The 144,179-nt window shown below is 41.7% G+C and overlaps 2 protein-coding genes across 3 annotated transcripts; one reads left to right on the top strand and one right to left on the bottom strand.

Annotated features, from left to right (window-relative positions):
* The first annotated feature begins 28,813 nt into the window (after positions 1-28,813).
* Positions 28,814-88,457, top strand: SLC2A12 (solute carrier family 2 member 12). The gene is made up of 5 exons (XM_061130423.1): positions 28,814-29,090; positions 52,097-53,437; positions 72,105-72,227; positions 74,457-74,589; positions 86,562-88,457. The coding sequence occupies exons 1-5, from the start codon at positions 28,976-28,978 to the stop codon at positions 86,713-86,715; spliced, it is 1,866 nt and encodes a 621-aa protein (XP_060986406.1). The 5' UTR covers positions 28,814-28,975; the 3' UTR covers positions 86,716-88,457.
* A 188-nt stretch (positions 88,458-88,645) lies between these two features.
* Positions 88,646-126,232, bottom strand: TBPL1 (TATA-box binding protein like 1). 2 transcript variants are annotated; one of them, XM_061130425.1, is made up of 8 exons: positions 125,977-126,232; positions 120,544-120,674; positions 97,426-97,604; positions 95,891-95,973; positions 95,668-95,731; positions 94,048-94,151; positions 93,863-93,957; positions 88,646-90,984 (listed from the first exon to the last, which is right to left on the bottom strand). In XM_061130425.1, the coding sequence occupies exons 3-8, from the start codon at positions 97,558-97,560 to the stop codon at positions 90,905-90,907; spliced, it is 561 nt and encodes a 186-aa protein (XP_060986408.1). In that variant the 5' UTR covers positions 97,561-97,604; positions 120,544-120,674; positions 125,977-126,232; the 3' UTR covers positions 88,646-90,904. The 2 variants fall into 2 exon arrangements, with proteins under 2 accessions (XP_060986408.1, XP_060986407.1); XM_061130424.1 differs by lacking the exon at positions 120,544-120,674 and having other exon boundaries at positions 125,977-126,227.
* Between the last annotated feature and the right edge of the window lie 17,947 nt (positions 126,233-144,179).

Here is a 144,179-nt window from a genome sequence, read left to right as displayed (position 1 = left end):
AAAGAACCACAAGCTAGTTGCTTTAAATGAGAGAAATTTGTGATCTGAGCGTTCTGGAGGTTGGAAGTTCAAGATCAAGGTGCTGGCAAGGCCATGTTGCCTCTGAGGGCACTGGGGAAGTCTCTGTTCAGACCTCTCTCCTGGCTTCTAGGTAGTCCCTTGGTTTGTGGTAGCACAATACCTATCTTTACTTGAAGTTCAGCCTGGGTGCATGTCTGTGCCCAGATTTCCTGTGCCTAAAAGGAATCCAGTCGCACTGGATCAGGGGCTCATGCCACTTCATCGTGATCACATCGCAACTGTCTCCTTGTGCAACGACCACTTTTCTAAACAAGGTCACATTCTGGGGCCCTGAGGGCTAGGACTTCAAAAGCAGATATCTTAGTGAATCTTATCTAGAAAGAGAGAATGCTATAATTAGTAAAGAAGCAGCAATCGTTTCTACATGCCAGGCTAGGGGGATGTTTGGTCATTTTGTTTTTTTGGCTCAAAGAACATTTACCTTTTTGTCTGTGCTCAGGCATGATTACTTCGTGAATTTGCTTTTGTCCTGGTCCATCGTGGTCACAGATGGTCTTGATTGGTGCTGGTGTTCTGTGTTTAACATCATTCTGATGTCTTCGTTTAATGGAAAAAGACAAAACTTAGCTCTGAGTGCTAGCAAAACCAAGACCTAAGTGATCATATTGAGCATCTCCCTGCTACCAAGGTCTGCTTTTCTTACTCTCTGTCTACAGCTTTTATGAAGGGCAGATGAATCAGGGCACAGGATCTTAACCCACGATTTCCAGGTCTTCACCATAGCTGAAATGTTGCTGGTCAGGGGGGGTTTTCCAGAGAACAGAGTCCCTATTTCTGTCTTTGAACTATTTAAGCCTTCAAACTTAGCTCTTATATAACTCTCCTTTGTGTGGAGTTCTTTTTCAGTCCTTCCCAAAAATGCCCATTTTACCCTAGTTTAAAAACTGGCAGTAGAAAGGCAAACTAAAAAATGTACTTTCAAAATAAATGAAGTAGTCAATCCCTGTGTTTTATATATAGAAAGAAAAGCTAATTCCATTCCATGGAAAGTCAAGGGCAGAGAGCTATACTTATAAGTCCCTTGGATATATGGAGCTTTCAAAAGGTCCATATATTTCTGTTGCATTAAGAAAGTTCTGAATTACTGTGATAGTGAGAATTGTTTCCTGTGTTTCAGCAAGGGTGAATGAGGTTGATGCCAGGTATGGTCATTGCTGAGAAACTTTGAAGTCAAAACCACGCAAAGCTCCAGGTTTATAAGTAGCCAGAAAGGATATATAAATCTATTAGAAATCAGGATTGGGAGAATGGGTTTTATTACTAAGTGCTGAATCTGCTGAATCATCATTTTTCAGCTATAGATTGGATCATATAGCTGAATCATATTGGATCATATGTCTGAATTTCAGACAGACATTCTCTGATTCTATCATGAGATTTATCAATATGGAACATTTTATGAACAATGGCAAGGTTTAGGATTAAAGGACATTCACAATCAAGACATTGTTTCTAGAGTAAATTTCATTGTTTTGTTCTGTTGTACTTAGTATTCCCTTAAAATATGTAGCTAATGTGAACTTCATTAAACTCTGAAAATCAGTTCCCAAACTTCTTCCCTTCTGTTGTATTCCTTTCACATTATTGCTAGTCAAGGATCTGGTACCACTTTAGTAAAGATGTAAAATGATGGCTTGTATGTTTAATTCCAATCTGCTTAAGGAAGTGCTGTAAAGGAGTTTCAAAAGCCAAACTACTGTTATTATGTACTTCTGTGGCTAGTGGATTTAAATTCCAAAGAAACAAAGCAAAATTCTGTAAATTCTGCCCTTAATCACCCCCTTCTCTTCTGGGTTGAAAGACTTTTTATCAGCAGTTGGTTTATAATCCCCAAATTGATAGCTTTATTTTACAATTAATCTAAATTAAATACAATATCAATGGTTAATATTCTTCAGTAAAAGTTTTTTAATCATAATATACTTTACACCTTAAAACAAGAAGTTTTGTTTATAATAGCTAGGGCATGGAAGCAACCTAGATGTCCGTCAGCAGACGAATGGATGAGAAAGCTGTGGTACATATACACAATGGAATATTACTCAGCCATTAAAAAGAACATATTTGAATCGGTTCTAATGAAGTGGATGCAACTGGCGCCTATTATACAGAGTGAAGTAAGTCAGAATGAAAAACACCAATGGAGTATACTAACACATATATATGGAATTTTAAAAGATGTTAATGACGACCTTATATGTGAGACTACAAAAGAGACACAGATATAAAGAATAGACCTTTGGACTCTGTGGGAGAAGGAGAGGGTGGGATGATTTGAGAGAACAGCATTGAAACGTGTATATTACCATATGTGAAATAGATGACCAGTCCAAGTTTGATGCCTGAAACAGGGCCCTCAAAGCCGGTGCACTGGGATGACCTGAGGGATGGGATGGGGAGGGAGGTGGGAGGGGGGATTCAGGATGGGGGACACATGTACACCCATGGCTGATTCATGTCCATGTATGGCAAAAACCACCACAATATTGTAAAGTAATTAGCCTTCAATTAAAATAAATTGATTTTTTTTTTTAAAGAGAAACTATAAGAACTTAAAAAAAAAAAAAACCAAGCAGTTTTGAACTCTGTTAAGGGTAGTGACTACCCACTACAGTGTTCTTGCCTGGAGAAGCACATGGACAGGCGAGCCTGATGGGCTACAGTCTGTGGGGTCGCACAGAGTCGGACACAACCGAGCATCTAACAGTAAGTGTACTGCTGAGCGATGTGAGGTAGCTGGAAGAATATGTCCTTGGTTCAGACTGCTGCTGCTGCTAAGTCGCTCCAGTCCTGTCTGACTCTATGCGACCCCGTAGACCGGCAGCCCACCAGGCTCCCCCGTCCCTGGTTCAGACTAGGCTGAGCCTAAAGGAAGAGGATGGAAAGGCCCCTGAATTCTGCTCTCCCATCATGTTTTTGCCTTAACTTCCCTAAGTTCTCATTCCCTCCTTTTTCAGGCTGAGCCTTCTCCTATTCTGTCTCAACCAGATTCCTGCGGAATCCATGCGCTCTTGGTGATCAGCCCATCCTCTGGTGGCATGGTAAGTCGCTTCAGTCATGTTCGACTCTTTGTGACCCTATGGACTGTAGCCTGCCAGGTTCCTCGGTCTGTGGTATTTTTTTCAGGCAAGAATTCTGGAGTGGGTGGCAATTTCTTTCTCCAGGGGATCTTCCAGATCCAAGGATCACACCCACGTCTCTTATGTCTCCTGCATTGGCAGGCAGGTTCTTTACCGCTAGCGCCACCTGGGAAGGCCCCATCCTCTGATGGAGTGGTTCTTAAACCTTGGATGTGATGGACCAACACAGCTTTTCTTTTTTTTTCAAATAGGGACAATAATTAAGTTGCCCTGTTTGTATTTCAAATGGAGAATTTGTTGAAAGCAACTACTGTTGTCAACACCATTTCTGTTTTTTAAAGGATATTTTAACACCAAAAATAGTTAGAAAGGCATAATCTCCAAATAAAGGAAAACCTTTTAAATTGAGTGATTTTCCTTCATAAAAAGCTCCCTGGATGGTTTTTATTTTTCTCATTTTGTTTCAGTCTGGTAAAAATGTGGGTGCAAAGGCTGGCTTTTAAAAATTCCCTTCTGTTTTTCTTTCTATTTTCTCTTTCATCTTTTTTCTTTCTCTCCTTTCTTATCAAAATGTAACTATCTTGTGCTATGTTTCCTGAAAGCCTGCCTAGTGACAGGAATTAATTTAAAAAGTCAAATTTATGATAAAAAATAGTTAAAGATGCTACTACTCCTTTTAATTTTTTTCTACCTACTAATGGTTTAAATAAGAAAGATGTCTTATTAAATAAGACAAATGAGAAAGATGCGGTAGGATTGGTTTGACTTGTAAGCTCAAAGATGTCTTTAAGCATTGGCATCCCTCCTTTTATTATTCTACCTGCATAAATCTGGCTCCCCTTCATGTTTGCAAGATGGTGGCAGATGCTGTCTGTGTGATTTGTTTCTTCAACCGCACCCAGGGAGAAAGCCCGCTCACACTTGTATTTATTTATTCAGCCATGTGGCACAGCATGTGGGATCTTAGTTCCCCAACCAGGGATCAAACCCACGCCCCTGCCGTGGAAGCACAGAGTCTTGACCACTGGGCCTCCAGGAAAGTCCCACTGTTGTACTTAGCATTGCATTTTGATACTGGCCTTCCTGGCAGCAAAACTGTTTTGAAAGTCATATTGGGTCAGACATATCTTTTCATCAAGCAACTGCCTGTACCACCAGAAGGCCCATTTTAAAGAATAATGCTAAGAGTTGACTATTTTGTAACTGGCCGGGGTCCCATCTTTCCAAAAACAACTTCTTCCTGACAAGGTATGAAGCCTGAGTTCCCGTGCTCAACTTTCAGCGACACACTCAGGAAGAGTTAAACTTTACCTTTTCTTTCTTTCTTTCTTTCTTTTAACTTGTTTGTTTGGCCAGCCAAGTGGCATGTGAGATCTTAGCTCCCAGACCAGGGATGGAACCCACACCCTCTGCAGTGAAATCACAGTCTTAACCACTGGGCCACCAGAGAAGTCCCTGTGTCATTTTCTTCTCTTTAATCAATGATGGATTTTAAATCAATCCACCAAAATGCCATTCCCTTAAACTGCAAATGCTATTTTAACAAGATGAGAGGGATAAATTTTGGAGTATTTATCTGCATTTTATTCTTAATTCTGTAGGAAAACTGAGGAACGAGAGTTGTTTTTCCTCCTCTCACATCCTAAGAAACTAAATTCCAAGTGCTCCTTGGCTTCTGGGATATTTTTATCGCAGAACAGAAGGTGGAAGCCACTCCGAATAAGCCCTTTCCTGCCCCCACCTGCCCTTCAGTTCTGGAAGGATAGCCCACTGAGAGTGGAGGAGCCAGGACAGGCCAGACAGGGATGCTGGGAGTATCAGGTCCAGAGCCTGAGAAAGAACAGGTGGTTTGAGGTTCAGGATGGGTAGGTGCCTGAACCCCAAGAGGATAAGACATCCTGTATGTAGTGGCTGAAAACTGGTAGAGGAGATAAATGCTGGTGTATGGGGATTCCACTTATTCCTTTTCTTGATGATTCTTCTCATATGGAGAGGCCACCACAAGAGTCAAACAACTGACCTCTCTCCATCCATAACTCTCCATGCTCAGTGGGAAGAAAAACGACCTCTCTGGTGAATGAGTTAGAAGGAATTAGGCTTGCACATCCCAGGTCTTCTCCACTTTTCTTTGCTCTGTTCTACGGTCAGTTTTCCAGGATTTGCCTTAATAGAGGTAAATTGCAATTGCCCAGATCAGCCTTGGCTGGGTGGGTGAACCAGTCTAACTGGATGGGTGAGCCCAGCCTAGCTCTGGAGTTTAGTGTTAGCAAACCATTTGGCCATTTTTCCCAACAGCTTTATCACTGTCGTAAGTGGTACTTTGATCTCCATCTGCACTATTTCTGCATTTATTTCTCAGTTGGTCCTGAGCTTTAAGCAGGAGGCAAAAGAGAAGGCTATGTATTAACCCCTTCAGACAGCAACAACTAAGAGTCATGGCCCTGGACACCTAAGGAACAGATCTTCCTGTCCACTGTGAGTAATCATTCATTTACTTATCCAACAAACATTGACTTCCCACCACGTGCTAGGCTCAGCTCTCAGTAGTAGGAATGTAACAGGTGGGTGTCTCAGCCACAGCAGTGAGGTGGTGAAGACCAGAAACTTTTCTTGTTGATGCACCACGTGAGTCTTCAGGTCCTTCAGAGACGCCCCCCCCCCACCCCCCAAACCGCCAACCATAGCTGACGTATTTAATTTAGAATAATTCAGTCTTTCCCACGTGTAAATACTGTAGCTCATATTCATAATTGCTACTAGTTTGTTTGTTTTGAAAAGGTAGCTGTTATTGAGAGATTTGGAGGGTAGGGTAGGATACAGAAAACTAAGGCCTTCTGTCAATCTAGTTAAATGGACAGTGTAAAAGTTGATCTTTTTTTTCCCACGAAACTACGCTATTATTTGGGGGAAAAAAAAAAAATCCTAAACTGGAGTAAATGAGACTCAAAGAGAGGAAGTTAAAAATACTAAATAATGGGAAAAAATAGAAATGAAGCAAACAAAAATCAGACTTTTCTAACAAAAGCCCAGACTCCTAAACAATTTTTTAGAAAACAAACCAAAAAAGCTACATAAAATGTTAAAAACAAAATAAAAAGCTAAATGTAGCCTTCTCTTCTCTCCATACAAAAATTGTTAAAATTACTGTACAGAATGTATGTGTGCTGTCACTTTAGTTGTGTCCAACTCTTTGCGACCCCCTGAACCCTAATCCGCCAGGCTTCTCTGTCTATAGGATTCTCCAGGCAAGAAAACCGGAGTGGGTTGCCAGGCCCTCCTCCAGGGAATCTTCCTGACCGAGGGATTGAACCTGCATCTCTTAGATCTCCTGCATTGACAGGCAGGTTCTTTACCACTAGTGCCACCTGGGGAAGCCCATTGTACAGAGAAGGAAATCCAAAAACATTCATTTAAGGGTGGTCAGATTTAGTGTAACATCTAAATAGCTGGATGAGCAAAACACCATATTTCTGAGGAGTGAATATTACTTAATATGACAGAAAAAAAAAAAAACCAATTATCTTCCTCAAGACTTTTGAAAATACATTGCAGTCCCTATTCCTTACTTAATTCAGAACTCCAAGAAAAAAGACTTGAAGATCCTAAAATCATAATGATTATTGTTATTATCAGTTCTAATTCTTATGTTTGACTAGGGCCAAATGTCAAAAGCATTTAAAACTTTTCCATTTTCTTCTCATTTACCATAATGTTTGCCAAACTTAAAAAGGGAGTGTGAGAAATAATTTTAGTTAAGTTTTTTTTGTTTTGTTTTTTTAACATGTGGGGGGAAAAAAAGACATACGACTATGCCAGTTCCTACCATGCCCTAATCACAGAATGTTGGGTTTAATTTGCATAATAGCTGTTCCAAAGCTTGTCCCTTAGCAAGTAACTCTGACTCAGCAAAGTCGTGAAGTGAGCAAATAGTCTTCTGGCCCGACCTTTTTATGGCCTGGGCCCCTCTTCATCCTTCTTCCATTGTGGTCTCTGTATTTCCCTACTAGGAAATTCCTAATTTAGGATTAGTGGATCACCCAAGTAAATTTTTATTTTGAAGATATGCAAATAAGAAATGCAAACGAGCAGCCTGAGTTAGGAGAAGATTTCTTCTATATAATTCTGTATCTACGTCTGTATTATGAGGTCACACTGTGCTGTATTTGTTTGTGCCTCTGACTCTCCCATTGGACTAAGAATTGTGCAGCACATTTGTAACCCTGTCTCTAGCTAGAGCCATGGCACACAGTAGGTAATCAATTTATTTTTGATGAATTAATAATGAATGAATGTTTTCATATTTGGACATGTTGACAATATATGTTCTGTCTTTATCCTTCTCAACTGCTATCTTTAATTCTATTTTCATCTTTCCTCAAAAAGTATATTTGAAAGTTGGATCTGAGTAAGCAAAATGGAAATGTGACTTCCACAGAGTATAAGCAGAAAGCAACTTCATTCTTCCTCTTCATTGCCTTTCAAACCTGCTCTGAGGAGGTATTCCTTCTTTGTTGAATAAAATTTAAGGCAGATCCTAAGAATCTTATAATAACTCTCAGAAAAATTTTAAAAAAGAAGACCTCTAGTTACTTCTAAGTATAGGAACAGCTTTATTTTAATACCAGTATTTTTGGTTCCATGTATAGTAAGAACTCCAAAACTATTAAGTGAAGGCTTCTTCTTTATCCAGCTCAAGCAGCCATCAGGCTGGAACCTTGCAATGGGGAGGAGGGGCGTGGTCATAGAGTTTCCTTTCTATTGCCTTGAGCTTCTATCTCCTCTCTACCAGCTGATCTGGGGCTGTAATTAGGGATGGGTAATGGAGGTTCCTGGAGAAGGCAGCCCACTCCAGTATTCTTGCCTGGGAAGTCCCATTGACCGAGGAGCCTTGAGGACTACAGTTCATGGGGTCACTAAGAGTCAGACACAGCTGAACAACTGAACAACTAACAATGGGGGTTCCAAGCAGACATTTTTCTTTGAGCACCCCTAGGGGTTCTCAGAGGCCCCTCATGAGACCTCACATCCAGCCCCCTGATGTGGATGATGTATATTCTAAACAAACAGTTGTGACAGCCACTACCCTCAGCACCAGACCCAGAGGGCTTCCCTTGACCTGATACTGATGGGATTACATCACTAGGTTGATCTCTTGTGTAGACTGCTTCCAGATGGATTTAGTTACAAACCTCAGTGTCCACTTGGTCCAGAGTGTACTCAAGCATCCTCAAGTGTACCACCTGCCCCATCACAGCCCCTTCCCGTCCCCTGTCTTCACCGGTGGCATCAGCTTAGCCTTTTAACTTTGTCTTCTTATGTATAGCCCCAAAATACTCCCACACACTAAGAACTCTCATCAAGCTTTGCAAATGTGTCTCTGAAGTCCTTCTCACTAGGCTTGAGGAAAGAGGAAGTAGTCCTCTCCTTTCCATATGTCTGGTGTCGGGGGAAGAAAAGAGACTTGGCTTGACAGCATTTTTTTCAAAGGAACTCTCTCTTCTGCCTTACCTTTTCACACCCTCTAGTGGATGTTAAGATGGAAGGGTCACAGAAATAGCGTTTGTAAAAAATACATTTATTTATTTTAATTGGAGGATAATTACTTTATATTATTGTGATGGTCAGGGAGGCCTGGTCTCCCTGGGTTGCAAACAGTCCATGGGGTTGCAAAGAGTCTGAAATGATGCTAACAACAGAACAATAACAAAGTGTGATGGTCTCTGCCACAGATCAACCTAAGTTGGCTGCAGGCATAGATGTGACCCTTCCCACCTCTCTCCCCACCCCATCCCTTCGGGTTGTCACAGACTACCAGCTTTGGGTTCCCTGCATCATACATCAAACTCTCACCGGCTATCTGTTTTACATATGGTAACGTTTATGTTTCAATGGTATTCTCTCAAATTATCCCACCCTCTCCTTCTGCTGATCACCTTCCTTGCTAGCCCCATGTAGGAGGTGCAGCACCTCACTGAAGAATGTGGGAATATTTGCTACCTATGATACTTGAATCAACCTTTTGAAGCTGTAGTCAAAATTGAGAGCAAAAGTGCCTATTTTAATTAGTCACTCAGTTGTGTCCACCTCTTTGCTACCTCATGGACTGTAGCTCACCAGGCTCCTCTGTCCATGGGATTCTCCAGGCAAGAATACTGCAGTGGGTTGCCATGCCCTCTTCCAGGGGATCTTCCCAACCCAGGGATCGAACCCAGGTCTCCCACATTGCAGGTGGATTCTTTACCATCTGAGCCACCAGGGAAGTACCAGAATACTGGAATGGGGAGCCTATCCCTTACCCAGGGGATCTTCCCAACCCAGGAATCAAACCAGGATCTCCTGCACTGCAGGTGGACTCTTTACCAGCTGAGCTATCAGGGAAGTTCATTTTAAATCCTATCCAAACACAAATGACAAGGTTTACAGTCACTTGTTTTTTCAAACCCAGACTCTTTTGAAAATAAAAGGATTAGGTTTCTGGTTGAAAATGTTAAGTGAGTATATGAGTTACAAATAAAGAGATAGAGGGAGGAAAACAAGAGGCAATGAGATTTTAGCTGGTTTCTGCAATACAGAAAGAAGACTGGGGATTGAATGACATGCCATTCTGAGCAACCTCAGGAGAAGGTGACGGGCGAGGTGGCAGTTGTTCTTTGAAGCTTCAGGGAGGCTAAGCTCAGCCTCAGCAGGTCCAAGGCAGGAGTGGGAGGCAGGAGGCGGCATTCCCCGGAAGGCTTTCAGCAGAACGTGGGCTAGTGGCTGCCTTTCCATCTGTCTTCCCTAACCTCACACTTAACAAGCCACTGGCCAATACTCTCTTCAGAGCTAGGAGAAAAAAAAAAAAAAAAAAAAAACCCCACACAGATGTGGTATCTAAAGAAAGGGATGACTTCTCACACTGGGCTTAGGGTTAGCAAGAGTGGGCACTAGCGCATAGGAGTGAAGCCCTGGCCTTTTTTTCCAACAGAATTAGCTTAAATGTCTTCTGCAGAGTTTCCACCCAAAGGTAAACCCCGTCATTCGGTGCGTGTGTGTATGTGCGTGCACACACACACCCCTCCTCTGCAGCATGCTGGTTTCAGGAAGAGCCTTTGGTGGCAGAACAGAGGTACCCAGTGCCTTTGGAGACTGTGTCAGTCACCTCTATCCATCAGTCTTATCCTTCATAAAGACACAGGGAAAAACACCCCAGGACAAGCAGAACACAGCCAAGGGGATCTGGGCAGCCCCCCACGGGCTGTCTGTGCTGGACGCAGGAAGGACCCCAGTCTCTCGCATCTTGTAGAGGGGCCTGCTCGATCTGGGGAGCAGCTGAACGCACGGTGGGGCATCCCAGCACGGATACCCTGACTCCTTTTTCTCTTCCTTTGTAGAAATTGAGCATGACGATGGTCTTGAATGTGAAGGAAAAAAAAGATTGGCCTGGAGTACTGAGAAGTCTGAACTTAGAAGCTGGTTATTTAGGAGCCTTCTGAGCAATGCTAGCTGTCCACATCTGGAGAATTTTAGGGCCTGCTGAGTGGGAAGTTGGGCTTCCCAGGTGGTGCTGTTGGTAAAGCATCTCCCTGCAAATGACGGAGATGCGGGTTTGATCTCTGGGTCAGGAGAATCCCCCAGAGTAGGAAATGGCAACCCACTCCAATATTCTTGCCTGGAAAATCCCATGGATAGAGGGTCCTGGCAGGCTACCGTCCATGGTGGTGCAAAGAGTTGGACATGATGGACCGACTGAGCACGCACTCACAAGTGAGAAGTTGAGTTTGGGCACCAGTCCCCCACCCCAGTGGAGGCAGGCAGACCACTTGACTACAGAGGAAATTTCAGGCTCTGCCCCTAAGAAGAGTGAAGCATCAGACTCAGCTAGCTTGTTGCCAGGTAACCAAGAACAGCTTCCCAAAATTAGTTATCAGGGGAGAAGGACCAAGAAAAATAAACAGAATTACTAATTCTAGAGAAACTGAAGTTTACCCAGGGAACCAAAAGGAATTGGAAAAAAAAGGGCTTTATTGTGCCCACCTTCCCAGAGTACCATTACCCACCTACTTGCCTTCAGAACAGAAGAGTTGAATTGTCAAAGCTGACATGCTTGAATCACAGATCTCATCTAGCACCAACCTTCACTAATAACTCAAAGATTACGGCAAGAAGCAGGGACAGATGTGGCACTTCTTTCAGGAGGAGCCCCCATCTGTCAGACACAGTTTTTTAAAATGTCTCTTTCTCCCTCCATAGAATGCACTTTTTTCAGATTTCTAAACAAGGTACGTGGCATAGTTGTGTTCCATTCCCCAACCAGTCATGCTGCATACCTCCATAAATCTCATGCTTTTTTACAATCTTGACTTGATAGTTTTCCTCCCTGGGATTGATTTTAAGTTTTACTGAGATAAATCATCAATACTTTTTTCAAAGGGTAAATGGTAGAACATTGTCTGAGAGTGCCTTTATTTTGCCTTCATGTTGGAGTAATGATATAGATCATCATACAGCTCTAGGTTGTCTTCCCCTTTACGGATCACAGCCTTGGCATGGAGAAGGGGCTTGTGTAATTCAGTGAAGCTGTGAACCATGCCATTCAGGGCCATCCAAGATGGACAGGTCATACTGAAGAGTTCTAACAAAACAAGTCCACTGGAGGAGGGAATGGCAAATCACTCCAGTATTCTTGCTGCAAGAACCCCATGAACAATATGAAAAGGCAAAAAATATGACACCAGAAGATGAGTACCACCCCCATCCCCAGGTCAGAAGGTGTCCAATATGCTACTGGGGAAGAGCAGAGGGCAATTACTAGTAGCTCCAGAAAGAATGAAACAGCTGTGCCGATGTGGAAATGATGCTCAGCTATGGATGTGTCTGGTGGTGAAAGTAAGTACTTTGGCCACCTCATGCAAAGAGCCGACTCATTGGAAAAGACTCTGAGGCTGAAGTATCGAAGGCAAAAGGAAAAGGGGGCAGCAGAAGATGAGATGGTTAGATAGCATCACTGTCTCAATGGACATGAATCTGAGAAAGCTCTGGGAGATAGAGGAGGGCAGGGGAGACTAGTGTGCTGCAGTTCACGGGGCCACAAAGAGTTGGACACGATTTAATCAATGAACAACAATAAGTTTGTCTTAACTGACCACCTTAATATTGGCTCCCTCTCTCTCGCTCTGTCTGACAGTAAATCTCATTAAAATGCTTACAGGAAGGTCCAGTCAAGGTCAGTGTGCATGTAGGACAAGACACGATTTTAACATCGACATACCTATGTCACGGCTCCTCCATCACAAGTCTCTTATTTTCAGGAAGGACAGACAAAGAAGAGGAAATCTTCCAGAGCATAGGTTAAAGGGAAACAACATTTAAAAATAAAAACTGTGTGTGATGGCTTCAGGGAGTTTGACTGAGATACTTGGGATTCAGCAGACAGACTCTAGGGCGGCCTCCTTCATGACCCCCACTACCGAGTGTTCACACTCTGGTGTAATCCGCTCCCGTTGAGTGTGGGCTGGGCTTTTTACTTTCTCCTAGTGAACTGACTACAATAAATGTGATGACATGTCACGTGTAATAAGGAACTACATTACCTTATTCAAGACCTTTTCTTGCTAGAAGACTGGTGCTCAGGGTTCTCTCTCTCCCGCTGGCTTTGAAAAAAAGCCATATTGGGAGGTCCATGTGGCAAGCATCTGAGAGGGGCTTCCAGGATTTAAACCCCAAAACTGAGAGGCTCTCAGACTAACAGCTAAAGGGAAATGAATTCTGCCAAACTCGGAAGCAGATCCTTCCCCAGGCAAGCTTCCAGATGAGACTGTAAACCAGTTGACATCACCACAGCCTTTTGAGACCTTGAGCAGAGAACCCAGATAAGCTGTGCTAGACAATGGGATAGTACATGTTTTAAGCTGCTGTTTAAGCTGTGATAATTTGTCATGCAGCAATAGCTAGCTAATACATGATAGATCAAACCAAAATCTGGTCAATAAGAGTTCCAGAAATAGAAATATTGGCTTGGCCCAAAAGTTCATTTGGGTGTTTCCATTATATCTTATGAAAAACACAAATGAACTTTTTGGTCAACCCAATATAAAGAAAAAATTCTGAAATATAAAGAAAAATCTAACTACTTAGATTGAAAACTGTTGTGTGGATTAATGTGTGTGTACGCTGTCACTCCGTCGTGTCCGACTCTTTGTGACCCCATGAACTGTAGCCTGTCATGCTCCTCTGTCCGTGGTATCCTCCAGGCAAGAATCCTGGAATGGATTGCCATGCCCTCCTCCAGGCGAACTTCCCAACCCAGGGATCGAACCCAGGTCTCCCACATTGCAGTCAGATTCTTTACTGTCTGAGCCACCAGAAGCTCATGTGGAATAATAGGTGGGGAGAGAAAAGATTCACCAATTCAATTCAGTTCAGTCGCTCAGTCGTGTCCGACTCTTTGGGACCCCATGGACTGCGGCACACCAGGCCTCCCTGTCCATCACCAACTCCCAGAGCTTACTCAAACTCATGTCCAATGAGTTGGTGATGCCATCCAACCATCTCGTCCCCTGTCATCCCCTACTCCTCCCACTTTCAATCTTTCCCAGCATCAGGCTCTTTTCAAATGAGTCAGTTCTTTGCATCAGGTGGCCAAAGTATTGGAGTTTCAGCTTCAGCATCAGTCGTTCCAATGAATATTCAAGACTGATTTCCTTTAGGATGGACTGGTTGGATCTCCTTGCAGTCCAAGGGACTCTCAAGAGTCTTCTCCAACACCAAAGTTCAAAAGCATCAGTTCTTCAGCGCTCAGCTTTCTTTATAGTCCTACTCTCACATCCATACATGACTGCTGGAAAAAATTCATACCAAAATGTAAAAATTCAGGATACCAAGGATAAGTAAAACAGCTTAAAAGATTTTAAGAAAGGGGAAGAAAATGCAAGTTTCTCTAAAAAAAAAAAAAAAAGAGAAAATTGGGTAGACATCCTCTTGCTGGATGCCTTTAAAGTTCTTATTTTAACCTAGTTATATATTTACCCACACCATTAATTCAACATGCAAACAAAGGTATTCTCAGACTGCAGAGTTCAAATAGTTTTCTACTATTTACCTTTTTGAAAAAAAATACTGTGACTATACTTCAGGAAAACTTAAAATGAATCAAATGAAGAGGGTATGAGGTCAAGAAAGAAGAAAGTAAATTCTGATGAAGAATATGCAGTGGATCTGGAAAACAGCCTGTTCAAATTAAAACAAGTCAAAGAAGGTGAGTGGATTCACCTTGACAAATATTATTAAGAAGCTAGATGACTTTAGTGAGAAGGTAAAGGTATGTGCTTCTTTTAGTGAGACTACAAAGTAGGCAAAATTACAAACTAAAAAAAAAATCTATAAGAAATTACAGGTTCAAATAAAAAGCAATCTAAAACATGGTATGATTTTGAGCACTTGATAAAGAATAGCACAATAAATTATTTTATTTTAACATTTGGACATATTTTCTTCTCCTCATGTCACAGCTTTTAGTGACATATGAAAACATTTTTTTATGTATCCTGTCGTATTACTTCACTTAGTTCTTTAACGAATAGTATATTCATAGTCATCATCTTATAACTGCTGTATGGTGAATACCAGTTTTAAAAGTCACTCTGTATATTACCAAGGCTGTTGCCCCAGAATCACACCCCTGCCTCTCCCCTAAATGGAAAAAAATTACTCTTATTGAAGTTTTAGGAGAAAGCTGCAAAGAGGAAAACAAGAAGTGGTTAGTACCAGCTAGGCCCACGATGGTGGAAGATTTGACTTCCGGTAGACATTGAACCTCATTATACCCTCACTGTAATACTTCAGCATGCTAAATAACACACCGACCAGCGCCATGAAAACTGCCCTGACAACAATGGGAAGAGCCCACAGGAGGGATGAGAAGGAGGGTTGCATCAGGTCTGGGCCCAGACCACACCTCTGTTCTTGGATATGCCATGAATATCCCTCCCACTCTTGCCAGCTCGCTCCTTTATTACTTCAATCATCCTGTACATTTGACGTCTCCACCCGATTGGGTTGAGAAGCTGATTTGTGAACTAGGTTCCTGCTTCTCCATTCTTTGGCCATTGAATAAAGCTTGTGCTATTCCAGTCTCAGTACTGGTTTCACTATCGCCTGCACAAATCCACTTAAGAGAAATAACTTTCCTGGCCAAGACAAAGGGTCTCAGCAGGGGTTCGGACCCCAGCATGGGTCCAGTCGACCAATCTGGTAACACACAGACAAATTATGAATACATTAATTAGAGCTGAAGACACTAAAAACATAAACCCTATAAATACTGAGAATGTAAAACTTCATTTGGTTGTAACAGTTCAGAGGTGCTCTAGTGAGAACTGGAGGCCTGAGGAAAAAAATCCAATAGGAGAATTAAAAATAACTCTAACGAACTGGGTGGTAAGTGGGGGCCTGAAGAGCTTTGTGCTTGTGCAAGAGCCAGTGGGGACTGAAATGAATGCCTTCTGTTCTCGATTCTCTTTGAGCAAGCTTAGGGAGTTGGTGATGGACTGGGAAGCCTGGCGTGCAGCAGTCCATGCGGTCGCAAAGAGTCGGACATGACTGAGCGACCCACTGACTCTGCTCACCAACCCCCAGTGTGAGAGGGACAGCTTGGGGCAGCTCTCATTTCCAGGAAGAACCAGGTGAGGAGGGAAGGACGGGCCCCTCTGGGTGAACCTGGGATCAGTCCCTCTCGGGTTCTGCCCCTAAATGCTCAAGACTGTGAATCCGTCAGGGTGAGGAGTGCTGCTTCTCTGGGTGTGGAATCACGAACGCCCCCTCCACTCCCCAGGTCTGGGGGGAGCGCGTCCCTTCGGTCACTTACGTCTTTCCCACCCCAGCGCTCGCTCCATTGGCTCTCCGCTCAGGCAGCACAATTCCCCGGGATCAGCCCAGGCCCAGGCAACACAAAAGCCAGGAGGAGGGGTGTCTTCTGGGTGCCTGGCAACCGCTCCTTCCAGCCTCACACAAAGCGGCTGCCGCCAACACGGGGGCCTGGCTGTCTTCTGGAATGGGGGAGGTAAACACACAGGAGCCGCAAGACGCGAAGGGCTGTTTTCACACCATCTTATCATTCTCCTCTCTCTCCTACCTTCCTGCACAATCTGGGGGTCTCTGAAAAGAAAACAGTATTCCTGGCTTTGCCATACCTCCCAGGGGCCCAGGTCCAAGCTTCCCAGCATGTTAGTTTTGCCAATGGAAGCAGCTTATCCGTCGTCGGTGAGGGCTCAGGACTCCTAGACTGGGAGCCTGGGTCTGCAGCCGGTGGGCAGGGAGGCAGCTTCCCAGCTCATCATGAATCTCAGGTTTAGAATTTTCTTCGCCCCGGTGAAGCCCAAACAAACCTGAAGTTCGAGGGAGCGATGTTTGGCTTAAAGGCAGCCAGAGGGGAAGAGTCCATGTTGACAAACCCGGATCGTGTCCCCTAACTGCGGACTGGGCCCTCTTCTTTCTCACTGTTCTTCCCTTCATTTTGAGGGGTCCCTGTAGTGTGGAATAAAAGAGAACACAGAAAGAGCCGGCTGAGCCTAATTTTTTGGTGTGTGGAGCTCCCCCACTCCTTGCTTTTCTCCCTAATTTGCTGAGATCACCGCAAATGCACCCGAGTTGCCTCTGTCAAGCTGCAAAGTCATTCTTGTGCACCGTCTACCACAAGAGAAGGGAACACGAGGCCATTGGGCTTCCCTAATCCCTCAGTGGCTTTCTCTATATCTCCCCACATTGGGCTAAGCGGGGCCCTTGGTCTCCACTGGGGCCACTAGGGGCTTCCTCCCTGCTGTGGCCGCTTCACTTGGGTTCCAGGCCACTCCTCCAAGGACCAGGTTCTTAGACGGGGAGGGATGGACCAGGCCAGAGGGTGCTCTCTGTGTCTCGGCACCACCCCATCCCAGGGGACCCAGGCGAAGGATGTCCACAATAAGATCCCCAAAGCCTGCACAAGAGCAGTCAGGGCTTTTTATTGCTTTGCTCAATTCCCATCTGCCACAGCAGGAAAGATACGGGCTGCTGAAGTCAGCTCATCCATGTCTCACTCCAGTTTGCATGGAAGTGAGCAATTGGCCCCTCATCTCTCTTCTCCCCCTTTCCTTCGCCTGGTTCAGTGGATAGGAGAGCACCTGGGGAGGGGGGAACACAGGGTCAGCGAGGGTGGACGGGCAGCACTGTGAGGCACTCAGCTGTCCGTGTGTGTGCCCCGTTTAAACGAGCAAGTTCTGAGCCACAGGTGTCTATCTCCCAGACCAGACGCTTCTGGACCAAAGACTCTAACTCCGGTTTAAATACAGATCCCAACCTTCCCAACAGCCCTCAGGAGTGGGCTTAGGGAACAGACCTGCCCCAGCCTCCGGTTTTCAGTCAACTATAAATCCTTTTCTGAAGTTCTCAGATGCTCAGGCACAATGTCTGAAGAAAGGTTTCTCCAAGTGGGATCCCAATTGTACCCCACTCCCCTAAGTCATATATTGGAAGCTTAACCCCCGGGACCTCAGTATGTAACCTTATTGGAAACAGAGACTTCACAGATGCAGTTAGTTAAAGAGGTCATACGGCAGTAGGATGGTGTCCTTATAAAGAGACTTGTGTCATTATTAATCCAATATGGTTGGTGTCCTTATAAAAAGAGAACATATAGACATATGCACACATAGGGAGAATGCCATCTGAAGACGGAGGTTATGCATGGCTTTGCTAACACCTTGATCTCAGACTTCTAGCCTCCAGAGCTATGAGACAATTAAGTTTGTGTCTAAGCCACCCAGTCTGTGGTACTTTGTTACAGTAGCTTTGTTAGTTTGCTAACTAGTACACCTGGGATATCTCATCAGCTGACATCACTTCTGGCCTTGGAAATCTGTCACTGTGGCACCATCTACTTAAGCCTCCCACTTTTCTCAGCCTGGAACCTATAGTCACTTATTCCCTGATTAATTTCCATCATAGACTCCTCTCACCCCCAAATGATTCCCGAAAGCTTAGCCTGTAACTCGGGCTCTCTGGTCAGGCTGAAAGACACAGGGGTTGCTCTTGGACTCCTAGAAAAGATTACTTTTAAAAAGAAATTCAGGGCTCCTTTATATCTTTTCATGATTTGAGAGTTCCAGTTGCTTTTTTGCAGCTTCTTCAATATGAGATGGGTGTTGGGCCTGCCTGCTCCTCATGCCAACTTCAGGTCTCAAGTTCTAGCTTATGCAAACCTCCCTTCTTCTCTCCATCTCTTATCAATCTATTTTAGAACAAGAATTCAAAAAGGAGATGAGTGCCATAAAAGATACACATTAATGTGGTTATTTGAACTTAAAAATGAGTTTAAATATTTCATGGTGAAAAAATAAGTTGTTATTCAACCAACTGAAGCTCCAATACTTTGGCCACCTGATGCAAAGAACTGACTCATTGAAAAAGACCCTGATGCTGAGAAAGATTGAGGGCAGGAGGAGAAGGGGACAGCAGAGGATGAGATGGTTGGATGACATCACCGACTCGATGGACCTAAGTTTGAGCAAGCTCTGGGAATTGGTGATGGACAGGGAAGCCTGGCGTGCTGCAGTCCATGGTTTCACAAAGAGTCGGACACGATTGAGCGATTGAAGTGAACTGAACTGATTCAACCATTTAATTTAACACTAATGCCTATCATGATAGGACGTCTCCATCAAAGGTCGCCGTCTCAGAGAACTACGTCTAGAGAGGAAGGGTATTAGAGTCAAAATGAAGGTCAGGGCACAGGTACAAAGAATGCAGTCAGATCAACTGGAAAGGTCTTGGGTTCCTCCGGTTGCATTCACTGTTCCACCTCATCACCATGCATTGGGCTGGGTGCGTAGTACATGACATTTGTGAGAACGGGTGAATGAGTGTTTGAAAGAACACATACATTCCCTTTACTCCAGGCAGGCAGGCAGGCAGCCCGAGCAATCAGCTACCAGACCCACAAAACTGCACACAGCAGCTGACAGAGGCAACTCCCCCATCAATGTGGTGCTCTCTTTTCCCAGCGGACACTGGCAGCTGCTGTTGCAGTCTCCAGGGTCCTTTAGCCCCTTGTAGCTAAAAACCTGCTTTTCCCTCTGTCTATCAAAAGGGGGCGGCAGAGAAGAGTAAATTCAGGGACCAGGCGGCTGTGAACAAAACCACTCCAATCCCACCAGCATCTGAATACAGATTGCCCAAACTGTGTCCTCCTAAAAATTAATGTTCCTTTTTTCAATTTATTTATTTTTTGTGGAGAAAAGAAGGATTAAAATTAAAGAAGTTAGGGGAAATCTACCTTAAAATTAGATGTCTCCTAACACAACTCTCGGAGACTGAGAATCTATCTTTATCTTGTGTCTATACTGAAAATTTTCTTAAATATAAAATATTTCTTGGTGTCCTAAGTACAGTATGGGCTTCCCTGAGTGACTTTCACTTTCTAAGTATAGTATATCGTATAGGGAATTTATCAAACGTTTTGGACAGTAAAAGAGCCGCTTCATTTTTCAATTCCTCTGAATGTCTGTTAATATCTCAAACCTCTGTAGAAGAGGAAATAAGAAGCACCACCCTAGCCAAGAGAGTTTCCCAGGTGGCTAGGAGAGGAAAAGAATCTGCCAGCAATGCAGAGCGATAGGAGAGGCGGGTTCAATCCTAGCCAATCCATTCTTATCTTAACACCAAAGTTGATTCTCTCCACTTTAAGGTATTGACTCTCTTTACCAACAGGGAAAGAAGGACTGGGACGTTGACCGCTCCCATTTCATAGAGTAAGCTCTCTAAAAATGGGGCTTGAAAGATGGGGCCTGATCCTTTCTTGGCACTGTCTCTTCTCCCCTTCTCTCTTGGTGGTAAGCATTCATGTGTGCTCATTCACTAAGTCTTGTCCAACTCGTTTCAACCCCATGGACTGTATGTAGCCCACCAGGCTCCCCCCAGTTCAGTTCAGTTCAGTCACTCAGTCATGTCTGACTCTTTGCGACCCCATGGACTGCAGCACGCCAGGCCTCCCTGTCCATCACCAACTCCCAGAGTTTACTCAAACTCACTTCCATTGAGTTGGTGATGCCATCCAACCATCTCATCCTCTGTCGTCCCCTTCTCCTCCCAATCTCCCCCTTCAATCTTTCCCAGGGTTTTTTCAAATGAGTCATTTCTTTACATCAGGTGGCCAAAGTATTGGCATTTCAGCTTCAGCATCAGTCCTTCCCATGAATATTCAGGACTGATTTCCTTTAGGATGGATTGTTGGATCTCCTTGCAGCCCAAGGGACTCTCAAGAGTCTTCTCCAACACCACAGTTCAAAAGCATCAATTCTTCGGCACTCAGCTGAAGCTCCCCTGTCTGTGGGATTATTTGGCAGGAATACTAGAGTGGGATTCCTCCTCCAGGGAATCAATCTTCCCAACCGAGGGATCAAAGGTGCATCTCCTGCAGCACCCGAATTGGGAGGCAGGTTCTTTACCACCCAGCCACCTGGGAAATCCTCTGGTAGTGAGACCAGGCCCCAGATTGGTCTGAGAGTTAAAGATCTCACTGGGGCCTCCAGTTGGATGCGTGGCTCTGTGAAATGTTGAGTCAGGTCATGTTATTGTAGAGGCTGGAGATGCGTGGACTTTTCTAGTTTATCACCACTGTATCAGTTGCCAGTCTACTGTCATATGCTGTATTTGCCCTTATTTAGAAAGAACACCTGATGTTGTATGGATAAACAAATAAACTGAGCATTAACTTGATTTTCTTCTATGGTTGCTACTGCTATTGAATTAGCGGATATGTTATATTTATATAGCACCTGAACAATTTTCAAAGTGCTTTCAAATACGTTATCTGATTTTATCTTAACCACAATCCTTTGAGATAATTTTTGCTAAGGAATCATTGGACTCTGGTCAACAGTAGCCAAAAACAAAGGTGTTGCTGGGCTTTGACTGGTTTATAGGACTGCAGGAAAAAACAGGAAGAACAAAGTCTTGGGAGAAATGAGGAAAGTTCTGGAGAAATAGATAATAGTGGGTGGTGTTTTCTGTTCTGCTATCAGGAATGAGTGACTATTCCGCTCAGGTACTGACTTTGTGTCATCTCTCAAGACTCACATTCCAGGGATAGAACATCTACTTGTTGTGGCAGGCATTTACAAGCCTACCCCTTGGCTAAGAGATGGTGCACATTAGTTGGCAGGTCAAAATGGCATATCATTTCCCAACAGAAAATTACAAGGTTTTGCCAAAAGACGGGAGCTTAGCTGCATGGCAAAAAAAATTTATTAGCTTTAGGCAAAGCAAGTGTATGTTTTCTTATCTTAGAGATAAGGAAATAGCCTAGAAGAATCATTTGAATGGCTTAAAGTCAAGTGGATAATAAACGAAAAATACAATAGCATTTATATGATCTTACTCTTGAATCAATTTTTTTTTTCTAGAATTACCTATACTTCCATGGAGCCCCTTGGATTCAATAGCTATTATTTACTGAGGGTCACTATGGTTGGATTGGAAGGACTGATGCTGAAGCATTGGAAGGATTGATATTGAAGCTGAAGCTCCAATACTTTGGCCACCTGATACGAAGAGCTGACTCACTAGAAAAGACTCTGATGCTGGGAAAGGTAGAAGGCAGGAGGAGAAGAGGACGACAGAGGAGGAGATGGTTGGATGGCATCACTGACTCAATAGACATGAGTTTGAGGAAGCTTTGGGTGATGGTGAAGGACGGGGAAGCCTGGCAGAAACGGACATGACTAAGCAACTGAACAACAATGGTAGGATACTGTTCTAAATACTTTCTTTATATTAATACATTTAATCTGCATAAGAACTCTAAGAGATGGGTGCTATTATTATCCCATTTTAGAGATGAGGAAACTGAGACATAAAGAGGTTCCCAAGTTAATAAGTGATGCAGCCAGAATTAAAACCAAAGCTAGTCCTAGAACCTACTTTCAAAGTGATTTTATAATGAAGCAATACAAAATCAATTTGAAGTCTTATTGTTCATCTTTTTTTATTGTTCATTTCTATCTTTTTCTCCTGTGTTTCTTTCTGCAAATACTTAGTGAGTGACTCAAGTCAGCACGCTGGACTCTGGAGGCGTGGCAGTGAACAGGTGATCACAACTTTCCAGGCGGTCACAGTGGTTACAGTCTAGTAGGAAGAAGAGTTTAGGAAATCATCACCTTATGTCAGCACTGCCCTCTATGCCATGGAAGCAGAGAGTGGGGTCCTTGGCCCAACTGGGGGAAAGGGAGGACAGAGAATACTGAGGCATCTGGCGAAGGGGGCTGGGGAGGAAGTGGGAAAGGAAGGAAAAGATCATACCTCCCAATTCCTCAAGTATTGAAAGGCAAGTATAGAGCCCAGCCAGACCTCATAGAAAGTCAAAAGCCAAGACCATTCTCCTGGGGCCTGACCTGAGAATTCCACCTCTCTGTTTCACTTTATGATTTTTCATTCTCTTGCTCCCTCTCCACCCAGCTTTCTCTTATTTTGCACATCTCTGCTGCCTCTACCGTAACTCTGGCTTGCACAGATTTTGACCTGCAACGGCTCTGACCCCAGGCTTCACTTCATATTAATCCAAACATTCACCCACCATTGGTGGATACAGTGGAGTGGCCCTTTCAACTTCCATTCCATCCTCCTTCTTCTTGGATAGATTAGAAAACTACATTTCCCAGAGTTCTTTGCAATCAGGCTCTAGACATTAGTTGGAAGCAACTGCAAAACGGTAGTCATTAAAAAAAAAAGAAGAAGAAGAAGGTAGATATGATGGGAGGCTATTTCCTTTCCCTCCTTGGGAGTTTCCACTGGCCTATGAGACTAAGCAGATGTGAGATTTTCCTGAGGCGGTATTTGACATCTATAACTTCCTGGAGAATGCAGATGTGGGGTGCATGTGTGCACGCTCAGTCGTGTCCAACTCTTTGTGACCCCATATACTGTGGTCTGCCAGGTTTCTCTGTCCAGGGGATTTCACAGTCAGGAATACTGGAGTGGATTGCTGTTTCCTCCTCCAGGGAATCTTCCTGACCCAGGGATCGAAACTGCATCTCCTATATCTCCTTCATTGGCAGGTGGATTCTTTACTACTGTACCACTTGCGAAGCCCACAGTTGTGGGGTAGTTGTGTTTAAAACTGACGCCTAGATTTAAACAATGCCTCTTGAACTCATTGCTCCATTAGGTAGCCTTAGATATAGAGCTCAGCTGATGAGTCTGCCCTGTATTATTCTGTGAGTCATTTCTCAATAATTGGAATCGAATCTTTCAGGCCTTCCAATGATTTTATAAGCCCTCAGTTCCCTGTGTTAAATTCCTTCCTGTTTAAAATTTCAAGAGGAATCTGACTGATACATAACCAATCTCTAAGTTAATTTAGAGAGAGAAGACCCCCAAAGAGAGGATCCTGGCTCATCCCTTTGGCTCCCTGAACATGGGAACTCTATTCCTAGTTTGGTCAGTTGTGCTGGGGGAGAGACTGAAGCGACTACAGTGAGGAGTGAGAATGTCTAAAAGTATATGAGGTCAAGGAGGCACTGGCCCATCATAAAGTCCAAGATGGGACTAGATCGCAGAGTTTCCAGTGAGGAAGCAGCAGGAGATGCATCCAGAGAAATCTGCTGAAGCCAGATCATGTTGGGCCTTTTAGGACTCATTGAGAAATGTAGACCAGTCCCAAGAACAGTTGGCATCTGGTCAAAGGTTTAAAACAACTGGAACCATTTAAGGGTCTAGATTTTAGGTAGAAATCTTGGCTGTAACATGGAAAATGGGCTTTGGGGGTAAAAAAAAATATGCAGCCAGGTAGACCAGTTGGAGGTCACTACCGCTGTCCACATGGGAGGTGGAGAGTGCTCTGGATTAAAGAGTGGCGGTAGGAATAGGGGTCGGGTTCCCTGGTGGCTACATGGTAAAGAATCTGCCTGTGATGCAGGAGACCCAGGTTCAATCCTTGGGTTGGAAAGATCCCCTGGAGGAGGAAATGGCAACCCACCCCACTATTCTCAACTGGAGAATTCCATGGACAGAGGAGCCTGATGGGTTAGAGTCTGTAGGGTTGCAAAGAGTTGAACACAACTGAAGTTACTTAGCACACACACACAAGACACTCAAACCAAATACTTATCAAGTATGGGGAATAAAGAGTAATTTATTTTTCCTGCCATTATGGCATAAAAAGAAAGATAACCTAAAGGAAAGACTTGGTGATTGAATAACTCTTTGTGGATGCCTCCACCCAAAGAGCATGGTAATAGTACTGAGGAAAATTTAAAAATTGGGAATAATTTAATTGGAAAAATAGGTAATAGAATGGAGAAGGGTACTCATAGAGCTAAGCAATACAAAAGCAGATATAGGTTGAACTAATAGATAAGACATTGCAAAGCAGAGGAAGATCATAATTTGAACAGCCCCATTAATTGCTCAAATGGATCTCTGTGCAAATTATATTTTAACTTTGATTTTCTGGAAAATTTGCTTTATAAATAAACAAATTTCTGTCTAAGAGAATGGGAATGGCCCACCTATAATTGTGTGATGTATGTCTTGCACAACTGTTTATGGCAATCCTAATTTGAAGCACTTTTCTTCAGATTTATACTTATTAGATAGACAGTATTATAACAACATTAAGAAAACATTTTTTCAGAAAATACTTTTTACACATAATTTATTCATGATTAGGACTAGTCTAAATTCCTTCTGTGACCTAAGATTACTCTCTCAGTGTATTTGTTATTTTCAATTTTTCCAAATTCCCTTCTCGTTTCTGCCAATATGCGTACTTTAAAAATAAATTGTTATGGTGGTAATCAGCACGCAATTTTCTTCTCTGATTTTTTTCATTTCAAATAATAGAAATAACATTTTATTATAATCCTGTATTATCCTTCTTTTAACAATTATTTTATAATTTTATATCAAATGGACATAGAATGAATTTAATCAGACTTCTTTTGTAATCTGAGGAAATTTAATCAATATCTTGTAACTATTAATATTCTACTCATTAAAAATATTGAATACCCTTAGAAAAACTTATTTGGATAGTATGAACATGTAAAATAATAAATATTCTTCCAAAAAACTCCTACCAAATGAATGTTTTATTGGAGTACGGCTAAAAAGACCTGCATTGGTATCTGAATAGTTTTTGTCCAGAGATCATATTTGCTGTTTGTGTTTACATTGTAATGAACTATTTTAGGATAAAAACCCAGGAGGTACATTTTACAAAAACATAGGGCAATGGGAGGCACCACAGAGAAGCAACAGGGTGTGGTGGAAAGCATGTGAGTTTTGGAATCAAATGGATTTGGACTGCTGTGCTTTGAAATGCTATGTTCTGCAAAAAGACTTGTGCAAAAATGCTCATAACAGCTTTATTTATAATAGCCCAAACAAAACAACCCAGGTGCCCATCAGTAGGAAAATGGATAAATAAACTGTGATATATTTACCCATGGAATACTAGTCAGCAATAAGCAGAATAATCTACTAATACACACAAAGATATGGATGAATGTCAAAATTATGGTCAGTGAAAGAAGCCTTACACAGGAGTATATACTCTTTGATTCTATTCTATGAGGAGCTAGACCAGGGAAGGTTAACCCATGTGGAGAAAATCAGAACACTGGTTGCTTCTAGGGGTTTTGATGGGAAGTTACTCAGAAAAGACATAAAGGGACTTATTGGATGATAGTCATGTTCTGTAACTTAGTAGAGGTTTGGAGTGGACATATGTATGTGCGTCTCTGAATTTATATAATGTTACACGTGGGGTTTGTGCATATTGTTGTATGTAAAATGTCTCAAAGAAAAAGAAAGAACCTAAACAATTATTGGACTCTAGTTAATGACACATATACTAAAGTATTTCAACCTACTTTAAAATGTATAAAATCTAAAATGAATCCATGGATGGATAGAGGGATTAAAATCCAGACACACAGGAGAAAGAGCAAGCATAGTAAAATGTTGATTATAGAATCTAGGTTTTCCTAGATTGAAAATTTTCAGGATGAAATATTGGGAAGTGGTTTTGTGTGTTTGTTTGTTTTGATCTGTGACATGTTTCATAAACCTCTCAGTTTCAATTTCTGCCAAATGAAGGCAGTAGTCTTTACTTCACAAAGTTGTTGCAAGGTTTAAGAAAAATCATCATAAAAATAGACCTGGAGGATACCCAGCAGAGGTCCACAGCCTTGTGATGCTCCTTACCTTCTTCTTCATCTCCTCTTATTTGCCTTGTCAGTTTATAAGCCGTAATGTACAGTTTGGAATTTGGTAGCATTACCTATGAGCAGGTGGTCTGAAAAGCTGGTTGCTGTTGTTTAATCGCTAAGTCATGTCTGACTCTTTTGCAACCCCATGGAATATAGTCTTTCAGATTCCTTTGTCCATGGGATTTCCTAACAAGAATATTGGAATAGGGTGCCATTTCCTTCTCCAGGGCATCTTCCCCACCCAGGGACAAAACCCCCATCTCCTGCATTGACAGGTGAATTCTTTACCACTGAGTCATCAAGGAAGCCCAGTCTGAAATGGTATGTAGCAAAATTATTGGAATTATGGGAGATGAACTGTCCATCTGTTGATTATATCTTCCTTAAGTGGAGGAACAGTTTTTAATGATAGTAGTGGCTCAAATTCCATTAAAGAGGGACAGCCTGTGGCGATACTTGCTTTAAAGAGAGTCCCAAAAAAGAAAAAAAGGACAAAGTGTTACAGAAAGTAGTCAAAGGGGTTTTTAAACACTACATAGTTAATCAGGTCACTAAGAGCCCATATGTGGGCAGTCGCTTATTTAACATGTATTTATTGAGGGTTTGCTGCATGTCTGGCACTATGCTTAGAGCTAGGGACACAGAGATGAACGAATGCTCAGGATAGACATAGGGGCTTGCCCTCATGGAGCTTACATTCTAGTCATGCTAAAGTTAGTTGGATTTACAGGAATCAGTCTGTCATCCAGCAAATATTTACTGTGTATTCACTCTGTGCCAGGAACTTGGAATGTCCATAGTGAACCAAACAGACACAGTCCGCTGTCACAGAGCCTGTGATCTAGCAGAAAAAAAGGAAGGCTGAATCAAACTGCTGTATGTGACTATAATGAAACTGTCACATGGTAAGTGTACAAAATACTATGAAGGAGAAGTACAGTGTTCTTCAGGAAATTTTGTCAGAAGAATATTTCCCATTAGTCTGGGAGAAAAGGCTTTTTCTCCTAGACTTTGTTCTGTTTAAAAGAGAGAAGTGAGCAGAGGACAGGGCTGGGGAGAACCCGTGGCCCCCGCTGGGTCAACAGCGAAATAAAGAACAGGGTCAGAGGCACCGGCAGCAACGTGGCAGTCACGTTGTGTTCTACTCCTTTGCACGTCTCCTTGGTTTCTGCCCTAGGAGATCCCGTGTGGTTCGGCTACAGAAAGCAAACTGAGAATTGCTGAATTGCTCTTCACCATAGTAAGGGATTCTGGAATTAGGTTTATCTTCTACTTGGTCAAAGACTACAGAAAACACCCCCAAAACATCCATGGTGCCAGGAAGCTGCTGGAGACACGGGGCCTGAGATCATTAAACAAAAGCAATTATACAGCTGATCCATCGCAAGAACATGTCCCAGCCGAGGTCATCAATTCCCAGCAGAGAGAAGAAAGAAGCCAAGAGACTACCAAGAGCTGATTAGAATACGTGTGTCTTGAAGATAAAAAAAAAAAAAAAACAACTGTTGCTCCTACAATGATAACACATCCTGGGAACAAATGCAAGCCACAGCATCACCGCACCACACATTCTATAGTGGGGACAGGCTGATCTGTTGGAGTCTGAACCACTCACCTCTGAATCGGAAGGGGGCTGGGCTACACTCGAATAACTGCCATTTTCCAGCACTAGCAGCTGACATATAAGAGGTGCATAATAAACACTAGTTGGATCAACACAGGTTTGTTTCCATTTGCTGCCTGATTCTCTGAAGAAAAAGAAATACATGGAAACATCTAACGATAAGCAAAGGAAATGTATAAATCATAAGTTAATTTAGGGTCAGTTCCTCCCTTAAACAGCTATGCATAAATAAACTGGATTATCTTGCTGTAACCCCAGGGTGCAAAAAGTCCAAAGAATCTGTGCATTCTGACTTTGCCTACGCTGGGTCTCAGGCCTCCATTTGTCTGACAAGCCTTGGAGAGAGTGAATATGTATGGTGTTTACCTAGGGTAGCATCAGGTTGAAACAATGGCTATGCTTCATGCTTTGTTGACTTCCCTAAGTGTCATGACTCTTGGAATAACAGTCTTGCAGAAACATTGACACATTTTCCTTTCTGGTGTGTCTCTGCATAAATTGTTCCTTCCTCTGCAAGATTAACTAATACCATCTGTGAGTATTCCAGGCCCTCCCTCAGCTTGCGCTTGGATCTGCCTGTTTCTTTTCTCTGCCTCTTTTCAAAGGTGCAGACAGAGGAGAGCTCCCCACTACCGAAGGGCCAAACACTGTCAGAGCTCAGGTTCCCAAGCCTTGAAATCCTTTGCTTCCAACTCTGCATCTGCAGGCAAAAACAATCCTCGGGAGATTCGGCCCTCCCACCGCCTGTGATAGGCTGCTTGGAATAGCAACGGCGTGTGTCACCGAAAAGGGCAAAGCTTTCGGAAATAGAAACAAAGTTGGTCACAAATCAAATTGGCTTTGCTCGAAGTTTTTTTTTTTTTTCTTCCCCACCTTTCTTTAGCATGCAACCATGGGGAAAGTGACCGCTCGTGTCAGCTGGGAAAGTCGGGGCGGTTTGGTGCCCAGGGAACGGCTGTAACTTCTACGTGACCATGGTACCTGTTGAAAACGCAGAGGGCCCCAGTCTGCTGAAACCGAAGGGGCGAGCGGCGGAGGCTGATGGCAGCGACAGAGCCAGCGGCGGCCCGCATCCTCCCTGGGCGCGAGGTAAAGCGAGGCAGCCTGGCCGGGGGACCGCGAGAGGAGCGCGCTGGACGCGTGTCTCACTCGTGTGCGTGCGTGTGCGTGTGTGTGTCCACGTGAGCGTGCAAGGTGCCTGGAGACAAGGGGGCAGGATCTGGTGGGAGAAGCGACAAGGAGCCCTAATGTGAAGACTGAAGTCTCACTCCTCCTAAGCCGGGTCCCCTCCTCTTTGGGGGCTGTATCAGGGATAAATCTCCTTCCTTTGGAGAAATTGACTGGCAAGATAATCGCGCCGATGAAGACACCCCCACACACCCCCACATACACACATTTTTTTTTTCATTTCTTGTCACACATGAATAATCTGTAACAATTGGACATTCTAACCACCATTTTAAAAACCAGCATTTTAAGGAGGCTTCCTAAAATTATTAGTTACATAATCAATAAATTCAACTTTGCTTTTAAGTGCCCAGCGTCTTTTTGTAATGAATTTGAGCCTTGTTTGCAGTCTAAAACGTCTGCTTACTTGCTCCTGCTTTCTTTAAAACTGGCATGTTAGACTGAGGTTTGTTTAATACTTTTCCTTCTGGAGATGAAATTTGGAAAAGTTTTCATTCATTTCAGTTAACTTTGCTAAACCATATTCACTTCCATATTAACAATTTTCACAAACACACTGCCCACATTTAGTTGCCTCTTCTGATCAGTTAGTATTCAAAGGAATAGCAACTCATTGTAATCTGAAATGAAATCAAACACAAATAATACCCCCTTCCCCTGCTTCTCTCAGCTCTGCTCCCTCTAATCTTATAATACATTCCCAGGCCATATATTAGAATTTCATGAATAATCCAAACCACCAAATAAATACAAAAAGCATTTATCTTTCACCTTGGGATGGAGCTGTATACTTATTTTTTTTTAACAATTGTTATTTTAAAATAATTTTGTTTTACTTTGATTTATGTATTGCATGCAGAGTGTTAGTTCCCCAGTTCCCTGGCAAAGCCTTAACCACTGGACCTCCAGGGGAAGTCCCCTGTATGCTTAGGTTTGCCTGGTGGGATTGTCTGATCTTGGAATTCAATCCTCATTGGAACTGAAGCACCAAGCGACCCCTCCTCATAAATGGAGAAGCTCTCCTTCTCCCCTGCCCTCCAGCTCAGCCCTCTCTAGCTTCCCTCCTTCTAGTCAAGAATTAATATCTGGGGTCCCTTACACTACGGCCCAGTCCTCTCTTCAGCAGAGCTGCCACTTTCTCTAAGTGTGATCTAAGTCCAAGAACAAACAAAAGAAACTTGTATTGGGGAGTAGAGAAAGAGTGGCGAAGTTCTCTCTGAATTCTCGCAAGATTGAGCTGGAGGGTGAGTTGAGGTGGTAATAGCGACAAAAGCATTTAACTATATAGAGTCAGTGATAAATGTCACAAAGAAGTTGAAAATAAACTTTATGCTGGAGGGGCTTCCATGGTAACAATCAAAAATGGACTATTTCATTTTGATATGTCTTTGAAAGCATAGTGTCCTTTTAATAGGTCAGATTGTCCAAGTTCACAATGGAAAGCAAGTATGTGTGTTTCTAAAGATTGAACACACACAATTTTCAGTTTAAAGTACAACTGTAAACTGTTGAATAGAAACACTAAATGAATAAACACCATCAATTGTCTTTTACATTTAACTTTAAATGAATCTTTATCATGTAGAAGAAGAAACTTAAATGCTTTTCTTAACTCCTTAATGAATATAGCTTTGATGGGTGCTATATGCAGCTTGTATTTAGACAAATACAAACCTTATTATTATTTTCATAAATTTTCCTAAATTGTCTTCGACACTCTTGGTACCCAAAGGCAATTATAATGAACACATAGTATGGACTTGTTCAGCTGTTTTGACAAGTTAGTTCACCTCTTCTATTGGGGTTGTATTTTTGTCTGATTTACAAAGATGTCAAATGAAATATTTGACAAAAACTTCTTTCAACTTCTTTATATTTTAAACTTCCATAGCTTCATGCAGGAAACTTCAAGTATTTAAAATATGCTTAATAATTATCCTTCTTTTCCTGCATTTGAAGGTAGCAAGTTGTTCTATATTCCTAGATGAAAACAATGTGCAAAGAGGAATGAGTTATAAACCCAGGATGAGGTAATTAAAGCATTTGAGATACTGAAAATTGAAACAAAACAAAAACCCAGTGATTGCACCCCTTAATGCTATTGTGCATAGTGAGAAGGGTTGGCAGATTCTCCTTGGCCAAACCCTCTAAACTGGAAGGAATGCTTTGTTCCAGTGGCCAGAAGCTAATGACTTTAAATTCATTTTCAAGAAGCTATGGCTTAAATGGGTACATTTTTAGTAAACATTTCAGCTTTCATAGACATGTTATAATTGACCTTGTAGGGCAAGGTTGAGCTCAATTTGCAATCTTGGTGCTTAAAGCCAGCAACAGATATAGATGAGGCGAGAAACATGGATGGCTAGAGCACCTCACACAAGGAGAGCAGGAGTCCAGATGTGTGGCTGGCCCAAGTTCAGGGGGTGGCTGAGCAAAGTGGACCCTGGCAGCCTGGGGCCCAGCGGGGCCTGCTCCTTCCTCTCAGCTGCTGCGTCTCCCAGGCTCCTCTAAGTCATGATTCAACAACTGGCTGGGAAGAGGGTTTCCTTAAGTCCCCCATTATCCCACTCTCTCCGCCTTTCCCACTCAGATCTGCCCAAAAGGCCAGAAACAGAACAATACTCGTTGTGTGAGTGCACGTTTTCCACACCGCAGACCCAACTGCCCAATGTGCTGGAGCCCAGATCGCTGGAGCTAGGCTCATCGGGTCAGCGACCCTGACTGCACTTCATCCCCTCCCAGACCCTTCTAAACCTGAGCTGCCGCAGTCCCGCAGTCTGAGATGTAAGAAATGCACACCTCTGCTACCGAGGTGACTGCGCTATGGCAGTTGTCCTCAAACATGTTTAAATCTGTGGACTCGTTTCTGCAAATGGAGTCTGAGGAGCTGGTCAGTGTGTGAGACGGGTGAATGTGGCACTTCTTTAGAGGAAAGGGGAGATGTGTGGAGAGAAGGACCTGTGGCCTGGCTGCTTCTCTGCTCCCCTCGCATCCCCTGGGGCCCTGAGCCGGCTCCTGGGTCAGGATCACATTAGCAAACCTCAGGTCCATAGCTGCTCTGGTTATGCAGGTCACGTTTTTGAGGTTGGGGCATATTTACTGTGCTCCTACTATGAGCCTCGGGCTCTCAGAATTAGCCTAAACGGGTCCCTCTTGAATTGAGTCGGGCTTGGCCTTCTCAGGCTTCCTCAGACAGCCCAAAGGGAAGTTTACTTGTAAGATAGACTGAGCAGACTTTGGGGAATAGACTTGTTTTCAGGGAAGAGAAGATCAGACTGACCACCTTGACCTGATAACAGAGCTTTGACTGTGAGACCAACGTTGGGAAGTTACTTTGGGAAGACCCAGACCTTGACCATTCCCATTTTCCCAGGCTTTCCACATATTAAAAAGTGACATCTGAAACTAATACAATAGTATAAATCAACTATACCTTTTAAAAAGCAGGGGATTTTTTTTAGTAAACCATATACAGTATATATGTATCAAAAGAAAAAGTGACAAAGCCTGAGACAAAGCTTGTGCTTTGAAAAACATGTGTATCTAACAAATAAATGGCAGTTACAACAGCAAAAAACAAAAAAGTTGTGTATGGCTTGATATTCCCAAGGAAATGGCAGAATTTATAGACATCTGAATTTAGGAGGGACTATAGATGCTTTTTTCTGAAAACAAGACCAAATTTAAAGATAACCGTCTTCTCTTTCTCTTCAATCAGCTTATCTTTGGGTCTGTACATTTAACCTCACTTGGAAATCATATCAAACATCTAAATTTGAGGGGCTTTGTGACAGTGAGACCTGGGTAAATGGCTTCTCCGGGACTTGTGGTGGTGGTTTAAATCGTGTCCGACGCTTTGTGACCCCATGGACTGTATGTAGCTCCTCTGTCTGTAGGATTTCCCAGGTAAGGGAGAAACCTCTAGACAAATATGGCGGAAGCTGTTCCACTGCCAACTCTGGGTGGGTGTTTAACTCACATAGCAGGGACCTTTTTCCCTTTAATGTCATGTCACCCCGAGAGGTTGGGGAAGATTGCCGCTTGTCACAAACCACCTCTAGGCTGCCGCCACAGCAGCAGACATTCATTAATGACAGCCTGTGGTGGCAGAGCTTGGCAGACAAGGCCAGGCCAAGGAGCCTCCAACAGTGCCCCTGACCTGGAGGGCCTGAAATTAGCCTGTGGATACCAGCGTGCCCAAGCAGGTTTAAAGGCGATGTCTATTTTGACATCGGTACCTTGCACCAGTACCTTGGTGCAATTGTTAGATATTTTCAACATCACCCTTCTGCTAGTAAGATTGCCGACAGGACCCGAGTGACTGAGTTCTTAGGAACAAGCCTGGAAGGACCCTACTGGGAGCCCTCAGGTATATTTTTTATGTATTCTCTAGGGTGTACTTTTTAGTGGTCTAGACTCCGAAGTAGCTGAGAAAAACAGAACTCAAAATACAATGAGTCCACTCTGGAGGCGACTATGGAAAATAATTTACATATATGTATTAAAGGTGAATCAGCCCATTTTAAAATGCAGTTTTTAATTGCTAGAGATGTGTGGGATGATATTTTGTCACTGAAGAATAGTTAGTTCTTTTTTAAAAGTTGGTTAATTTTTGGCTATGCTGGGTCTTCCTTGTTCTGTGCAAGCTTTCTCTAGTTGTGTTAAGTCGGGGCTACTCTGCCGTGCGGTGCCCCAGTTTCTCACTGCGGTCGCTCCTCTTGTTGCGGAGCACAGGCATTTAAATCGAATGGAATTGGGGCTCCCAAATTCAGCTTTTTCTCAGGAACAGCCTTCCCCAGGTGGACGAGTTAGCGAATAAAATAAGGCAATGAACGAAAGTCACCCAGAAGTACGCCAGGTCATGGTGTGAGAAAGGAGAAAAGTTGAAACAGGCTGCTTTCCAAGCAGCTATTTGGCCAAGCACCAAATGAGAACAATTCCCTACCCCTTCTTCCCTCAGAAAGTACCCAACCTCGGGAAATTCCAAAGCAGTCCAGTGGTTAGGCCTCTGTGTTTTCACTGCTGAGGGCCTGGGTTCAATCACTGACCAGGGAAATAGGACCCACAGGCAGTATGGCAAAAAAAAAAGAAAAGAAAAAAAGACATAGAACCTAAAATCCCTCCAAGCATTTCCAAGCTGAAACATTGAGCCAAATATACTACCTTTATAGTAAACATAAAGTCATATGAGGTTTTTTTTCCTATTTTATTTTTTCTATCTTGGCTCCTTGGTAAAGCTGTTTTTCCTGTATCACAGCATGCTCATTTATGCATTTGCTAAATGGTTATGCTCCAGTGATATACTAATTTTTCTATACGATTTAGGTGGAAGTGATGAAACTAAAATAATTTATCACATTATTCTTACTTTAGGAACTTTCATTTTTTTGGGGAACTTTCATTTTTTTTGACTGTGACTCACTTTATACTGTTGTGCTGAATTATCGGGGAGAAAAATGCAATCTTTTGACTTTTAGGAATATTTTCTTTCCCCTTAAGAAAATCAAGTATTATTTAAACTGTAGAATTGTGCATCCCTTGGAAGTAATCTCCAACCAGGCCATCCTAAAGGAAATCAGTCCTGAATATTCATTGGAAGGACTGATGCTGAAGCTGAAGCTCCAATACTTTGGCCACCTGATGCGAAGAACTGACACATTTGAAAAGACTCGGATGCTGGGAAAGATTGAAGGTGGGAGGAGAAGGGGATGACAGAGGATGAGACGGTTGGATGGCATCACCGGCTCAATGGACATGAGTTTGAGTAAACTCCGGGAGTTGGTGATGACAGGGAGGCCTGGCGTGCTGCAGTCCATGGGGTCACAAAGAGCAGGACGTGACTGAGCAACTGAACCGAACTGAACTGGAAGTAATTGTTTCTCAAAAACAATCATGACGAAGGTCTGACTGCCATTATTAGGCTCTGTGGCTATTAGCTGCATCCATATTATTTTATTTATATTATTGTTATTTTATAATGTGTTGCCCCTGTATGCACTTGTTTCCACACCCTTTGTGCAAGTTTATGAGCCATGCGCAATGCTAATTTATATATGGCATCTCAGCCTCAGATGTGCAAGGCTTTTTGAGAATAAAAGAGGGACTTTCCTGGTGGTCCAGTGATTAAGACACCGCCCTTCCGCTGCAGGGGCCATAAGTTCAGTCTCTGGTTGGGGCACTAAAGATCTCACATGCCTTGTGGCATGGCCAATGAAATAAAATAGAGATGATAAATAAAGAATAGGGGGGAAAGTTGTAATTTTAATCAGTTAGTATTGTGAAAGAACATCCCTAGCTAATGAATGTTTCATTTCTATTGGGAAACAAAATTGTAGAAAACTCAAGGCAAAATCACAAGAAGAATTTTTCAGGATTTAAGTCCCATTGTATAGGTATTGCCAAAAATAAAGGGATTCAGGAATGTATGAAAAGGCAGAATTGTTATGCTGGAAGCAAGGTATCATGTTACTTCCTTCGCTATCAGTAAGAGACTGTTTCAAAGTTTTACTTACTTGTTAGGGAGATTTCACTCCATAGATTCAGACTAGACAAATCTTTATTGAATGATTATTGTGGGTAATTCAATGAGGTAACATTACCCTTAGTTGACAGATAAGGAAACTGAAGCTAAGAGATCAAAAGCTAACAGTTACCAAGCACTTACTAGTGTGCACCAGCTACTTTTCTATTTCATTGATTCTCATAACTTTATGAGGTATGTGATATTATTGTCTTTACTTTAGGACACAGAGGAACAGAAAGATTAAACTAGATATGTCGGAGCCTAGCTGCTAACTAACCAAGTACTCTGATTCCAAACTGTACCTTCAGCGTTAAGCCGAGGTACCTCCGGGAGAAAAGCAAAGTGATTGCTCCATGTAGCATGGATAACAGCCTAGAGATCTAAACCTCAGTGTTATAAATCTCTGGTGGCTCAGACGGTAAAGAATCAGCCTGCAATGCAGGAGACCTGGGTTTGATCCCTGGGTCAGAAAGATCCTTGGAGAAGGGAATGGCTACCCACTCCAGGATTCTTGCCTGGAGAATTCCACAGACAGAGGAACCTGGCGGGCTACAGTCCATGGGGTCACATAGAGTCAGACACGGCTGAGCAACTAACACTTTCACTTTTCACATTCTAAATCCACGCCAGGGTTTTGCACTTGAACAATAATACCATCCAACACTGATGTCTCTACTTTCCGCTCTGTTCCGTGATCTGATCTGTGAATTTGGGTACCCATCACACTTGATTCAGAACTTCATTGCGTTTCATTTTAGCTAGTTCCCTAATTTTCCATATGATATGTCTTTTTCTATAAGATTATACATTTCTGGATTAAAATATATATTCTTGAACCTGTCAGATCTCTGAGCTAACTGTTTAGAAAATACCGTATAGCTCCTATGAGGTAGGAACTGTGCCTTTTCCTCTGTGTTGCCGTCAGGGATTGTGTGCATATGGCATTAGTGCCGCTATCTTGTAGCCTCGGAAATGTGTCAACACGGTGCTCCATACGCCCGCCTTGCTGACTGCACTGACCGTCCAGATGAACCTGTCTGCCCTCTGTGTCCAAAATGGTACTGCCACGGAGTACATGCTTAATTGTTAAATCAGTGAATGAGTGAAGTGTTTGTTGAGCTAAACTAAAGCCCATTCTAATTCTGCAATAGTTATTGACTATCTCTGTGTAAGAGGTACAGTGCAAGATACTTCAGTGTAAAAATAAAAATATCTAAAGTATTATCTGGGTCCATAAGTTTTACCAACTCATCAGAGAGATAAGAATCTAAATAATGACAATCATTTAGCAAATATTAAGCATGTCCTAGAATCAGACATGATGCTAGAACCTGGGTCCAATGGTAAACCAGAGACATCTGTGCAATGCAGATGCATATTACCAATGGGTGATGAGAGAGACGAGATCAAGAAACGTAGACAGGAGGAGGTGACGAGACACATATGCCTTGGTAGTGCACAGGGGATCCTAGAAGACAGTATGGCTAAGCTGAGTCAAGAGAGTATCACTGAGGCCAATAAGTTTACAGAGAACATTCTAAGCAGAGAAAATAGCTTGTATATGAATTTGGAGAAGAAAGAATGGCACATTCAGGGAACTACAAATATGTTTGTCTGATGGAAGCACAGAGTTCAAAGAAGGAGAAAGAGGGTTATGAAAGAATCTGAAGATGTTAAGTAGGGACATGTCATGAAACCTTTGTGTGATAAGTAACATGACAGAAAGAATTATTAGGAAAAGATCTTATTGGTTTACAGAAATCAAGAAAAGTTTCTGAAAGTGATGATAGTGGTGACAGAATTAGGGGGTCTTGGAAAACTCTTCCTGCATGCCTCTAAACCCTTACCATCCTTTTATTTTTTATTTTTGGTTGCACCGCAGTTTGTGGTGCAACCAAGATTAAACATGGGGCCTTTGGCAGTGAAAATAAATAGTCCTAACCACTAGACCACCAGGAAAGTCCCACTATTCTTTTAACAGTTAAACAAAAATAGCTCCAGCTCCCATAAAGTTGAAGTCACATGCTTCTTTATTCCCCAGCTCTCTGCCCGTGCTCAAACACACACAGTATACTGGTGTACATTAGGAGTCTTAGGATCAGAAAGTGGTTTCTGATCACTTTTTACACCAACTTCCTATTTACCCTGGTTTCTTGCCCTTCGCTTCCCAGAGCTGGTCTTTTCTCTTATCCCTCTTCTAGTCCATGCGTGGATCACAATCCTTTCCTTCACATACTCAAATCCTGTTCTCTCAAGTTCTTCATAGATTCTTACTGACAATTTGAAGAGGGCTATAGTGCAATTAAATATTAGGTGGACCCATTCATACAATTCTCCTGTCAAATCCACCTTAGGGACTTTCTTGTCAACCAATTTTTGCTAGAAGCTACAAACCTCTTGTACTATTTTTCTCTTATCTTCATTCCTCATCCTTACCCATCCTCCACAAGTTGACAAAATCTCCTGACCTTTTTTTTCATCTGTCTTACTTCTGGGTTCTGTTGGCCATTCTTTCTTGAGCTCTCTCTCTCTCTCTGTCTCTCTCTCTCACACACACACAAATTCATGCTTCTTAGCATTTTCTCCCTTTCTCCCTCTCCCTCCCATGGCTCACCTGTGTGTTACCAACATGACCCATGGCCTTTTCCCTTAACCCTGAGATAGCCATCCAGGTATTCATTTTTAGCAAATAAAGTGCTCTTCCTAAGAACTTTACATCCACAAGCTTTACAATATTATTTTCTCCCCATTCATTTCCTTAATTAAAGAATTTTTAAAGCACTGAGGATGACTTTCAACCATTTTTGAGTCCCTGGAATCCTTTTTAAATAGAAAAACAATTTCAAATTCTCACATAATAGTTTTAACAGTTTTACATTTAATGATTAGAAAATGGCAGGCAGCTACTCTGCATTCACTCACACTTTGAATTAAAACCTTTTACTTCATCACATCTATGTATATGTATGGAATCTTGAAGGACAAATGTGTATGTTACTATTTTTCCTAATGTTTAGTGAGCATTGATGGGAAGAAGATCCTTTTTGAAGACTTTATCAGTTTTCAGATGTCCTTCACTCACCACAGTTCACGCAGATTGAGAATCTCCTTTCTGGAGATGTCAGAGGTCTCTGGGTAAATGGCTGCTAGTTTGTTCTCCAGATTCACCCCCTCTTAACTGTATATTGAAAATCCTCTTGAAAAGATGGAAAGAGATGCAAAATTGCAATAACTTTAAAGCCAGGTATACTTATCAGTGGGTTAGAACTTGTGCTGCACTCAGCTGCTCAATTGTGTCCGATTCTGCCTCCCCATGGACTGTAGCCCGCCAGCCTCATCTGTCCATGGGATTTTCCAGGCAAGGATACTGGAGTGGGTTGCCTTGTCTTCCTCCAGGGGGTCTTCCCCACCCTGGGATTGAACCCACTTCTGCTGTGGCTCCTGCATTGCACACAAATTCTTTACTGCTGAGCCACTGGAGAAGCCCAATGTATAAAACAGGGAGTAATATTTTAGTTTTCCACAAACTGTCACTGAGCATCCCTACTGAGAGAATTTTCATCGATCAAAGGATGATATCTCCACAGACCTCTTGGAGCTGCCTTTTTGAGACGGTCAGAAGGCTTTGCTCCATAGTATAATTCTTCCCACCCTATCCTATCACCATCTCTTCCCATTCTATATCTCTTAGCAGCTACAATTTCTAAGACTTCAGCAACTCTGGCTAGACAAATGAAGGACAGTGGTATTATAGAATGTGAAAATCAGTGTTAAGAAGAGACAAAGCTCAGATGAGCCACTGGAGTGGTACATTCTAGAAGTTGTAGTTTCACATGTACTGTTTTTGACAAGCAAAAAAAGAAAGTTTGCTTTATACAATGCAGAGATGTTATCCCCCGTTCACAATCAGGGGACCAAAAAATAGAAGGAAAAAAATTCCTTTCTCAGGTCAGTGGGGTCACACCAGAAAAATAACTTACAGACATCAGAAATGTGGCTAGCATCTGTGCACATTAACTGCTCCTTCAAGTCTAACTAAGAACATTTCCAACTGCAGCTGGGTGGTTAGAGTAAGGTGTGTCAGACACCGAAAACGTAATTGCTATCCCAACTTCCTTTTTATTTCTTTTCTTTTCCAACGGGGAACTAGAAGATTCAGATACTTATTCTGTCTTGCAGCCAAGTTTGACTATGGAACCCACTGGTTCTGGTCAGTGAGACATGAGGATAAGTCTTTGTGGGGAGGTAAAAAGTTATCCTCAACCTTTTTAGGGCCTGTGACTGAGTCCAGAAATTAAACCAACAAAGACAGATGAACACAAAAGCATCCATATTTAATTAATGTAAGTTTTATGTGACATGGAAACCTTCGTAAGGAAATAAAAGCTCAAATAAATGATTAAGCTTGAGTATTTTTATGCTTGATTTGTCATGAGAATATGACAGGAGTATGAGGTAAGTGTAGTAAACCAGCGGAAAAACTTAGCAAGTGTCTTCATTCAAATCCTTCTTGGTGCCCCTTTGCTTTCTGAGATAAGGATGTTCTTTTCCTCCGGGTATAACAGAAAGTACCTCTCACATGAAATATTCAACATGCCAAGATGGTGTCTTTTGGGTTAGCATGTTGTGAATGCCATCATCTTTCAGGGTTCTTCTGGAAAGTTCCCTCCATGATAAAAGGAAAGAGGCACGTGGGGATAACCCCTTGCCCTGAGCCTTCTCCATTGTGCATCTGGTTGTGAGAGCGTCTCATGCCTGGAGCTGTGACAGCCACCTGTACATGTGGTGACAGATTGGAGACAAAAGCCAACCCCCTGTGCAGGCAGGGACAGACGGATGGGTAGGGTGTGAATCCTTGGAGACACCAAATTCAACTTGGTCTTCTCACAAACTAAACAATAAATGCCCTTGTTTTTCAGGTTTTTGGTTTCCTACAGTCAAAAATATCATAACTGATTTGGGGGCTGGGTAAAGAGAATGTGGCAAGCCAGTTACTGTCAAGTACATTTTTAAATACAAAGGCAAAACATGCATTCTGAGATTTCTCTTTACAGGACATACATATATTTTGGACAGTATCTGATTTCTGTTTTCTATAATTTTTTTTAAAAAATGGACTCTGGGGGGGAAAAATGAGATGCAGGACAACAGCTGGTGATAAGAGTAAATTGAGGTGAAGATGGAGCTAGTTGAGATCAGAGATGCAGATAGACCTAATAGGAAAGGTGTGAAGTGTCAGAGTCTAAAACTGCAAAAGCAGAATTATTATCTGAAATCTGTGATGTGGAAGATAAATAAGAGAAGCTATTAGAAATGCACATTTAAAGAAAGGACAAGAAGATAGAGATGAAAGAGAAAAGAATATGAAACAGGAGATAGATCCACTCTACCCCCACCCACGGTAAGCAATTCAAGTTGGGTCCTTGTAGACACGAACTCCAAAATATCAATAGGAGGACAACTGAGAGAGGAACTTGGGCCCTGTCCAGATAAGAAATGAGAGACCACATATTTCTCTATTTCTAAAATGGAAGGACTGAACCTGTTGGTCCCAGGCCTCCTTGGACTGTTCAATCGCTAAGTCATGTCCAACTCTTTGTGACCCCGTGGACTGCAGCACACCAGGCTTCCATGTCCTTCACTATCTCCCAGAGTTTGCTCAAACTTGTGTCTGTTGAGTCGGTGAGTAATCTAACCACCTCATCCTCTGTCGCCCCCGTCCCCTCCTGCTCTCAATCTTTCCAAGCATCAGGGTCTTTTCCAATGAATCGGTTCTTCCCATCAGCGGCCGAAGTCCTTCCTGGACTAAAATGGTCTTAGTTGCAGAGGCGTGAAAAAGCTAAGGCAATTAGTAGCTTCATAGTTGCACGACTTAGCAACTAAACAACAAGAAGTTGCACCAGTCAGGATCATAATTAAATCATCCAGTGTGGGCAGAGAAGTTTAATAAATTCCAAGAGTGAAGGTGAGAACAAAGAAGACAATAATTATCTAAATCTACCAGAGCATCTCGATTAATCTGCAAGTAGATTGGAGTACCAGAAGGCAAAAGGAAGACAGTGGCTACAGGTACTTAGCCAGAGGCTAAGAAGTCTTTTTGTCCCTTCTGAATAAGAGCTTCAAGTCTTGGAGTGGCTCACTCATCCACCTGGAATTTTCAGGAATTTTCACCTGGGTCCCCCTGATCCTGTGGAGATTTGGAGAAAGGGGCGGATTCACAGGGATGGCTGGAATGTGGGTCTTCAGGTTCCTGTAACGTATCAGTGGAGACAGGTTTAATCCTAGACAGATGAACCCGGCTGAGGACATCCTGGAGTTTAACTGCTGTGGAGGTGCTCAGAAAGACTGGTAAGAACCTTCCGTTTTGAGAGAAGCTGGTCGCTGGGGACTCTATTTTCGAGGTTTTTCAGGGTTTACAACAGGGGGCCTGGGACTCTCATCTGGAGTGGGTTACACTCTGTTGCTCTATTCTTGTATTGCCCTCTGGACCTGGCCTAGGTTTATAATGTATTTAAGTTGAGCCTGGGTTTCTGGGTCAGTTAACATGTCCAGAGTAAGGAATGGCCTTCCGAATATCATTTCAAAATGGCTTAACTTGGTGGTTGCTTTAGGAGCTGCCCTGACCCTTAAGAGGGCTATTGGCCGCAGGTGATGCCATGACTCTTGACATTTCCTGATGGAGTTTGCCCAGGATTTTCTTTAGCCTGTTCCACTTCTCCTGAGGACTGAGGTCTCCAGGATGAATGGAGGTGGTATTTATTTCCTAAAGCCTGTGAAAGCTGTTAAGTGACCTGTGCAACTGAAGGCCCATTGTCACTCTGGAGGTGATGGGGCAATCCAAATCTAAGAATAATTTCCTCTAGGAGAGCCTTAGCCACTTCAGTTGCCTTCTCTGGTCTAGTAGGGGAAAGCCTCTGTCCATCCAGTAAAAGTATCTATAAAGACTAATAAGTATTTGAAGTCCTGGAAAGAGGGCATCTGAGTGAAATCTATTAACTTAGCTAGTCCTGTCTCCTGGGTAAGTCCCACCACACTGGACTGGGCTTAAGAGGGGGAGGCTTGAGGTTATCTCCTGGATTATGGGTGGCACAGAGGGCACAGGCTCAAGTAACTCTTTTAATCATCTCTGGGAGCCTTTTCCCTGTAAAAAAAAAAAAAAAAAAAGTCAGAAGACTATCATAGACATTGCATCTCTCCCCAGATGGAGAGAATCATGTAGCCCTTTAATAATTTTTTCATTGGTCAGAGAGATATATGAGCAACTTCTGACCTATATACAACGAGCCATCTGTTCCTTAAGGTCCCCCCTCTGTCTTGGGCCCAGATCTCTCCTAAAGTCCAGTGCCTGGGTATAACGTTAAAAGGGATAAGGGATGGGATTAATGCCTTTTCAGTTACGGGTATCTGGGCTGCTTCCTTTGCTTTCTGATCTGCCCCGTCGTTTCCTTGGGAAATTTGAGAAGTTCCCTTCTGATACCTGCTGCTGTGGATGACTGCTGCCTGTTTTGGTTTTTGAGCCATCTCTATGAGATGTAAAATCTTAGCCCCACATTTTATAGGGGAATTTGTTGCATTTAGAAGTTTTCTCTCTTTCCAGGTAGCTGCATGGGCATGTAAGACACGGAAGGCATATCTTGAATCTGTACATAGATTCACAGTCTTTCCTTCCCCCAGGGTTAAGGCTCAGGTTAGCTCTGTCAGTGACGCTGTGGGTGCTCGCGATGGCATACCCTGCCCTCTTGACTCCCTCTTTAATGAAATTGCTGCCATCAGTAAAACCAGTCTTCCTTTTTTTCCTATGGCTTCATCTGCTGGGTCAGACCTGCAGGCACAGATTCGATCAAGGGTTTTGAGACAAGAACGTGTTAGCTCTGGGCTTTCGGCAGGCATTAAGGAACGAGATTAAGAGGACGGCAAGTTTTGAAGGTTAGCTCTGGGAAGTCAAAGAGCAAAGCCTGGTACTTGATAAGGCAGCCTTCAGTTAACCAATGGTGGCCTTTTATCTCTAGGATCCCTTGCACTTGAGGGGTCTGGCCTTCCGTTGCTGTCCAAAGGTAAGCTTGTTAACATCTTCCACTAATAAAGCTGTGGCAGCTACTGCCCAGAGGCCCCCAGGCCAGCCTCAACCACAGAGTCTAGTTGTTTGGAAAAGTCTCCTATAGGCTGAAGAACTTCTCCTAGCTTCTGTGTAAGGACCCCCAGAGCTGTCTCCTGCTTTTCAGCCATGTAGAAGGTGAATGGCTTCTTCAAATTGGGAAGCCTGAGAGTGGGGCCTCTGGTGAGGCCCTACTTGATATCATTAAAAGTCTTTTCCTGTTCTCTGTTCCAAAGTAACAGTTCTGTATCTGGTCCTTAAACGGCTTCATACAGGGGCTTAGCCATAAGCCTGAATCCTAGAATCCGAATTCTACAAAATCCTAACATGCTGCAAAAGACAGAGATTTATTTTCCTTTGCCTTTGAAATACTTAGGCCTAACATAGCCTGTTTTCTATCTGGATATAACTGCATACTTCCAGCGTTTATTATATATCCCAGATAGTTAACTTGTTGTTTTCAGATTGATGCCTTTGTCTGAGAGACTCTCTAACTCTGGATCCCGAGGAAATGAAGGACTTCAATGATATTTTGATCTGAGCCTCCATGGAGGGACTACATACTAATAGGTCATCCATGTACTGTAACAGAGCACCCTTTTTAAGGTGTATTTCCCTTATTTCCTTTCCAAAAGTCTGGGCAAAAAAGTGTTCGGTTCGGTTCAGTTCAGTTGCTCAATTATGTCCAACTCTGTGACTCCATGGACTGCAGCACGCCAGGCCTCCCTGTCCATCACCAACTCCTGGAGTCCACCCAAACTCACGTCCATTGAGTCAGTGATGCCATCCAACCATCTCATCCTCTTTCGTCCCCTTCTCCTCCTGCCCTCAATCTTTCCCAGCATCAGGGTCTTTTCAAATGAGTCAGCTCTTCACATCAGGTGGCCAAAGTATTGAAGTTTCAGCTTCAACATCAGTCCTTTCAGTGAACACTCAGGACTGATCTCCTTTAGAATGGACTGGTTGGATTTCCTTGCAGCCCAAGGGACTCTCAAGAGTCTTCTCCAACACCACAGTTCAAAAGCATCAATTCTTCAGTGCTCAGCTTTCTTTATAGTCCAACTCTCACGTCCTTACATGACTACTGGAAAAACCATAGCTTTGACCAGATGGACCTCTGCTGTCCTGAAACTCCTGAGGCAATATTGTCCAGGTATATTGTTGCCTTTGGCCTGAGTCGAGGTTAATCCGCTCAAAGGCAAACAGATATTGTGATGATGGATGAATTGGGATGCAAAAAAGACATTCTCGAGATCCAGCACAGTAAACCATTTAGCATCCTCAGGGATCTGGGCTAATACGTTGTAAGGCTGGCCGTGAAGGGAGTATGGGGATCATTACACAGTGGTGACGCATTTACTGCTCTGAGGTCTTGTCCCATCATATATCCCCCATTTGGCTTAACAACTGGCAGAGGAGGAATATTGCATGGAGACTGTCAGGGCAGCAAGGTTTCTTAAGACTTTATCCGTGATGGGTTGTAAACCCTTCTTCACTTCCAACTTTATGAAGTGTTGTTAGGATAGGCAGGTTCTGGTCCAAGACTAATTCTTACAGATGGAGCATTTATGGAGCTTCCAGGGTTTCCTTTGTCCCATGTTGAAGGAGCCGCTGCTTGTAGAATATGACTGGGATGGAGACCTTGCTCCTGTGACTGGTCTGTGTCACAGGCAAGATGAGAAGCTGCTCAGGGCCTCCTAACTGGAGTATTGCCTGAGGGAGCTCAGATCTCTCCCCCGCAGAGGGTGGGACCCTTAGATATAGCTAACAGGACACGTGAAATCAACCACTGCTCACACTTGCAAGTGAGAGGCCCTGTAAAGGCATGGCCATGAGGCTTTCTGTCCACCCCAGTCACAGTACAGCTTGTGGAGGAAAGAGGTCCAGTGTGAATTTATTTATTCACTTAACAGATGTTTATTGAAGACTGCTCCTGTGCCAAAGACTAGAGGTGAGAATACGGATGTTAGGGAAAGGAGAGTTCTTGCCTCAGAGTCTTCCTGTGAGAGGGGAAGACAAACAGGTCAATAACTAAGTGACTTACTAATATGCCTTCATATGTCTGGAACCCCATATTCTGTGCACAGTGGGGGCCCAGAAGGGTCGAGGGTGGGGTAGCAGAAGGTGACAGAACAGGCCAGGCACCCTGGGGGTGGTGGCACTTGAAATGACTCTTGAGTGATGGGTCAGGATTACAGGTGTTCGGGAAGGAGGAGCTGGGAGCAGGGAGAACGCAGATGCAAGGCCATTTGGGGGCCCCTGCAAGTGTTTCTCAAGCCAAACATGAAGTAGAAGGTCTTTTCAATGTGTGAAGCCTTCACAGTTGGTCAAGCTGCATAATGACTTGGCCGCCTGCCAAAAACAGAACCTGTGTGTGCACGCTTTCTAGTCTGTTGTCGAAGTCAGTCTTCCGGCAAGCGTCTTGTTGTGTGTTCCATTGCGTATTTATGATATAATAGGCACATGGGGAAGAAAAGGAGAGAAGAAAATGGGCACAGAGTCAGATATTGTGAAAGATGGAGTGTTGCGGGTGCAAGCCAGTTAAAGTTGTGGTTTCGTCTGAGTCACCGTGAGTGGCAGACAATGTGGCTATTGTTGTGGAAGTGGCTGCAGCCGCCTCGCCTGTGGGAGTTGGCCGTCCTTTGTGCCAGGGATGTGGGTCTCAGTGCTCATTTGCATAAAGCCTCTGGGTTGTGATCACATCTTTAATAGGAACAGTTTTACTTGATTATCTTATTAAGGAATTATCCTTGCTCCAAAGGAACACAATTGGTCTATTAATAACAAAGCGGCCAGACTCAGAGGGTAGGCATGACCCAGCAGCCTGTGGGTACCAGTTAGAAGTTTCTAGATAATTTCTACTTCTGTGATGTCCACGAAAGGCTGAGAATCCCCTACAGCACCTTTAGGGGGACACAGGGATATAGAGAAGGGCTCTTGTGAAGCAAATCCATGGGCAGAATGGCCAGGAATGCTAAACTTCACCATGAACTGGAAGTGCGGACTGACTTCAGGGCTGGATGTTTGTTGAAAAGGCTCTAATTATGATTCCTCACCCTCCTCTCTCCTTCAGCGCTGGCTGCTTCTCCTCTGTCCACCCGACTCTGTCCTGTCCCAGACTCTGCCATTCATGATTAAGCAGCCATTCTCTCTCTTTCCTCCTGGTCTCTGTCAGATTTTGGGGGAAAGTCATCTCTGCTTTCTGGCATCCATAGGGTAGCATCCTGCTTCTATCACCAGCAACCAAAAGGTAGATACAGAAAAAAACAAAACAAAAACAAAAAAACCCACTCTATGTCTTTCTTCATTTTATGTATATGGTAAAGTAGCACCAGGAAAATTTCCCATGGGGGAAGTCCTAAGGTGTCACAGGGTTGAGATCCTGGAAGACGTGGGGACTAGCCTTCCACCCTAAATTAAAACTCCAAATGTTGAATGGGCAGCTTCAGGACCATAATGGACCTCAGCAGTAATAAGCAGAATGGGGAAACTAGTTCGGGGCGGTAACCCTTAAAGCATATAACAAGGAAGATATACTCTTCAAATAACATTCTGACAATGAAGACCTTAGCTTAATTCTGTAGCGTATAACCTGTGTTGGTATCCCCTCACCCATGTGAGAATAGGGTCATGGAGTGCAAAAAAATTTTTTTAATAATTTATTTAATTTATTTATCTATGGCTGTGCTGGGTCTTCATGGCTCAGGGGCTTTTTTCTAGTTGTAGTGAGCAGGGGCTACTGTCTCGTTGCAGTGCTCAGGCTTCTGGTTGCAGAGCTTGGGCTCCAGGGTGTGCGGGCTTCAACAGTTGCAGCTCCCAGGCTCTAGAACACAGGATCAATAGGTGTAGCGTGCAAGCTTAGTTGCTCCACGGCATGTGGGATCTTCCCAGATCAAGGATTGAACCTGTGTCTCCCGCATGGGCAGGCAGATTCTTTACCAATGAGCCAACAGGGAAGCCCGGGATGCAGCTGTTGAAGGCAAATTGCCAAATAAATAGGTGATTGTTCAGTCACTAAGCTGTCTCCAACTTTTTTCGACCCCATGGACTGCAGCATGCCAAGCTTCTCTGTCCATCACCGACTCCCAGAGCTTGCTCAAACTCATGTCCATAGAGTTGGTGATGCCATCCAACCATCTCATCCTCTGTTATCCCCTTCTCCTCCCGCCTTCAATCTTTCCCAGCATCAGAGTCTTTTTCCAATGAGTAAGTTCTTCGCTTCAGGTGGCCAAAGTATGGGAGTTTCAGCTTCAGCATCAGCCCTTCCAATGAATATTCAGGATTGATTTCTTTTAGGATTGATTGGTTTGATCTCTTTGCAGTCCAAGGGACTCTCAAGTATCTTCTCCAACACCAGAATTCAAAAAGCATCACTTCTTTGGTGGGACAGCCAGGGCCTAGGGCATGTCATCCAGCTACGATGAGTGGTTGAAGGGCATGTCCCTGCCAGCGAGGGCCTGATGAAATGTGGTCCACTGAGACGGAAATGGAAGAGCACCTCAGTATTCTTGTGCCAAGAACCCCATGCACAGTATGAAAAGATAGATCGATCGATAGATAATATTGTGATATATAATTTTTAAAAACTTGTGATTTTGTACAGATAATTTTTTATCAGTTCATATGGAGGCAATTTTATTATATCTCTGAAGAATCGTACTCAGCACTAGCTGCTGGATATCAAGAGGGCCGTTGAAAAACTGGGATGGTTTCTAGACCCTTTGCACACACCCTGGTCTGTCAGTGTCCTATGAACCCTGAATAAAAGAACGAGGCATATGAAGTTAAGTCCAGAAAGCTGAAGAAACAGCTACGCCTCTGTTCTGTCAGGAGCCTTTCCCCCCAGACCACAAGAAGCTGGGCTTGGGACTTGTACCTTCCTCCAGCCGCTTTCCCCCTTACTCCACCACTCCATCTCTCTCTAAAGTAGAATAGCAGAGCATCAAGGAGTATCTTGATGTATCTCAAAGGGTCTTTCTTTCTATAGGGAAGCACTGATTCCCATCCAACAAGAGGGAGAAACTAAGGGAGGGGAAGGAGGAGGACCATGTGGCAAAGACATTTTCTGCTACTCACCCAGCTCTGGCATCTCTTCCCCCAAGTCCTTGACTCAGTACTTTCACGCAGCTCTCTGTCCCTCTAAATCCCCTCTGAGGGGCTTTATGCAACCTGCTCCCCAGGTGTATCACTCTCCAGAATCACAAATTGGAGAATTTATTTCTCCAATCTAAATGTTGGAGATGAATCGCCAAAGCACACACCCTAACCCACACGTCAGACTTAGATAAAATGAACAATGACAAGAAGAGATACAAAGCAATACAATATTCTTATCCGAATAAGGAAAATCTGACCCAAATCTCCTTTCGGTAGAAGAATTTGTAGCTGAGAATTTTAAGATTATGTGGGAAAATAATTTATGTGGAACTTGAGGGCATGAGAGTGCTGTAAAGTGATTTTGCACATGAAAATTAAGAGACATGATAAATAATAGAGATATCACTAGAATGTTAAGTTTCTTGGGGGGCAAGAACCACATTTGTTTTATTTCATTGTGTTACATATAAAGAGATAACACCTGCTGTGTAGGGATTTTACATATTTGGTTTCCGATTAGCTGGACAAGTTGCTGAGGTAGTTTCATTTTAAACGTTTGTGTTCACAATGCTCATACATCAACTTTATTTTATTGTGGATTATTGCATTTTTATTTGCTCCTCCATCTAAATAATTGATGCTTTTTACATTTTATTTTTGGAGTCTCTCATTTTCCTTATGCCATCAGGATCCCAGAGATGTGAAATACCTTGGATACTTGTTGGGGGGAAGTGGTTTCAGATTACCTTTATTTGACCTGCTCCTTTCACCAAAGCTGAACAGCATTTTTAAACCACAACTCCTACTCCAGAATGGCACAATCTCAGCCCTAGCTCAGCCTGTGTTAATTGTGTGTCCAAGTACACATTTCTAGTCCATTTCACGCATATCTCAGTTCTGCTGCTTCTCCGTTGCCTTTGCTGTCGTCTCCTCTTCTGAATGCTGGTGTTCCCTACATCCTCGTCTTTCGTCCTGCCTCTCCTGTTCCTCTGTTCTGTCTCCCTAAGTGATCTCACCCATTCCCATGGCTTTAAATATCACATACACATTGCTGAATCCCCAATACTTCTCTCCAGGCTTGACTTGTCTCTTAAGTTCCAAATCTGTATACTCATTCCGCTACCTGATATTTTAATCTGAACATCTTAGAGGGAAAACAAACATTTTAGCAAGTCTAACGTGGGACTTCTGATTTCCGCTTCTCCTTTCACCCGCACCCACAGCCAGGTCCCCTGATCTTCTGCCCTAGGTCAGTCTACTGCCTGCATAGTATAACATGTAAGTCCGTGTATAGGGCACTATTATAAAATCACCCAACCGACTGTTCAAACCAGGGAGCCATCTTGGATTCTGATCCACTTCCTTACCCTCCAAACACCAATTCATGAGCAAATGTCATCATTTTTACCTTCAGATTAACTCTTGAATTTGTCTGCTTGTCATCATTTCCATTCCCCACACTCAAATGCAAGCTAGCACTGTTTCCTGTCAACACTAAGGTTACAAACCACCCTCCCCTGCTACAAGTCTTGCCCCTTGAAGTCTCCACACAAAAGCAAGAAGCTCAGAATGCCTTCCCTTTTACTGGTCAGTAGGCATGCCCCCTCTGTACTGGGAATACAATACAAATGGTCACTGTGGTCTGCCAGGCCCAGCATGGAGGATACCTGCCCTCTGCACCTACCCATGTTCACTGACACACATCCCCTTGGCCTCCCTCTCCAAGCCCAGGCTGTGCTCCGTACATCCTGGCATCTGATGGTGCCTAAAACATGACCTAAGCTTCCCTGTGCTCAGACCTTGGAAGCTGCTGCTTCCTCTGCCTGCAGTACTCTTTCCTGGCTTTTTGTGTTTTTTTTTTTTTGTTTGTTTGTTTCCTTACTGTTGTGACAAGTTGTTGTGTTCAGTCCCTAAACCATGTTCAACTCTTTGCAACCCCATGGACTGCAGCACGCCAGGTTTCCCTGTCCTCTGCTATATCTCAAAGTTTGCTCAAATTCATGTGCATTACATCAGTGATGCTATTCTAACCATCTCTTCTGCTGCCCCCTTCTCCTTTTGCCTTTAATCGTTCCCAGCATCAGGGTCTTTTCCAATGAATTGGCTCTTTGCATCAGGTGCCCAAAGTAAATTACAGACATGTAACAAACCCCTGTGTATCTACCGCTGAAAATTAATGACTTAACATTTTGCCTGTTAACATGAATTTGATCAAACTCTGGGAGATAGTGGAGGATAGACAAGCCTGGCGTGCTACAGTCCATCGGGTCACAAAGAGTTGGACGTGACTTAATGACACAACAACATTTTGCCGTTTTCCCTCAGTTGTTAACCTCAAAAGAATGGAACAATATAAAGCTCCTTTTGTTCTTCTTCCCCACCCCTTCTTTCTGACCCAGCCCTGATTTTGTGAAGGCACTCACACCCTGGTCTTTCCCATCACCCTCTTGTGCAGCAAAAGCCAGGGGTGGCTGGATTTTGGCCAGGGGAACAGGAGGGCAGGTTTTCCCAGCTGCTGTGCTTCATTTTTCCCCAGATTCCACACTCTACAGACTGAGGCCCTTCCAGAGACTGCTTCCCTCAGTATCCTGCCCTCAGGGTTTGCCTTAGACAGCGTAGGACCTGAATTTCCAGGCTCTCTGAATTTCCGATCTAACACCAAGGCAGGAACAAAACCGTGTTCTTGCTTGTTCAGTCCCCATCATCTGTCATCTGCTTATCTCACGTACGGGTCTGCTCAAAACGAAAACCAACATCACATCACACACACACACACACAAAACCGTGTAAATGTCTCCACGCCCTCCTCCCCGAAAATGAAAGAAAAAAGATTTTTCCTTCTTTATCTAATCATGTTTTGGTTAGTGTATTATTTGACTATAATTATATGTGTTTATGGTTCTCCCTAGTTGCCCAGCTGGTAAAGAATCAGCCTGCAATGCAGGAGACCTGGGTTCGATCCCTGGGTTGGGAAGATCCCCTGGAGAAGGGAACGGCTACCCACTCCAGTGTTCTGGCCTGGAGAATTCCATGGACTGGCTAGTACATGGGGTTACAAAGAGTCGGACACGACTGAGTGACTTTCACATATATGTGTGTTTATAATCAGTGCTATGGAAAATGTACTTAGACAAGGTTGAGTCTCCATCAGATGTGATTCAGAACTGACCTGTTTCTTCTCTCTGCTCACAGGTTGTGGCATGTATACGCTCCTGTCATCTGTCACAGCTGCTGTCAGTGGCTTCCTGGTGGGGTATGAACTTGGCATCATCTCTGGGGCTCTTCTGCAAATAAGAACCTTGTTAGCCCTGACCTGCCATGAGCAGGAAATGGTGGTGAGCTCCCTGCTTATCGGGGCCCTCCTGGCCTCTCTAATCGGAGGGGTCCTGATTGACAGGTACGGGAGAAGGGCCGCCATCATTTTTTCCTCCTGCCTTCTTGGACTTGGGAGCCTGGTCTTGATTACCAGTTTATCTTACACCACTCTTATAGGGGGGCGCATTGCTATCGGAGTTTTCATTTCACTCTCCTCCACTGCCACTTGCGTCTACATTGCAGAAATTGCTCCCCAACACAGAAGAGGCCTTCTCGTGTCACTGAACGAGCTGATGATTGTCATCGGCATTCTTTTTGCCTACATTTCAAATTATGCATTTGCCAACATTTCCCATGGCTGGAAATACATGTTCGGCCTTGTTATTCCCTTGGGAGTCTTGCAAGCCATTGCAATGTACTTTCTTCCTCCAAGTCCTCGATTTCTGGTGATGAAGGGACATGAGGAAGCTGCTAATAAGGTTCTTGGAAAGCTGAGAGCTATCTCGGATACAACGGATGAACTCACTGTGATAAAGTCTTCCCTGAAAGATGAATATCAGTACAGTTTTTGGGATCTCTTTCGTTCAAAAGACAACATGAGGACCCGAATCATGATAGGCTTAACGCTAGTGTTTTTTGTACAGATCACTGGCCAGCCAAACATATTATTCTATGCATCTACTGTTTTGAAGTCCGTTGGCTTCCAAAGCAATGAGGCAGCTAGCCTCGCCTCCACGGGGGTTGGGGTCGTCAAGGTCGTCAGCACCATCCCAGCCACCCTTCTCGTAGACCAGGTTGGGAGCAAAACCTTCCTGTGTATCGGTTCCTCTGTGATGGCAGCTTCGTTGGTGACCATGGGCATCGTGAATCTCAACATCCACATGAACTTCACCAGTATCTGCAGAAACCATAGTCCTATCAACCAGTCCTTGGATGAGTCTGTATTTTATGGACCAGGTAACTTGTCAGCCAGCAATGACACTCTTAGAGAATCCTTTAAAGGGATGACTTTCCACAGCAGAAGCTCACCGAGGCCCAGGAGAAATGACATAGTCGGGAGAGGAGAAACGACCCTGGCATCGTTACCAAATGCTGGACTAAGCCAAACTGAATACCAGATCGTCACAGACTCTCCAGATGTCCCCACTTTTTTGAAATGGCTTTCTTTAGCCAGCTTGCTTGTTTACGTTGCTGCCTTTTCAATTGGTCTAGGACCAAGTAAGTATTTTAGTTTTTATTCCTTCCCTCTCTTGCCTTATGAATGTTACCAATTACTTTTGACCAGTCAGAACATCCTACTGCTATAATACTTCATACATGGAAATACTAGAAGCAAGCCAGGACTAGTATTGGCCACCTCATGTTTCTGGTAATGAGGAAAATACACCTGTCTTACATCTGCTTTGTGAAATGTGCAGGGCTAGTATTCAACCAATGAGGAGCTTCCCGTTATCTGTCACATGAAAATGCTTTACTATCAATTAATTGGGAAGGACTCAGACCTCAAAAGATATGTTGCTCAAGAGAATATATGGTTTTATGAAGTCTAAGTTTACTGGGACATTTTCTTCTGTATAATTCTCTAGTTTCTTTGAAGGTGGAAGAAAAAAATTGTGTTTAGATTTTTTCAAAGACACAATAATGGATGCATTCCAGTAATAATGAAGAAGGGAATTAAGAAGGAATTATTTGGGGAAGGATGATATTTGATCACTTGAATAACCTCCCAGGACACTTTGTTAAATGGGGGAATAGGAGTCCATGTATTCCCATTGAAAACAGTGCAAACAGTCTGCAGGGAGGTAGCTACAAAGCTGTTTTATTTGATATAGTCGGTCTATTGCGATGACAAAGTTTAACTACTTCTCTTGAGCAAACTTTTTCTAGAGTTTGCTAGAATAGGTTGGTTGTTGCAGTTCTTTAATCTTTTAGCTTCTCATCCAAACTCTAAACTTCTGTGTAGAGAAGTTGTGAAAGCTCTTTTTTTTTTTTTTTGCACCTCACTGGAAAATGATGGGCTTAAAAATCAAGGGCAGTCTTTCACTACCACCTTCAGCTTCCATCTGCATCTCTCTCTCTCCCTTCTCATTCTTCTCCATCCCTCTTTCTTTCCTCATGTACTGAGTTGATATTGAAATGTTTATTTACAATGATCAAGGAGCAAATAGATTTGCTCCAAAAAAGGGAAGTGCTAGAAGCTCAGGAATAATAAGAAGATGTAGGCTGTGTTGAAGGAGAAGGAATTTCATGAACATGTGCAGCTGCCAGACACTGGATAGTGTTTCTGGAAAAGGGCTTGACCTAGTGATCCACTGTTAGCTCTTCATTGAAATAATGTAGATTGAGTGACTAATTGTTTTAATAGCCAGGAACTTGCTGAAGCTGAAACTCCAATACTTGGGCCACCTCCTGCGAAGAGTTGACTCATTGGAAAAGACCCTGATGCTGGGAGGGATTGGGGGCGGGAGGAGAAGGGGATGACAGAAGATGAGATGGCTGGATGACATCACCGACTCGATGGGCATGAGTTGGAGTAAACTCCGGGAGTTTGTGATGGACAGGGAGGCCTGGCGTGCTGCAATTCATGGGGTTGCAAAGAGTTGGACACGACTGAGTGACTGAACTAACTAACTAACTATGCTCAATGATAGTAATGAGCAAGACAGATATTGTGCTATCTTCAAGGATGTTTTGGTTGAATGGATTGAGCTATGCTCCCTGTGTCTGCTTCATTCTGTTCAGCAATCAGCAGGTTTGGCCTGCTTAATTTGAGTTCATTAACGACTGGACTTGCACATGGCCAATGTGGCCTTTCCTCCAACTCTCTGCTTCCTCATCTTTTAGCTTCTACTTCTACTTCTTTGTGAGATCAGCCTGTAGATATTGATTCATTCAGATTCCAGAGAAGGAATCTGGTCTACACTGCTCTTTGCTGTGCCGAGTCATAGGTGGTTGTTCTTAGGTAAGCAGCAATGGCTAGATCAGATCACACGATCTAAAGCCTTGATGTCCTGAAGCTGGCCCTTTCTTTTGCAATGTGGGGAGGCAGATTTCCCCATAAAGGACTGTGCTCGGGAAGCTAGGGGAAACACTGTGCTGCCATCAGCCCCTGATCTCTCTGGCAGATTCCTGGACCCTGATACTGCTCCTTGAGGCTGAAAATGACGAATGCCATTAACGAACAGTTTCCTGGAAACAAGTTTCTACCATTATTTCAGGATTCAATTACTTGGGTGTGTACCTGTGAGACGCTTATTTTAATCAGCTTGGGTCGCCATGGCTTAGAGAACAAACATTAATTTCTCACAGTCTGGAGGCTGGGAAGTTCAAGATCAGGACTTAGGAGATTCAGTTCTTGGCGACTCCCTCTTCCTGTGTTGTAGAGGCAGACTTCTTGCTGTGTTGGAGAGAGACTGAGATAGGAGAGAAGTAGCTATATCTTTTGTGTCTCTTATTATAAGGGTACTAATTCCATCATGGAAACTTCACCCTTATGACCTGATTACTTCCCAAAGGCCCCATTCCAAATATCATCACAATGGGGTTTAGGGTTTCAATATATGAATTTTGGAGAGCCATAAAATGCAGCAATAACAATGCTTACGTATCAACTCTGATACAACAGCTAATGAAATAAATGAGTAAGTACCTCTTAAAAATTATTTTCAGAAACTCTTTAAAGTCTACTAGAAGAGCAAGATATGAGTGCTAGCTTTTACCAAGGAACATCTTAGCCTTGTCAGTGGACCTTTCTATATCAGTCAGTACAATAATCTTTGCTCACTTGATAAACTTGAGGTGGTATTTATTGCTCCATTGATTTGCTTTGCTGGCATCTTTTTTCCCCTCTGTGCTTAGTCGCTCAGTCGCGTCCGACTCTTTGCGACCCCGCAGACTGCAACCCGCCAGCTTCCTCCGTCCATGGTGATTCTCCAGGCAAGAATACTGGAGTGAGTTGCCATGCCCTCCTCCAGGGGATCTTCCCAACCCAGAGATCTAACTCAGGTCTCCCACATTGCAAGCAGATTCTTTACTGTCTGAGCCACCGGGGAAGCCCTTTTTCACCTATATATTGATCATAAAACTAAAAATATTTCCTTTTTGCATCAGCTTTCTTGATCCAGTCTTTTGAAATATCATAGGTCAACTAAGAATCTAAGAAAGAATGCCTTTTTGTTTGTTTGTTTTCATTCAGAGAACCTCTCACATTGGCAGAGATTAATACATGCTACACATTTTAATATGAGAAACATTGATTTTAAACTTCCAGAGCCAACCTGTTCATGATAAGAATCCTCCTGAGCTCATGCTCCTCTTCTTCTCTTTAGTTTTTGGATAACTTTGTAAAGTGCAGCAATTCTTCAGTTACACGTGTCTTTGATATATTACTGAATTAGAGCAAGAGTTCCCCTTTTAGGAAGTTCAGTCTGATTTGGGGGGAAAATTATTGGAGGCTGTTTATTATTTACCTTCTAGAATTCCTCAAATATGATTCTAAACTAATTTTAAATATATATATGTGTGTGTATAATTTAGACTTTAGAGTCAACTAATATTATGTCAAACTCTGCTCTAGGAATTTTTTACATGTTTTGGCATTTTCACAACAAGCCTAGGAGGAAAAAAATTCACCAGATTTTATAAATGAAGACACTGAATCTCAGAAAAGTTAAGTGACTTGCTCACATGAAAACATGTTTTGTTTATGAAATGGACAAGACAAACAGATAGCACTGTATTGGTCCTGATGGTAACCATTAATTGCTAGTTCAGTCTTCTCCTTGAAGATGTATTAAAAATAGGAATAAGTGAAAATGGTGTATTATTGTCCATTTCATGAAGTCATTAAATGAGCCACTGCATTTTATGCAAGATAGAGGTAGTCTCTTTTTCTGAAGCTCTGCTAGGTAAGTGAGCATGTACATTTTTTATAAGATTGAATTATGGGATAAAAGAGAAGAAAAATAATGATGAAATGCAGAAAGTTTTGACATGCATTTACTTGAATAACTAAACAATTAAGATATGTTTAGCATGTGTATTGGTTGAAATTCAAGCTCAGCTCCAACAAACACCAAAATAAAAGTAGCTTAAACAAGATAGATGTTTCTTTCTCTCCCAGTTAACAGCTGGACCTGGGTAGTTCTGGGCACTATGGAGGTTTCCAGCTCAGTCACCAGTAGGCAATAGATAGTGTCCCTAAACCTCATGGTAGCCTGAACTTTGATATTGGTTCCTGGTCTCTCATGATGCCTATTTAGAAATATTAAGATGCATTTAAAAATTTCATCACCCTTTTCTGATAGCTGATGATCCCTTGAGAATAAGCGAAATGACAAGTACAGTCAATTAAAGGGAGGCTTGCTAGACAAAGGCCTGATGAGAAGACAGTGTGACAAATTCTGTAAGAAAAGTAGAACCACTGTGAGTGATATGAGATAAGGAATTTTCTGCATGGATTAGACATCACATAATTGTGGGAGCTGCTGAGAAAGCACAGATCTGGAAGGGACAGTTAGAGGAAAGAGAGAAGGTCACTCATCAGGGCCTCAGAGGAAAGCTGGTGGAGTCTGGTAAGCCTGTGCCCTCTGTATCTGGATGCAGCCTGAAGTTTCTGCAGGTCAGCAGGGCAGGTGGGAGGAAAAGCTGGGCTTGGAGCAAGGGCAGAAAAGACCCGGCACCCTGCTAGGACAAGCAGGAATCCCCAAGGAGAAATGGGAACCCACATCTGTCGCTCACCACGTCAATTCTGATAATGCAGGCCACCTGCAGAAAACCGGTGTCCTTTTCCCCAGAGCCCTCCCATGTGCCTGGTCTGGTACTTGGAGAAGCTGGAGGAGGAGATCTGGGTGTACTGGCTGCTCCTCCATGCCAGCAAGGACAACCAGCATATCACAACAACTCATACATCCTGCACGGATGTCCAGGGCGCCAACTACCCAAGCACAGGGCTGTGTCACTTTGGCCTTCCAAGTCTCAGGCAAATTTCTCTTTTGGCCAACCCTCACCCGGAACTACATGGGGAAGGGAATTCTGGGAAATGTAGTTCCAGCTTAGCTAAATTGACACAGGACAAAATGGTCAGGTGATAAACTCGGCTAAGAGAATAAATAAGAATCTGGAAAGCAATGTTTCAGAGAGTCAAAGGCTCTGTATTCTGTCTTCTGTGTAGACATTTATTTCTTTTAATTAAACATTACTTGTTAAAATATATGACTAGCTTCCGTTCCATCTAGTTCTAAAAAAGAGGTTATTTCATTACTGTCTCTTGGCTTTTGTTTCTTTAGCTATAAAACCAAAGACACTCTTTTGCTAATGCATGATAAAAGCTTTCATATTTATTTTCTCAGGAATGTTAATTGTCTCCCTTGAGCTGACGATCGTCACGTATCTCCAGTTCCATCACCTCACATGACTTCTTGTTCCTTTTTTCCCAGTGAGTGCTGGACTTTTCCATTTTGATGCTTCACTGTCAGCTGAACACAAAGAAGCTGTTGCTGAATTCTTATTCCCCTTATGCCAAGAAGACTTGTCTTTGTTTTCCATGGAGTAGTCACTCTGCCAGTCACTCAGTTCTAAAGCTCTGGGACCATTTCCCAATGGAGTCAATGATCAAAAGTTCTTGGATTTTCCCTCAAAATGGACTCCTCTGTTCATATTGTCCTTCCCTTTTCTGCCATCCTCACCTATTCCTTATGGTCTCATCCTGAGATTACTGGGAAGCCCTTCATGTGGTTCTTTTCCCTTCCAGCCTTTTCCACGTACACCCATCCACCATACCAGTATTCCCTAAACAACCATGTTCCTCACAAATCTTCCATGACTTCCCACTTTCTTCCATATCAGAAAAGTCAAATCATTTTCAAGATGAAAAGAAGACTAGAAATGCTCTACTCTACATTTTCCTTTTATAAAAAAGAAATAAGAAATTCTGAGAGATTGAGATGACATAGATTTAGGACTAGATCTCTGGGTATTTATCTGAAGCCTAATTCCATTGTCTTTCTACTATGATATCACGCATCCTGGAAGGAAAGGAAGTGTGATTTTCAAGGCCCTCCATCATCCACCCAACTCCATCAGGGTGTCTGCATGACTCCAAGGGAACCATTTACATCATAGTCTATAGACTTTTCTTCCAGGGTACCGTTCATATAGAAATACATTTAGATACCTGGGGATACAAAGAGTTGTGACATGAGGCAATACTTTGCTCTCTGTGCATTTTTATTTTCCACTGCTGCATACCCAGGTCAGGAGACAGAAAGCACTTGCTGTGACCTCTTTTCCTTCTGCATCTAGTCTACCCAAATCCCTCCTATCTTGAAAGCTCAGTGAAGGTCTTATCTCCTCTATGAATTCACTCCATTTCTTCAAGGTCTTTATTCATATGAACCACCAGTTATTTCTAGTGTAGAGTAGCTCAGTTCTGAGCTACAAAGAGCCTGAATTTGAAATCAGAAAACTTGAGGTCTAATCTCAGTTCTTCTGCCTACTGGCTATGTAATTTTGAGTCATTTATTTTCTCTGAAGCTGTTTCTAAATCCATGAACTAGGCATAATAATACCTGTCCTACATCACAGAGTATAGGTGGTCATAAGGGAGCCAATGCATAGGCATGTGTTTTGAATCCTGTAGTATATGACGTAAATGAAAGTTACCACATGATAACAGCTTAGTCCTTAATGATACAGTGTATTGTTTTGAGTGTTTACTGGTTTATTGACCAGAATGTGGTTACTGGATTGTAAGCTCTTAGAGGGAAGACATGACATCTCATATTTTTTCCTTCTCTCCCTTGAAGTCGTGCTGAGTGCTAAGTTGCTCAGTCTTGTCGGACTCTTTGTGTCAAGAGTAGTCCACCAGCCTCCCTGTCCACGGGATTCTCCAGACAGAATACTGAACTGGGTTGCCATGCCCTCCTCCAGGGGATTTTCTGAAGCCAGACTCAAACCTGAATCTCTTTTTTCTCCTGATTGGCAGGCAGGTTCTTTACCATTAACACCACTTGTTTGAAAATGATGCAGGGGTCCATTCATGTTTCTAAGGAGGAGAGCGAAAGAACTTTAAAACAAAGATGAATATACAGGAAAAGTCTCGGACTGTGTTTCTTTATCTGTGTCAAGCTATAGCTAGTTGGTAGGCTAAGTACTAACAAAGCTAGGGCTACTAGGTTGCCACAAAAAGCCTGTATGTCCTGAAACCATCAAGTTTTTGCTGAACAATCCATCACTTTGCAATCACACACCTCAATTTGGAACTCAAACCCACAGTCTTCTAACCTCAGTCCTTTGGGTGGGACTCCAATCCAGCTGCACTTCAGTTGGTACTTGAACCCACAATTTCTGGCTTAAGAGGGGCCTTGAACCCGCAGTCTCCCAGCTGAAACCACACACCTGGTCACAGGACTTAATGGACCTCAGGTTATTTATGTCTTGCTGCAGAAAAAAATTCAGCAAGAGGCAAAGTGACAGGCAAGAAGTAGGTTTATTAATATAGGACACTTGTGCAGGATACAAGAGGGTGGGCAAAAGGAATCTGCTCCGAAAAGTAAATAGGAAAGCAGGTTTATTTAGGGAGAAACATACTCCACAGAGAGAGCTCAGGCCATCTCAGAAGGTGAGAGGCCCCAAAATATGGGGTGGTTAGTTTGTATGAGCTGGATAATTTCATAGGCTAATAAGTGGGAGAATTATTCCAACTATTTTGGAGAAGGGGACTGAGACTTCCAGGAACTGAGCCACTCCCTACTCTGACCTTTTATAGTCAGCCCCAGAACTGTCCTGGTGCCTGCGGAAGTGTCATTTTGCACATGCTAATATATTATAATGAGCATATAATAAGGCGAAGGTTCACTGAAAGTCAATCTTCTGCCATTTTGGGCCTGATCTGTTCTAACCAGCCTTTATCATACCCTCAATGGCCTTGTCATTCTTCTAAAGGTTGTGCCCTTCTGTTATGGCCTCTAAGAAAAGATGCAGGAGAGTTAGCCGTGCTCAGAAACAAGTAGTTGGAAGCACTTAGGGCATTTGTCAAGTCATAAAGAGTTATTTGGGAATTTCAGACACAGAGTATCTAAAAGTAGTACCAGATTTTTTTTTTTTTGACACCTCTGCTTTTTACACTCACATGGAGAAGAGTCTTTCAGAACATTTCTTAGAACAAAAGCAAAGCTAATGAGATGAGAATCTCAGGTTTGAAGGAGGTTTGCATTTGGGAAAGGGAAATAACCCATCATCTCCTGATTTCTTCCACTTGTAATTGCTGTTTCAAGCACTGATTCAGATATTCACACCTGAAGCTAGAAGGCAAGCAGGAGGTAACAGAATGTGGTGGTGGTTTACTCAGTCTTGTCGAACTCTTGTGACCCCATCGGCTGTAGCCCACCAGGCTCCTCTGTCCTTGGGATTCCCCAGGCAAGAATACTGGAGTGGGTTGTCATTTCTTTCTCCAGGGGATCTTCCCAACCCAGGGATCGAACCCATGTCTCCTGAATTGCAAGAGGATACTTTACTGCTGAGCCACCAGAGAAGCTTGAATATATCCCTTTAAGCAGTTAATTCACACTGATGGCTTGAGACTATCAATTCTGCTAGAGGTTTTAGAAGAGATCCGAATAATTCTCCTTTTTTTCTTGCTAAGAGTTAGTCATTTATGTCCATGTTCATATCGTAGTTAATTTTTTCTTTTCCAAAGAAACCATGCCATAAGAATTCCAATTCAATAAACAAAATTGTATTCTAGAGTATTGGCACAAATGACTTGGAATTTAAAGAATATTTTTATTAAGAGCAAATTTTCATGTCAGATCATGAATGCATTGTAAAACTTATTAACCTGATGTGATTATTGCTCAGGTATTTCATTTAGAGAGCTTATTACTTGTAATAGAAGCAAATCCTTTGTGTCAACAGGGGCATAAAGGGAAAAGTACTTGCTGTTCCAAAGAAAACTCAAAAGCAAGATTAAATCATCTTTATTAAATCTTTTAAAATATGGGTTGGCTTAGAACAACATTCCTTCATTGTATTAGATTACAACATAGTTTCTCTTGTCAAAAAGTATTTCTATTTTTAGGCCAAAGTGTATGCCCGACATTATTTCACTTTCTGGTCCTCCGTTTGCCTGAGTCTAGAATAATTGGGATACTCTGGAATCTAGAATTCAGAAGGGGGTTTAAATTTGCCACCAGGTAATCTTACATATTTTATTTTATACATTTAAAATATTATTCTATGGAGGAATCCAAGGTTTCACGAGCCTGCTGCAGGGGTTCATAGAGGTTAAGAACTTCTGCCCTCCTCTAACTCATACTAAAACTCTTCCATCAAATAAAATCACAATATATACCCCACTGCTTTTATTAGAGACTTTTATGAAACATTCTGTTTTCTACGACTCATCTCTCCCTTTAAAATATGTTCAAAATCTTAACTTGACTCTCCACTCTTTCTGGGGTGATTCTGATGATTTTAGCTCCTTCTAATAATGAACACTTTTCTATTGTAGTTCAAGCTTCAGGGTAGAACCAAAGATCCCTGACTTTGTGAGGACATAGAGCCACATAGAGATTTGTCTTCTTCTTAGGCTTCAAAAGTAAAGCAGAAATGAGTCCAAACCCAAAGCATAAAGTCATTATCTCATGAGTTCATTTGAGGTAATACTTGTGTAGCCGCCGTCCTTAAAATAGCCTCTGTAACTCAGAAAAATGTGTGTGACTGTTCTTTTCAAAACAATTATTAGGACCTTTTTTTAAAATCCAAAAATTCCTATGTCCATAAATTAATTAATTAACCTCTTCTTCTAGCTCATGACTAATATCTTTTCATTAGAGCAGATTGAAGGAATTTGTCCAAGGTCACATATTAAGCTCCATAATGAGATTATGACTGTTACCCTTTAACTGCCTTTGTATTCTCAAGTTCAAGCAGAACTTTACCCTGAAGACTAAATGACAGGTGACCAAATCACCCCCCCCATCTCTTCTTCCAAATAGGCAGGATCTCCAGCAAGAAAGCAGCTTGGAGTGACCCGGAAGAGAAGAGAGGGGCAGAAGGTGGTGGGGATTCATCTGGTCACTCACTTGTCCAGCACATGTCAATGGCTCAGTCATGACCCACTGGGCATGGGACCCATTGATGGTGACTCAGGGATGGGTGAGCGAAAGCCACACCTCCCCTGCATGGAGCTAGCGGTGGGGACTGGCAATAAGACAGAAAATAATTAGATGTATAATACAACTTTGAGAAGAGAGACATGTCAACATTTAAGTGGAAGTAAGAGTGATGGAGAAAAATAAAGGATCGGGGATAAGATCAAATGGCCTTAAGGGGGACACGCAAGGTTTAGGAGGAGGTTTGGGAGGAGAGTAACAAAGCCTGCAGAGGTTGTAAACAAAGTGCATGAATTCAGACCAGACTTTGGCATCAGGCTTCCTGACACTGAATTGCAGTTCCATGCTGTGGGACTCCAGACAAGTCAATCCATCTCCCCAGGCTCCAGCTCCCCGACCCTCCTCACAGGTTAACGGTGGGCTTGAACACAGCTGTTTGCATGTTGGATGCCTCGTGCCTTGCCTGGTGCATGGCAGGGACTCAGTACACTTAGTCATTAGTGCTATTAAACATCTGGGTACAGTCTAGACTTGAGATGGATGGTTCCAGTAATGCCAAGGGCTGACCTCAGCTGGCATTGTGCTTAAGCCATTTCAGGAGACATAGCAAATGTTCCATGGCCCCATATTGAATTATGATGCCATAGTCCTCCTCACCTCCCTTCCAAGCATCATTCCAGTTAGGTCAAGACTAAAGAAAATACATGTATTGCTTGAAGTATGATTCAGTTCTGCATTACCTACAGTCAAGGGAGCCTTCTAGTATATCAGACAGATGTTACAGGAAATTCTGAGGCTTTGGTGAAAGGTGTGATTTAGGCTGAGAAATAACCAATTCCCTATTATTCTGGGTTGGCACAACTAATTTAGACTCTGTGTCCTGGGTGTCTGTCTTGTTCGTTGTTGTTTCCTTGAGCCTAACCTAGTGCCTGGCCCACAGTAAAGGCTCAAGAAATATTTGTTAGGTGAGTCCAAAAAAGTTTTTGGAACTCTTTCAGCTTCTGTGATGTAGGGGTGCTGTCTCTCTAGTCAGCCATTGACATATCTTGATCTCCTCTAGCATGAATCTGTATCAATATAGAGTGCATCAGAAATAAAAGTGGTTTGTGTGGAGCCTCATACACGTTTGACCAAAAGTTATGTCTGAGTAAAGCTACTCAGTTGAGGATGTGGAGCCTTCTCTAATTCATTTGGTGACTTAAGAAGTTTCATGTCTTAAATTTACAAAAATTAAGGCCATAAAAAATGTATGGTATTAGAAAATATTGATTTCTATTATGTTCTCCAAATATAAGATTCAACCCTTCTCCTGGAGTGGAAAAAAAGACTGAGATTAGCCATATCATGGGATAATATTTCCTACCTTGGTTTAGTAATTGAATGTTTCAAAACTTGACTCTCCAAAAAAGTGTTGAGATAATTTCTTCCTGGTTTTCCTAGCAGAAATATACAAAAGTCTAAGTCTGGTATTTGGGGATTGTTTTTACCCACTTAATTAGTGTTAGAGCTTATAGAAATATTTCAATGGATTATCTGAGGATTAAGAATCATGTAAAATTTCTCAGATATAAGCGGGAAGTCTAAAGTTAATAATGGTAATAAAAGATCTTTGTAAAAAAAATTCATACCATAGCTACAAATAATCAGCTCTCAAGAACTATAAACTGGCTGATATTTGAACCCACTAGCAAGCTTACAAATTAGCCTGTCTTAGTTTCACAGATTTTGGCAAAAGACACGAGACTCTGGTCAGAGACAAAAGACAGTTTATTACTATTACCAATAGCAATAGCCAGAGTTAACAGCATTTGCATGGTTCCCCAAGCCCTAATGCCTTGACATCATGAACCAGGCCAGATGACACCTACACATAGAATGGGTTATTTTAGAGGAGAGGAACCCCAACCTTGGGGAACCCAAGTCTTTTATAATAGACAGTAAACCAACCTGATTTTTCCCTTGGAGGGAGATATTAATTTAAGCAATAGTAAGTAAACTTTTGCCCAGAGGACACACTCCATCTTCCAAGGCTGCTTGTTATATGAACATCCTTAGAAAGACAGTCTGCAACAAAGTCAGTGCCTTTTCTCAGGAAACATACTGAAACGCAAGACCCATGAAAAATTGTTTTTCAACTCAAATATTCTAAAAAGACCACTTTCTGTTTAAAACAAAACATTGAAACTTTTTAAGGCACAAAGATTATAGATCCTAGCTTTGTTTGTTGGGTTGGTTTTATGGTGTTTAAGCAGCCTTTTGGAGGATAGGTATCAGTAGTAAGCATATGACTCATCTGCCATAACATTTAATCTAAATTTTATAACTAAATAACGAGCTCTTCTAAAAGAAATTGTTCATGTGATGTTTGCATAGTTAAAGATGATGACAATTCCAGGGGTGTGGAACAGCAGGTTCTAATTTGGAAGTTTACTTAGCTGCTCGACTCCAAGATATACAGGGTTTAGAACAAAGGCTTGCAGACCAGAATTACATTAAATGTTTCCAAAGAGATTTTGATATTATTCATATTTCCTTCTAGGCTTCAGGCCTCTAATACTCAAAACCATCACAGTCAAAGACTTTTTTAGTGCTCAATCTTTTCTTTTTCCTACCATTCTTATGGAATAATACATACTCTTAGAGAAAAGGCATATTGATTAAATTATTATTCTTTAAACAGAAGAATTTTATTATCAAATGTAGCCATTATACAATCATATTCAGGCAATGGGTTTGTGTTAAGTGTGTCTGCTTTTAAGATCTTCCATATTTTTTTTTCTTTTAAGTTTTATGTTTCAGTTATCACCAAAATTCATACCAATACTGTTCCTCCTCCCCCCCCCAGTTAATTAAGTTAAAAGATATTTAGCTTGATTAAAGTGGTGATTTATTTGGTCCTCTGGTGTTAGTCATTACAGTAATGCAAAGTAAACCAACAATAGTATCTGAATGGTTTTATACTAAATTTACATCCAAGCAAAAGAGGAAAAACTTAAAGAAAAGAAATATGTGCCCTTTGCTAATTAAATTTCACTTTCCTCTTTGGAGTTAGATGATGCACAGTGGTTCCCAAAAGAACCAAAGAGTCTGAAACTGTATTTTTGTAGCACGAACACAGCTAAACATAGAGAAATCGCACCATTTATTACATTGCCATCAACAACTGTTCACATAATATGATACATTGGTGTTTAACTTTCCTCTCTGACCTGCACTATGATCATTGTCTCATGCCCTTAAAAATTATGAATATCAGACAGTGAAGACATTAAAGAAATAGAGTAAAGGTTTTAACACTATCTTAATAAGCACAGTATTCACTTGTTAGTTTATTGTTCTTCAGAACGTGTTAAGCATTTTCCCAAAGAACACTTGTAACATTAAAAACTATAATACTTTTCTCATTGAAGTCTGAAGCATCATTCATGAGAAAAGTACAACATAAAATGTTACATGTGAAGCACGCCATTCACATCATACTGTAAACCAGAGTGGACTACTTTTTTTGTAACTCCTTCCTTTTTTTGTTTTTCATTTTGAATTCTAGTTCAGTGATCTGCAAATTGGGATAAGCATACTCCTGGGGGCTACTTTCTGGAATCTTCCTTCAATAATACATTAAAGGAAATCAATTTCTTGATTTTTAGGAAAAATCTGTTTCCTAAAGTTTCTTCTTCTCTATCTTCCCACTAATAACTATTCTTACACTTAAAAGAAAGCACATCTATTACCTGCAAGAAATCTTATTATGACACTATTTCCCCAATTATAAAAACCTGAGGAACACTAATCAAAAAGGCAGTTGGAGATATTGGTGTAGGTGTGGTATGGAAAAATGACTCTAATGACTATATAATAATACCTCTTAAGCCTGGATATTTCCAATAATTTGTTTTCAACAAACATAGGCTGAGCTAATCAAGTCATCAACTGATACATCATTACAACAAAATTTTTTTTGTTAACTTAAAGAATGTAGTGACACTGCTATTATAAAAATTTTTCAACTCCCCATCAATTTTTATTATTCTTGAGAACATTTCATCTATTTAAAAATGTAAACTTCATGTTAAATGCCATATTGCTATATTTTTAAATGGAATGAAGATGGAAATAGAGATGGTATTTAAATTCCACTGGAACTATTTGAGTGATATAAATATTCACTACTATAAACACAGAGTTTAAATGCCATCAAAAATAAATAAATAAAATATCATTGAAATTGCATAATTTGCTGTCATTTAAATTTATGGCTAAAAAAAGTGAGATGTTGATCTATAAATGAAAGAAAGTACTTAGCTTTTCTAATTATTTTAAAGGCTACACAAGCATGAACGCTTGGAGACCACTGCCACCGTTCTTATTTCCAATTGGTACCTGCTCACAATAGGGTTCCATTTTTAACTCTGGAATTTTTTAAGGATTTAAAATTTAATCCAATTAATCCATGTAATCCAATTTCTCATAAAATATTTTAGAAAGTCATTTCTGATTGATTCTGACTAGAAATCATTAAAATAGAAAGATTGGGGAACATTGAGGCTTTATTTCATTGCTCTTCTTGGTTTGTTAATATTCTTGAATAAAGTATCTATTTTAAAAGCGGCGAGGAGTGAGCAAACTTCAGAGAGACTGAGAGAAGGGAGAACAGAAAAAATAAAGTCAAGCTACAATACCACTGCTGATGCTGTGGATGGCGGGTTTGCTGTGCTGGGCTTGGTCGCTCAGTCGTGTCCAACCCTTTGCACCCCCCGGCTCCTCTGTCCATGGGGATTCTCCAGGCAAGAGTACTGGAGTGAGTTGTCATGTCCTTCTCCAGGGGGTCTTCCCAATCCAGGGATCGAACCCAGGTCTGCTGCATTACAAATGGATTCTTTACCTTCTGAACCACCAGGGAAGCCCAAAAATACTAGAGTGGGTAGCCTATCCCTTCTCCAGGGGACCTTCCCGACCCAGGAATCAAACCAGGGTCTCCTGCATTGCAGGCAAATTCTTTACCAGCTGAGCTACCTGGGAAGCCCAATGGTGGCTTATGGAGGAGTATATTTTTAAAGGACAAGATTTTCCCACTCAAGGAACTTATAAGATCATAATTTTTTTTAAACATCTAGTTGGAAGGAAATAGGCATACTTCCTTTCAAATTCACATTGAGTACCTCTTTGCAGTAAGAGGAGAGCTGGGTCTGCTGCACATTGCTTGCAAAGTCAGTAAAAGCCATAGGATTTGGCTTCACTCCTATAAAGTGTAGGACACTGGCTCCATCAGGTTGTTGGGAACTCTACAGCCTAATGTAGGACTTCCTCCGAGTTGCTAGGAGTTCCCTAAGAGTTTCAAGGTAAGGTAAGCGTTTCAAGCCTTCCATGAGTCTTTCAGACCTGAGGCTGCCATGGCATGTGGTTCAGGAAATGCTCAAGCCAAATGGAAAGCATGGCTGAAATGCGGCAGGGTTTACATCTGAAAGCACAGGGAGAGAAGGACAGCCTCAGTGGAAAAAACGTTCAGCAGTGGCAGAAATACAGGAGGAGCGGGAAGTAAGCGTGGCTGCTGACATGGGGGAGCTCAGCCGTCTCCACTGATGGGCCCTATTTATCCAAGTGTGTGTCCTCTGCTGCACACAGAGCCTTCAGTGAGTTTGTCCCTCATGGTCGTTTTATGGCACTCCGTGCAGCCATAAACACCACAGATTCCATCTGGGTCAGGCCTGTTCTGACAGGCAACCTTGGTGATTGAATACCATGTGAAATACAAGTCTCAGTATTTGTGGACAAGCGTCTCCCAGCAAGTCCAAAATTTCCTCAATCCTTGTAACCTGGAGAAGAGTTTAAAGACTCACGCAGACATTTATAGAGGCACATATTGCAGAGGTGGTCCTGGAAGAGGAGGGTAAAAGGTGAAATAATAGACGTTAAGGAGAATTTTTCCAGGGCCTGCTCACCTACGGCGAATGACTGCACTCACTGTGGAAGAATTATTATATCTCTGACTACTCCAGAGAGAGCCACCGCTTCACTGTGGCTTGTGGCAATAACTTGATTTTTGGTGGTGAGAAATTAGGCTCTCTCATTGGAAAAACATTTGGGATTAAAAAAAACAAACTTCCACTTATTATTAAATATCAATATATTAACTTCCTGTGATAGTTTATACCTCTTTGCTCTTTACTTATGAACTGAAACAGCTTCCCCATTCCCTCTGCCCTGGGTACTCACAGCCCTTTTCCAGAGAATGTGGAGACATACAATTCTGGCACCGTCTTGCACCTAAGACTGCCATGGAGGGACTTTACCCCTTCAGTAAGTTCTATCTTGCTGCAAATAGCACTTTCAGATTTTTATTTCACTCTCTATGGATCTGAAAACCTGTACTGTTTATGATTCTGAGATCTGTTAAAGCTATTTTAACATTGTCGTTGTTGTTCAGTTGCTAAGTTGTGTCCGAGCCTTTGAGACCCCATGGACTGCAGCACGCCAGGCTTCCCTGTCCATCACCAATTCCCAGAGCTTGCTCAAACTTAGGTCCATCAAGTTGGTGATGTCATTCAGTCATCTCATCCTCTGTCGTCCCCTTTTCTTCCTGCCTTCAATGTTTCCCAGCATCAGGGTCTTTTCCAATAAGTGGGCTCTTTGCAACAGTTAGCGAAAGTTTTAGAGCTTCAGTTTCAGCATCAGTCCTTCCAATGAATATTCAGGGTTGATTTCCTTTAGGATTAACTGGTTTGATCTCCTTGCAGTCCAAGGGATTCTCAAGAGTCTTCTCCAGCACCACAGTTCAAAAGCAGGACCCCTACCTGCGTCAAATACCCATGGCAGGAAGGAGCCCGGGGGACTGGCCTGTGGCATAGATGATTTGTCTCCAACAAAGTGAACTTACCTACTTTTATCTTGTATTTGCTCAAGGACAGCCTTGTTACAAAGGCTTCACCAAAATTACGCACCTCTCATTCTTCTCAGAGCCAGATCCCCAGTCTTGCAGTGCTCAGGGCAAAGTTACCTGATCTTTGCCCTGGTCTCCAAGGATACAACCTGCAAAAACCTGGTGAAGAACTTTGGGGCACAGAGTGGAGAGCAGGGCTCTGGAGTGTTATCTTGGAATTCCTTATTAATTAGAAAAACAATAATCATCTTCCTATGCTTGCGATTCTCTTCCATACCCTCAAGGTAACCGTACGTAGATTCACTTGGAGCAAATAATCAAGGGAAAAAAAATATGTGTTTGCAGCCCTCCTCTGTAATTTAAATATTTCTCTTTGAAACAGCAAATTTACTTTGAGTAGATGTTCTCTCTACAGAGCATGATCCTGCCACGAGAGGTAAATCTTCAGTCAGAGACCCAGGTGACAGCTCCATGATTCTGGCACAGGCAGCCCGAGTGGTTGCCGGTCAAGGGGGGCCCTCCTCAGCCTCTTGCTTCTTCCTCCTCTGGGGGCGGACGATGCAGCTTGTCTGTGTATAAACACTGGGTTTGCAACATAAGGTGACTGAGCCAGCGCTGAGCCAGGGTGGGGGCAACTCCTAAGCCCTTCTTTCTTCAGAATCAGAAGTGCTTATACTCCTTATCTACATGTTCATTAACAAATATTTATTGAGCCACTCCCAAGAGAGCACCGAGATGAAAAAGCGTGAGATCCAGAGACGGTCTGGGCTCCACGCCACCTCTGCGATCTGTTAGTATCTAGACGCTCAATCATGCCCAACTCTTTGTGACCCCGTGGACTGTAGCCCGCCAGGCTCCTCTGCGCATGCAATTTTCCAGGCAATAACACTGGAGTGGGTTGCATGCCCTCCTCCAGGAGATCTTCCCCATCTAGGGATCGATCCTGCATCTCTTATGTCTCCTGCATTGACAGGTGATTTCTTTACCACTAGCGCCGCCACCTGGGAAGCCAGTGTTGGGACCTTGGCAAATTATGAACTCCTTTCAACCTCAGTTTCCTCTTCTTTAAAAGAGGGGAAAAGTAAAAAAATAAAAGAGGGGAAAAGTAATGTTAGTCTCTAATGGGGAGGGATTCAGCGAGGATCCAGTGATACAAGGTTTCTAAAGGGCTGCGTCCATTGAAAGAACTTGTAGCTCTTAGGCAAACTGGATTTGATGGGCTGTGAGCAGAAGTCACGTAATCCCATCAGGCAGGTCCTCTAGGGGTCTGCGTCACTCTGAGATCACAAAAAGTTCTCAGATCAGTTCTTGTGTCAAGAAGAGTCTCCTTTCAGAAAGTCAAATATTTGATATCAGATCAAATCCTGGAGCTCTGTTTAATTGAGAGCTTCTCTCCACCCAGCTTGCCGCGGAGCCCGAGTGGAGGGAGGGAGTGGAGCCCGTCTCCTCCTGCACTCTCCCGGCTCTGTTAGCGGTGATGGTGAACTTCTCCAAGGTTAGGGGCAGAGGAGATTACAGGATAGGAACCAGAGGAGAGTGGGTAGAGCCAGCATCTGGATGTGTGCTTGGCAGAGGCTCCAAGCTGCCTCCTGTCGTGGGCAGGTGGCCCCAGGCACTGCACTTCCCGTTTGCAGTTCCCAGGGCAGGGGCACCTGCCCCAGCCCTTTATGTGGCTCCCCCTCCTTCCAGGGACCCTTGTCAAGCTCCCTCAGTTTCTCACCTGACTGGAGAGAGAAGACAGCACATCCCTCCTCCTTCCTCATGTGGAAGGACACTGCCCTGCAAGCACAAATCTCGCGGAGGTCAGTGGGGCAGAGGTCAGTGAGCTGGCTGTCAGCTTCAGTGGATTTTCCTTCATTTTGCTGTTCCCCATCCACTCTTCCCTTTCTTCCAGTGCCCTGGTTGGTGCTGAGCGAGATTTTTCCTGGTGGAATTCGAGGACGTGCCATGGCTCTAACTTCCAGCATGAACTGGGGCATCAATCTCCTCATCTCTCTGACATTTTTGACGGTGACGGGTAAGAACTTGCTTTTCCCTAAGGCCTTTTATGCTCTTAGGACAGGTGTTAGGGAAGTACATCACCTGAAAAACACTTTCTTGTCAACATTTTCAAACACTCAAAAGTAAAGAGGATGGCCGTGAACCTGATGTAACAACCACCCAATTTAAACAGTTATGAATCCTTAATTCATTCATGACCCCACTTGTTCTGCCCCCAAATTAGCTTAAGTCATGTTCCAAAAACGTCTCTAAAGTTTCAGCAGGGACCTCTAAAAGATAAGACATTTAAACACTGTGACTACAATAGCATTTTCACCCCTAAAAAAAATACTAATAGTAATCCCAAGTATCCAATCTGGGTTCACATCCTTCCTTATAATTATTTTTTATACTTTATTTGAATCACAGTTCAAATAACTGATTTACAGTTGATTAGTATGTCTCATAATTTACAGGTTTCGTCTCTATGTTTCCTCCCTCCTCACACTGACTTTTAGTGCAATGTCAGCTGTACCCATAAAAGAAGAATGTTCTGGAGACACAGACATAGCCTCCTGCGGTCCTAGTATAGCTGGGTATTGCTTTCAGCTCTGAGTGAAATATTTTTGGAGAGTTCCAGTGGGTCCCCCTAGGAGGGCACCCTGGATGACATGGGCATATGACCTATGGTCTGTGAAGAACAGTTGCGGGATCTCGGGGTGTTTGACTTGGCCAAGATGCTGCTCAGGAAGGGATGCGTTCAAATATTTGAGGCATGTCATGAAGACGGGATGAGGAAGACTGATGCAGAGTACAGAACAGAGCCTCTGAACCCATATTCCCAGAAGAGAGACCTGGCTTTAGAAAAGAGTGAGGAGTATGTTTGAAACAGACAAGGCTGATTCACAATGAAGTCCACATCTTTAGAAGTGGTGAGCTCCCTGCCGCTGTAGGTACTCAGACAGAAAAGGGGACAAGTTTGATGAGATGAGCCTTTTTTTTCTCCCCCACCTTCTACTTTTCTGATTTTATGCCCCAGAGAGGGAAGGAGGACCAAATATTTAAGCTCTTTAGTAGTATTCACTTGGGGGAAAACATGCCCCAGCAGCGAGAAAGGCGAGAGAGAGCAGACTTTAATTAAAATCATCAGGGGGACTGTGGTACCGGGCTTGTTTTCCTTCTGAACCCACCTCAGCACAGCTGGCCTACAAGTGCTTCGTATGTGTGGATCCTTCCACTCTGCTGTTACCAAACTGCCTTCTCACAAAGCTGCTCGGTCAGTGTTCCTGACTGACTAGCTGTGATGTGTGGCCACTCAGGGCTGTCTGCCCTGGTTCAGCCTGTGGCTGGTCTGAGCCAGGCTCCTCCTCTCTGCTCCTGGCGACACTGGACTTTCTGCCACGCACAGGGCGCCACAACGCGAAGGCAGACTCAAGTGCATCGGAGGCCACCTCTCACTAGCCACCTTGCCTGGACCTCGGTCAGTACTGCAGAGGGACAGTCCCTCTGGCAAGAAGCCGCCAGAGGAAAAACTCGGTTAGCAGATGAGATCCATCAAAGCCTGGAGGATCCTGCTTCTTGCTGATGCTTCTTAGCAAGTTACTGTCCTTCATTCAAACCATTATCATTTTTTCCCCTCTGAATCCAGGAAGCAGCGTTGCAAATACAGTGCCAGCTACTAAAGTGATGAAATACTGCCAACACGAAGTGATTTATTCAAGTCAGAGTAAAGAAGGGGGAGCTCATTCCAAGAAGAGTCTATTTGTATAAATGTCTTTACAAATGTCGACCAAATAGAAACCAAACTGCTACAGCAGTGATTCCCCAGAGAGGAACTGTAGAGGGTTAGGAGAGAGGAGAGAGCTTACTTTCTGCTTGGCGTATTTGTGTGTTGTTTGAGGATAGCTTACTTTCAGCCTATGTGTTTCTGTGTTATTTGAGATTCTGTTGTTTGTTTGTCTTGCAATGAACATGTCTATTACCATTTTGAAAACAAAAAGTATGTTCACCAAGAAAATGGCATTGGGTTTAAACTGTGATCCTTACAAGACTGTTATTCACTTCACCAGAGAAAGCTGGGGTTGTTTGTGAAAATGAACCTTTCAGATGCTGGCTATATTTTTAATTTGTGATTGCTATTTCCCTGGCTCTACTGGCGTGTTTGAAAATACATATGTTTTTATATGTGCTCTAGAAGCGTCTATCCACAAATGGGATGGAAGCAACACAAAATGCATCTCTAACTGGTTTCTTTTGTCTCCCCCAGATCTCATTGGCCTGCCGTGGGTGTGCTTTATATATACAATTATGAGTCTAGCATCCCTGGTTTTTGTTATTGTGTTTATACCTGAAACAAAAGGATGCTCTTTGGAACAAATATCAAAGGAGCTGGCAAAAGAGTGAGTATTGTGTGTGTTGCTCTCTGAACAGCACTCTTAGCTCAAAAATTCAGCTTTTATATACAATGAAATGATAATATCTGAAATTATTTTAGGACGTTTGTTTTGGTGGGGAACCATATCTCAAAAAATAATTCTAGTTTCTCTGCTATATGTTTAATTTGCATAATTCACCTAAGAATTTGGAATAAGCACAGTTTTCTAGTCTTCCAAAGCTCTTTTCAGTAATGATTGAAGAACCTCTCCCATCTCTGTGCCTCCCCATCACAGGAGTGGTTTTTTTGTTTGGGGTTTCAGATTGGTCCCAGAATGACATGCTCACCCTGTGTTAAACAGTGGGCTTCAGCCTTCTGCCTGTATCATACTGGTAGGTCCCTTGAAGCCTTAAACACCCATTAAGGCTAAAATTACCAGGAAAACTCTTGGGCTTAAATGTCTAGAGTTATTCCAAATATGGCACAAAATATGTTATGCAAGATGAAGAGTTTCCTACATGAATAGGCAATTAGAACACTGGTTAAATAAAACTCACATGGAGAGATTGCTTAAACAATTTAAGACAGCAGTGGGCTGTAGAAACCCCTGTTTCTTTAGGAGCGGAACTCACAGCTCTGAGTGATGAAACTGGCCTGGGGGAGGAGGCGATCAATGCGCAGGGGCCAGGCTTGAGAGGGAACTTGCTACTCTTCCTAGCATTTAATCATTCTACTTGAAATGCAGGAATACGTGTTCTTAGGCTTTAATATAACAGGAGGAAAATACATATTTACAGTTTGATTTTCTTTTAAAAATACTTCCAGTACACTAGAGAGAAATGTTATGATGGCTAAAGAAATTTGCAAGCACAGTGATTCTTCAGCTTTTGTCCGAAGGAAGAGTAAACTTGATAGGTGAACTGATATATGTGAACAAGTATATAGACTGAGTGAACAAGTATATAGACTGAGTTTTTAATCCTGGTTTAATAATATTATATAATAATTATTTATTATCATTATTATTAGGGTATAAAGTGAGTAGGAGCATGGACGATTTTTACTTTGTACTTTATATACTTTAAAATGTTTTACAGGTAATTCTCTGGTCATTCAGTAATTAGGACTCGGTGCTCTCACTGCTAGGGCCCGGGTTCAATCCCTGGTTGGGGAACTAAAATCCCACAAGCTGAGTGGTGGCAGCCAAAAACAAAGAAACAAAAAAAGGCTTACATTTTAAAGATATTTCATTTTAGTAAGCAGAAAAACTTTTCTCTTAATTTAACATAAATATCAACTGTAAGGCTAATTTTTGATGCAGATAAGGCCTTATTTTTTTTAAGTATTCAATGAAAATGAAAATTATTCACTTACAAAAAGTATAATTGTCATGAAAGCCAGATATCCCCTTGGCCTGGTCAGAGCATTGTCTGGCTTTATACAAGTTAAAGTCAAACAACTGGATTTCTTGGTGAGCACAGAATCTGAACAAGACAATTAATTACACACACATGATTTACATAAGGAATATCTTCAGACCTTAGTAACGCAGTGCATTCATCTGTAGACTGGAAACACGTCTGCCAGATGCAGGCCTTTTCCAGAACTGAGCTGCCAGGACCCTGTTGACATCCACCTTTGATGGTCACCCTTTATTCTCATCCTTCCCTAAGAGCTTGTTTCACATCAGTGGTCTGTTTAGATATAAAACCTTCTCCCCAGATGTAGTGGCTTGAAATACACTAGTTGCTTTTTCCCATGATTCTTTGGTTTGGCTGCTGGGTGGGGCCCCTGCTCATTTCACCTGGGCTCAGTCATGCGACTCCAGCATCAGCGGGAAGGGCAGTTGGTGGAAGATGCTGACACAGAGGGGCGTTTCAGTTCTCTTTGGGTGGCCTCATCCTCCAGGAGGCTACTGTGGCTTCCTCACCTGTCAGACTCTGGGCAGCATTCCAGGTAGTGGAGGCAGAAGCTGCAAGGTTCCGTGAGGTTTCCATTCTGGAAGTCACGTTACATCACTTTCTATTGTCAGTACAAGTCCTAAGGCCAGCTCAGATTCACATAGAGATTGACTTATGTCTTGATGAAATGACGGGCAAAGGTCTTTTGTTTGTTTGCTTGCCACATTTAACCTATCAATTTGACTGCACCAGGTCTTAATTACAGCATGTGGGATCTAGTTCCCTGCTGCTGCTAAGTCGCTTCAGTCGTGTCTGACTCTGTGTGACCCCATAGACGGCAGCCCACCAGGCTCCCACGCCCCTGGGATTCTCCAGGCAAGAAAACTGGAGTGCATTGCCATTTCCTTCTCCAATGCATGAAAGTAAAAAGTGAAAGTGAAGTCGCTCAGTCGTGTCCAACTCTATGCGACCCTATGGACTGCAGCCCACCAGGCTCCTCCGTCCATGGGATTTTCCAGGCAAGAGCACTGGAGTGGGCTGCCATTGCCTTCTCCGCTAGTTCCCTGAGCAGGGATTGAACCCAGGCCCCCTGCATTGGGAGCACAGAGTCTTTGCCACTGGACTGTGAGGGAAGTCCCACACCTACTGTTTCTTCAAAGTCTTACCTCCTGCCTGCATGCTAAGTCACTTCAGTCGTGTCCGACACTTCGCAACACTACGGACTGTAGCCCGCAAGGCTCCTCTGTCCAAGGGATTCTATAAGCAAGAATACTGGAGTGGGGTGCCATTTCCTTCTCCAAGGGATCTTCCCAACCCAGAGATTGAACCCGCATCTCTTACTTCTCCTGCATTCCAAGTGGATTCTTTACCACTAGTGCCGCCTGGGAAACCCTTTTACCTCCTAAGAAACAATTTTCCCCCCTGGGTCTTCTTCTCCTACCTCATCAACTCTTAATTCCTTCTTTCTCCTTCTACCCCAACATGATAGTTTTCTTTGATATCTTAGCCCTACATCCTTTTGCCTTAAGGCCAAATCTTCATCTTCAAAGCCTTGAGTAACCCTAGTCCTGGATAGTATTCGTTTCTCCTGGATCTTCAAGATTTTCTAGTCCTATTTTCTTTTTATGATGCCCTCTCTAAAATTCTTGTGGTTTCACTTCCTAAAGTAGGTTATAAAATTTTGGTTTCCAGGGATGGTCTCGACCCATTATCTTCCTTATGTAACTTCTACAGTGCCTTAATTAAAATTGATTCCTAGTGGATGACTGAAAAATATCCACCATGTGGCCTGTCGATCCAATGCTGACTTCATTGTATGTGGGTATTAAATTGCAGACAGCAGTATAAAGCATAACAGGTTTTGATCTGTGGATCATAGGATGAGATTTAATCTATGACCTAACAGTCTGTGCAACGAGAGGAGGAAGAGGTATGTGCTCAGAAAAGGGAGATGAATGGGCTTCACCATACTGCTCCCTTCCCACAACTGCAGAGATTACTCATTCAGCTCTTTGTTGATAATCTACTATGGACTAGACACTGTATTAGGAAAGATATCCAGAGTCCATAACTGAAGATATCCAGAGTCCATAACTTCCTTATTTGAAGAGGCAGACCAGAAAACAGACCATTGCAATACACTGTGTTGGCAAGTGCAAAGGAAGGTCACATGTACTGGGGAAGAGAATTCCTTTAAAGGTAAGGGTTCGTTACAATTCTGGTGAGCAGTACTAATTTAAAAAATTGAAGTAGGGAGAAAGCAGTAATGAATGAACTGAACAAGGCTATGCATCACTCCTTATCGCACTCTTTTAAAGTCTTAAAGCAGAATGTTCTCAATGAATTAAAGTTAAGAAACTTTTAGATCTTTCTTTTTCATATGGGACTGTCAGAATGTATCAAATTTCAAACCAAATGAAAGTTTGAAGACAAAACTTAAGAAAAGCCGGTCTTTCTATCCAGTAGACCTCCACAATAAGGCATTCATAAGAACATAGTGATTTGGGTGGCTAAAATTCAACAAGATGTATGCATTAGAATTCAGGGTAGGGAAGAAATCCATCTAAATTAGCAAAACTCTGTATTATGAAATGTCTTTGAAAGAATCACATTTCTGTTCCTTTTGAGTCACACAATTACTCAAACTTAAATACAGACCCTCTCCAAGAAAGTTTTAAATCGCAAATTAGGAGAGATCCAAAAGCCAAAGGCAGACTCTTCTTGTGCCAGGAGGTTGATGGAGAACAGATATAAATAATGGCACAGGTGTGTATGCAAGATGAGTTGGCAAAACAGTTCTGCATTTTGAATTCATTTCTAGCAGCAGCAAGCAGCAGTATCCACCTGGGTTGCATTCTTGCAGGGAAGCCCAGTACCTGAGGGCAGAAAGGAAAGAGTTGCTTTCAGAAATCTTGGTTAACTGATTTCTACAACACCAAAGAGCCTGGGACAAGTCTTAGCTTGAAGCAGCAGATTGGCCAGTGCTTTAAATATTAAGAAGTAAGCAACCTGAATGGTGTAAATTGGCCAAAGTTATGTATGAAGTATGTGTGTTAAACAAGGTTCCCTGGAGGGAAATGGTGGAGACAAAAATAGAAATAAAATACATAATTTTATTGAAAATTTATCGAACTAGCTAAGTGAACATGGGGCAGCAGAAAGTCCCAGGGAACTTGAGAGGACGTGAAAGTTGAAGAGAACTTGAAGATGAAGGAAGGTTACAGCTGAGCTAAGAAAGTCTTTCTGAACTTAGGAGTTAGTGAAACAAAGAATCAACTTTTGTCACCAGGGAAACACAGAGTTCAGATGTTATGTCCAATGATTTTCTAAGCAATAATACTACTTATTATATCGAATTAACTTCAAATTTGATACTCCATTCCACTTAATATTTTCGTTCCTCATATTTAGAGCTGGTTTCTTTTCCTTCTGTTTCTACAAGGCTGAGAAAACACATCTTCTTCCAAAGTTGTTAAATTTTTTGTAAGATAAACAATGACTCAGCGCAGAGGTCAGAAAAGATCTCACTAATAATGTAATTTGAAAGGATTTTATTTTGAACCCGTGCCCTGCCAGCTACAAACACAAAATGGGACATTTGCCATATGTGCTATTTCAGCTGTGACTTTCATTCTTTTCCTCAGCTTAAGTGGAGGCAATTAGAGAAACACAAGTTAATGTTTTGTAAATATTTTAGCTCTGAGGCTTAGATTATTTTTCACTTTTAGCAGCTAATTTTATGTGGCCATTCCTTCACTCATTCACACAAATTCATTTATTCGCTGAATATTTACCGAGCATCTGTTCCATGCCACACACTGCTTTAGGTGCTATAACATTAACCAGTGAGCAAAGTGCCCTAAGAATTAAGATAGTAAATGTGTGTGTGTGTGTGTGTTGGGTGGGTACTTTGGATTGGTGACCTGAGAAAGTATCGTGAAAGATAATGTTTCAGATATAAACTGAGTGCTAATAGTCAGTCCTGCAAAGAGAGAGGGAAAGAGAATTCATGCAGAGAGAACAGCTGGGGCAAAGGCTACAGTAACACACTTGACCTCTTCTAAGAACTGAAGGATGCCCAGGAGGAGGCTGCAACCTTTGAGATTCAGTGAGAAAGTCAGTGGAAGTAGATGTGTAGAGCTTCACAGACTGAGTGTGGATTTCATTCTAAGTGCAATGGGAAGCTACAAAGTACTTTAAGCAGGGAAGTGACGTGACCTGATTTACTTTAAGGTGTACCACACTAGTGTCTGCCGGCACATAGCTGCACACGGCAGAGAAAGCATGTGAGCACAGGGCGGGCCCCAGGTTCAATCCCACTCATGACCTCCAGGGCCCCTCCCACGCTGCCTGGCAATTGCTCACGTCCATTGTCTATGAACTGCCTCTCCTAGACAACTGCTCAACACCAACTCCCCTCTCTGGGAACTTCCCACCTCCTTGGTGGTGGTGGTTTAGTCCCTAAGTCATGTCCAACTCTTGTGACCCCGTGGACTATAGCCTGTCAGGCTCCTCCATCTATGGGATTCTGGACAAGAATACTGGAGTGGGTTGCCATTTCCTTCTCCAGGGGATCTTCCCGACCCAGGAATTGAACCTGGGTCTCCTGCACTGCAGGAAGATTCTTTACCAACTGGGCTATGAGGGAAGCCCACCTCCTTAGCTCTCCTCATTCCTGCTGACAGCCTTGCTTCTGACTTCATGGAAGCATGCATGCCCACTCACTCAGTTGTGTGTGACTCTTCTGTGACCCCGTGGGCTGTAGCCCACAAGGCTCCTCTCTCCATGGCATTCTCCAGGCAAGAAAACTGGAGTGGGTTGCCATTTCCTTCTCCAGGGGATCTTCCTGACCCAGGGATTGAACCCGGGTCTCTTGTGTCTCCCGCATTGGCAGGCGGATTCTCTACCACTGAGCCACCTGCGAAGCCTCTGCTTCTGACTTCACGGAAGAAATGAACACAATCAGAAAGGAAACTTCCCTAACCTCTCACTTCACCCACATCCCATCGTCTGTATCCAAATATAGTACCATCCCCCCAGGCTCTGAACAGTGAAAGTGAAGTCGCTCAGTCGTGTCTGACTCTTTGCAACCCCATGGACTGCAGCCTCCCAGGCTCCTCCATCCATGGGATTTTCCAGGCAAGAATACTGGAGTGGGGTGCCATTTCCTTTCCCAGGTTCTACCTTTAACTCATTGCTATATAAAGGTGACCACTTCAAACCCTCTTCCCTTCCTTCCCCTTTCCAGAACATTCCCCAACAGGACTCTCGGTCCACCCCATCCATATCTTCCTTCTCTCCTGGATCTTTACTTTCCATCAGCAGAAAAATCTTATGTGATTCCCCCCTGCCCTCCCTTAAAAAAAAAGTCTTTTGGTCCCATTTTCCTCCTTAGGTTTTGCTCTGCTTTCATTTATTTTCATGTTTTCTTTGCCATCATTTATAGTAAAGTTCTTCCAGAGTTGTCTCTATTCCCTGTGAGCAATTCCTCTCTTCCTAGTCTCTCATGAACCTGCTCCAGTGAGCAGACTTTTATGGCCACTGCTCCACTGACATTGTTCCTTTTAACATCCAGGTTACTCCACGTTGCTCAACCCAGTGGTCAGTTCTCGGTCAGCATCTTAATGGCTGGCATAGTGACCACTACCAGCATGGACTGGGGTGAGCATGCCCTCCTTGCTTCACTGCCTTCAGGGACCAACCTCCCGGTTGTCTTCTACCACTCGCTTCTTCTCAGCATCCTCTGCTGGATCTGCCTCATGTTTCACTGTCTTAAAGTTGGCGTGCCCTGGGGCTTCATCCTCTCATCACCTGTCTATCCTTCCCTGGCTCATTGATCTTAAAGCCATGGCCTTTATACTATTCATATGCCACTGATGTCAACACTTATACCTCTAGCTTCAATCTCTCTCCTGAATTCAAGTCTTGTCTATTCAACTCTTTACACCTTTTTTCAAATGTCTAACAAATCTTTCAAACTGAGCATGATCTAAATTCAACCCTGATGTCCCCCAAACCTACTCCACTCACAGACATCCACCTCACTTGATGTCCACCTTATCCTTCTACTTGCTCTGGCCACAGATCTTCGAGTCGTCCCTCTCCTTCCCTCCACTCCGTATTCAATCTTTCAGAATATAGTGTTGGTTCTTATTTCAAAATACATCTAGAACCTGGCCATCGTCACTGTTCTTCCCCTGATCTGAGTCACCATGCCCTCTCCTGTGTTACTGCAGTAACCACCTGTACATGCTCATTCACTTCAGTGGTGTCCAACTCTCTGAGACCCTACAGACTATAGCCCACCAGGCTCCTTGTCCATTGGGATTCTCCAGGCAAGAATACTGGAATGGATTGCCATGCCCTCCTCCAGGGGATCTTCCCAACTCAGGGATCGAATCCACATCTACCTTCATCTCTTGCATTGCAGGTGGATTCTTTACCCACTGAGCCACCTGAGACCCACCTGACTGGTCCTGTTTTCAGTCTCCATCCCCTCCAGTGTTTTCAGCACAGCAACCAGTGACCCCTTTAAATGTGATCAAGTCATTCCTTTGCTCAACTCTTCCAGCAGCTTTGATGGCCCGTGTTGTTCAGTTGCTAAGTCACGTCTGACTCTTTGCGACCCCATGGACTGCAGCACACCCAGTCTCCCTGTGCCTTACCGTCTCCCTGAGTCTGCTCAAGTTCACATCCAGTGAATCAGTGATGCCATCCAACCATCTTGTTCTCTGTCATCCCTGTCTCCTCCTGCCTTCAATCTTTCCTAGCATCAGGGTCTTTTCAAATGAGTCAGCTCTTCGCATCAGGTGGCCAAAGTACTGGAGCTTCAGCTTCAACATCAGTCCTTCCAATGTGTATTCAGGCCCATACGGTTCTACAGAGCCTACCACTCTTCCCCGCTTTCACTCTCATCAACTGTATAGGTCATTCTGCTGTATCCCAAACACACCAAGAAATGCTCAAGACTCAGGGTCTGTGCCCTAGTTTTTGTATACTTAGTTCACTGTAGTTTCCCAGCACCTGGAATAATTTCTTTGCATATAATTGAAGCACATTATTGAAAATGAATGGATGAATGAATGAATGAATTGGATATAGGAGTAAGGTAATGAAGTAGTGGGGCTTCTCCAGTGCCTCAGCGTTAAAAGAATCCACCTGCAATGCAGGAGATGTGGGTTCAGTCCCTGGGTTGGCCAGACCCCCTGGAGAAGGAAATGGCAACCCACTCCAGTATTCTTACCTGGGAAATCCCATGGACAGAGGACCCTGGCAGCTACAGTCCATGAAGTTGCAAAAGAGTTGGACACGACTGAGCAACTAAACCACAGCAGTGAAATAGTCAGCATAATAACTAAATTTTTAGTTTGAGAAGCCGCATGGATGGTAAAATGGGGGAGCCTGAAAGAGAACTTGGTTTCAGAGCTGGGAAGATTATAGAGATGTCCATTTGACATCAGATGGATGGTATTCATTGGCAGCTGGATATGTAAGTATGAGATTTTGGAGACATTCAGAGTCTGGGTCAGATTTGGGAGTAAATGGTATGCAGGTTATGGAACCAGATGAGGTCATCTAGTCGGAGAGCAGAGAAAAGAGAATGAGGTCCGGGACCAAGCCCTAGTTAATGCCAACATTTAGAGAACAAGCAGGGGAGAGTGAGCGTGGAAAGCGCCGAAAAGGAGCCAACAGTGGGGCTGGAGAGGAGCCCGGAAAATATGGAATTACTGAAGCCAGGAGGAGTGCTGTGGGAAGGCGGCAGCAAATGATGTTAAATGCTGCTGAGTGGCCAAGTGCGGGGGGGGGGGGGGGGTGCTGACTGCGGGTTGTTGGGTACAGTCTCCATGGGGTTGGGAGGACAGAGGTGACCAAGGAGGCTTGAGTGTGGAAGTGTGTGAAGACGTCAGCTACAGTCTGGTTTTGCTGGGAATGGGAACAAACAGGACGATCATGGTCTCGACTGTCTTAACCCATCACTTCTCCTTTCACAAGCCTCCCACTCACCCTCGGGCCACTCTGCATTTCAGCTCGCTCTCTCAAACACCCACCAGGACTGGGAATCCACTGAAGAGTCATCACCCACTCCTTTCTCATGTTAGATTCCATGCACCAGCCCTCCGTTTACCCTGTCCCCTCTCCTGTCATTGTTCAGGCAAATCTCAGCTCTGATTAAGTCTATTCTTAGCCTGTTCTTCCCCTGCATCCGAGGAACTACACATGTCTGGAGAAAATAGCCAACTGTGCTAGGTAAGTTCAGTTTTAAATAGCTGAATGTAAATCTCAAATAGGTTTTCAGGAATGTCCTTACCGCAGTTGGTTTTCCTACTGTCCTAGATGGCGACCTCACACTCTGTCACCCGTCACACCTCCAGCATCCCGTCCCACTTCCTCACCCCCTGCTGATGGTCTTGGCCTTTTAGTTCACAAAAAAAAAAAAAAAAGAGAGAGAGAGAGAGAGAGAAATAGCTCACCTCATGCTCTATACCATCTATTAAACTACCTACATCGATGCCCATTTTCTGTGCCTTGGTATAAAGGTCAATTCTTCCATTTGTCTTGAGTATGTCATCAATCTCCCCCGTCTATGGGATTATCACTACACACACACACACTCACACACACTCACACACACACACACACACACACACACACACACACACAGAGCTACAGTACTTCCCATCCTAAACAAAATACCTCCCTAGACCTCAAATCTCCAGTTCCCCTCAGGTACCACCCACTCCTTGCCCCCACTGTTCAGTTACAGGGTATTTTATGTTTGTTGTCTCCACATCCTTCCCTCTCATCCTTTATTGAACTTACTCCGCTCAGGCTTTTCTTTCTTTTCTTTCTCACTCCCCGTGACTTCTGTTACCAAACCCGTTATGTTCCTGTGTTATGTGACTCTAGCAGTATGTGTCCAGTTCTTCACACTCCCTATCTTTAAACGCTTTTCCTTTTCTTCTAGACTCGAGCAGTATGTGTCCAGTTCTTCACGCTCCCTATCTTTAAACGCTTTTCCTTTTCTTCTAGAATATTGTATTTTCTTGGCTTTCCTCCCTCATCGGTATCTCCTTGGTCTCCTCTGTTTCCCCTTCCGTCCTTCCTTCCTTCCTCCCTCCAAATACCGTAATGCCTAGGGCTCAATCCTTGATCTCCGTCTACACTCACTTCTTGGGTGTATTCCCCTGGCTTTATAAGCCATCCATAAATTGATGATTCACAAATGATTTTCTCTGGTCTCTGACCTTTTACCTGATTTTCAATTCCCAAATCTGTCTACTTGACATCTTCGCTTACAATGTCCATAGGCATCTCTAATTTAACATGACCTACACAGAACTCTGGATTCCTGGTACCACTGACCGCCCTTCTCATATTTCCTCCACAAGTCTTTTGCTTGGGGGAGCCTCTGAGGCCAAGTGTGCTTCTGAGGCCAGAGGCTTAGGATTCATCCATGCTATTCCTTACACTGTCAGTCAGTCTTGTTAGCTGTGAACATACACTTTCTACCAGTACTAGTCTAAATCCAAGCCACCGTCTCTTATCTGGACTAACCTCCAAACTAGTCCTCTTCAACTTCCACCTTCTGCAGTCCATCCTCCGTACAGCAGCTAGATGGATCTTTTAAAAATGTCATTCTTCAGCTCAAAATCCTACTACATTTCAAATGAAATTCATGCTTCTTACCTATGGCTGCTGCCTACCCCTCCAGCCTCACCTCTGTCATTCACGTACTCGCTATGTTCTGGCCACACTGGACTTTCCGTAAATGGTCCTTAGTTGCAGTCCTTTCCATGGTTTCCTCCCTAACTTCATTCCAGTTTCTGATCAAATGTCACCTCATCTTTGGAGACGCCAGCAGTATGATAAAGTCCTCCCCGTCCCCACTACGTCATTCTTTTCCGCTTTCCTGGTTGACTTTTCTCATTAGCACTCTTACTAGTTGAAGTCACATGCTTATGTGGCTTGTCTCCTTTGTTAAGATGTAAGATCCTAGAAAGCAAGGTCTTTATCTACTCCAACCACACAACACCTGGAATGTTGTAGCCACTCAACGAACTGGATAAACCATAGGATGGTATATTTAAGGAGAAAGGTTCAAAGGTGGTCTTTTTTAAAAGTAAACATAAACTACTAGAGCATGTTTCTATGCTGATGGAAATAATCTTGTAGAAATGAATTTGTTAAAGCAGGAGCAAAAAAATAATGCAGAAAGCAGAATGTGTAGACACAAATATAGGCATATTGGTAACCAGCCTGAGAAACGGGGGAAAAAAAAAATCAGAGGATCTGGGTTGTAATCTCCACTCATTCTATGTAAGACTACCCTTGGGATCCTTCCTTGCAGACAGGAATGCCATGGTTGTTCTGAGAAGACACCCCACCTTACCCTTTGCATGAGATTGATCAAAGGTTTGTGGTGCCTGGAATTTCGTGACACATGGAAACTTTGCAATAAACATTGGTCTTTTTTGCACAGCTAAAACATTAAAGCCCCAGGGTGATTTTAAAAAATGATAGCCTGCACATTTCCCCCCCTCCCCCAAATACTGTAAATTAAGAATGACATTTTCATTAGTGTCTCTTTCTCTTTCAGGAATTATGTGAAAAACAACATTTGCTTTATGAGTCATCACCGGGAGGAATTAGTGCCAAAACATCTTCAAAAAAGCAACCCCCAAGAGCAGTTCTTGGAGTCTAAAAAGCTACGGGGTAAGGGACAGCCAAGGCAGCTTTCTTCAGAGATCTAATGGCCTCCAAACCCTTCAAGGGTTGATAAAGAAAGAGAACACTTAGGGTGTCTTCCTACCAATATGTATTAGCCACTCCCACGTTTTCTGTCCAGGGTCATGGAACTATTTTAAAATGGATATCCTGAAATTATACCGTCTTCACTCATTACCCTGCCCCCCAAAGGAACCATGAAAGGTGTTTCAGGAACAAGGTCCCAGGTGGTCTCTTTCTTACTCTGAGCAGGATACCAGGATAAAAATAATACCACCTGGTTCAGTATTTTCCACCTTCTTCACAGAGCAGCCTTTGAAAGATGATGAACTAGTGATGCTCCGAGAGCAACTTTTATCTTAAGGTTTGTTATGCACAGAGGCCTGTTACGGCTTTATTATTCAGACACATAAGCTGTCTGAACATAAGCTGATGGTTCTTTGCCTACCAACACACTCCCCACACTAGGTCTTGTGTAAAAAAGAACCAAGACACAATATGGACAATTGCACACATGTTCTAGGTTAGGATAGGGTCCTGGTTAGGACTTCAGTGATCATTTCTAATTATAGTTCAACAAGTATAAAGATTATCCATCTTATTTTATGAATCATGGACTGCAATGTAATTCAAAATATTCTTTTATGAATTTGATGTTAGTATTACAAAGTATTAAAAAGAAGCAACTCTGCAATAGTTGAGAAAGATAAGCATTTTTCTATCCATTAAAAAATGTATGAGTAGAAAGGATACTTTCAAAATCGTGGGATCATATTTATTTAGTAGTAGTTGTTAGTAAAACATGAGAAAAGGAGTCAGGTCATTAGGTTATTTATCCAAATCTGTTAAGTAGTTAGGTTTTGAGTTACTAAGTTAAGCTTACTCACGTCTCTCTTTGTAAGGCTTTCATAACTTAGATCCATAGTTTCCTGCAGTTCTTCACATGCCTCAGGAATATCACTACCTCAGGTTACAGCCTACGGGCCATAATTGATGCTGACTTTCAGATACTTGCAGACATAATAAATGACATCTAGACATGGGGACAATTCCCTCACTATGTTCTTTTCTATGATGAAACAGAGATCACTGACTGTACCAGAAACGTGGGTTTTCACTCACACAGTAATGAACTGCTCTTTTCTGTACTGCACCAGTTGAATTTGAAGATGTGGGGAGGCATTTTATCAATACAGTTTGGTACACTGGTAGAAAATCTACAATAAAAAATCTCAAACCATTTATGCAGTAATTCACTAAATGACTTAAGCTATGGGAAACACACACAAAATGTATTGAACAACCCAAGTTGAAAAAGAATACAAAAATATGATTACTCTGAAGAAAAGAGAATCCTCAGAGTCAAAAGCTCTTTTCATTTAGCCTGAAATTTTTGTATCAGCCCATAACAAATTGTCCCAGTTTGATATAAGGAAGTAAGATCTACTGCAGTCCTTTATAATGAAGTGGTCAGACTTCAGTCTCTGTAAGCAACAGTAAAACTGTATTATCAGAAACTCAGGAGAATGACTAAAAGTCCTGGTGCTGAAAAACACTATCTGCATTAAAATTGGCAGGGGAACATATGAAGAAAGATCTGCAATCTCCATTCTGCACAGTACATTTCTCACACAAGTTAGAGCATGCACTGTTCATTTGTTCTGGAAGAAGGGAAAGTATGTTCTGTAGAGGTAATTGATTGAAGAAATTTATTAAGAACCTTCAATGGAATTATATGCCGACATTAAAAAAAGGTCAAGACAGGTAATTAATTGGTATGATTTTTTTTTCTTTGCCAAGCATCTCAGATTGTAAGATACTAACAAAATTGTTAAACTGTGCAAGTCCAAACACTGTGTATCCTTTAGCAATTTCATGGCTTAGCCATGCATTGTAAATGGGCAGGGAACTGTTTATAAACTTAGCAGGTTTATCATTAAGTGATTTCAACTTCAGTATCTTAAACATTCTATTTTTCTTTTATTATTCAGAATCTATAATGAAACAATTCTATTTACAAACTGATTTTTATCCAATACAACCCCAACTACAGCATTTTCACTTTCAAAAATAAAAAGGGGGAATACTTATAATTTTTATGTATATATTTACAGTTTTTATTTATAAAAAAATGTACAGCACTTGTGAGAAGCCAGAAGACATCAGACGCACTCATTTCCTACCAGCTTTACGCATAGTGGGTCACACCCATGACACTTTGCCAGGCGACACACGAGCAGCAGCCCTGAAACCAGACCCAGATTGTCCTCCTTCCTCTTTTCTGAGAAAGCGTTTTGATGAGCTACTGAGCTACCTAGTTTTCAAGTCACTCCAATACTGAAAAATCTTACAACATTTGGATCTGCATCTTGGCTACATCATCATGTTCCCCCCCTCCCTCCTTCTCTATTTCTTTTTCTGTGAACACTGCAGAACAGGAGGTCACTTAATTACTGTTAAGTTTAAGTGAAAACTCAAATTTTTCAAACAGTCTGCCCAGAACCTATGATTTTCATTGAATTTTATTCTGTATATATTTTATGAGGCTACCTACCCCACTGGATCTTAAAACGAAGCAAGTAAACACAAATGTAAAAAGGGAGAAAGAAGTCTGAAAATCACAATTAAGTCTCTCCCAAGAGAGAAAATATAAAAGTTAGCCCTTGCCTCCAACTTAGGAAGAGTGAGAGGAAGGGCAGGGGAAGGTATCAAGAAGAAGACAAAGATAAACATAAAATAATATGTATTGTTCAGTACGGTTTTCAAGATTTTAGAACATAGTAGGGAAAATGTACTAGAATATAGAGGTTAAGGTGTTCCAATTTTTCACAAAGGTTCCAAAACATTTTGGAAAATCAAGGTTTCAGTGGAAGACTGTGTTGTATTATTATCTCTATTAATGTTAATTGAGAAGCTGATACGACTCTCCGCTTAGTTTTACTTCTATGTAAAATCACTGTTAGCTAATACTCAATTGGTCGAGCACCACTGCAGCTTGATACTGTATTACCATTCCTGGGCTCATGGGTGAGCCAGAGTCACTGGTTCACAAATGCGTATTTACTGTTAACTATAAAGGCGCAATCCCATGTATGGAATAGTCACTCTTTAGCTTCATTCAATAAGACACAGCAAGGGGAAAGACTTATCTTGCAAAATGGCTTTCAAGTTCAAGTTGAACTGTAGTATTAATAAAGTCACACTGGGGCACTTCTTGTTAAAACAGCACAATGGTTCAACTTCTGACAAGACTCTTAATATACAGCCTTGAGTATCAACCTCAGATTATTCTTTTCCTATAACCAAAGTTGAGTCTTTCCAGAATAACAAAGGTACATATGAGGTACAACCCATCACAGCTTTTCTCGTATTTATCTTGAAGGTAATAAGAGGTTTCTTCTTTTAAAACTACAACTCTGCAACTTTTAAAAGATGGTTAACATTTTCTACCATGTTAAATTAGCAACATAAAACATTATGCTTAATCTATAAAGTTCTACTCTGCTTCCCTACAATTTATATACATGTTTTCATTTCTAATCTTCAAGAAAAAAAAAATTCCTACTTGATATTTGGTAACAGAGCATTAAAAGATACTATACACATGTGGCTTATGTATATTTACAAAATACACTTCAAAACGAAGCTGACACACTTTAGCAAAAGTCTAAGCTTGCATAGATTAAAAAAAAGAATTATGAATACAATTTTTGTTAAAATAGAAAAATGGGGAATAAAAGTTATAGAATGGATATGAAGAGAGATCTTTTCCAAACTTTTATTTGTGCACATTCAATTGAAAAAGATAACTTTTACAGGTTCTTTGGTGCCCATATTCAGCATACAAAAATGTAAAAGACTATTCACAAATAAAACACATTAGCTCAAACTGGAAAAAAAATAATGACAACAACAAAACAATCTGCGCTAGTGCACACGGAGACAGCTCTGCTCGTGGGGACATGAAAATTACTGCGAAAATAAATAGAAATGTCCTTTTGTAAAAGCAGCAATGTCATGTCTTGTAAACTTCCTTTTTATATTACAGCAAGGTTTGAAATAAAATCCAAAGGGCCTTGAGCTTACACTGTAGCTGTGAAAGAATAAAAGAGTCTATTTCCTCAGTTACTGTTGGTCCGGTTTTCCTTGTGAGTCCAATGTGCAGCAGGTTTTAAAAGGTGCTCAGTTAAGGATTCTAACCAAGTAAGTGGTGAATTATAAAATCTCTTTCCTGCTTTCAAACACGAACGGGTAAATCTGTTCCACAGCGGTAGCAACAGCCTTTACGTTGGGTCCTGCAACAACACAATGGAGGAAGAGGTGAGGAGAGGCAGAAGAAAAGGAGGAAAAGCTCATTTCCCAGAATTATAAAGAACTCAGTACTTCAGAATATCAGGTTGTTCTTTTAAAAATCTACACTTATATAACTGTACACACAGTCATAGTAAAAACAAAGAAATACAATTTTTTATGAAAAATGAAAGGCAATCAAACACAAAATGATGTTATTCATCTTGGTTTGGGCACCACTATGAAAAGAAAGTATATTAAAACACACACACACACAATCATGAGGAAAATACAAAGTGCTAAAACACGCTCATTAAAGGAAGGACTAACAAATGCAACTAGACAGCTATTAACCTATGATCCTTTTGGTCACTGTAGCCTGGCTTCTGGTTAGGCTATGACTGAAGCTCATCACAGGAGTATCGAGGAACCCAGCAGAAGTGAAACAAACCTGCCACCAGAGTTGGGAAACCCGGGGCTGTTATAAACTGCACGGTCTCAACATCCCCACGGATTTACCACTATGTGGGATTCACATCTTTATTACTCATCTGGTCATTCACCCTTACAGCTTACTTCGGTGGCTCAGTGGAAAAGAATCTGCCTGCCAATGCAGGAGACGCCAGTTTGATTCCTGAACTGGGAAGATCCCCTGGAGAAGGAAATGGCAACCCACTTCAGTATTCTTGTCTGGGAAATCCCATGGACAGAAGAGCCTGGCAGTTCATGGGGTCGCAAAGAGTCAGACATGACTTAGTGACTGAACAATAACTGCCAATTAAAAACAAAAAAGCACCAGGGGATGAGGTGATGCAATATATTTATTAATCCATACAATGCTAAGAATAAAATATGTAGGCTTTCATCTAAATAGCTAAAAAAATATATAGAAAAGAACAATGAAAAATATTTTCATAAAACCTATTTTGAATAAATACATAAATACGTGTTTTTTTCCCCTACTAACATTTACACTTACTTTTTGAAAGATCCTAAAAACGTACATATGCATCCACTGGGAACCCTTTTCTGACTCACCTCAGTCCCTCCAGAGAATAGAGCTCTGCCCATCGGGACCACTCTGAATGTGTCCACTGAACTAACAGTTCAAAGGGTGTTCCAGATGTTAATATATAATGCATACTAGGTAACCAGGTCAATGGTCTGCAGTTTGCCATTGTGTTTATTTTCTATTAACTTAATGTATATATTTTACATAAGCATTATTTTATTCCATACTTCTTGTTTAGTCATTAAGTCGTGTCCGACTTTTTTGCAACCCCATGGACTATAGCCCACCAGGCTCTTCAGTCCATGGGATTTCCCAGGTAAGAATACTGGAGTGGGTTGCCATGTCCTTCTTCAGGGGAATCTTCCCAACCCAGGGATCAAACCGAGTCTCCTGCTTGGCAGGCAGATTCTTTACCACTAAGCCACCAGGGAAGCCAAATTCCATAATTAGCAAGGATTTAATATATTTTAGAGCCTCTGTGAGGTCTGAGCTCCAACGTGTAGAAACCCAAAGAAGGAAAGAAACAGACTTGTTCCTCAGCACTCCATTTTTTAAGATCCAGGCGTGATCCTGGCAAGAGCCTTTAAAAGTCTCCAAGGAAGATGTGAAAACCCATGGATGAATCAAAACTAAAGCTTTTCTATTGAAGGTTTATAGGTGTATTTTCCTTCAAGGATTAATGCAATAAAAGGAAAATTCAAAGACCCAAAGAAGTTTTCCTTAATTTTGCCAAAGGTTGGATCTGACTCCCAAGTAATGTCTATGAACAATTTATAACCACAATACCATAAAAAAATCACTCTGCATGCTAAATGCTACCCTTTGACATCTATGCCTAGTCTTCTGAAATCACCTCTTCCAAATAATTAAAAAGACTTGAAAGATGTAACAAAATACACATTACAAATAGATACCAATTATATTTGAATGTTTTGCTCATGTAAAACCTCTATGAAGTTCACAAAATAGGCTCCTCTTGAGTATTTTAGATGCAAGACATCATAAACTTAAAAACAACGAATGAAAACATATACTAGAGTATTCTTAATTCCAAACTGAAAACCCAAATGCCCATGGGACGATATATTCACACACTGGGTACTAAACAGCAATAAGAACGACTGATGCACAACTATGTGGAACAATACAGATGAATATACTACGGTAATGATGAAGATAAAGAAGAGAGACACAAAACGGTATACATAAGATTTCAAAATAGTATATAAAAGCAGGTTAAACTCATCTACTATGTTTGCCAACAAAGGTCCATAGAGTCAAAGCTATGGTTTTTCCAGTAGTCCTGTACAGATGTGAGAGTTGGATCATATGGAAGGCTGAGTGCTGAAGAATTGATGCTTTTGAACTGTGGTGCTGGAGAAGACTCTTGAGAGTCCCCTGGACAGCAAGGAGATCAAACCAGGCAATCCTAAATGGAATCAATCCTGATTTTGGAATCAATCCAACTGGAAGGACTGATGCTGAAACTGAAGCTCCAATACTTTGGTCATCTGATGTGAAGAACAGACTCACTGGAAAAGACTCTGATGCTGGGAAAGACTGAAGGCAGGAAAAGAAGGGGGCAACAGAGGATGAGATGGTTGGACAGCATCACTGACTCAATGGACATGAGTTTGAGCAAACTCTGGGAAATAGTGAAGAACAGGGAAGCCTGGTATGCTATAGTCCATGGGGTTGCAAAAGAGTCAGACACGACTTAGTAGCTGAACAACAACTGTGTTAAAAAATGAGGAGACTGGCTCTCTGAGGAGGGCAGAGAAAAAGCAGACTTTATCTCCATTTTGGTATGAACACCTCCTTATCTCATTCAATTCATAATTGACAAGCTTGGTTTCAATATCATAAAATACCTGTTACTGTGATACTTCCTGTTGAAAAAATCTGTAATGTAGCTCTTAGCGATTTTATCCGATAGCACACAGCAGGATGAAGTTCAGGTTCATAACTATACCAAAAAAGCCACAATTAATATAAATATTATAGACTCACAAGTAATTTCAATTTGGTAAGTTATGTTGATTCTTCGAAGACCTACCTGGCATGAGGTCTATTGTTCTTTGTGAATTCTGGCAAACGGATTTCAAATGGCATGTTACACACTGCCAAAACGTTAACAACCTTAAAATCTGTAAATATTACCTTTAGGAGAGAAGTAAAACCAATGAATTATTTTGAAACAAACAAAAAAACTTTACTCATCATGGCAATCTTAATTTTAAATCTTAAATTTTAATCCTTAAAAATAAGAGCAAACAAGATAAACAGAAATTTAAAGCATGATTTAGTATTTTAAGTTACCAGACACTCCTTAATGCTGTAATTAAGCAGGGAGGGGGGAGCTCAAAAACTTTATTAAAAAATAAACAAAGCCTGAGATAATGGCATGAATAAAATAGTACATCTGAGTCTTCTGAATTTTATTTTAAGATTGTACTTTAAACGGGATATTTAATCTAGCAGTGTAAGATGGAAAACAGTGAGGAAACATTAAAGCAGATTCCTCCAAAAAGAGTCAAAATGGAAAAGCTGTTATTTCAAACTCAAAAAGCAGTGGACACTGAGCTCCAAAGGCCAGACTTTTTCTTACATGCAGTAGGGTAAAATGATGTTTCTGCGAATTCAGTTAGATGTTTGCTCATTTGGGGGGACAGAATGAGGAACAGAGAGACAAAATTGTGTCTTTAACTCACTGGGATTTCTCTCAACATCTCGAATGTAATGCCAAGAAAAGAGGCTCCAAGGCTGAAAATAATGTCCTCTCAACATTAATAACTTTAGCCACTTCTACCAATATTTTAATGGTTTTACCTTGTTATCTTTTCAACTGTTCCTAGTAAAATCATGAATCCGGATGAACTAACTATCCTCCACCTCAGCAGAGGCAGGAGGCAGTGAGAGTCACGAGGCGTGCCCAGCGGCCCTGGCTTCAGTCACGGCTGTCCACCGCGCTGCTGGCTGGCACCAGCACCCCACGCCCCCCGAACCTCGGTGCCTGCCTAGCGCCTTCCGGCTCAGGGGAGACCGCCGTCATCAGAGAGACCTGACCCCCACCCCCTCCCACCCAAATCCCAAACTGCCCAGGCCCATCTCTTCAGGAACAACAGCCCTCCTTTTCCTTTTATTTACTCATCATTTCTAAGTGACCCAGAGAGTCCAGGATACATATTCATTTTATTCAAACTTATGCCTCTAGAAACTGTAAGGCTGACCTGCTAGAGACGGTCACCTTCCGAGGCTGAGAGCCTGCTAACCAGCGTGTACGTGTCAGCAGGGCCCGACAGCTCTCGCTCATCATCCTCACACGGCCTTCCTGTCATGATCAAACACAGACTGTGTGTGTGTGCATGTGTGTGTGAGAGTGTGAGAGAGAGAGAGAAGTGAAAAATGTAAGGAGTTGAAAAGTAGTTAATCTATAAGGAAACAAGTTTCCATGGGAAAGAAATTTGTGAAAAAGCCAGGATCCCACAGAAACACCCATGTGGGCAAAGTCTGCACTACATTTTTGAGCTGAAGGACAGAATTATACAACTTAGAAAAAGGTCAATCATAAGAGGAGTTTGAGGGGACTTCTTCAAACCATTAAATTATATATATATTAATTTACAGAAATAAATTTTTGGGTATCTGTAGCTTGGATAGCTTTTGAAAACGTTACCTGAAATCCTAGTTTCTGGAGACTACGGGCTAAACGTCTGGCACCAAATTTAGCTTCTTCTTCACTATGGGTTGAAAGAAAGAAAAAGATTATCAGTTACACAGGAAATAAATTTTATACTGAGGAACACAACAAACTATACATGTGATTTTGTTTTCAAGTCTGGAAAAATGTCTTTCCCATGAGGGGAAAATTAAAAAATAAAAACCCAAGTAACATTTACCTTGTTGCTCCAGTGCAAATAATTTTTCCTGAGGACCAAATTGTAGCTGTAATTCTAGGCTTTCTAAGCTTCATTAATACTTTCTGCAAAAAGAAAAGAAAACCAAAAACCCAACAGCTTGGTTAATTTCCACACATGGTTCTACTCTATGTGGCCATTTTATGTTTAAATACTACTTCGAGCTTACCCAAGACTGAAATAACTGTTCTCCAAACCACCCATTCTGAAATGTAGAACTTCACTGAACATAAAGAACGTATTAATTCAAAAGGACATTTAATTAATAAAAAATCCAAGGCCTGTATATATCTCTCACTTTATACTTGAAATCAATGTACTACAAGTACACATTCCGACTTCTCACTCTGCTCACCTAACTAGAACTTGTAATTTGCATGGATCCTCGAACATGCCAAACCGTGCATGCCTTAGGAACTTGGCATAGCTGTTCCTTTCATCCGGTATTCTCCTCCTTCAGGCCTCTCACCAGATGTCATCTCTACAGAGAGACCTTCCCTGACCATTTCACCAAAACCCCCATCCCTGCACCCCTCGGTGACTTCCAGCCCTGCTCTTCTCTGCTTCATGGTGCTCATTACTTTCTTCCGTGTCTTACAGCTGATATGCCTATTACATACTCATGACTGATGTGCAAATCTTGAATGCAGGAGGAAGTTTGGAGCTGGAGATGTAATTTTAGATTCCTTAGAAATGAAAGGCACTTAAAGCTATGGATTTGGATTAAATTATCTACAGTGTGAGTGTAAAGAGGTCAAGGATTAAGGTCCAATATAACACGTGAATTTAAATTTTCATTGCAACTCTTCATTTGTGGCAATATTTAATAAATAGCCATAATATATAAAACAGCTAGATGTTTTACTGAATATGTAACAAAAAAAGGAACTGGACATTTCTTCTTAAAACTCTTGTTACATTCTGAGTTCCTCTCTTTCTCTGTCATATGTTGTAATATTAAATTAGAAAGCTAGTAAACCTGGGGAGACCCAAATTATCACAGGCTCAAAATAAAATTTGAGCTAAAATACATTATAAAATTTCTTACCTAAGTGGCTGCGAAACAGAGCTTTTTCTTCATTTAGTTGTCTTTCTCTACCAGCTTGTCCATCAACTCAAGATGTTAACCTTCCCAGGAATAATAACTTGTCTGCCATATGGCATGCTCAAGTTTCAATGCAGCATTAAGCCTGTCCCTCTCTTTTTAGCAGATTATTTACTTCTTTTTAAAAGTGAAGATGGCATTATTGATGAACATGAAAATCTTTAATTGTGACTCACTAAAATTTTTAATTGAATTTAATTCATCTGTACTTCATTTCTAGCCTGAAGAACTAATGCAAACTTACCAAGATATACTGGCATCTAATTTTTAGAGCTTCAGCAGAGCCTTCATACCCATTCTCAATTTTTATAATAAATGTATAAGGTACTGTCCTCATTCTTTACTTAGTATGTCATTCACAGCACTATAAAATTAGGCTATGTAGCACACATAACAAAAATCAGATACTTACTCCAACATCACGCTTATAAATTACGTTTGCTCCCTCTAAAGCAATCTTCCTTAAGTTCAAATGGCATCTTGTTCTAAAAACACAGACTACATTTGTAATTAGAATGTCCAATGCAACATCACTGTCTGCATCCATTGGGGTAGTTTAAAAACTTGGCTTCCCACCACGAAGATCACATCCTGAGAAATAAAAACAAATAATTAAATAATTAAACTCAAATGTTCTGTTAATATTTTGGTCACAAGGAATCTTGAAAACTAAAATGCAAGAAGTAGATCTCTATTTTTTATTTTTCAAGTGTTATTCCAATCATGTCCTTTCTTTTCTCCATGAAAACCGTCACTTTTTAAAACATAACGTGTCATAGAAAGTCTTTGAAAATCTGAATCTAACTTTCACTCCTTAAAACCAATCAGTCAGTACCTTTTACATGCCAGGAACTTGCCAGACTTAACTCCTGCAACTCGCCTTTGCAGCCACCACTTTCCAGGGGTGCCCCGGCCATGGTGATTCTCCAAACACACCATGTCCAAGGGCTGGACTCTCTGTGGTCCCAATGTCCAAGCATTAATGGTACTAAAACCCACCTCATACGACGTGAAAGGGCTATGTAAAGAATGGCCTGCTTTTTCTCTATTCCGGTAGGGCCACTGACTTTCTTAAGTTTTAAGACACAGCAATATTAATAATAACATTTATTAACAGACTTTCCTCATTTACTAGTCATTCATTCATTAATCACTTATTGAAAACCTCTACACACGGAGGAGACTGGAGAAAAACAGAAATAAGGCAAGGTCTTCTGTCCTGAGGGAGCTCACCAGCCTGTGTATGTACACGGAAGCTCTAACCAACAGCTGCTTAGCACAATGCCATTTTTACCAAGACCCCAATCTTATAGAATGCCTATCTTCTCAAAACAATGACAGGAATATTTCTAAAAACAAACAAAAATGAGCCCTAGTTTTTACCAAGTACACGATCTACGTCCAGCTAAAGTATTTTCTCTTTGAGTATTCACATCTTAAAAAATAAGTAATGGTAATTCAGTTGACCTACCCCAGAAGGGAAAAATCAGAAAATGGTAACAATGCTACTATAATTATCTTTATAATTCCTTGAAGCACAATATGAAAAAGAACTAGTACTCTTTATAAGGATTCAAATTATTATATGACTAAAAAATGAAGCCAAGAGTCCAAATAAAAAAAAAATTCTACCTTGTTTTTCTGCCTTTTAGTTTCTGGTAGGACACAATGAGAAGTCAGGTGGAGACTTTTAGCATCTCTGTAGGATCATACCGCATTGAACTCTGTGTATCATCTGAACCTCAACTTCATTCTATTTTCTTCCTTATATTTAGTTCAATCTACCTATTTTTTTGTTTTTCTGTTCTTTGTGCTTGAGCAACCTCAAATGATTCTTGGGTACAAGAGGCGGGGAGGGGGTGGCAGTGATGTCTGAGGGATAGATATATAGGTGGACAGATTAATAAACAGGACAGAAGCAGTTATCAGTGGTGATCTTTAAGTGCACACTCAACATTCGACTCACCACCGACTATTCTGAGGACTCAGGCCAATTATACAATCTATCTGCATCTTGATTTTCTCACCTATGACATGAAATGGACAGTGCCTAATAGTGCCATGGGAATGACATAAAATGTATGAGAAGTACTTAACACATACACTTGGAAAATAGTAACACAAAAAATAACACTGATTAGGGGTAAAAGTTTAAGTCCAAGTCCACAGGTAGAGCAGAGGTTTCTCAGCATCACTTTCCATGATTATATCATAACCCAGACATTGTTCCACTTGCTACTAGAACTGGAAGTAACTGTGAGGCAGAGGCTCCTGACTGCTCACCCCAACACCCATTCACCCCTCCTTCACAATGAACAGGACCCAGATGTCTAGCTGGATACACTGTGGCAGAAAAAAAAAAAAAATCTATACATTTTAGCCTCCCTGGCAACAGACATTCCCCAAGAGGACACAGGCTCTGTACTGTCAAAGAAATGTAAAACAATATGGCTTCATGACTTTTGAGAAGTCTGCTCAGAGGGACCGAATTAACCAGAAGACCCTTTTGCCTTTCTGCTCTTCATTCTTGCTGGATGGAGTCTGGATATGAGAGCTGGAGCTCAAGAAGACATTCGGGATCGTGAGATGGGTATGGAAGAAGAGTGAGACAGAAGAAGCCTGTGACCCTGATTCTGTGAAACTTCTGATCACCCCCATCATCTTCTAATTCTAGACTTTATGAACGTGAGGGAAAAATCAATTTCTATTTTAAGCCCTCCTGTGGACTTTAGCTATATGCAGCCAGATCTGATCCTGACTGATACACATCCCATGATAAGAGGCCACAAAAACCATGACTGAGAAGAGAAATTACATATGAAGGAACTATGTTGAATTTATTGCCTCACACAGACTTTTTACATCAAACAGGCTAAAACAAATGATTCAGATCTCCTACTCTGAGTATTACCTGCTGAACTGTCTGGAAAGACTACAAGGATAACATACAAGGGAAAAATAAGTCAAGAAAGAAGGGGGAAAGCAAACTTTGAGAATGCAAAGAAGCCTTGAAATTAATTAAAATTTGATGATTGTTTTCATACATCAGCAACTTAAAATCTAAAAATGAAGTCATGGGCATAGATAAGTTAGGAAGTCTTCATATTTCAGATGAGCAACCTAGCAAACAGTCTCGGAAGATGTATCATTGATTTAAGAGGTTTTAAATCAAGAGTAAAATATGAGAAAGCCATTACTAAGGAAAACAAAGAGGCAGGCATACTATATGAAAACCCCAGATTTTTAAAGCAGTATTAAAAAAGAGACCCATTTGCAAACAGTTTATCTATCTTGTAAAACAAGAGTAGTACTGAAAACGATTCACTTCTTACAGCTAAGCACTTCGTATCACTTTTAAGTAGGATAATTCAAACGGCAATCCAGTGAGAGAGACGAATCTCAGTTGCTACAGAGTACCTGACAGCCTATCATAGTCCTTCCAATTCTGAGTGAAGCTAAATCATTTATCAGTGCGTGAAAAATTCTACCTGAGTAAACTTAACTCTCAGCATTAAGGAGGAATGCATTACCTCTAAAATTAGTTCAAAAGGCTCACATTATTCCTAAAACATATACATAACTCTTTTTTATTAATTAATTTAAATCACTGCAGATGGTGACTGCAGCCATGAAATTAAGATGCTTGCTCCTTAGAAGAAAAGCTATGACCAACCTAGACAGCATATTAAAAAGCAGAGACATCACTTTGCCTACAAAGATCTATATAGTCAAAGCTATAGTTTTTCCAGTAGTCATGTATGGATGTGAGAGTTGAACTGTAAAGAAAGCTGAGCACTGAAGAATTGATGCTTTTGAACTGTGGTGTTGGAGAAGACTCTTGAGAGTCCCTTGGACTGCAAGAAGATCCAACCAGTCCATCCTAAAAGAAATCAGTCCTGAATGTTCATTGGAAGGACTGATGTTGAAGCTGAAACTCCAATACTTTGGCCACCTGAAGTGAAGAACTGACTCACTGGAAAAGACCCTGATGCTGGGAAAGACTGAAGGCAGGAGAAGGGGATGACAGAAGATGAGATGGTTGGATGGCATCACTGACTTGGACATGAGTGTGAGCAAGCTCGAAGAATTGGTGATGGACAGGAAAGCCTGGTGTGCTGTAGTCCATGTGGTTGCAAAGAGTTGGGCATGACTGAGCAACTGAACTGAACTGAATTTACTTTTTAATTGAAGGATAATTGCTTTACAGAATTTTGTTGTTTTCTGTTAAACCTCAACATGAATGAGCCATAGGTATACATATGTCCCCATCCTCTTGAATCTCCCTCCCATCTCCCTCCTCATCCCACCCATCTAGATATAGAGCCCCTGTCTGAGTTCCCTGAGACATATGGCAAATCCCCATTGGCTATCTATTTTACATATTATAATATAAGTTTTTATGTTACTCCCTCCATACATCTCACCCTCTCCTCCCCTCTCCCCAGGAATACTGAAGTCACGTGTCTTTCAATTTTGGTTTCCTTAGGAGTGGGATTGCTGGGTCATGCAGTGGCAGGGTGGGGGGCCCTGAGTGCAGCAGAGCATGCACTTCTGAAGGAGGTTGGCATTATCTCCATTACCTCCACCATAGTTTGCCCTCAGGTCAAACAACAGGGAGGGAACACTGCCTCCCTCATCAACAGAAAACTGGATTAAAGATTTACTGAGCATGGCCCTGCCCATCAGAACAAGACCCAGCTTCCCCCTGTCAGTCTCCCATCAGGAAGCTTCCATAAGTCTCTTTATCCATCAGAGGGCAGACAGAATGAAAATCACAATCACAGAGAACTAATGATCACATGGACCACAGGCTTGTCTAATTCAATGAAACCATGAGCCATGCCACGTAGGGCCACCCAAAATGGATGGGTCACGCTGGAGAGTTTTGACAAAATGTGATCCACTGGAGAAGGGAATGGCAAACCACTTCAGTATTCTTGCTTTGAGAACCCCATGAACAGTAAGAAAAGGCAAAAAGATAGGACACTGAAAGATGAACTCCCCAAGGTTGGTAGGTGCCCAATATGCTACTAGAGAACAGTGGAGAAACAACTCCAGAAGAATGAAGAGATGGAGTTAAAGCAAAAACAACACCCAGTTGTGGATGTCACTGGTGATGGAAGTAAAGTTCAATGCTGCAAAGAATATTGCATAGGAACCTGGGATGTTAGGTCCATGAATCAAGACAAATTGGAAGTGGTCAAACAGGAGATGGCAAGATGAAGATTTTAGAAATCAGTGAACTAAAATGGACTGGAATGGGTGAATTTAACTCAGACGCCCATTATATCTACTACTGTGGGCAAGAATCCTTTAGAAGAAATGGAGTAGCCAGCATAGTTAACAAAACAGAGTCCAAAATGCAGTACTTGGGTGCAATCTCAAAAATGACAGAATGACCTCTGTTCGTTTCCAAGGCAAACCAGTCAATATCACAGTAATCCAAGTCTAGGCCCCAACCAGTAAAGCTGAAGCTGAAGCTGAACGGTTCTAGGAAGACCTACAAGACCTTCTAGAACTAACACCAAGAAAGCATGTCCTCTTCATCACAGGGGACTGGAATGCAAAAGTAGGAAGTCAAGAAACACCTGGAGTAACAGGCAAATTGGGCCTTGTCCAGTACAGAATGAAGCAGGGCAAAGGCTAATAGAGTTTTCCCAAGAGAACCCACTGGTCATAGCAAACACCTGCTTCCAACAACACAAGAAAAGCCTCTACACATGGACATCACCAGATGATCAATACCAAAATCAGACTGACTATATTCTTTGCAGCCAAAGATGGAGAAGCTCTATACAGTAAGCAAAAATAAGACCGGGAGCTGACTGTGGCTCAGATCATGAACTCCTTATTGCCAAATTCAGATTTAAGTTAAAGAAAGTAGGGAAACCGCTGGACCATTCAGGTATGACTTAAATAAAATCCCTTACAATTATACAGTGGAAGTGACAAGTAGATTCAAGGGATCAGATCTGCTAGACACAGTGCCTGAAGAACTAAGGATGGAGGTCAGTGATACTATTCAGGAGGCAGTGATCAAGACCATCCCCAAGAAAAAGAAATGCAAGAAGGCAAAATGGCTGTCTGAGGAGGCCTTACAAATAGCTGAGAAAAGAAGAGAAGCTACAAGCAAAGGAGAAAATGAAAGATATATCCATTTGAATGCAGAGCCTCCAAAGTAAGGAGAGATAAGAAAGTCTTCCTCAGTGATCAGTGCAAATAAATAGAGGAAAACAACAGAATGGGAACGACTAGAGATCTCTTCAAGAAAATTAGAGATACCAAGGGAACATTTCATGCAAAGATGGGCCCAATAAAGAAAAGAAATGGCATGGACCTAACAGAAGCAGAAGATATTAAGAAGAGGTGACAAGAATACACAGAAGAACTGTACAAAAAAGATTTTCATGACCCAGATAACCATGGTGGTGTGACCACTCATCTAGAGCCAGACATCCTGGAATGTGAAGTCAAGTGGGCCTTAGGAAGCATCACTACGAACAAAGCTAGTGGAGGTGATGGAATTCCAGTTGAACTATTTCAAATCCTGAAAGATGATGCTATGAAAGTGCTGCACTCAATATGTCAGCAAATTTGGAAAACTCAGCAGTGGCCACAGGACTGGAAAAGGTCAGTTTTTATTGCAATCCCAAAGAAAGGCAATGCCAAAGAATGCTCAAACTACCGCACAATTGCACTCATCTTACATGCTAGCAAAGTAATGCTCAAGATCCTCCAGGCCAGCCTTCAACAGTATGTGAACCGTGAACTTCCAGATGTTCAGGCCAGATTTAGAAGAGGCAGAGGAACCAGAGATCTAATTGCCAACATTAGCTGGACCACATATAAAGTAAGAGAGTTCCAAAAAAATATCTACTTCTGCTTTATTGACTACACCAAAGCCTTTGACTGTGCGGATCACAACAAACTGTGGAAAATTCTTAAAGAGATTGGAATACCAGATCACCTTACCTGCCTCCTAAAAAATCTGTATGCAGGTCAAGAAGCAACAGTTAGAACTGGACATGGAACAACAGATTGGTTCCAAATTGGGAAAGGAGTACATCAAGGCTGTATATTGTCACCCTGCTTATTTAACTTATATGCAGAATACATCATGTGAAATGCCAGGCTGGATGAAGCAGAAGCTGGAATCAAGATTGCCAGGAGAAATATCAATAACTTCAGATATGCAGATGACACCACCTATGGCAGAAAGCCAAGAACTAAAGAGCCTTTTGATGAAAGTGAAAGAGGAGAGTGAAAAAGTTGGCTTAAAACTCAACATTCAGAAAACTAAGATCATGGCATCTGGTCCCATTACTTCATGGCAATTAGATGTGGAAACAATGGAAACAGTGAGTGACTTTATTTTTTGGGGTTCCAATATCACTGCAGATGGTGACTATAGCCATGAAATTCAAAGACGCTTGGTCCTTGGAAGAAAAGCTCCAACAAACCTAGACAGCATGTTAAAAAGCAGAGCCATTACTTTGCCAACAAAGGTCTGTCTAGTCAAAGCTCTGGTTTTTCCAGTGGTCACGTATGGATGTGAGAGTTGCACTATAAAGAAATGAACTGTGGTGTTGCAGAAGACTCTGGAGAGTCCCCTGGACTGCAAGGAGATCCAACCAGTCCATCCTAAAGGAGATCAGTCCTGGGTGGTCATTGGAAGGACTGAAGCTGAAGCTGAAACTCCAATACTTTGGCCACCTGATGTGAAGAGCTGACTCACTGGAAAAAGACCCTGATGCTGGGAAAGACTGAAGGTAGGAGGAGAAGGGGATGACAGAGGAGGAGACGGTTGGATGGCATCACCGACTTGATGGACATGAGTTTGAGTAAGCTCCAGGAGTCAGTGATGGACAGGGAATCCTGGGTGCTGCAGTCCATGGGGTCACAAAGAGTCAAACATGACTGAGTGACTGAACTGAACTGAACTGATGGTGGTTTCCGCCTTATGGCAGAAAGCGAAGAAGAATTAAAGAGCCTCTTCATGCAAGTGAAAGAGGAGAGTGAAAAAGCTGGCTTAAAACTCAACATTCAGAAAACAAAGACCATGGCATCCAGTCTCATCACTTCATGGCAAATAGATGGGCAAACAATAGAAACAGTGACAGACTTTATTTTTTGGGCTCCAAAATCACTGCAGATGACTGCAGACATGAAATTTGGACGCTTGATCCTTGGAAGAAAAGCTATGACAAACCTAGACAGCATATTAAAAAGCAGAGACATTACTTTCCCAACAAAGGTCCATCTAGTCAAAGCCATGGTTTTTCCAGTAATCATGTATAGATGTGAGAGTTGGACTATAAAGAAAGCTGAGTGTCGAAGAACTGATGCTTTTGAACTGTGGTGTTGGAGAAGACTCTTGAGAGTTCCTTGGACTGCAAGGAGATCCAACCAGTCAATCCTAAAGGAAATCAGTCCTAAATATTCATTGGAAGGACTGATGCTGAAGCTCAAACTCCAATTCTTTGGCCACCTGATGCAAAGAACTAACTCATTCAAAAAGACCCTGATGCTGGGAAAAATTGAAGGCAGGATGAAAAGGGGATGACAGAGGATGAGATGATTGGATGGCATCACCGACTTGATGGACAGGAGTTTGAGTAAGCTCTCGGAGCTGGTGATGGACAGGGAAGCCTGGCGTGCTGCAGTCCCTGAGGTCACAAAGAGTCGGACACATCTGAGCAACTGAACTGAACTGATGGTGGTTTTATTCCTAGGTTTTCTAAGGAATCTCTATACTGCCTTCCATAGTGGATGTATCAATTTACATTCCCACCAACAAGTACAAGAGGGTTCCCTTTCCTCCACACCCTCTTCAGCATTTATTGTTTGTAGGCTTTTTGATGATGGCCATTCTGACCGATGTGAGGTAATATCCCACATTGTAGTTTTGATTTGCATTTCTCTAATAATGAGCGATGTTGAGCATCTTTTCATGTGTCTGTTAGCCATCTGTATGTCCTCTTTGGAGAAATGTCTGTTAGGTCTTTTTCCCACTTTTTGATTGGGTTGTTTTTCTGGTCTTGAGTTGTATGAGCTGCTTGTATATTTTTGAAATTAATCCTTTGTCAGTTGTTTCATTTGCTATTATTTTCTCCCATTCTTAAGGTTGTCTTTTCACCTTGCTTATCGTTTCCTTTGCTGTGCAAAAGCTTTTAAATTTAATCAGGTCCCACTTGTTTACTTTAAAACATACCCATAACTTAAAACACAGTTTAAACGCACACACATACACAGCTACAGCTCTTAAAAAAAGATGGGGATAATTAATTCCCAGTGGTGGAGAAATATTCCAAATTGCTTGTAACTATGGTACCTATAGTTCCCTATGGTACCTCGAAGTTCCTTGATAGCTCAGACAGTAAAGCATCGCCTACAATGTGGGAGACCTGGGTTCGATCCCTGGGTCAGGAAGATCCTCTGGAGAAGGAGATGGCAACCCACTCCAGTACTCTTGCCTGGAAAATCCCATGGACGGAGGAGCATGGAAGGCTACAGTCCATGGGGCTTCAAAGAGTTGGACACGACTGAGCAACTTCACTTTTCATGGTATCTATAGTTAAACATCTGGATTATTTATTTCACTTATTATATTATGCAGGTTAAAGACTACATGTGAAAGTCACATGACTTGGCACCATATCTCATACATAGTAAATGTTCTATTACTATTTGGTGAATAAACGCTAGAAAAATCCAACAGTTCAATCTTCAGTTTAAATTAAAATTCTCATTAGCTAGAATCCCGAACTATTATTTTTTTTAATACTGGGTATGGAAAAATTAAAAAAAAAACAAAAACAAAAACTAAAAACTCCTGAAGAAAGTGTTCAGGTCAAGTCCAGCCTGCTTTATTTATTTATTTATTTATTTATTTATTTTTTCATTTATTTTTGTTAGTTGGAGGCTAATTACTTTACAATACTGTAGTGGTTTTTGCCATACATTGACATGAATCAGCCATGGATTTACATGGAACCATTAAGTTAGAAGCAAAATGAATCTAAAGCAGAGTGAGTGCCACTAGTCTACTAAATCTCAAAATTGACGTAAACTAACCATAAGTGTTTAGTTGATGATAATACATTATTATTAAAGAAAAACAACACGTAACAGAAAGAAAAAAAACAAGAACTAAAAGCAAGTCTGAAACTTCAGTTCCAAAGCCACTCATTTTCATTTAAATGAAGAAGAGCTAAGAGTCTTTTTCTTCCCTACGTGCCCCTTAATATCCATGAAAATGCTTATGTAGTGTTCTTTACTGTATTTCACGATGGCTTACACATTTAAAACTTTTAAACTTGTTTGCATGCATCCAAGGGAAATATGTTTCAGCAAATCCACAAAAAAAGAATAGCATTTTAAAGTGGCATTTAAATTTACAAAGCTGTTAAGCCTGCTAACACTATAGCACAAAATACTTAAGACAACATAAATGACAAAAACAAACATCTTTGTTCCTACCACCCAGCTTAAAAAAGTATAATTTACAATACAATGGACGTCTCCCCTCTTACTCTTCTCCTAGATAAGGTCCTCATTCCTTTCCTCTGGAGAAAACTCTATTCTGCCGAACTGTCGTTTCATCATTCTCACATATTCCTTTTAAAGTTATGACATACACATTATATCCTTGAACCCAATAAGTCATTTAAAAAATACATTAATGGATTTGGCTTGCTAATACTTCATTTTGGATTAATACATCTATTTTTGTAAGCAGAATTTGTCTACAATCCTTCCTTGGACTTTCTTTATCTGGTTTGAGTATCATGATGATACCAGACTTACTAGACAAGTTAGGTTACTTTCTTCTTTAAAAAAAAAAAAAAAATCTCTGGAAGACAGTTTCAGAAGACCTCATTTGAAAACTGTCTTGACTTGTTTCTTGTTTCCTTTGTGGATTTTAAAAGATTGATTCAATTTAAGAGTTTTAAGACATTTGATGTCTTCTATTTCTTCCTTGATCAGTTTTCCCAAATTAAATTTTCTTGGCAAATTTTCCAGTTCTTCTAAAATTTAACATTTTATGGCATATAATTTTTCATGGTTTTCCTACAAATTTTAAAAACTCAACTTCAGTATACTTATCTCTTCATCATAGTATCATTTATCCCTGCTTTTTTTTCTATCATCAATCTTGCTGAAAAGTTCTTTTGCTTTTTGTTTGTTCAAAGGAAAAACTATTGGTAGTTCAATCCTCTTTATTAAATTTTTTTTTTTTTTGCCTTATGTTCTTCCTTCTACAGATCTACTCTTTTCTTGATTTCTTATATTGGAAAGCAAATTGGATGTGTAATATGTCAGTTTTGAACTTTTTCTCTCTTCTTGTATGAGCATTTAGAGCAATGATAACCAAGTGCATTCAGTATATCTGAAGTTGGATATATAATGCTTTCACTATCCCTTGATTCTAACAATAGCTGCATTTCCATTATTATTTTTCTTAAGGCTACTTATTTACAAATTCTTTATCTTTAGACATATGTAGCTTTTAAAATCACTAGCAATGAGGAAGTGCTAACTTAAAAGAATGAGATACCACTACTCATACTGGTAAACATCAAACATTGTTGATGAATGCATCTTGAGAAATTATTCAACTGAGAAAAACATAAATAAAGATGATATACTGCAATTCTGTTAAGAGAAACCTACGTGCCAGTGCAGAAAGGGTTGGTTAAATAAAGCATAGCGCAGTCTAATACAACAGACTACTGAAGTGACTCTATAAATTATAACTACATGGATATAGACAGAGGTTCACAATGTGAAAACAAACATACAGTTGACAGAGTTCACTTTGGTTTCCACACCTACGTATGTACTAAAAATGCCAAAACGTTAACAATTACCCTACTCAGAGAACTGGCAGCAGGGTGACTGGTCCTCTCCCCACTGCCCGAGGCCTAACATTGAGACGTGATCCAACAAGGTGTTTTGTCCTGTTTCTCAAGTAAATGCCAAATATGAGTTTATCAAGTATTTCCTTCTAATAAAAAGCAAAGCTGAAAGTTGAAGCTGTCCTACTTCAGGAAATAACATATTTCTAGCATTGTATTAAGATGCACCATTGAGTTGAAGCATGTTTTTATGGACAAGTTAGGTCCTCCTGGTGGTATTCCAAGCGCAACCTTAAAAGCATCAACTGGAAAACATCGCCACCTCCTGGTTTTTAAGACAAATTACATCCAACACTACCACATTTAGAATTTTCCAACCAGGAAAGAAGGAAACCGCAACCCACGCTAGCCAGTGTTCTTGTCTGGGAAATGCCATAGACACAAGGGGGCCTGGCGGGCTGCTACAGTCCCTGGGGTCACAAAAGAGCTGGACATGGCTTGGCAACTGAGCACACCGGGAAAGATGGTTTAAACTAAAAGGGCACAACAAACGCTGTTACCAAAACAAAGCAAAAATAACCCTAAAAGCTAACAAAAAGCCAAAAGAATAAAATAAAACTGGGAATACAGCAAAGTAGATTCCGGCTACTTGTAAGTGTACTTAAGCTGGATCTGAGGATACGGTGGGTGGGTCCTCAAAGGTTTAACCACAGAACCACTCTCCATGGTTTGAGAAATGGCAGGCAGAGACAGAGACTGGATACAGTCCAGTTGCAAACACACTGTGAGCCCAGGTGGTGTCCTAGGGATCGCTCTCTCCTACGAACAAGACATGCCCCCCAAACTAACTGCATATTCCTTATAAAGCTCCAAAATAGCAGTTTAGGAGAGAGACACTTTGTGTTCCTGATTCCAACAGATTACTCAACCATCTCTCACTACACACCTGTGACCAAGATGGAGAAAGGCTAAAATTCTGCCTTTTACAAACAGGGTCTCCTTTCACACAGGTTTAATATTATAGTACAGCATAATCCTTAGAAAGAGGGTGCCGCCCTAGCGTTCACATTTAGGTGTGTGTCACTGGGTAAGTTACCTAACCTCTCTCTTAAGTCCCAATTTTCTCTTCCGAAAAATTGGTGATAATATCATCGTATCCCCCAGGGTGTTTTTAAGAAGTAGGGACTAATTATCTGTGTTAAGTACACAGCATACAGCGTGTATTCACTAAATGGTAACTATTACCATTTAATAGATTCACAGGTATAATATTGTAAGCAGATGGTATTAATGAACTGACACAAAACTTGAGAACAATCATATTAACAGATAGGAAAAAAAAAAAAACCAGACCATAATAGGTTAGGCAGGGGTCAGCAAAATAACAACCAATGGGCCAGGCCCTGATTTTTTTTGAAAAGTCTTACTGAAACATAGTCATGCTCATGTGTTTACTTAATGACTATGTGGCAGACATGAGCAGTTGTTAAAATGAAAGTGAAAGGCACTCAATGGTGTCTGAATCTTTGCGACCCCATGGACTATACAGTACATGGAATTCTCCAGCAGAATACTGAAGTGGGTAGCCTTTCCCTTCTCCAAGGGATCTTCCCAACCGAGGGATCGAACCCAGGTCTCCAGCATTGCAGGCAGATTCTTTACCAGCTGAGCCACAAGGGAAGCCCAAGCAGTTGTGACAAAGACCAAGAGACCCACAAGCCTAAAGCAGTTACTATCTGGTCCTCTAAGAAAAAGTTTGCAGATCCCCAGGCTAGTGCAATGGGGCAGTATCAATAAAATAACATCTAATGTAAAAAAGTTCACATTTTTATTAAGATGAATAAAACATCTGTATACCATGGTCCTTGATTGGCTCCTGGTTTGAACAAAACAGGTGCTAAGATCTGAATACGGTAGATAATTTGAATATGTTAGATAGTATTAGGGAACTGCTATTAATTTTGCTAGGTCAAATAATAGAGTGGCCATACAGACGATTATGCTTCTTTTTTAACATGCATATTGAAATAGTCAAAGGAAAAATGCCATGTCTGGAATCATCATCTGAACTCAGTAATAAACAGATTTGGTAAAGTTTCAGATAATCCCCTCAATATCTGGAATCTTGCCACAGGAACCAAACAAATCAGGACAATTTCAGTACAGAATAGATCTGGATCATAGGTATAATTTTAAGACAATGAAATGCCATATTACTGCCTCAACTCTTAATAATGATTAAATCTAGGCAAAAGGATATAAGGGTATTCATCACACTGCTCTCCCTACATTTCGATCTAAACAATGTCCATAATAATTTTTAAAAGCTGTTTAAAAAGAAAAACAAATTTCCTCACCATAGGCCACACTAAGATAATGTGGGCGTTAATTATATATATATATATATATTTTTTTTTTTTTTAAAAGAAAAACCAGATCAGATAAAGTATTCAGAGCAAAGGAATTACTAGCCTCTCTGCTACTAAAACATCTAGAATATCCTGATCTTATCATTTAAAGAGGGCACTGATATCCAGATACCCAGAGGAAAGTAGGATGGCGTGAGATACAAAAATAGTTGTGTGAGGAAAGTCTCAGAACATTTAGCACAAGACAGCAAAGACAGCAGTTGCTTTCAAATGTCTGAATAAAAAGGAAACTGAAAAATCCAAATGAAGGCCCAGAGAAGGAGACCTTATGAAACCACACCAAAAACCAAATACCTGCAAAGCAGGAGGCTCCATGGAAGATAAGTGGCCAAAAAAACAGAGTCAGGGCAAGATAAACTGGAGTGTTATACAATGAGTCTTTTATTAGGTAAAAGATGTGACTAGATGGTTTCTAAGATGCCCATCTAACTTTCAAATCCCAGGATTCCAACATCTTAGATAAAGACATACTCTAGACACATTTAGGAATTACATACTACATTTCAATTTTCAGTCTAGAACTATTATGTAGTTTAGTTAAATTGACAACCCATTCTGAACTTCCCACTTTTCCTTCAACAAGCACTTGCATTCAAATGGGCAATAAAGGGAGAAAGTTGGATGCAGTGAGGGGCAGCAGCTCAGGCAGATGACCAAACTGCAGAAGCTCCGTCTGACCTGCTGACATCACACTACGAAGACATTTCTGGTGTGGCCCAAAAGCTTACACTTTACACCAACAGTTCTCGGTGTTGGCATTTTTGTGTTCTAGTCACAGGCAGAAAATTGTATTAACAATATGCCTGGCCACAAAAATCCTTGTATATTCTAAAGGAAGGGATTCTGAAAAGGATTATATAGTATACTACTCATATTACAAAAAAACAGTTAACAAATGCTTAAGTAAAAGTATGTACAAAACCATAATTTGTTGTTATTCAACTGCTAAGTCTTGACCGACTCTTTGTGACCCCATGGACTGCAGCACGCCAGGCTTGCCTGTCCTTCACTATCTCCCAGAGTTTGCCCAAACTCACATCCATTGAGTTGATGATGCCATCCTCTATCTTCACTACCTCCGACTTTTTCTAAATACTAATTCTGAAGACTGGTGTCAGAATAGTTATTACAATTTTTAAAAATCTACATCAAGAGAGTTACAAATGCTGTTTTTCTCTAGTTTTTATTTTACATTGGAGCACGGCTGATTTACAATGCTGTGTTATTTTCCAGTGCATAGCAAATGATTTAGTTACACATGTACATATGTCTATTCTTTTCCAGAGTCTTTTCCCTTACAGGTTATTACAGAGAAAGCTACTATTTTTTAAACAACTCTGATGGTTGCCAGCAACCATCTATTTAAAAAATCAGTAAGGAGAAGCATATTTTATGTTTCAGTCAATAAAAATATCTGTGATGATGCCTAAAAGGCAGTGGAGGAAAATTTAAACAATGCTGATTTTCTAAATGAGTGCTTAAGTCACTGGTTTACACCATCATAACAAGTTCCAGTACAAAAACAAATCTGTCTGCAATGCTGGAGACCTGAGTTTGATCCCTGGGTTGGGAAGATCCCCTGGAGGAGGGCATGGCAACCCACTCCAGTATTCTTGCCTGGAGAATCCACATGGAAAAAGGAGCCTGGTGGGCTACAGTCCACGGGGTTGCAAAGAGTTGGACACGACTGAGCAACTAAGCATTTTGCAATTTAAGAATACATAATCTGATACTTATCCTATATTAACAATGTTTAAACAGTAGCCTGTTTAAGGGTTTCACTATTTTAACATGTACTAAAATGTACCTGTGACGTAAGAAAACTTGAGTGTTAAGGTGTGGACTCTAAAATGGATGCTATGTGACAAGGACTGACTCTAAACTGTGCAAAATACGAACAACACTATTTACACACCAGACGACTGAGTTGAGGGATTAATGAGCACCTCACAAATTCTAACAGTGTGGGGTTCAGTCGCTAAGTTGTGTCCGGGCCCTTGATACCTCATGGACTGCAGCCCACCAGGCTCCTCTGTCCATGGGATTTTTCAGGCAAGAATACTGGAGCGGGTTGCCATTTCCTTCTCCAGCACAAATTATAATGTGCTCTATTAAAGTAACATTACACTAGGCAATGCTAACATTAATTTAACTCATGTACTATTATAAGAGGAAAAAGTATATTTTGCTGAATACAACTTGAAATCTGGGGATTCAAACTCAAAAATAAGAAATCTGGCATAAAGATTCCTTACTATGTAAAAGAATTTTGGCTAGATTTCTTAGTATTTCAAATAAGCGGTCTTAACATGTGATTTTTACAGATTATATGTCATTTTCTGATTACATAAGAAATACTTAAAGAAAAAAAGTCATCTATAGTCCCACCACTGTGATAATTACTACTGTTTTTCTATCTTCATATGGGCACATGTTTTGAGGCTGCTAAGTCCACATATATATTTGTATATACTAAACAAGGTTGAGCTCAAATGCATATGCTGTTGCATCTAGTCAACAGAAGATTTTGTAAAAACATCTGCAACTTTTGCTAAGAAAAATAGCAACACTGAATTCATTGATTTTCCTTGAACACTAATGAAGGAGAACTTTTCAAATATTAATAGTTATATTTACTCTAGGCTAATTGCCTCATATCCTTTGCTCATTTTCCTTCTGAGATAGCCTACTGATTTTATAAAAGCTCTTATATGTAAAGAAGTCTCAGTCTTTTGCCTGCTTGTGCTATTTCTTCTGCTAAAAATGATCAATGCCTATTTCTACACCTGGCTCATTCCTACTTGTTCTACAGCCTAACGTTACCTTCATTCATAATCAGTTCTACAACAATAAACGGTAACCTGAGCATCAGGCCCCATCCGATCCAGCAGTGAGGAGACGGCAGAGGGGACAGCAGGCGTTCTCAGCGAGGCCAGCAGTGTGAGCTGTTCAGACGCGAGGAAGGGCCAGTCTGGCTGCAGTGGGGAGGGGCAGGGGCCCGAGACCGGCTGGAGACGCAGGAGGGGTTAAGTCCTGCCTTCCAGGCCATGTTACGGAGTTTCACATTTATCCCAAGAAAATGGTGGGCTAAAGAGAAGCAAGAAATGACATAATGTATTTGCTTTTCATGAGACTCTATTTATTGCCATTTCTTTAACAAGAGAATGGAATGCAAGGCAAGAAAGGGGGGAAAGCTCCGTCAGGTCCGCTGCTGCAGTCCTGGTGAGAAAGGCCAGCAGTGGGAGCAGGGTGGATGAGGACGCCAAGCAGCAGATCAGAGACTTCTTAGGAGACAGAGGGGACAGAGCTTTGTGATGGATATGGCGAAGAGGAAAATGGAGATGGAGTATGACTTCAGGTTTGCGGCCTAAGATACCATCTACTGGGACAGGGACGCTGGAGGCAGAGCAGGCTTGCAAGGGGAGATGGGGAAAGGAGCAGGGGCTAAGGATTCTGTTTTTGACCTGTTGATTTGAAGGAACTTGTGAGACACCCACGGGGAGAAACAGAGAATCAGATAAGAGTCCACTGCTCAGGACAGGCCTAGGTATAGACTGGAGGTGAAAACTTAGAAACCCACATGTAGAAGGTAATTAAAAGCACGCTGGATAAAATAAGAAATCAAAGGTACTAAGACCTCTGGTCTCCAAGACTGATCCAGGGCATCCATTACCATGATGAACACCCTGAGACCCATGACCATGCTGCTGGGGACCCACTACACTCACACTACAGTGAAATCTCATATTTCGGTGTCTCCATGGTAGACAATAAGCTCCTCAGAAGAATGATCAATTCTTACTTGTTTCTGAACCCAAGTCTTGGCATAGGTCCCAAGGCATGAAACACATTCAATGAAGTGTCTGTGAGAGGTTAACTGTTAGCTTGAGATTATTAAAAAGCAGTATCTCCACACACACACAGAGAAACAAGTTTTAGGAGCCCAGGCTCTGCAGCAGATTACTTGGGTTAAATCCAGACTCTACCAGTCACATGACTTGGGCAAGTTATTTAACACCTTTGTGCCTCAACTTCCACATCTGTAAAATAAGGCAGATAACAGCACCTAGTGCCAAGTGTTAGGAAAACTAAAACTTCATGCAGAGCATTTAGCATAGTACTTGTACATGGTAAGCATTCAAATTTAGCTATTCTTATTGTTACTATTATTATCTTCTTTCTTCATCTTCCATGGATAGAGAAATGTGCAAAAATGGAAAGGATTTCCAGTTATTCATTGTGGTCCTCCAGCTTTGGAATGCAAAAACAGATCATGTTGCTTCAGGTCTAAAAGCAAGGGTAAAAATAAAACAATTTTGATGTATCTGGTAAATGATATCAGTATTTAGAAAACAACTAAATTTAACAGTGAATTAAAAAAAAAAAAGACCTAACAATAACAAAATCATTTCAAACCAAAACAAAAAGTAGTTGTTGACTATGTTGGGGTTTTTTTTTGGGGGGGTGGGGGGCAGTGGGAATATGGAGGAGATGGAGATAGGAATTGACAAGAAGAAAGAGTCTGACCGAGTCTACAACAAGTTACAAAACAGACATCTGCTAACGTGTACTTAGCTAGGTACCTGCAAAAATAGGAAAACTATCATTTAAAAAATCAGGAAGTTTATCTTTTTTACAGAGAATCTTGATATCTGCCTTAAGCTACCCATGATAAGTAACTACAATTTGTGACTAATCTAGTCATTACGCTGATGTTATTAACACAGCAGTCTTTTTTCAAGATTGTCATTTTCTTTGCAAGTAAAAATGTTAATTCATGAGGTTGCTAACAAACTGAATAAACCCTCTTTCAGCTTGTGGCTGGTGTCAAGGTTGGCACGTATAAAGATAATTTTTCTCCGTATTCTAATTTTTATTTCAAGGGTGTGAATGCAGGATTCAAGCCTGAACTTCTGACAGCTCATGAAGAATTTAATCCAGAGAAGGCACTGCAAGGTGAAAACACAACAGGTGGAATTTCCTATTTTGACAGTTTCCTTTCAACCACTTTTATAGGCTTACCTTTCATATGAAATGTCTGTTCTAATGGAGACAACCTGTTTAAGGTCTGAGTCATGAATGAGTGCCATTTTAAAAACAGGAAGGTAAGATTATGAAATTAGCTATTTGGAAAATAGTATACAGAGGTCAAACTTTTCTAGTTAAAAAACAGTTTTTGCTATTTAGTGGGAAAAAAAAACAACCCGTAACATTTAAATAAAAGCAAACAGGACTACAGGGTGACTGCCTTCCACATGTTAGCACCAGTAAGAACGTCTTGTTTTGCTCAGAAATGGGCAGATCTTGCACTGACTGAGGGCTGTATCTCTCAAAAAAGACAAATGTGTGCAACTCGGCCAAAGAGCAGAAGAAAGCCACAAAAATGTTCTGACTTAGAAACTTCTTCAAATTCAAAGTGCAGAGGACGGCAGGGCACAGATTTAAAGCTAGCACAACGGTAAGTGAGTAACTGATGATAACGTACAAGAAGTGTTCTAACAGAGAACACACAAGAGCGATGAGGGGCTTTTCTGATGGGTACACTGGTTCTTAACTTCTAAGAAAAAGCCCAAACAAAACAAAATAAAAGCTGTAAAGAGGCACAAGCCCCAAAGATATTGATTAACTAACCTTTGCATGGCCCTGATTTTAAAAACATTTCCAAGTTGTTTCTAATGGGGCAGTCGGATGAGAATCACTGGGCTGAAACGCCACAACAGGTCAACAAAATGATGGAATTTCCCTCTCAGGAGGTCCTTAAAATGGGTTATAGTCTCATATCAGGGCTTTTTATCATAGAGAACATCAAGATTTCCGCACTCTGTTTCCCATGCGTTGTTTCCTTAACTCGGATTCATGCATTAAATTGTCACAATCTGCCTTCTGCCTCTGCCTGGGATGAAATGTTACAAGAGAACTGCTCCTTGCTGAATCCAGTGTCACAGCTGACACTTCCTTCTATTGGACTGCTCCAGAGCATAAAGCACTGGGAATCCCTGATTCCCCAAATTCTTCCTCACTATCCCCTGTCCTTGGCTTCTGAGGCACCTTTCCTGGGTTCTCCTCCTATCTCAAATATTGCTCCGTCTGCCTCTTAAATCATAAATTCTTCAGGGAAGTCCGTGACAGTCCCTTAAAAGCTCAACAACGGGTTCTAGAGGGCAAACTCCCTTGGAATCATATCCACACTAACCTGGATATGTATCTGAGGAAGCCACTGTTTTCTTCATATTTTCAAAAGGATTTTAGATCCTTGAAGATTATAAATCATTGCCTTAAATACTTTTAAATTTAAGCTTTCCAGGCTTCAATCACTATTCATAAATTTCGGGGTCTTACTTCAATCCTAACCTATAAGAGATTGAATCCAGATTCCTATCTGTTAGGCATATTCATTGAGCTAAACCAATGTATCCAAAACGAATAATTAATCCCCTCAGAAATACTTGCTCTGAATAAAATGGTCAGGTAAGGAGCCCTCCTGACAGTTGTCCTCCAGTGGAAGAAACAGACAACAGACAGACGGGCAATGAGAATAATTAGAGAATGTGATCTGTGTTACAAAGGGAATGACGAGAGAAAGTGCACAGTGATCCAGGAAGGCCTCTTAACTGCCTCGGAAATGACAATTATTTTTAAAAGGAGCTCTTGAAGGCTGAGGAGGAGCCAGTTACATGAAACCCTGAGAGAAGAGACTCCAAGTAGAGGGCACTGCAAACACAAAGGTACTGATGGTACTCAACTGTCTACAGACCACAGGCGCTGTGAGCCTGAAGAGAACGATCTCACATACACGTGTATCTTTGCAACGTGGCTTAGTAGCTGGCACTTGGGTCATAAACTCAATAAGTAGTTGCTGAATTAAATGCAGAAGGACACCTGAAAGAAAGAACTGTGGAGCTGGGAGGCTGCTAAGTGGGAAGGGGGTGGGGGAGGAACGGACTGAGAGGTTGGGGCTAGTAGATGCCACTATTCTATGTAGAATGGATAGACAACAAGGTCCTACTGCATAGCAGGGAACTATATTCAATGTCCTGGGATAAACTATAATGAAGAAGAATATAAGAAAGGATATATATATTTGTGTAACTGAATCACTTTGCTGTATAGCGTAAGCTACTAATAACACAATATTGTAAATCAACTATAGTTCAATTAAAAAAAAAAAGAATTGTGGGGTTGGCGAATAAATGGGGAGAAGGAACATTCTCCAGTGAAACAATAAGAATCTTAGACACCTCAGCTATTCAAGTTCTCCAGCAGAATTCTATTACTTTCTTATCTCACATTCTGGTCTGTTCCACTTAGTGCTTCTAGCGTCTAACAAGGCATTACCACTTTCAGTTAAAACCCTCACGTCCTAAAGGGTAACTGTGTTCCAGGAGTTTTCACAAATACAGACATATAATACATATCTGATGTAAGGAAGGAACTATTTTGATTAAAACACATAGACCAACCCTTAGCACTTCTGGTATATATTCCCTTTCCCTTTTCCTAAGCTACACTGTCGATTTCAGCCCCAAGGGTCCTAATTCATCCATATCCTAAGTTCATTTCAGGGTAGCTGGTTACAGACTAGCGACTCTGTCAGTTACCTATAGCACAGCAATCATTGATTTGATAATAAAGCCATTATTCCTCTCTTTACAAAGTGAGAGTGAGGATACAATAGAGATAAATTATAGTTTCAGACATTTGAAACTCTTCCCATTTAACAGGCCCCAAACAAAAAGCCTACTAAGAGTAACTTTAAAGGCACACAATATTAATATATACACAAATTAACAATCATCCAAGTAGGTTTACACTATGCATTGAAGTGGAATTTTCTAGATTACTGGCCAGCCAAAGATTTTCTCTAAAGATTTACACTGGCAATATGCTGCTGTGATGATGAAAAAAAAAAGCGTTATTCACAGATTAATATGATTTTTTTTTAATCAGTTGTGACTGTTGAACCATGTCATATCCCTTATCTCAGCTTCTCCCCCACAAAGAAAAAAAGAGGAGAGAACTGAATTAAGAAATCTGGTAGACTTTTGAGATGAGGACACCAGGTTTGTTTCAGGAAGGTCCAATGAACTGGTGACTGTGTCTTCTACATAGCTGTGGCTCCTACCACCACCCTAACCTGCCACATCCTGGGATGTGGTCAACCCACAAGCAGTTAAGGGAGGCTCATTACAACCTCACTAGGCTGCACATGCATACAAGAAACTGGAGATATACAAGATGTTCACCAAAGCCATAAGCAGGTGAAAGAAAAAAGGTTTTGGGGCTCAACAAAAGTATTTGGCAAATTAAAAAGAAAAGGTTCTTGTTTCATAAAAGCTGCAGGTTCCTCATGAACCTTAACAGAGGTTCAAACAATGACAGAATCTATTAAGTGTTGGCCACATTCACAAACCAAATGCCCATCTTCAGATCTGCACTTTGGGGTTACACACTGGTTTTATTATCTTCATGTCTGAAAGATGGCAACATCTGACCCTGAAAAAGGGTGATGTTGAGAACACCAGGGAAATATTAACCATGTGATAGAATAAAACACCTAGCTTTTATTCTGGGCAATAGTACTGACACCTTGAAGACCTGTTGTCATAAAAGTTCCCAACACAGTCCTCAGAATATCTAAAATTAAAGGATACATACATGTGCATGTGTGTATATGTATATATATATGAAACAGCCAGGATCATTTCCATGCTTATTTCAATATTTTTTTAGATCTAGAATCCATGATGGCTATAGGAATTATATTAACAATATTACATCAATACTTCCTCTACTGTGGCCAATGTAGTTATTAGTACTCAATGAAATCAACAGTATCAACTAGATGTCACTCTCTTCAAAAAGGAAAACAAAAGTCACACCTCTAAACACAAACATATTTGCCAATCTGGGGGAGGGAGGGTTATAAAAACCAACTAAAACAAAAATTGCACAATATGGAAGAATTATAAAATTTTACCCCTGAATATTGAAAGTAAAACATACTTTTAATAATGTGTTTTATATAAACTTCCATGTCTTATAAAAAATATTATTTCAACTAAAACCTAAGACCTATACATTAGCCAAAAATAGGAGAGAACAATTTGCGATTTATTATACTTAAGCAGAAATATTCATTTTCTAGTCAATAATTTCAAAGGTCCATAGAGCTAAAACATTTGGACTTAGCATTAAAAAAATTAGCCACTTCAACAGCAGTCTAATAAACAAAGATATATTTACCAGGTTATTCCCTGATTAGGCAGCCTCAGTATTTGGTGTCAACCTTATCATAAACAAATAATCTTGCAATCATTTGCAGTCATCCCTGAGCCACTTGGATTATCAGAGCAGAGCAGCAGTTTCAGCTACCTCTAAAATGACAAGAAAGCTACTATGAAGAGCACATTTATACTGACACAAAAACCTCAAGTCAAATGGGCTGACAATGACATCAGCAAGTTTCAAGTTTACCATCACCTATGGTTATACAAGTAAAAAATAGTGTATTCTAAAGAAAGACTAATTCTGCTAAATGAAACCATTGGGGTCTATTCCTTTTATTCAGAAGTACCATACAACTAAACAAGCAGTTGAGCCCACAGGGAAATAGCATTTCAATAGCTGCAACATGGTGCCAGACCAGCCTTTGTTGGCCTTCCTTTTCCAAGAAACAGAGATGTCTCTTTTTACTGAGTCCATCTGCCATAAGTGATAACCAGATGTCTGTGTGACGATTCAAAATTAAAACAAAAGTCCTTCCCCCTCCCAAGACCTAAGAGCAGAGATGAGTCCAACAGGCAGCACTACAAAGCGTTTCAATGTTTTAACAGCCTCCGAATGAAAGAGACAAAGCGGCTCCCCTTTAAGGTACCACCCCAGCAAGCACCAGCCAGCATCTCTTCAGCTAACTTCACAGAACACTGTGCTAAGTACCTTACACTTTCTGATCACAGCAACCCTGTGAGGTGGTACTAGTATTAACCCCATTTGACAGATAAGAAACTGGGGAATGGAGGCAGTGGAAAAACTTGCTCAAGGCCATCCCGCTAACAAGCAGCATCGCCACCACAATGAACATAGGCAACCTGTATCCAGAGTCCCTGTAAGCGCCAAACAAACCCTAGTCTCAAGAAAGTACAACAGATTTTGATCAAAACTGATTTTACAATGAAAACTGTAAGTTATCAGAAGGAAGAAAGTGAATGCCTGATTCTCTGAAACCATGTCATTAATAAAAACAAATTCTGACTTCTTTTAAAATGTCCTGAGTTCTCACCTACTGAATTACAAAAAAGTGTATCATGTATCAGTGTCTATGGACAGCAGTCTACGATGGTAACGATGACAAAGTACCAAGAGTCATCCACAGAGGTCCTGAGAAAACCGTCCATAAAGATGCAATCTGATTTTCAGTATTCTTTCTTGACAGATGAATACTGCATGGTCAAAGTCGCCAGTCAAAGTTTTATGGTGCATTTTTTGGGGGTGAAATTTTAAACAGCTTCATTATGGACTCACACATGAAGGCTGATTTGAACTGTCCCAGAATTCACCTTAGTATATTGGGATTTTTGTTTTTTAGTATTTAGTGGGATCCCCAGCAGCATACTTCGCATTACAAAACAAGCCATTTAAACCAAATTGTGAATTTTATCGCCTGTTAACTACATGAAAAGACCAGATGGGTACAATTTTTGATATGACCTGATTTCTTTCTACTAATGACACAGTTCTGGAATCTTGTTTTTTCGCAACTATACAAACATACTCACTCCATTTTTCTTCTAAATCAAAGGTTGTGTCACAATACAAGAATCAAATTTGTCTACATGGCCTGGGAAGACCTCAGATAAATATACTCTTTTACCCTTTTGAAATTACTCAAAGTGACAGTCATGGGACAAGAGCAAATACCGTATCAACTCTAAGCAGTGAACCATTAGTTTTATTATTTGAATTGGTCAGGAAAAAAAAGCCCTAATCAAGTTTGAGAAATTTTGTTGCTTAGAATATACAGCCAATATAAAAGTTTAATTTTAGGCATCAGGATTAGATTCCTAACTAGATTAGATGTCTAAAGGTTCCCTTCATCTACTAGATACGTCACTGAAAGGAAAGAAATGAAATATGTATATCCTTTAATTAATGTTAATCTTCAAAACACACACACACAAACATACAACAGGGTGGCAATTTACAGTCCTGATCCCCAAGAAACTTCTAATTTACCAGGCATGATGAAATCCATACACCAGTAAGTAGACCACCAGGAAGCATGTAATAAAGGATTTAAAATTCAGATTTGTGTTTGTCACGTTCTGGTGTCATTTCCCTGCTATCTACAAGTGCACAAAATGTGCCTGATGAGAGGCACCTTTAATCCAGCTTTATACACCTGACCGTGGCATCAGATGTATTAAAGATACAAAAAGCACGGGTATAAATTGCAGGAAATCTTTATTTATTAATTCAAACACCACACTACAGCTAAATTGCCAAAGCACTACCGGTTTTGAGAACATTGTGGAAACATTCTACTATTATCAATTCTAAAATCCACTTAAACTTTATTTTTCATAGCAATAATTATTCATCACATGGGCTATGATGCAACAGAAAGAAATCAATCACTAGGTAATTATAGGCCTCCTTCACCAAAAAACAGCACTGATACCCACCTTAACTAAATTATACAGTATTTGCTGATTTTTAAATAATGTGCCACATCCATGCTAAGAAAGAACACTCTCCAGAAATTTTCAGCTGTAAATTTTCTATTTATTCATTCTACTTTATAGCAAATTCTATACATTCTATATATATATACATCTACAAAAATTTTGATATGACAATTTCCCACATATGAAAAAAAACTGTGGGATTCACTTAGTTTTGCCCTCTAATTTGGCAAAGCGTAATTTCAGTCAAGTACTCAGATGCAAAACGATCTGAAAAGCTGGATGTTAAGACAAGGTTTTTAGAGTACAAATTATGAAAATCTAAGGTTCAATTAAAAACACAGAGAGGCTGTACTATATCTTTTATCTTTCTTTCTTTTTTTTTTTTAAAGTGACTACATCTTCAATTACAGTGTTACCACCTGGACTTCTGTAACACCTTTTATTCCTAAAAGTTCAAATATTTTTACATGCCTTATTTCAGTACAGTCTTGATTCTCAGCATAAGGCTCTTACCTGTCATATTGTACAACCAACAGTTGTTGGTTCAGAATGAGTACAGAACATCTGACATGAACACTCCATTCTCAATATAAGCAGAGGGATACAGAAGGAAAATGTAACAGACAAAGTAACATTAACGAAAAGGATTCACAGGCCAAGGATATATGTTGGAAACTCCCTAAGAAACAGAAATAATACAAATAGTATAAGGAATCATTTTTGATTGGGACATGATTAGGTCAAGAGAGGAACCAAGACAACAGGAAATGTTGCGAGTATTGGAGCAGAGGGCAGGGAGAGCAGGGACTGTTAATAAAGGTAAAGGCTTGGGCTTAAATCCTTTTCCTCAAACACAGAAGGGGTAAAGGAAAGAGGCAGCAGCAATTAAGATCTACATGAAGTGAGTGTGACGGCAGCCCTGGGGCAGAGGGAACTCACTGAATCTCACATGAAAAGAGAACATCCTCCAGCACCTCAAGTGCCATCATCCCCCAGCACAACCTCACACAAGAGAGTAAGCCAAAGTCCTTGACTCACTAATCTACAGATGACAATATTAGGTTTTTCTTCTCAAGAGGTTTAAAATGCAATTTTAAGTTTCCCAATGTTTATACTTCCCGGGCTTCCCAGGTGGTGCCAGTTGTAAAGAATCTGCCTACCAATGCAAGATGCAGGTTCGATCCCTGGGTTGGGAGGATCCTCTGGAGGAGGGCACGCAACCCACTCCAGTATTCTTGCCTAGAAAATCCCATGGACAGAGGAGCCTGGCGGGGTGCAGTCCAAAGGGTTGCAAAGAGTCAGACACGACTGAAGCAACTTACCACACACACAACATTTGTATTTCGCGTCTTTGTTAAAGGTATCTGCCCACCTCTTTGCACATATATGAAATTGGTTTAACAAGAGATGCTGCACCTCAATTCCTTGAAAATACCCGAGTCAAAAACTCGATTCCGACATCAACTAATCAAGAACACAGAGCAGCAGATCATAACAGTCTCGAAGACTGATTTTGAGGGCAGAGTACAAAAGCAGGGGTTTGGGGGAGCAGGATGAAACATTTTTGTTTAAGACAAGTCGGACTTAGGGGAAAAGTAAGAGGGGAAAAAAATTAAAGGACAAACAGAAACCGTGGTTGACATCATTGCTTCTGTGATTTATCAATTTTCTTTTCATCTTTAATCTTCAACTAAAGAGCTTTGTTCCCGCTGGACACAAAAATAGTATTACTGTAGCATGCATATATGGCCATTTCAGTACGCCACAAGAAAACCTCATTTACTGACCTAGAAAGGTTTGGGAAGCATAAAACCATTAAACAGAGGCCTAAGGGCTAAAGAGATGGCACAAACTGGTAAGCAACATATCAGCTGCGAATAATTCTTTCAACTACAGAGTGATGATAAAAGTCCTTTTTCGATTTAACTGCCATTTTCTCAAACTTTCCAAAAGACTGCAGATTATGCTAGAATAGCTAAACCTTCTCATATTTCTCTTTTCCAATTTTCCCAGGGAAAATGTCATTCTTTCTGCAAACAAAAAATCACACCAAGCTTGTTTCCTTTTCTTTCCTTGAGCCAATTTTAAGTCACTCTCCTTAACCCTAAATACACAAGCACACGCTGGTCAACTGCCAGTGTCTCTCTCGAACTGCGGGTGACAGATGCAGTCAGAGAGCTCACAGACGTGGATTGGCTGTGGTCTGAATCCTATTGCAATGAACACACTGACAGAGCCCGCAGAAGCACATCTCGGCAGAAGGAGTTTAAAAACCGTCATTTCCAATCGAATTTACTTTTAGATCTCTTACTGGCTATTATGCTCCTACCCCGGTTCTCAACCTTGCTTAGCCCTAGGTCCTACCCATTTTATCCTCCTCAGTTCCAGATCCTTCATCAAGCCTAATTCTGGTTAATACTATTACTACTACAAAAAAAAAAAAAAAAGGCGGGGGGGTGGGGTGCTGCAAGCATTGCCAAAAGTAGGAACCGACCAAGGTGCTATTTGGGAGCGTTCCCGTCGCGGCCGAAGCCGCAGGAAGTTTTCTGGGAAGCAACGGACCCCTTCAGCATCTCTGCACGATCTCTCTTCCCCTGGGTGAGGGCTCCACAGAGAACGATGGGGAATCTCCCTTCTCCAGTCTTTCCCAGTGGTGGCTAACCCAGAAAATAAAAATCTCTCTTTTCTTATCCTACACTCCTCCGGATAACGTTCCCAGGCAGTGACGCCCCACCCCCACCCCGTTATCCCGAACGAGATCCCCAAATATCACCCCGTCCTCCTAAAAGCTGGACCCTCCCTCGGCCGCTGGACCAATTTCCCGCATCGGAGGTCCTCTCCCCGCCGCCCCGGCATCCGCCCCCGCACCCTCCACCAGCAGCCCGGCCGCGGCTCCGCACAAGCCCGCCCCGCGCCAAGACGCCCCGCAGCCGGCACCCGGGCAGCCCCGAAGCCCGCGCCACCCCCGGCCCAGGGTCGCCGGCCGGGTTACCGTGGGAAGAGCGGGCGGCGGCAGAGGACGCGGCGGCAGCGCTGCTGCCGGTTGCGGCGGACGCGAAGGATAAGCTGGAGGATAAGGATGATGATGAGGCGAGCGCGCTCCCCAGTCTCCATGGAACTCCCGCCCCGGCCGGTTGCTAGGAGCCCCCAAGGCTCGGGCTCCGTCTTTCGGGCTTTGTTGTTCCGGGTACAGGGCGGCCGCTGCTTCCCCGCGACAATAAATAGACCAGACGCGGGGGAGCATAGAGACAACGCGCGGCGGCTAGAGCGCCGCCGGACAGGGCCCTCCTGAGTTCCTCGCTAGCCAGTCATATCCGGCTCTCACTGCTCCCGTCACTTTCCCCCGCCCCTTCCTTCACTTTCCCTTCCTCCTTCCTGGTGTCCGGGTCGGGTCGGCCCGGCCTGCCTAAGGGCTCGACGGGGTGGGGCTCGTGGGGAAAGGTGTGGGCTGGGCTAGACTTCTTTTGCTCGAGAACCGCTTGGAAAGATTTCGAAAAAACTGTGTATCCCTTGTACATTTTAAGCTAGTAGTTACACATGAGTACGTCATTTCTGGCATACAGTGTAATATAAACGGACTTTGTTTTTTTTTATTTTGAGGGGTGGGGGTGGAGGGGGGCAAAACCTTGCCACTTCTGTTAGCCCATTCAGTTCATAGAAAAGGTCCACCATTCAATATAATTAGCGAAGCTGGTCCTCAACAACTAAAAATTGTTTTCTAATTCTGACGAATACATTTTCTGTCTTGAAAAAGTCCGACTTCGCTTTTTCGGTTAAAACAAACGCGTTAATTTACGTGATCAAGCTCTCGTGAAGGAATGCTAATCCTAGTCCTAAAATACAGTGATAGGATATGATAGGTAAAAGAATGGATAGATAGATGGATGGATGGATGGGTGGGTGGGTGGGTGGATGATAGATAATGCAGGGGGGTTAGGTCACATTTCTGTCGCCTGTCCGTTTGGTATTCCATACTCAGCTTGGGTTTGCGGTCAGGACTCTGCCTTGGAAGCCGGGAGGCACTTGAGAGGCTTTTAAGCCGCGTAGCCGGATCCAAGAAGGATGGGAGGGGGGAAGAGGGCGGCTGCACGCTGGGACTGGGGTGCTGGGCAGGGGCGGCGGCGGCTCTGCTCACACGGAAGCCGAAGCAGGGCGCTTGAGGACTGGGGCGCTTGAGGACTGAGACCCTTCCGCGGCTCCGCGCCCAAGTGGTCCTGGAATGACCCGGGGGGCTCCGAGAGGCGCACACTTCGCCAGTTTGAACGGCCGCGCTTGGGCCCTCGGGGCCCCTCGGGGGCCAGTTGAAGCGTGCCGCCTGCGAGAGCGAGACAGGACTAACGGTCCGGGAGCTCCAAGCAGCAGCGCGGATACCCGCCGCGCCCCCGAGTCCCACTCCCAGGCCGGCCGGCGCAGGCCTCTGCTCAGAGTTGGGCTGCAGTTAGAAGCCTCTCCCTGGATGAGGCCAGTGGGCAGCTCTAATTTAATAAAAGGCCCTAAGGGGCTCATGAATACCTGGCCTCTGGTTGGTGTGCATCCGGCATGAATCATGCTAATACCACAGTCCTTTTTGAAAGATGATGGGCTGACTTCTCAGGGGTTGGGGAGTAGGCAACCATTAGAGTATTTCACTACTTACGGGGTCTTTAAGGATGCCTATAGATCTTTTCCTTCCCACCCTGAATATTCAGTAAAATATGTGAGCATTTAAAGGCACTGTAGAATTATGGAACTTTGATCTGTTTCAGTTTCTATACTCATTTATTCTCTGAACAGTATTAAACAATTATAGCTTGTGTTAGGTGTAATGAAGACAACAAGCAAGAGGCTGGGTTAGAGAGTCATGTCTGTGGAGTAGTGTGGAGATGACTTTCAGGAGGTAACCTTTCAGCTGTTATCTGAATGGGAATGGAAGGGCGGCACTGTGTACCAGGCAGAGGGAACAAGACAGGCTAGAGCTATCTGTGTGGGAATAGTAGCCTGGATGGGGCATCATGATCAGTGCAAGGGGCAGCGGACTTGAGGTGAAGTTGACAAGAAACTAAGGCTTGACCCTTCATTGCCTTGCAGGCCATGTGTAAGAGAGTTTGGATTTTCTTTCAAATGCTGAGGGAAGTGAAAGGTTTTAAGTGGTAGAGTGGCATGGTCTGATTTGCCAAGGAAATGGCAGGAGAAAGGCTCTATTCCAGTGATCACTGCCACTGTGGATAAGTCAGCTTTACGGTAACGGTGACTAAGGTCTTTACATGTCACCTTCCTTACAGGAGACCAGCAATATAGCTGATATCAAGCATGTCAACTGCTTTGGACTCCCCTTTTTGTCACAGACAGGTCAGCAGTTTGCCTCATTATAGTATTTCCTCATTCTGGAATTGGGTTTGATTTTACTGCAGGCACCATTCTCTACAGAGAAGGAAATGGCAGCCCATTACAGTATTGCCTGGAAAATCTCATGGACAGAGGAGCCTGGTGGGCTACAGTCCATGGGATTGCCAACAGCTAGACCTGGACAGTTGTTTAGTTAGTGACTAAACAACAATGACCATTCTCCATAGACTTGTTGAATGCTTTAGCTGAAACACCATTCTACCCACCAACAGTGTAAGAGGGTTCCTTTTTATCCACACCCTCTCCAGCATTTATTGTTTGTAGACTTTTTGATAGCAGCCATTCTGACCGGCGTGAGATGGTACCTCATTGTGCCAAACCAAGACTCTTGATTAATACAGAAATTGACATTTAGGTTGGTAAAACAGTAAGCTTTATAAGTTGTATAAATGCTGCTTAAAAATGTGATATAAAGGCAAAAGCCCCTCGATAAAATGTACTGATCAGCAATGAAGTAGGTATAGAAATCAAGAGGAACATTTTGAAACTTTCAGTAATCTGACATTACTGTTACATCTAAACATGCAACTTTGTGTTTATAGAAACATTCGTGTTGGGTTGGTAACAAATCTGATCATTTACCATAGTTATGCCCATTAAGGCTCCAGTTTTATGAACTTGGCTGAAAAAAAAATCAGGCTATTGGAATATGTTGACTTATCTCCTTTAGGGCTTTGATATAGAAAAACTGTTCAGCATAGCCTTTCTGAAGAGACAAGCGGTAGTGGAAAGGTACTTAAACAGCATTGTTAAGAGGAGTCCTTTCTGCCAGAGGTTTAGTTATCCTACACTAGTAGAGATCAGATGATATCTACTCTGCCAATTGAAACAATGAAAATTTCTGCCCCATGTGAAGTTAACACACTAACTATGAATACAGTGACCAAGTGGTGCAGTGGTGTCAGGGATCCTCATTTCTCAGGATTCTTCTTGAATATCTCCCGTTATACACTCTATACCCCAGTTGAAAGAGTAATTCCTCCCAGTTTGCCAGTTAAGTAGTGTGCAACTTAAGGGACAGAGTCTGATACTGTAACCTGATTTTATGATGCCAGCTGTTCCCTCCCTCTGTGCTCAGATAGTGTCTATGGCAAAGACAGTGAACGGAGATCTAGGGAGATTGATGGAGTTGCCAGGTCAGTTTCCAAGAGCTAGAAACAGGAAGGGCAGAGTCCATATTCAAAGCTTATGTCTCAATGAGATTTCTGATAACAAACTAATGGATTTCCCCCAAATGACATTGACTGGCAGCCAAGTAAGTTTGAAGGTGTTGCCAGAAAGTCCTCACCCTGGCAAAAGGCATTTACCAACCAGTGTACTGCCTCAAAGACAATGTCCCATTCTCTGTCTCTAGAGGAAGATGAATTCAATTGCTGAGGCAGCCCCAGAAGATTCCTTCTTACCACTCCTCTAAGGCAGGGTCTTTGAGGGTAATAGAAGAAATCTGGGCGCTTTGATAGGCTCATCAAGATCTCAGTTCTCTGCTTGTTACTCTTGTCCAACAGGATGTGATGTGATCTCACCGCCATGACATGCTGTGCCTCCTTTTTGCCCTTTCTCATTAGTTTTTGTTATCCCACACCCACCTCCTTTATTGTGTACTTGTGTGTTGGGGAAAATTTATTATTCATCGGTTAGCTACATCTGGACCTGTTAAGACTGACTACATCCAAAAACTCTGAATTTGTGCTGGATATAACTTTGAGTTTTCTTCTCCCACTGGGTAGGAATTGAGTATATATAATTTCTTATGAGATTATCACTTTATGTCAGGAGAAGCTATAAATATGGAGAAGACTCTGTGCATGTGTGTGTGTGTGTGTGTGTGTGTGTGTGTGTGTGTGTGGTATAGCAAAGGGTGATGTGAAGAGAACGTTTATTGTTCTGTCAACCCAGAACTGCTCTCTTCTTGTGGGAAGAGTACTCTTTCTTTCTATTTGGGGCAACAACTTCTAGTCTTTGCCTACCTCCAATCTAATGAAAGTCCAAATGGGAGGTACAGTAGCCACAGTGGTTGACAGAGTGGTGGGTTTCTGAGCTGAGGTAGGACGATTATATAATAACTGTACTGTGATTGAGTTATGACTCAGTTCCAAATTCACCCTGTGTGCCTGTTCTATGAAGGTGGGTCTTGACACAGTGAATTCTTCTTTTGTTAACTATCACAGTGTTAAGCTTTGTCAGTAGAAGAAGTCCTGGAGTGACACTGAAGGAGGAAAAAATTTTGCTTCCCTGCCAGGCACCTGAAGCATGGGAGACTTTTCTAGAATCCACCTCTGGCAGCACAGTGGCCTCCCCAGCTCCTCTGAGGGGTCTGAAGGACAGTCAAGGGTGAAGGAAAATCTTCTAAGTGGGCATAATTTGAATAGTACATTTGTTTATCTGCCATGTCTGGTGTGAGAAATGACCAGAATGGGCAGGTACTAATGGTTTTTCTAGATGGAATGGGACTGGAAGATTGGAGATGAGGAAGTATGGGAAAGAAGTATTGAATATGGATGGATTTCTCTGAATGGGCGCAGACTGTGAAGACATTTGTGTCTTATTTGGATGTACACTAAGGGTACCCACTATAGAGGAGACTGTCAATAATCAGGTGGACAAAATGGCACACTCTGGATTTGCCCAGCCACCTCAGAGCTCGCTCTGTGGGCTTGTGGAAAGAGTGGCCGTGGCGGTAGGGATGCAAGCTGGGCATGTGCTCGGCAACCTGGATTTTCCCATGGTAAGGCTCATCTTGCTGACACTGGTGCCAAATGCCTAATTTGTCAAGAGCACAAAAACAACACTGAGTCTCTGATATGGCCCTGGTCCCCAGGGTGATGAACCAGCCATCTGGCAGGTTGATTACATTGGACCTCTTCCATCATTGAGAGAGCAAAGATTCGTCCTCATTAGAATAATGACATGTTCTAGAAGTGGTTTGGCCTTGACTACTCTTAATGTTTCTGCCAACACCACTGTGAAGTCACAAAGTGGTTTATTTGCCTCTGGTGCATTACACACAGCACTGCATCTAATCAGGATACTTGGTTCAGAGCAAAGGAAGTGTAGCCGTGGGTCCATGTCTATGGAATTAACTGACTTTACCACATATGCCATCACTTGGAAGCAGCTGGCTTAACTGAACAGTAAAATGGCTTACCAATGACACTGTTATGGTCAGTTGGGAAGCAGTGCTCTGGAAAAATGGGATTCTGTTTGACTGGATTATGTTTTGAATCAGAGACCATTATATGGCTTTCTCCCTCTCATAGGCAGAATCCATTTGAATCAAGGTGTGGCAGTGAGTGTCTCTTTTCACAACTTCACCTAACAGTCTGCTCTCAGGATTTTTCTTCCCTTACCTAAAAACTTTGCTGCTGCTGGTATAGAGATCTTAGTCCCTATGGGGAGAATGCGCCTTCAGGATATGCTATGGTTCCACTACATTGAATGACGAGGCTACCAATTGGCCATTTGGGGCTCCTTATACCTCCAAAACAAAAATGGGGCAATCTGCAGGCTGGAGTGACTGGTCCTGGTTACCACGGGGAAGTTGGCTTGCTTGTTCTACACTGTGCGGGCAAGGAGCAGAGTCTGGAACCCAGAAGATTTTCTGGGTAACCTCTTAGTACTTTCATGTCTCATATTAAGACTAATGAAAAATTAAATCAACAAAAAATAAAAAGTAATTTTCTTGAGGACTCAGAATCTATGGAAATGAAGATTTGGGTCATTTCACCAAGCAAAGAATCCCAACTGGTTGAGGTTCTGACTGAAGGCAGGGGAAATACAGAATGGGTAGAGGAGAATGAAAGCCATAGATATGAATTATGGTCTCTTGAACAATTATGGAAACAGGGGCTGCAGTATCTTTATATGTTATCTATTAGCTTGTTATATCCATGTGGTTATTTGTATTTACTAATCATTTTCCTTTCTCTCCTCCCCACTTTTATTTTATATTGAAGCTGTCAAGGTTGCATTCATTTTCTAGGCCTGCCATAACAAAGTACCACAAACTTGGTGGCTTAAAACAACAGAAACTTATTCTCTCACAATTCTGAAATATAGAATTTTGAAACCAAAGTATTGGCCTGGGTTTCAAGGATTCTCAGCTCTGTTAGGTTTTATCATTAACTCTCTATCCATATAGTTTGTTTTAAAATGACTGTGTAATCTTTCATTCTACCAGGTAATACATGAATACACTTCTCAGTAGACATTCAGACAACCCACATGAAGTGAAGTCTCCTTTAGTCGGCCACCTCCTGCCATCCTATTCCTACTCAGACTTAACACTGTAGTGTGACATCTCCTTTGTGTGGTTCAGAAATTTCCCACTGCTCTAGTCTTCTGGCATTACGGACTTCTTTTCAGTGCTCTGAATTAATTTTTATTTTTTTCCTATTAATTTAATTGGATTTTGAAAGACTAAGGAGCTAAATACGTCTTTCGATCATCTCCTTGAAATAAACTTTATCTGGTCATTCGATAAATAATTCAATTCAGAACTTAGATAAATAATATTATTTTTAAATATATAAAATAATCTTGAAAATGTATGCTGCCCTCTAGTGGTGGAAAAATTGTGTACTTTATTGCTGCTCTAGAAATTTTAAGCCGTTTAGCCATTAGTCACTTTGGGGGCTTTCCTGAGTCACTCATCGGTGAGGAAGGAGTCGAAGTTTAAGTCCCTGGCCGGGAAGGTGCCCTGGAGTTGGGCATGGCAATCCACTCCAGTATTCTTGCGGGCTACAATCCATAGGGTTGCAAAGAGTCAGACACGACTGAAGCGAGTTAGCGTGCATTCATAAGTTGGGGGAGCACAGTGGAGGTTGATGCAAAAAGAGCATCCTAAGAGGAGTTAAGGTATGTGTAACAATTAGGTATTGTTGAGTTGTTAAGTAAGATTACTAGAAGACTACTGCTATTATAAAACAGTAGAAAATAGACTATAAATTCCCATCTAGTAGAAGGACAAAATTAAACAAAACAAATAAATAATTAAATGGATATAAAGAAAGTCAAGAGAGAAAAAACATAGAGTAAAACAGAAGGTAAAGAGTGGAAACACGTTCTACATTTCCAGTAAACATAATACATGAAAATGGCTTAACCTCACATGCAAAAAATCAGAAAATATAGTAATAGATTAAAAATAGTTCAACTGTATTCTGTGTATAAATATATTAAGCTCACCAGTTTTTAAAAAAAGAGACTGTTCTGGTGGATTAAAAACTTAAAAAAAAAAAGAGATTATATTGTTTCCAAAATATTTCTTATAGTCAAAGAACAGAAAGAATGCAAACTAAAAAATGCAAATGTTTCCAGAAAAAGATTAACCATTAAAAACTAGTAGCCATGTTAATATTGGGAAGATAAGTACAAACTTAATAGATATATGATGAGAAATTGACAAATTTATATCAGAGCTGATATGCTAATAAACCTCTCTAAATTATTGATAGATAAAGCAATGAAAATTCATAGAGCTACAGAAATTTTAGCTAACACAATTAACAAGCTTTTTACTTGCTGTAAGGAAGAAAGCCTGGAAAGTCATTAGGGAAGTATCAAGTTAGAAAAGAAAGATAGAAGAAGAAAAAAAAAAGAAAGAAAGATAGAAGAAACCCCAAGAAAGCTGAAAAAAATACATTAACCTCAAATGGATCCAAATGTATATGTGATGGGGTCAAGACCGTCTCTCCTAAACAATGTTGCCGAAGACATTATAACTTCTTCTCTGTTTCCCCTATTTTAGACACCATGCAGACTGCTATCTTTCTATTAACTTATTTTTTCTTCAGAAGAGTTACAATGTTATTGATTAGGTATTGGTTTTCCCCCTGAAACCATGCCCTGATTGAATTGGAATGTTTTTGTATTTGTCCTAGGAGCAGCTGTTAGAGTTACTTTCACTGGGAATTAATTCTTTCTGGTTTTCCTCTGATGTGGTAGTTTTATACATAATGATTGGTTTTAAGTACATTTTCTAGGGTCTGGGAATTAAACACAACCAGTGTTTTTCAGCTCATGTATAACCTCCATCACAGTCTTCCTAATTTGTTTTGCCCAGGAGACCCTCAAACATTCAAAGAGGTTTGCTGAACTTCTTATGTTCCATCTGGAAGATGCTGGGAGCACCTCGATTCATGCCCTTGCTCATCCTACTCTTTGCCTGTGCTTCTCAGCTTGCTCCTGAAAGCTTTGTCTCATCATCCTCGTCTCTCAGTCCTGGTGGATTCAAGTTCAGTGTCAAGTCAGCTTCGGAATCATAAATCAGCTTTGAAGAGACTTTGGAGATTAATTCAGTTTCATAAATAAGGCAACAAAGGCCCACACTTTCCCCACCCCCAACTAGTCTCCTTCAGAAACTTGGTCCTAAATCAGTTGATTTTTTTCCCAACCCCACTACTCATTCAGTAATACTGAGGATTTCAGCCTTGAAAATACAGAAGAGGAAACAAACGAGGCTGCCACCGTGTGTTATGACACTTGAACAGAAAGGAGGAGTTTATTCAGAGAAGTTTGGGAATTGGGGAAATTATGCAAGGTGAAATTTCCATTAATTAGAACAGTAATTACCAACTCTTAGTAATTACAACTTTTAGACCTAGCAACCTGGAGAAGGGCATGGCAGCCACTCCAGTATTCTTGCTTGGAGAATCCCTTGGACAGAGGAGCCTGGAGGGCTACAGTCCATGGGACTGCAAAGGGTTGAAATGATTGATGTGACCTAGCACACGCAGACGTAGCCATGGAGCTGTCCGAAGTCCCAGGAAGATATTATAATTGGCCCATGGCCACAGATCGAAAGGTCCTTAGAAGGCCTGTCTGTTGTTCAGTCCCTCAGTCCTGTCCGACTCTTTGCGATCCCATGGACTGCAGCCCGCCAGGCTTCCCTGTCCTTCAGTCTTCTGGAGCTTGCTCAGACTCAAGTCCATTGAGTCAGTGATGCCACCCAACCATCTCATCCTTTGTTGCCCCTTCTCCTCCTGCCCTCAATCTTTCCCAGCATCCGGGTTTTTTCCAGTGTGCTGGGTCTTCACATCAGGTGGCCAAAGTATTGGAGCTTCAGCTTCAGCATCAATCCCTCTAGGCTCCTCTGTCCGTGGGATTTTCCAGGCAAAAGAACTGGAGTGAGTGGGTTGCCATTTGCTCCTCCAGGGCATCTTCCTGACCCAGGGACCGAACCCATGTCTATGGCATTGGGAGGTAGATTCTTTACCACTGAGCCAGCAGGGAAGCCCAAACCTATGGGTCTGTCCTCCCTCACTTGAAATTAGTGAAGATGTGTAGGGGTGCTATATGAGAAACTCTTTTCCTGCTACTCTAGTGATTAGAAATGGGCTGCCCTTGTATGAGCATTTAACATTCTTAAAGAAGCCTAATAATCTCAAAGGCCCAATTTCTTTTATTGATATATTAAGCCCATTTTATGTTTTTCAAACTTAAAAATCCAGAAGATTTGAAATAAATTGTACAACACAGGGTTGACTAGATGAACCCTGGCCTCATGATTATGAATTTGAGCTCTGGAGACAGACCTATTTTGGATTCAAATTCCAGTGCCACCACTTGTATGATGACTTGGTCAAATTACTCAACCTCTCCAGTCTCAGTTTTCATCTGAAAATGGGGCTAATGATCCCTACTCACTGGGCTGTGGCAAAGATTACGCAGGAAGAGGCATGCACAGAATTTAGCAGAATGCCTAACTTAGTTAATGCCTAACATTTACTTAGTGCTCCATAGATGTTAAGCTAATAAAATCTCATGGAGGCAGAGATGTGAGTACAACTACACTTTTAATGTAATCAGAATGAAGCTATCAAATTTCTTAAAGAAAACCATAACTTCTATTGCGTTTTTAAATGCTTTCTCAGATAAGATGTCATCCTGAAAAAATCTTGCCAGCAGGATAATAGTTGAGGCACCACTTTTTTTGCCTAGTACATGGAATTTCTTAGCACATTACACAAAAATTATTCTCTTGGCGATAAAGTCAGGCTGAGTTAGTGAAAAGCAGCAATTTTCTAGTTAGTTGGTCCTACGTTCAGGTTGTTAGATCCATCCCTTAATAGCTGTGTGTTCTGGAACTTCATCATATTCTTGTTAAAATAGAAAGAAGAGTAACATATAGTTAGGGCTTCCCTGATGGCTCAGTGGTAAAGATCCAACTGCCAATGCAGGAGATTTGGTTTGATCCCTCGGTCAGGAAGATCCCCTGGAGAAGGAAATGGCAACCCATTCCAATATTCTTTCCAGGAAAATCCCATGGATAGAGGAGCCTGGGGGGCTACAGCTCATGGGATCACAGAAGTATTGGACCCGACTTAGCAACTAACACCAAAGCAAGTGCTTACATAATGCTTATATAACAATGAAGATTGTGTCGTCCTGCATCAGGGAGATAATGTGTGCAAGCATCTGTCCTAGAGCAAGTCTCAGGAAATGTTTTTCGTTGCCTAGAAATTCTCTGAACATGGTGGTGACGGTGGTGTCTAGAGAAACTTTAGGGTTTAGATACCTGGGAAGTTGATTTACAAATCCATTTTGTCTGATGAACATACAAATACAAACACATAAAGAGAATGGTTTTGACAGTGTTCCAAGTATCAAGATATTGCTGTCGGCTCCAAATCCACCCTTTTGCTTGCTCAGCTCTAAATCCACTGTTCTGGAGCTGGGTTTTATAAGCATATCTCCTTTGTACTCTTGCCTGGAAAATCCCATGGACGGAGGAGCCTGGTGGGCTGCAGTCCATGGGGTCGCTAAGAGTCGGAGACGACTGAGCGACTTCACTTTCCCTTTTCACTTTCATGCATTGGAGAAGGAAATGGCACCCCACTCCAGTGTTCTTGCCTGGAGAATCCCAGGGACGGGGGAGCCTGGTGGGCTGCCGTCTATGGGGTCGCACAGAGTCGGACACGCCTGAAGCGACTTCTCAGCAGGAGCAGCTCCTTTGCAGCCGATGGGTTATTGAGCTTTGTCAGTAGAGGGCGCTGGAGGGACATGCAGGAGGAAGCGTGTCCTTTGTGTTCCCCCGTTTGTGCTCCTTCTCACACCTCTTTGCCTGGGCAGCTTCGGCAGGCCAGGCTCCTGCTGCAGCGAGTGTGTAGCCTGGAGTCCGGTGGCCAACAGAACACAGCGGCTTCCTGCAGGCGTCTCTACCCAGCGTCTCCTTCCGTGGCTTTACACCAACTTCCGAGGTGCGGCGCCTCTTGTGGGCAGCTTCCCCCTCCTGTGGCTGGCTTCCCCTGCAGAATCCCCAGAAGCCGAGTTCCCCGTCTTAGCCAAGGTTTCCAGTTTGCCAGCCTCTGCGTGCACCACAGAAGAGTGTTCCTGGCTTGCTGGTTCCAACTGAACTTCCTTGCTTGCCAGCCTCTGCTCCAATCACCTGTGGATCAGAACAGCACCAAAATCTTCTCTGTCCGGTGGATTTCTTTAGTAGTAGAAGCTGAATCCTGGTCTTGGGAAGGGGGGGCCTGTCTTCCAAGTTTGTTTCCTTTGTGGGTGTACTCCATCAGCCCCAGGGTTCTCCCTTTCTAGTTAATCCTCTGTAGTTAATATTCACTCTTCTTTTTTATATTCTTAAAAATGTGATCTAAAGTTAATTGTCATTAATATATCTTAAATGATATAGGAATAAGAGGGAAGAAAACAAAAATAAGTGCTTAAAATGCATGCAAACATATTTACAATAAAACCAGGAAGAAATAACCGTAACTCTGTATCTTAGTCTAAGGAAAATGTTAACAGTTTTCTTATATTTGATATATTAGTTTCTAATTGCTGCTGTAACAAATTGCCAAACAAACTCAGTGGCTTAAGACAACAGAAATTTATTATCTTAAAGCTTAGGGAGGTCAGAAGCTGGAAGCTGGATTCACTGAGCTAAACTCAAGATGTCAGCAGGGCTGCATTCCTTCTCGCAGCTTAGGGGAAAAGCGGTTTCCTCATCGATGCCAGCTCCTAAAGGCTGCCACCATATTGGCTCATGGCTCCTTTCTACGTTCACAGCCAGCGTTGGCAGTCCAGCCTCTCTCACGCTGCATCACTCATATTGACCCTTCTGCCTCCTCTTCGACATTTAACGACACTTATGGCTGCATTTTGCCACCCTAAAGCCCCCTATCTTAAAGTCAACTGCAGCCGATTGGCGATCTTAATTCTATCTGCAGCCTAAATTCTCTTTTGGCATGTGTATCAGAGAAGCAGAACCAGTAGGAGACATATATTAAGATATTTATTGCAAGGAGTTGGCTTATGCGATTGTGGGGGCCATCTAGGCAAGTCTAAAATACACAGGGCAGGCTGTCAGGAAGGGCAGCTGGAACTCAGGCATATGCCGAAGCTGCTGTTCACAGGTGGAACTTCTCTTTCTTCAAGGAAGCCTCAGCTCTACTTTAAGATCCTTCAATTGATTGAATGGTGTCATCCAAATTATCCAGAATAATTGCTCTTACTTAAAATCAACTTTAACTGATTATGGATTTTTTGGTTTAGTACCTGGAAACTGTAGCGCTGCCAAGTTGACAGGTCAAAAAGACCATTAAAGTCCACTGTTTGTCAACTTGGCATACACACATACCTCCATACTTAACCTCTGAATAAAGACAACCACAAAGTCATGCTTCCACCTGACATCACACATCCTGCATACAACCAAAACACACAAACCCTTCTCCAAAAGAGGATGCAGAGTCCTAGGGTAATGGTCAGTCTTCTTTTTAATATACTTAAAATTATGATATAAAGTTAACTGTCATTGTATCTTAGATGATAAAGGAATAAGACAAACATAATAAGACAGACAAAAATAATTGCTTAAAATAAATACAAAATGTAACAAATCTAGGAAGAAATACTTGTATCTATTATGGTCCTAATTTCTGCAGCTGGTTATATGGTTGTAGCTGGTATTTATAGCTATCTTCCTCCACTACCCATTTCATATTCCCTTTGTCCTCAGCAAGGCACCTCAGCTAGTTGTGGTTCTTTACCTTGTGAAGTGACTCAGATTGTCATTCCAGAAGGGTCTGGCTATTAGTGATGTCTTGGTTGAATTTGATTTTTTAAGCTTTCTATTATTTAATTACAGGATATGATGGTTAATTTTATGTGTCAACTTGATGGGTAACAGGATGCCCAGATATATGGTTAAACATTATTTCTGGGAGTGTCTGTGAGGTATTTCCAGATGAGATTAACATTTAAATCAATAAAGTGAGTAAAGTAGGTTACCTTCCCCAATGTGGATGGATATCATCCATCCACCCAATCTGTTGAGGGCCTGGATAGAACAAAATAGGAGAGAAAGAAAGAATTCACTTTCTCTGCCTGACTGTTGAACTGAGACATAGGTCTTCTCCTGCCCTTGATTTGGGACTAGCACCATTTAGCTCCCCTATGGGCAAGGATCATAAGGTCACCTATTCTACAGTGACATCCTCCAAGGAAGCTCAAACATTTGTGGGCTGACATCTCTATTAGGGCTAAAAACAACCAGGAAATTAGTTCTGTTGCCTCCAGTCATTACCCTAGTATACCCCCTCCCCTTCCTCCAGCCTCAACCATCATCTCAAGTGTTCCTCTAGAGTCCTATAAATAGAAGACCAGGAAGAGTGGCAGGGCTGGGAAAAGTCTTTGAAGTCAGACAGTGTTGGTTTACGTGGGATCTGCGTTTATTCCTCATTGACTTCCATGGAAAGAGGAAGGGTGATGCTTACCACCCCCACCCAAAATCCACACAAGTCAAGTAAGGAAGAGAAAGTCAGGACAACTGCTTACAGAGGTAGTTGTTTTGTCATTACGTCATGTTTGACTCTTTCACGGCCCTGTGGACTGCAGCCCACCAGGTTCCCTTGTCTATGGGATTGCCCAGGCAAGAATACTGGAGTAGGTTGCCATTTCTTTCTCTAGGGAATCTTGCCAACCCAAGGATCAAACTCACATCTTCTGCTTGGTAGGCAGATTCTTTACCACTGAGCCACCTGGGGGTGCCTAATAAGTGAGACTAGATCTTGTTCCCTGAAGAAAATCTTGGGATTTCAGCAAAAGCAGTCAGTTCATCAATCAGCCCCTGTATGCACATGAACAAGGGCAAACAGAGGTGCAGACAGATGGCAGATGGGTGAGTGCTAACAACAGGGGGAAAGGGAAGAAGGTGCTGAAGAAGGGGTTGGGAAAGCTAGACCCGATGACGTAGAGACAGACTCTGCTGCGTGGAGCTGTGCAGATGTATGGCCTCATAGCATTCTCTTCCCTCGCAATACTGCCCTTCTAGAAGAAAGCCTGCAGAAGACCTTATTCTTGAGCCCAAGTGAGAAGATATATTTGGGCCCTTGTTACATAGAAAGCAGCCAGAGCAAGTGAGAGGCAATAACCAACAGAGGACCACAAGTATAGGCAATCAATAAAGAACCATTCTCTTTTATCCTCCCTCACAACCCCCACCACTGGAAAAATAAATTCAGAAATAGATAGAGGAAGTGATAAGTGAGACCCACTTCCCTTGACTGCAACCCAAGTAATGACCAAACTCACTGCAGGTCTCTGGAGCCATGGACCATGGCTAATGGAAATATGTATGAAAAGAGATTCAACTTTAAACCAGAAAATGTGTCTTTTAATTATGAAGTATTGGAAATGCTGTGGTGTCTGCCCAAGAGATCATTAGGGATCGCTCCTCACTCAGAAGAGGAGATTCCACATAGCATAGTAACAGGAGGAAGATGAAACTGGTTTCCTTTTTATCACTGTGAAATTAAAACTATTAATAACATGTTACATGTTTATGTATGTACGCATGGATGTAAATGTGTGTATATATTAGTCTATGTGTACATATTTTTTCTAAGCAAAAGAACTATTTGGAGGAATCTGTGCTCCATTTTTTTAATTTAAAAATTTATCTTATTTTATTCAAGTATAGTTGATTTACAACATTTTGTTGATTTCTGCTATAAAGCGAAGTGATTCAATTATACATATATATATGCATTCTTTTTCATGCGGTAAATCACAGGATTATTTTTTCAACATAATTAAGATTTATATAATTTTTATACAATAACAAGTTACAATTTCTATTCAAATTTCCATAGACTATAAACCAGGAGACACTGAAACATATCCGGGGACATAAAACCAGGTCTAAAGATTTCATGGTCTAAAAGTATTGAAATCATAGAGAGTTTGTAGTCTTATCACTGTGAAATTATATTAAAAATCAATACCAAAAGATATTTGAAAACAAGCCACATATTTTCAAGTGCAATGTGACATTTACCAAGAGAGATCTTTGATTTAGCCATTGAAAGCCTCAATAAAGTTAAAAAGAATGAAAAAATACAGAGGGTGATTGCAGAGAAAAAAACAAGAAATTAATATCAAAGATACTTTAAAAACACCATGTACTTGGAAATTAAATGTCCACTTTTAAATGATGGGTATATCTAAGAAGCCATAACAAGGGAAATTAGAAAATATTTGTAACAATAAAATGAAAAGAAAATTTATCAGAATTTGTTGCATGTAGCTGAAGATAATCAATGTAATTAAATACAATGTGGAACCTTGAATAAAAGTATGAAAATAAATAATGGACACTAGCATAAAATTTTGTGAAATTTGAATAGAATCTATAGTTAGTAATACTATATCACATGTTAATTCCTGTTTTTTTCAACAGAGTATTTCTTTTTATCCTCAGGAATGGATTAGAAGTTTCAAGCCTCATTCAAAATTTTTTTTAAAAAATCACTAAAATAATAAGCTTTCTAGACTTTTAGCAGTAATACTTGATGCCAGAATAAGTGGAACTATATCAAAGTTTTGAGTGAATATAAATTAGAAATCTAGCATTCTATTCATACTTAGTCAAATAAGTGGAACCAAAACGTCATAAACTTTTTAGCTAAGCAAAAATTCATATTTTCTAAAATACGTATATTATACATACAATATAAGTGTATATAAAAGCCTTTCTACTATACTTGATAAAGGCATGAGAAAGAACAACAAAAAAAGAGATGGAGAAATTCAAAACATAAACTAAATGATATGGGAGCACTGAATATGAAATAGAAAAAGTGAAGCAAATGAGATAAAAGATCATCATATAGTCCAGTTGTTTTTAAACATGGCTGCTCATTGAATTACATCTGGCTGGTGTGGGGCATTATTAATAATGACCACAAACTGGCAAATATAAAGATGGAATTTATAACAACAAACAGTTGTGTTTTTTTTTTCTCTTCACTGTGCCTCACAGCTTACAGGATCTTAGTTCCCTGACCAGGAGCTGATCGCAGGCCATGGCAGTGAAATCCTGAAATCCTTATCTCTAGGCCACCAGGGAACTCGCCATAACCGAAAGCTTTTTTTTTTTTTTGGCCATCCACAGCATGTGGGATCTTAGTTCAAACTCCTGCCCCCTGCATTGGAAGCATGGAATCTTAACCACTGGACCACCAGGGAAGTTCCCCTAATAGGTTTTTAATTTGAGAAGTAAAAAGATTTTCTTAATCAATACTGGATGCACACACTGTATGTTCCAGCCAGATAAGATGTCCATAAATTTCACAAAGTTGAAAAGGCTTCATCAGTTGATGAGAATACATCTTTCAGATTTGTACCCCACATATCTTAATGAGCAAAGTCCCCACTCTCTTGACTAGCAAGCTGTAATCTTTTTCATAATGAATTTCTAAGAGTTTGACCCTGTAGAGGGTCATTTTCAATGCTGGAATCTCTGGAGGACTGGTTGGGTGGGATCAGGAGGTAGGTTGAAGCATCAGGGCTGTCCTTTCAGAGTAATCAGAAACACTGGTTTCTGGCTCCCTTGAAGCAGTGCTCATGCCTCTAACTTCCTGCTCCGTTGAGGCTGACAGCTGTCATTCTTCTCCTTGAACCGCCTTCTTTAGGACAACAGATTCCCTCCCTTCCCATGGGTTTCTGCCCCCTCTTCTGCTGATCTCAGGACTGCTTCCTGGTATTACTTGTACACTTTAGAAGTCTCCTATTTCTGATGACTCCCTCTTGAAAAGGGGGGGTTCATATATCACAATAATTTGCTTACCTGGATTACTGTTCTTTCAGCCCTCAGTGGCTAGCTCAGAGGTCGGCCAAGTCTAGGTTTTTATTCTTCCAGGAGAAAATGCTCTCTTTGATATCCATCTGCACAGTTTGGCCCACTCCACTCCACTCCTTCTCACTCAGCTTTCTCTGCCTTTCCTCCACTCCAAATTACTGTGGGGACCCACAGGTTATTAGGTCTGTACATCTCTTAACTCCAACTGTAAAGAGTTTCATTTTATTTCTCACAGGACTTCTGAGCTCCATGTAAATCAAGAGGTATGATTGGGTATCTGTTCTACACGTTCCTCAATATTTTATAACAATAAAGCTAATCATGAAGCAAATGTGACCAGACACTTAGGGAAACTCTAGGAGATGATGATAGCTAACTCTAATTGACCACAAAACTCAGTAGCTACCCAACCCAAATGCTGCCAAGGGAAATAACTTGCCTTTCATAGAAATCTGAGCAATTTTAGAGGCAGATACTTACAGTCTTTTTCAGTAAAAGCTGGATAAATAAATAAGTGATGTTACCTTGATATGGTTTGAAAGCAACTTGAAAAAAGTGATGAGATATCTTTGACAAAGACTTAAAAGAGTAATACCAAGCATTCATGAAGGTTCATTGTAGTAGGTATTCTTTTATACAGGGCTAGTGATAGTTTGAATAGGTACAAACTTTCTGTAAAGCAATTTCACAATAAAAACTCATTCTTGGAACCTATCCAAAGTAATAAT

This window comes from Dama dama, chromosome 26 (assembly GCF_033118175.1).
Source record: "Dama dama isolate Ldn47 chromosome 26, ASM3311817v1, whole genome shotgun sequence".
Lineage (NCBI taxonomy): Eukaryota > Metazoa > Chordata > Mammalia > Artiodactyla > Cervidae > Dama > Dama dama.
The sequence above is the reverse complement of the archived record's forward strand: the minus strand, read 5'-3'. Positions and strand labels throughout refer to the sequence as shown.

What these genes read in the sequence shown, in the direction of transcription:
- SLC2A12 (XM_061130423.1), top strand. Translation starts at nt 28,976, where the DNA reads ATGGTACCTGTTGAAAACGCAGAGGGCCCCAGTCTGCTGAAACCGAAG. An exon ending in GCATCCTCCCTGGGCGCGAG is followed by an intron (nt 29,091 to 52,096) that starts GTAAAGCGAGGC and finishes CTCTGCTCACAG; the next exon opens with GTTGTGGCATGTATACGCTC. An exon ending in GACATTTTTGACGGTGACGG is followed by an intron (nt 72,228 to 74,456) that starts GTAAGAACTTGC and finishes TGTCTCCCCCAG; the next exon opens with ATCTCATTGGCCTGCCGTGG.
- TBPL1 (XM_061130425.1), bottom strand. Translation starts at nt 97,560, where the DNA reads ATGGATGCAGACAGTGATGTTGCATTGGACATTCTAATTACAAATGTA. An exon ending in TTTATAAGCGTGATGTTGGA is followed by an intron (nt 95,974 to 97,425) that starts GTAAGTATCTGA and finishes TTCTTTTTGCAG; the next exon opens with AAAGTATTAATGAAGCTTAG. An exon ending in AGGAAGTATCACAGTAACAG is followed by an intron (nt 90,985 to 93,862) that starts GTATTTTATGAT and finishes GTGTTGTTGCAG; the next exon opens with GACCCAACGTAAAGGCTGTT.